Here is a 144,179-nt window from a genome sequence, read left to right as displayed (position 1 = left end):
TTGGGGATATCTTCCACATATTTTGGGAGTGCCCACGCCTGCGGCCTCTCTGGGGGGAAGTATTTCAGCTAATGAGCTTAATAATTAACCAACCCATCCTTCCTGACCCAGCTCTTGCCCTGCTCCATATCTTCCCATCACATTTCTTGGCGGCTGACAGGTATATTTTAGGCCATGTCCTTATAGCCACCAAGTCGATTATCGCTAAACTGTGGAAATCAGATACCATACCATCCCTAGAGGCTATCCGAAATAAGGTACACAGTCACTTTATCTATGAGACTGTCGACGCCAAGTACTCTTCTTCCCCAAACTCAATAGTAATGAAATGGCTAGGCTGGTCGCTTTATAATGAAAAGATGGGACGCTCGAGTATACACAACAGTCCACCTGACTTATCTGTACTAAATTCTTAAATGCTATTCGATACCATGAGATGTATTGTTCTATACAGATGCAGATTGTACTTTTAGTACATTATTATGATCTGATGTGAGACAATTGTGATTTACCACCCACTGTTTTCTTTTGTCCCCTACCCTCCCTCCCTTCCTTCTGTATCCCCCCCCCCCCCCCCCCCCCAGTTACCCTCTGGAAAAATTCACAATAAAAATTGAATGTTAAAAAAAAAAAAAAAAAAGATGGAAATGTTTGAGGTGATTGTAAGAGTCGTTACCAAGGTCAGAAGATGAGGCAACAAAGATATTGCACCTGCGACATGGAGATAGCGTTTTGGAATGTTTTGAGGAGGAGGCAAAGTTACCGCTTGCTTATTAACATTGATCCAATTATTTCTATTATAAACAAACTTCTGTTTTGATATCTCATTAAAAAGTATCAATTTATTGCTTTAGCTTAAAACTTCAAAATAAATATTTAATGAGCACCGACGTGGATTGTATTCCACATTTTGGGTATAACTATGAGCACCTTAAGAATAAACTTCAGATCAGAATGGTCGCTGAGATACTCTGTGTGCGTTATCTCTTCATTTCTGCTCTCCAGCCGGCTGTCAATCATGGAACCTCTGACTGTACATTGAAGGTAGTTGTCAGACCCTGTGTCATCTCTCAGGGCCCCTAACAGATGTGAATTAGCATCCTTGCGAGTGAGCCGGATCCCGCATACCACCATTCGCAGGGCGCGTACGTTCCCATTGGCTGTGAATGGATGTTTTACAGAAACATCCATTCGCAAGCCACTGGGACCGTCCCACATCTTTTCATGGTCGCCGCTCTGAGCAACCTTACATATGCGTGTACCCTCGGGGAGAAGTGGGCGGGCAGCTGGCATCCGGTGATGTCAGCTGCCTGGCACCCGCATGTCCATCATGGCCTCATTAGCATGAGAACGCCCAGCATTCCCATAATGGTCAATAGGAGAGGGCGCTGTCATTATTGGACATTTGGCCTAGAACTATGTCAGGTTCTCACACAATCCCTAAATGAACATAAAGAACCAACTCAGACACATGAGACAGAACAATTGGAAGTGCTCATATTTTATTGGGGAAAATGACCCGATGTTACATATCTGTGAGGGGTGAACCTCTGTGACCCTCCGCTTCTTGGTGATACAGTAGTTCTTCAGCTGGAACCTTGATATCTGGGAAACTGACTGAGGGAAGACACAGACACATGTAACTGTACAGTAACTCATCCACACGACCCTGACATAAATACAGACATTTGACCTTTTCTAAAACGAAAGTATTAAAACACAAGACCCAGATACACTTTGCGATTTGGGGCCGATATCACCCGCGGATCGGGCCAAAGTATCAGGTGAGATCACACGTGTATGACATCGGATGTGCGGCCCTGTGCGCATCATATCGGAGATCGGACGCACTGCACATAAGATAAATTGTGTGTGTACAGCTGTCAGCGGCACATGGCGGGTGCTTTTTAGCACCTGCAATGTATCGCATCAGATACGGTAGTGCAGCACCACTGGCACACACCTATCTGAAGAGCGGGGAATCACCAGGAAGGAGCGGTGCTCTTACCGCTCAGCATCCTCTGCTACAGCGGCGGGACATTTGAAAACTCCTCTACAAATAAATGGGCGCTCCGGATTGTCTAAGAGTTTTCTAAGCCAATCAGTGGCCGCCCATTTATTTTTTAATTCTCCTGCCCCCTTCCGCTCCCCTCATGTGAGCCGGGGGAGCTCAAGGGAAATCGGGTCGAACTGTCCTCAGGACAAGTCAGACTAATGTATGGGTTCCTTAATAGTGCCCCATTAGCCAGGCTATCCATGCTTGTGTACATCTGATGTACTGTATACACACACATAAATGTACCCAAGCATGGATATCACCTTACTGTACCTGTATTATAATGCCACGGTTGTGGACAATATATACACTAAACATAGAGATGATGAACCGCGACAACGGAAAGAAAGAAACAAAGGCGAGGAAACCCACCTCTATGACTTACCAGCTGCTGTTTGCCCAAGCAGATGTATGCCAGCCTCCGATGCCTCCACGCAGGCTGGTGCCTCCATCCTCCGGGCTCCATGATGGCGGTTTGTGGGGTAAAATAGAAAAGAACAGCATAATGTAACCATTAGCCATTACAGTCCACACAAGCTTCAGTCCAGCTGCATAAACGTCAATGGAGCATGGATTGGGAAACTATAGGACCATGACAGACCCAACTTACCTGCCCTCCGCCACCCTCTTTGCCAGCCTCCGATGCATCGCCACAGCCTGGTTCCTCCGGACTTGATATGTGGGGTACAAAGTAAGAACCGTCAGTACAAAGTAATCTCCCACCTCAGTCTGGACTCAGTCTGGACTCTAACGCTACACAAGGGGGAATATATCATCCATCCAATGGATGTCTAGAGCGAGGCGGACAGCACAGACAGGGTGACGTTTACAAGCATTCGGGGTGCAGTGGTGCTTATAATGCTAGGAGCCCGGTCAGGGCTTAAAGGCATTCTGGTTCTTGTAGTGCCATGCCTAGAAGGGGTGTAGGACATGGGGCATACGCTATCAGGGGGTAACTAAAAAAGCAGCGCATAGAGATAAATGGATATTGCGGGGTACAAAGATGAGGTTCTAGACACATGCAGATATTGCTTTGTGTATATATGGGGTGCGTTGTGTATAGATGGGGTGCTAGACATCTCCATCTGCCCTCCATCTTCTCCCTCACATGCCTATCCGCCTCACTTGCTTCTCCCTCACATGCCGTCTTCTTCCCAGCTTCTCCTTTACATGCGCGTCTTCCCAGCTTCTTCCTCACATGCCCTTCTTCTTCCCAACTTCACCCCAGCTTCTCCCTCACATGCCCGTCTTCTTCCCAACCTCTCCCCAGCTTCTCCCACACATGCCTGTTTTTTTCTTAACTTCTCCCCAGCTTCTCCCTCACATGCCTGTCTTCTTCCCAGCTTCTCTCTCACATGCCTGTCTTCTTCCCAGCTTCTCTCTCACATGCCTGTCTTCTTCCCAGCTTTTCCCTCACATGTCCATCTTCTTCCCAGCTTCTCCTTCACATGCCCGTCTTCTACCCAGCTTCTCACACACATGCCCATCTTCTACCCAGCTTCTCCACCACATGCCTGTCTTCTTCCCAGCTTATCCCTCTCATGCCCGTCTTCTTCCCAACTTCTCCCACACATGCCCGTCTTCTACCCAGCTTCTCCACCACATATCTGTCTTCCCAGCTTATCCCTCTCATGCTCATCTTCTTCCTAGCTTCTCCCACACATGCCCGTCTTCTTAACAACTTCTCCCATAGACTTCTACCCAGCTTCTCCACCACATGCCCGTCTTCTTCCCAGCTTATCCCGGTCATGCCCATGTTCTTCCCAGCTTCTCCCTCATATGCCTGTCTTCTTCCCAACTTCTCCCACACATGCCCATCTTCTACCCAGCTTCTTCACAACATGCCTGTCTTCTTCCCAGCTTCTCTTTTCACATGCCCGTCTTCATCCAAGCTTCTCCCACACATGCCCGTCTTCTTCCCAACTTCTCCCACACATGCCCGTCTTCTATTGCAATAATGACAATGGATGAACTGGATATTGTGGCTATTACATGACTGGGACATAGCTATACCAAGATATACTTTATTTAGGAAGGACAGAATCGGAGGAGGGGGTTGCAATATGTGTGGAAAAAAGCATAAAGACTACCTTAATACAAAGTATTGAAGAAAAAACTGAGGCCCTTTGGGTGACAATAGAAACAGGGGATAAGGCGATTCTTCACATAGGGGTGATCTACAGACCACCAGGTAAGGAAGAGGAACTTGACCAGAACCTATTACAGGACATCAATAAAATGGCATTAAAAGGAGAGGTGATAATCATGGAAGACTTTTATCTACCTGATGTAAACTAGGAGCTACCTGTTGCAAGTTCCACCAGAAGTAGGGACATGCTGAATTCCTTGCAAGGAGCATCCCTCCAGCAATTGGTGAGGGAGCCCACTCGTAAGGACACAATATTAGACTTAAAACTTACAAATGGTGACAGAATATCTGATGTAAATGTGGATGAAAACCTGGGATCCAGTGACAATCAAGCAGTATGGTTCAAAATAAAGACAGAGACCGTCTCATCGCACACGAAAACAAAGGTGTTAGATTTTAGGAAGGCTGATTTTGTAGAGATGGGAAACTCTGTAAGGGATTCTTTGGCAGAGTGGAGGAACTTGGAAGGAGTGCAGGAGAAGTGGCAAAATTTAAAAGTGCAATACTGAAAGCAACAGAACTTTGTGTCAAAAGAGTTAGGAAAAACACAAGGAAATGGAAGCCATTGTGGTTTCGAAAGATGTAGCAAGTATTGTGAAAGCAAAAAAGTTGGCCTTTAAGAAATTTAAGCAGACGCAGAATAATGAGGACAGAGAGGTGTATCTTGTTAGACAGAAGGAGGCTAAGAAGGTAACCAGATGTGCAAAAGAACAGGCTGAAGAGAAAATGGCCCAGTCAGTGGGTAAATAAGTGAAAGGAGAAAATCAAAAAGTGGAATAATAAGACTAAAGACAGAGAGTGGAACTCTTCTTCAGGGGGACAATGTAAGAGCAGATCATATTAATAATTATTTCGGTACTTGTTTCCTAGCACGGCGCCCAGATTTCCTACGTACGGCACCATAGGGAAATCGCATTGCATCGCATGGGCCATTATAGCGGCATGCCATGCGATTTTTATCTTTTTTAAATGTAATTTTTTTCTATGGCCATTGTTCCCCACTATATCGCATCGCATGTGATCGCATGCGATTTTATAGGGTGTGCGATGCCATGACATTAGGTATACAATAATATGATTGTATGTCCCAAAAATAGGTTTAACGCACCCCCCCACTATCCAAGCCACCCCCGAAGCGTGGCGAGCGCAGCGAGTTTCTGGGGTGCTATGCCATGACATTAGGTATACAATAATATGATTGTATGTCCCAATAATAGGTTTAACGCACCCCCCCACTATCCACGCCACCCTAAAGCGTGGCGAGCGCAGCGGAGCGCGTCCTCCAACTTTTTCATTACCCCACTATCCACGTCGGTGTGGAGTTGATTTTACATAGTGTGCCGAGCCCGAAGCGTGACGAGCGCAATGAGCCCCACGAGGGGCCACGGATTACTTTACATGTATTCCGCGGGCCCTCGCGGGGCTCGCTGCACACTATATAATATCAGCTCCACACAGACGTGGATAGTGGGGTAATGAAAAAGTCTGAGGACGCGTTCCGCTGCGCTTGCCATGCTTCGGGGTGGCGTGGATAGTGGGGGGGTGCGTTAAACCTATTTTTGGGACATACAATCATATTATTGTATACCTAATGTCATGGCATAACACCCCAGAAAATGAGATTTTGCGGGAGGTGCGATGCCGTGCGATGAGATGGCCCTGGGGACATAAGAGTAGTGAATAAATTAACTAAAAAATCACATCGTATGCGATTTTGCCGGAGGTGTGATGCAATTGCTTGGGGACATAAAAGCAGTGAATAAATGAACTTTAAAAAATCGCATCGCATCTCATGCCGCTAACATGGCATGCGATGTGATTTTATTACGCAGAATAGCCTCTATACAATTAACGTAGTGGGCGCCGTGCTAGGAAACAAGTACCGTATATTCTTATCACAAGCTCCCCTTTAAGTTAATATGTATTTACTGTCCCCACTGTTTTTATCATTCTATTCGTGTATATATATATATATATATATATATTATATATTTGGCTACATCTGTCACTCAAAGTGTGTCTGGAGATATAACCCTGGGTGGAGCCTCTGACTCACATGACTGACTCACATGACTGACTCACATGACAGAGAACCAGCCCAGTGAGCCCACAGACAGTTAGAAGTGGGGTATCCAGAGGAGGACAAAGGAAGAACAAAACTAGGTTTTTGGGGCACTCTTCTTAGAATCATTAGGTGTAAGGTAGTAAGATGGTTGAAATTAATACATAACTTTTATTAGAGTTCACTTAAAATAAATTGGCGTCAATAATAAACAAATGCAATATATCAAGTAAATACAGTTTACAATGGTGCATCACATTATAAGTGTATAATAACAATTGAAAGTCACATGGACTAGGCAAAAATGTTTTACACCGAGGGGACCACCCCCTGTTGAGTCGAAGGGATATTCGACCCGTGGAAATATCCTTAATAGGAAAGATGACGGGGAGATTCACAATAATACAGTAATAACAGCAAAGACACAGCTACACACCAGACACACCAGGTGAGCGCCCCACACCTCCATACCTCCCAACATGACCCTCTCCAGGAGGGACAGAATGCTCTGTTTGTGGACTTCCATCTTAATTTATGATTGTCATCACCTGTCATTTTAAACAGGGTAATTGATAAGAAAGGTGTTTAAGCACAGGTGATGGTAATCCATAAATTAAGAAGAAAGTCCAGAAACAGAGCAATGTGTCCCTCCTGGAGAGGGTCATATTGGGTATGCACCTCCCTCCCCCCCCCCCCCCCCCCATTCACGGCATCCCCACGATTAAATGGCACATGGAAAACACTGACATGGCTATGGTCGACAATGAAGAAGGTTGACAAGATTATTTTTCACTTTTTCAATGTTTTCATATTCATTCTCATGTGTCGACATGGACACCAATGAAGTGCCACACTTATGTCAGCATTTACATGTGTTGACCTTTCTGTGTTGATTTTTTTCTTGTGGCGATTCGCGGCAGCCCCCACGACCCCCCTCCCGCGATTTGTAGCACAGCCCACGCAATTCGCGGCACCCCCGGTGACTCCCGCGATTCGCGGCCCCATCCCCCTAGTGACTATCACTCCCCCCTAGTGCCTATCACTCCCCCTAGTGACTATCCATCCCCCATAGTGACTATCCATCCCCCATAGTGACTATCCATCCCCACTAGTGCCTATCCAACCCCCATAGTGACTATCCATCCCCACTAGTGCCTATCCATCCCCCATAGTGACTATCCATCCCCACTAGTGACTATCCATCCCCCTAGTGACTATCCATCCCCCTAGTGCCTATCCATCTCCACTAGTGACTATCAATCCCCACTAGTGCCTATCCATCCCCCAAAGTGACTATCAATCCCCCTAGTGCCTATCCATCCCCCCTAGTGCCTATCCATCCCCACTAGTGACTATCCTTCACCCTTAGTGCCTATCCCTCCCCATTAGTGACTATGCCTCCCCACTAGTGCCTATCCATCCCCCATAGTGACTATCTATCCCCACTAGTGACTATCCTTCCCCCTTAGTGCCTATCCCTCCCCATTAGTGCCTTTCCATCCCCACTAGTGCCTATCCATCCCCCATAGTGACTATCCATCCCCACTAGTGCATATCCATCCCCCTTAGTGACTATCCATCCCCACTAGTGACTATCCATCCCCCCTAGTGACTATCCATCCCTCCTAGTGACTATATATCCCCTCTTCTGACTATCCATCCCCCCTAGTGCCTATCCATCCCTCCTAGTGACTATCCATCCCCCATAGTGACTATCCATCCCCCATAGTGACTATCCATCCCCACTAGTGACTATCCCTGCCCCCAGTGACAATCCATCCCCACTAGTGACTATCCATCCCCCCTAGAGATAATCCATTCCCCCTAGAGACTATCCATCCCCCCTAGCTGTGCCCTCTACTGCATACTGTCTCACTAGTGTGCCCTCTGATTCATGCTGTCTCACTGCTATGCCCTCTGTTCCACGCAACTGTATCGCTGCTGTGCCCTTTGCTGCATTCCTTCTCACTCCTGTGTCTTCTGCTCCATGCTACTGTCTCACTACTGTGCCCTCTGCTCTCCGCTACTGTCTCACTATTGTGCCCTCTGTTCCATGCTACTGTCTCACTAGTGTGCCCTCTGCTGCATGCTTTCTAACTAGTGTGCCCTCTGTTCCATGCCACTGTCTCAGTAGTAGTGTGCTCTCTGATCCATGCTGTCTCACTTCTGTGCCCTCTGTACCATGCTACTGTCTCACTGCTGTGTCCTTTGCTGCATGCCTTCTCACTGCTGTGCCCTCTGCTCCACGCTATTGTCTCACTGCTGTGCCCTGTGCTGCACGCTACTGTCTCACTGCTGTGCCCTCTGCTGCATGCTGTCTCACTGCTGTGCCCTCTGCTCCATGCTACTGTCTAACTGCTGTGCCCTCTGTTCCATGCTACTGTGTCACTAGTGTGTACTCTGTTCCATGCCGTTTTACTGCTGTGCGCTCTGTTTCACGCTGCCTCACCGCTGTGCCCTCTGCAACATGCTACTGTCTCACTGCTGTGCCCTCTACTCCAAGCTACTGTCTCACTGCTGTGTCCTCTGCTCTACACTATTGTGTCCCTGCTGTGCCCTGTGCTCTACACTACCATGTCCCTGCTGTGCCCTCTGCTCCACAATACTGTGTCCCTGCTGTGCTCTTTGCTGGATGCTATTGTGACAATGCTGTGCCCTCTGCTGCACAAGTCTGTCTCAGAGCTGTGCCCTCTGCTCCATGTAACTGTCTCAGTGCTGTGCCCTCATCTCCATGTAACTGTCTCAGTGCTGTGCCCTCATCTCCATGTAACTGTCTCAGTGCAGTGCCCTCTGCTCCATGTGACTGTCTCAATGCTGTGCCCTCTTCTCCATGTGACTGTCTCGCTGTTGTGCCCTCTGCTCCACGCTACTGTGTCCCTGCTGTGCCTTGTGCTCTACACTACTGTGTCCCTGCTGTGACCTCTGCTCCACAATACTGTGTCCCTGCTGTGCCCTTTGCTTGATGCTACTGTGACAATGCTGTGCCCCCTGCTGCACAAGTCTGTCTCAGAGCTGTGCCCTCATCTCCATGTAACTGTCTCAGTGCTGTGCCCTCTGCTCCATGCGACTGTCTAACTGTTGTGCCCTCTGCTCCACGCTACTGTGTCCCTGCTGTGTCCTATATTCCCTGTTAGTAAGTCACAGAACCCACCACTATCTCAGTGCCCACCTCCACCATACACATCCAGATAACGGCCTCCGGTCCCAGACCACACTCACCTTCTTGTAACTCTTCCCAAGTTGACAGTGCCTGTGCTCTCCGAGAACACTGGTAACCGAGCCGCCATCCATCATGGGCCAGTAGGGCTCCCATTTCCTCCTGCTGCCATCCTTCTTCCACCCCTGGCATCACCGACCCCATCTTCTTCCTCCTCCCTCAGCAAGCCAACACAAGTACCTGGGTATAAGACCAAGACTGCATGTGAGAGGAGCCACACTCTGGGGGTACATATTCTGGGGGCTGCGGGGTGTATATAGTTACAGAGCTGGGTGGGAGGATGTGTGGGGAACACAGGCACCAGTCACAGCACTTCCTGCAGCTCAGAGGGACTGATGAGGGAGGATGTAAGCCCCTGGCCAGGCTGATAGTGTCCTGTCTTCCAGTGCACAGGATGTGGTCGCTATAACTGCCCTGTGTCACACAGCAGTCTGGGCAACGCTGCTCTTGTCCTGTCACCTGTCAGAGGGGTCAGTGTCCGAGGCAGGCGTAGACCACAAGAGTGGCGCTGAGGCATGTCAGGCTGCGGCGCCCTCCCCAGCCTGGCGCCTCACACAGCAGCGCACTCAGCGTAATGGTAGGACAGACCCTGCTGATAGGTACAGGCTGCAGATGGGAGGGTTAAGGACAGGTTACAGGGGGTGGAGGGATAGGGACAGGCTGTGGAAGTTGTTTTTTTATTTTTGGGGGATGATGGGGGAGGGGACCAAATGAGGAGTAAGTAAGATTACCTGACCCCTGTCAGGATTCCCTCCTTCGGGACGCCGGTGTCGGTATTCTGTATGCCGGCATCCCAGACGCCAGTCACCTGTATGAATCAGTGTGTAATGTGCGTGTGTATATAACAGTGGTGGCATCAGTGCAGCCCCCTCTTATTACACACAGATCACTGCATACAGCTGCTTATGTGATCAGTGTATTGTTTCACCACAGCTCCCACTCTCCCCCCCCCCCCCGGTATACAGCAGCGGTGACATGTGACATAATATCAGTTATATATCAATATAATAACCCCAATAATTCTGTATAAAACTAATAATAAATGAGACATAAAAACAACAAATGAGCATAAATGAGAGAGAAATGTGAGAGCTGAGGGGACACCGGCCGCAGGGAGCCAGCCCCGCCCACATCACACACACTGACCAATCACCTGCTCTCCCTGAGGGCCGCCTACCTCTCCTCCACAGCGGCTGGGCCCGGGTGCTGACAGGTGCCTCCAGGGCCATTCCCATGCCCGGTACCGGGAGTCTTCTCCTCCTCTGTCACCGCAGCAGCCCGGGCGGGAACCTGCCCTACAGTGACGCAGCATCACACACACAGCGCCGCCCCCGGGGAACTCTGCCCCTAGTGGCTGCTGGGCGGAATTGCAGCTGCCTCCGTCATGTGTGCGGCTCCCTGTCATGCTGCTGCTGGGCCGGGCGGGGGCGCATTCGCAGCGAGAGAAGCAGCCGGCAGCAGCAGTCAGTGTATCCGGCGGAAGGAGTCCAGCATCTCCCTGTGTGCCTGTCCGCAGCCCCGCTTCAGCAGACCAGATTGCAGGGAGCCCAGCAGCAGCAGGGTGGATGATCGGAGCCCAGCCGCAGCCCAGGGGAGACTGACACCCTGATTCCCCACCATGATATATATAGTGACAAGTGGCCCTAGCCCTGGTACCGCCGGCATGGACACCAGACAGGCGGCAGGAGGGAGTATGCGGCAGATGCTGAGAGAGGCGCCTGTGGTAAGTCCTAACAAGAGCTCTGCATGGGATGGAGGAGATGTGAGAGGCAGAGGCTCTTCTGTACCCTCCCCCATACCTCCCAACTTGTAGCTTTTGCGAAGAGGGACACTGGTAGGTAGGGATGGGTAATCATATGATGTTTCATCGACCTCATCGGATTTATGGTTCCAATGTTCGATGTTTAACCCAATCCAATGTTTCCTCAACATCACTAGATTTATCCGCCGATGTTTTTCTCAATTTTCCAATGTTTATTTTTCTGTTGTGTGTCACTATGTGGTGCTGTCACACCTTGTTTTATATTGGGACTATGTAAAAACCGGACCGGACTAAACCCCGGACTGCCGGACAGGACATCAAAATCTGCAGTCCGGAGCTTGTAGGGTCCGGTCCGGGGGGTGTTCTGTCCAGGGGTGTCTTGTCCGGGGGGGTCCCTGTGATTGCTATCACCAGGGACATGGGGAAGGGGAGATTACAGCCTCCCCGGGTGGTCCTGACCGTCCGGTTTTTGCTACATGGCCGGACCATACAGGGAGACTTTATTCTACCCCGCCCTCCTCTACCTGGTGACAGGTGTGACAGGCAGCCCCCCAGGACAGGACACCCCCGGACAGGACACCCACCGGACCGGAGGCTACAAGCTACAAAATGCAGAGTTTGATGTCCGGTCCGGCGGTCCGGAGGTTTTGTGTTGGTCCGGTTTTCACCCATACCCTTTTATATTCATTGACAACCAACACAGATACAAAACAGTAACACACACTGGGGAGACAATGGAGAGTGATAAACCACCAGCCAATCAGCTCCTACCTGCCATGTCATAGACTATGTTTACAAAATGTCATACAGGAGCTGATTGGTTGGTTTTAATCACTCTCCACTTTATCTCTTTTGAAGCTTAGTGCATCTGGCCCTGTGTGTGGTGATGATACAGACTTCAGTTGAGAGAGGAGAAGAGAGAGAAAAAGATGAACTAAAGAGTATGGGCGGGATTCTCCAATAACCCCCGCCGCACATCGCCGGCATTCTCATTGTTAATAATCGCATATGCAGTAACATATGCGATTATTAACTCAAAGGCGATGACCGGCGATGTGTAGCGGGACCCCCCTCCCTCCCTGCACCCTTACCTGGCTGTAAGGGCTCCGTTTCCTCCTCCCTGCACCCGGAAGCTGTGCAGGGAGGAGGAGGTCACTGTCTGGGCAGCACAGCAGGAGGCTGCCCGGACACAGGGGAGGGCAGCGCGGATCGACGGGGACGCGCAGGGCGGCGGGGGATGCGAAGAGAAGGCCATAGGCAGTGGCGTAGCTAAGTTTTGGCGCCGCCACCCCGCCAAGCACCCACCGCCCATGCAAACCCCCCCAATCCCCCACAGCCTTACCTATCGTGCTGGTCCCGGCGGCTCCGTTCTTCTGCTGAGGACCACCACAAAATGGCACCCCCATACAGCAGACAGTTTCAGAGAACTGTGTGCTATATGGGGGCAGCCATTTTGTGGTGGTCCTCAGCAGAAGAACGGAGCCGCTAGGACCAGCGAGATAGGTAAGTCTGCGGGGGATTGGGGGGGGGGTGACTATAGCACCGCAGGCCCCGGCGCCCCCACATGCACAGGTGGGTGAGGTTTTAAGGGGAGGAACATTGTGTGAAGGGAGTACTGATTTGATTGGTTGATGGAATGTCAGGGGAGTGGCTCTACATCTGATATATGCCTATGTCTAGAAGGTTCCATCTGTTTTCAGTCAGATTCGTTGTGCTGATAAGTATATTGTTGAAGTGGTTAAATTCTGCTCATATTGTATCATCTTTCTGTTTTCACTTTTCTTTTTCTTTCTCTGCTAAATCTCTCATCTATATTCTAATCTGTATTTCTTCCTATTTGTTATATTCTCTCCTTCATCTATCCATATTGCATTTGCTGGGCCTGAGCATTTGCCGTGTCCCCTTGCGCTGTATAGGCATCGGGTCACGTCACAGTGTAATGAGCAGTTTAACTTCCGCGGGTCGCTTAGGTTTGCGGCGCTGGGCCTCCTGGTCACAGCGCTGCCGGTAGTTTATCGCAGCAGCGACGCGGCCTGTGATGGAGCCTCTAAAGCTGCGGCCGCCATTACTCGCGGGTCCTTCTGGGACATCTGCAGGTTTCGGCTGTGCAGCGGAGTATCTCTCTGGCGCGCGGAGTATCTCTCTGGCGCCGTTCATACTGGCAGGGTCCGGTTAGGTTCCGGGGCTGCTATGCTGTATCCTGCTTAGCCCCTTCAGTTAGGGTTAGGGTTTATATACACACTATGCGGGGCCGGGTTACCCCAGGCCGGGGGCGGTATTTCAGTTAATCTTGTACAAGCATTTGCACGGCTTTGGCTTTAAGTAACAGGAATGATTTTTAGCCTTTCCAGCATGTTTGGTAGGCAAATCTGCGGAGCTATTGGCCCCTATTATTAGAGGGAGTATTTCTCTTGTTACCATTCCTTTGTGTTTTATTCAGGACTTATGGTATATTATTTTATAATATACAGTAGATTGAGGTTGCTATCTATGTCATTTAGATTTGTTTCCTGTGGGTGGCATTGGTAGGATTTTATGTCTGATATTGGCGCCATTTTAGAGTTCAAGTCGGCCACTGGCGGCGCTGGTACGAGATCTGCAGGGTGCCACAGCCTTGGATGTAGTTTTTGATGGGGGTAAGGTTATATCCTGGCCAAAATCTTAAAGCGCAACGGTATATGCTGCGCTATATAAGAAACGGTAAATAAATGAAATATTTTCCCATGGTGGTAGCTGGTAGGGATGTATGCCACAGGACAATATGTCGCCTATGCATACTGGTGGCAGCCATTTTACTTGCTGTCTGCTATTTTGTACATCAGATCTTCAGTAATCAGTGGGGAACTTTGGTCCATGGTTATGCGGTTATTAACTGGTCCCTCGTGACCTTTGACTGCAATGTCGGCATTATTTCCCCTCTGGCAATAGCTGGGCATGCGTATGGTAATCTGTCCGTGACGCACGTGTGTGGGGCAGACAGCTGACATAGCATTCGGACGGTGTGGGCGATCTGTATGGTAGGCGGGGCTAAGAACACTGGGTGGCCGTCCGAAATACGCATCCGACCGAGTCAACTAGAATAAGGGCCACAGTGTATTTGCTCATGTATACAGAAGCGATCGTCTGTTCTTTGTTTTCCAGCTCACATTCAGTAAGGCCTATTGTGCCTTATTTCATTTTCCTCATTGTGGCTACATTGCAGATGTTTCTTTTTCCAATATAACCTGTATAATTACTCGCTGTTTCCTAGTCTGTTACCACTGACAGATATTCTAGTAGTATTTCCTAATACCGCTGCTGCATTTAGCGTTCCAGATGAAAACGTGAAGTTTTCAACTCCACCTCCACTAAATAAATGCTAAGATTCTGGCCCTGCTAATTTTACATATATGAGCATCGGTGGTATATGAATTGCTTCATGCAAATAAGGCCAGTTACCCAATCATTTAAAAAATAAATGAATTTAGTGATTGCGATGCTCTGATTTTAATTTTCTTTTCTTAGGTGCATTAGACCCCCCCAAGCCTTAATCCAGCTCCGTCTGATTGGTTTACTTGCCGATACTGTTGCCAAAATCACACTTTATCCTAGAGTTTCCCAAAATATTCCTTACAGTCCAAATTTTAAGGATAGCCATGCTTGAGTCCAGGCGTTTAAATCAAAATGAGTAACGTAGTTAAGTCATCTGTGCTCTCACATGGACATCCTTAAAACCTGGCCAGTAATTATGGAGCTTTGGAAATTCTGCCTTAGGGGGGTATTCAATCGCGGGCGACCATCTCCCTACAGGGGAGATGGTCGTCGGGCCCTAGTCAATGCCATCTTCCCCAACAACATTGAGCAAGGTTTCTCTGCAAAACGAGCCCGACTTCACTAGCTGTCGGGCTCTTTCTGCCGAGAACGGCCAGGAAGTGACAAGCTGCCGGCTGCAGCTCGCCTCTTCCCGGACACAACTCGAGGCCACGCCCCCTTCTCGCTCCCCGGCAGGGGGGACATTGACTCCCGCCTGCATGTCCTCGGACGAGCTGACTGAGAACAGGACAGGAGCAAGCTCGTCCGCCGTGACCTACACATTAAATAACCCCCTTAGCCTATAACACTGTTTTTCTGTATCTCGTGTGGCGTTAATTCCATGATGTATGGCAAGACCTGTGACACAATGTAATGTAATATTTTGGAGCTCTATAAATCATGATAAAATGAATATGTTACACTGCATCAGCTAATGTAATGCTGTGTACACACGGTCCGATTTCCTTTCTGATGTTGACGATAGTCAACATCGGATCGGCATCGGATGCAGATCGCAAGGGTTTTAACCCTTGCGATCCCGATCCGATCCCGATGCGCATTCACGTATCGGAAGCCAGAAAGTCTTGGCTGCCTTGTCTATATAGTGCAGATCTGCACTATATAGTCAAGATAGGAAGCAAATCGGATGTGCCTTAAGATCCTATCCACGATCCTATCTGATCAGATCGTGGATAGGATCTTAAGGCACATCTGACCGTGTGTACACACCATTAGCCCACATTTATTTATACACACGTAAAACACTAATAAACAAATCGAAAATAATGACAGAGACCTATTGGCGAGGAAAATCGTCAGGGTTACTAATTACTAGCTGATGTACCCGGCCATACCCAAGTTTAAATGTTAAATGATCAAGTTATTAAGTTATCATTAAGTTCGGTGTAACAGTCACCATAATAATAATTAGCAGCTCTTCCAACACACCCATGAGGTGGCTGCTCAATGTCGTTTTTTTTTGTGGGGTGTCGCCATTAGCCCTAATCCCCAGCTTGTTACCGTCAATTCCCTCCAGAAAAATGATTGCAGAAACTGGAGGGATCAGGAACAAGTCTTTACAATCATTTGATTGTTTGCAAAAAAAAGAATAGGATTAAAAGAAAAGGAGTAAAAGAAAAGATGGAAAAATGTATTAATAATTTTAAATAGGAACTTACCGCTTTAGACCTTTGCTCTTACATTTTGGTTGTTCGCTGGGGAGCCATCAGGTGAGGTGGGAGAGAAGGTTCAGGATGAAGAGTCCCTCGCGGCACAGAGGGCAGGTGTTGTTGACCTTCAGCCGTTCTGTAAGACAGGGAGCATGGAATGTGTGGTGGCAGTGTGATAAAGCCATTTCAGTACCTACCTCAATGTTAGAGATGCAGATGGTGCAGTTCTCTGGTTCCTCTCCTTACGCAATGGTGTGCCTGCAGAAGGTGGGGAGACGGGGCTTGAAGAACTGCAGGAATATTTCCAGCAGGAGGCGATCTGGTCTCACAGCCTCTGCCTGATGGTCACTGCCACTGGGCTCATGTCCTCCTCTTCCTCTCCGTCCAGATCTTCCTCTTCCCGATGATGGTCCAGATCTTCTTCCTGATCGACTCCCATCGGATGGTCTGCGGCGTCCTGACCTCAGCCAAGCCTCTCTGATGTTCTGGCTGGGTCCATCTAAAATGATATTTCATACATTGTAGATATAACAAATAGCCATATGTGACATGTGAGGATCAGATATTGCTGGTGTACAATAAGAGTTCCAGCAATAACATGATTGTATATATTACATTACCATACAACTGAAATACAGAGCTGCAGCAGTATGCGTGTACGGATGAAGGCCCCAATGTTTAGTGCTTCCTGATCTGTAACTAACAGCATGGGAGGTGCCAGCCAGGAACACAGGGACACTGGCCAACCACCACTGTTATAATCCCTCCCACTACAAAGGACAGGTGCCCATACACTAGTAAGATTTATCTTCAGATCTGGCTGGTTGGGACAAAAACATGGTGATGGATGAGTGACAGTTTGTCGGTTTTCCAGCATTTCCAAGCAAATGGTCAGCTGTCATTTGCTCTCATCCATAACCAGGTTTTTGTTCCAACCAGCCAGATCTGAAGATAAATCTGCGTGTGTATGGCCACTAAAATATTTAATTTACTGAACAAACTTTTTACTGACCTTGGTTTCCAATTAGCTGGGACAACTCTCGACGGCTCATTGTAGCCGGAGGCAGAAGGTGATCGAAGGGAGAAAAAGAAGAAAAAAAAGGGGGAAAAGAGAAAGAAAAAGCACAGATGTAATTGTGCGCTGAGCTCCACTCACTGGTCACTCACTACAGTCACTGGCTGCGATTTTTTTGCCTGAAAATGTCTCTTACCTGAGAGCTGGTTTTTTCCCTGCGTCCTCGTCCACTTCTGCCCAGGAAATGCCAGTGCTGAGGCTGCATCATTCAAATGTGGCATGCGGGCGGCAGTTGGTGATGGCCGTGCGGCACATCACATCTACATTATATTCCACATCATCCTCTTCCAGGACAGGGGAAATGACCAAAAACAGACACCCAGACATATGTACATGTGTAACACTAGCTTCTGTGCATTATTGTAGCAACCCAGCATCTGTAATACACCGTGAGACAGGTTTATTAAGCCTGATGAAGCTGCACCAGCCAATCAGCCCCTAACTGACAATGTTACACCTATCCTGTTAGGAGCTGATTGGTTGGTGCATTATCACTTCCCACTGTATCATGTCACCAGGCTTAGTACATGTGGCCCTGTGGGAGGTGATTTGCTGATGAAATAAAAATGTAAAGAGAAATACAGGTTTTCTGATGATTTGATGCTGCGCATCTCAGAGTGTCTCAGTTGTGCCGGGTGACTTGTGCTGTGTGTCGCATTAATGCTACAATAGGTATATGAGGACGCCCTGACATCACAGCGGGCGAGATGTACTAAGCTTGAAAAGTGATCAAATTGAGAGTATTAAACAACCAGCCAATCAGCTGGTAATAGCCATGTCGCAGGCTGTGTTTGAAAAATGACAGGTAGGAGCTGATTGGTTGGAGGTTTATCACTCACCATTTTATCACTTTTTAAGGCTCAGTACATCTTGCCCGCTTAGCGTGTTGTGATATACTTGGATGACAGACACCGTTCATCTCTTCTTCTAATTATGGAAAACGTTTATGCATTTTATTATTGCTAATGTATGATTGGAGGATGGAACGCTGGGTGATTGATGTGTTTAGGACATTTGAGTGATTAATACAGAGCTGGGAGGGATAAATAAATAATAGATAAATAATACAGTGCAGGATAGCGCTTGTATTAATGCAAAAACAAAAGTGAAAAGATGGAGACTGGTGTGTGAGGTAATGTAGGGCAGGAATAGGTACTTGTGTACTAGCACGGAGCCCATCGCATCGCAGACCATAAGGCATGCGATGGTATGCGATGCGATGTTACGCGATGGCAGGCGATGTTATACAATTTTAAATTGTATACCATCGCATTGTATGGCACTGTATGCCATTGTATCGCATATACAATGGTATGCGATTTAAAATTGTATAAGCACCCTAATGGGTTTTTCAATGTAAAAAGTGGCCTCTATAACATGGGGTGCGAGGGGTGGCGGTACGCGTCCTACGACCTTTTCATACCCCCACTATCCACGTCAGCATGGAGTTGATTTTTACTATAGTGTGGCGAGCGCAGTATTGTAAGCCCCCATTAGGGTGCTTATACAATTAAACATCATATAGGGGCTTATACAATTTAAAATCGCATCGCTGTGCATTGGGTGTATGCCATGCGATTTTGGGGGACATTTACCAAAATGGATTCGTAGAAAAAAGGTCTATTCGTAGGCAGAAATACACCTTTTTTTTACGAATTTGTATTTTCTGGATTTACAACAATTCGTATTCCTAAAGATGGAACATTCGTATTTGTATTTACAAATACGAATGTCTACACCATCGATAGGATACGACAGAAATCACCATTCAAAAGAATGGTGGTTCCTGATTTACTAAGCAGCCGTACTGATAATACGGCTGCTAAGTGGTGTAAAACACCCACGCAATTACGACAGGAAAATACACCTTGCTTTCCCTGTCGTATTTGCTTTAAGCCTGCACGGATCAGTCAGATCCGTGCAGGCTTTAGTGTAAAAAAAAAATATTAAAAAAAAAACGGCGTGGGGTCCTCCCCACAGCTGTAACCAGCACCAGGCTGACAGAGCCGGGGCCGGTAATTAAAAATCAGGGAACCCGACAAATAGGGGTTCCCCGATTTTTAACAACCAGCCCCAGGCTCCAGGTCCGGGGTCCATGTCGACGTCGCTGTCCATGTCGTCCTCGCTGTCGGCGGTCCGGAGTCCGAGGAAATCCATGTGGAAGCTGTGGAAGGAAACCATACTCACCTGTCCCAGGGCGACGTAGTCCAGGTAAGGGTCTTGGCAAAAAAACAAACCGACACCCGAAACCAGCCGGACAGCAGGAGCCACACGGTGTTTGTGTACATCGTGCGGCTCCGCCTCCCGAATGCCGCTATTGGCCGCCTTGCTGTCTAGTATATGGGAGGTCACTGATGCTGTCTGTAGTATATGGGAGGTCACTGGTGGTGTCTGTAGTATAAGGGAGGTCACTGATGCTGTCTGTAGTATAAGGGAGGTCACTGATGCTGTCTGTAGTATATGGGAGGTCACTGATGCTGTCTAGTATATGGGAGGGCACTGATGCTGTCTGTAGTATAAGGGAGGTCACTGATGCTGTCTGTAGTATACGGGAGGTCACTGGTGGTGTCTGTAGTATACGGGAGGTCACTGGTGGTGTCTGTAGTATATGGGAGGTCACTGGTGGTGTCTGTAGTATATGGGAGGTCAATGGTGGTGTCTGTAGTATATGGGAGGTCACCGATGCTGTCTGTAGTATACGGGAGGTCACCGATGCTGTATGTAGTATACGGGAGGTCACTGATGCTGTCTGTAGTATATGGGAGGTCACTGGTGGTGTCTGTAGTATATGGGAGGTCACCGGTGGTGTCTGTAGTATATGGGAGGTCACCGATGCTGTCTGTAGTATAGGGGAGGTCACCGATGCTGTCTGTAGTATACGGGAGGTCACTGATGCTGTATGTAGTATACGGGAGGTCAATGATGCTGTATGTAGTATATGGGAGGTCACTGATGCTGTCTGTAGTATACGGGAGGTCACTGATGCTGTCTGTAGTATACGGGAGGTCACTGATGCTGTATGTAGTATATGGGAGGTCACTGATGCTGTCTGTAGTATACGGGAGGTCACCCGTACTGTCTGTAGTATATGGGAGGTCACCGATGCTGTCTGTAGTATAAGGGAGGTCACTGATGCTGTCTGTAGTATACGGGAGGTCACTGGTGGTGTCTGTAGTATACGGGAGGTCACTGGTGGTGTCTGTAGTATACGGGAGGTCACTGGTGGTGTCTGTAGTATACGGGAGGTCACTGGTGGTGTCTGTAGTATACGGGAGGACACCGATGCTGTCTGTAGTATATGGGAGGTCACTGGTGGTGTCTGTAGTATATGGGAGGTCACTGATGCTGTCTGTAGTATATGGGAGGTCACTGATGCTGTCTGTAGTATATGGGAGGTCATTGATGCTGTCTGTAGTATATGGGAGGTCACCGATGCTGTATGTAGTATATGGGAGGTCACTGATGCTGTCTGTAGTACACGGGAGGTCACCGGTGGTGTCTATAGTATATGGAAGGTCACCGATGCGGTCTGTAGTATATGGGAGGTCACTGATGCTGTCTGTAGTATATGGGAGGTCACTGATGCTGTCTGTAGTATATGGGAGGTCACCGATGCTGTATGTAGTATATGGGAGGTCACTGATGCTGTCTGTAGTACACAGGAGGTCACCGGTGGTGTCTGTAGTATATGGGGGGTGTCAGCACCGGGGTTTCTTGTGTTCCCGGCTGTGACCGTGGTGGACCAGTGGAGGGCGCTGGAAAGCAGGAGGCTTTATGTATGACATGCACTGGGGACCTGGGCACAGCGAACCAGAGGGTTGGCGGAGACCAGAAGCAGGGGCGCGGAGTCTAACTTGCCAGTGGTATTCACCAGGGAGTCCCGCAAGGAACTATGGACTTGGCTGCGTCTGACAAGCAGGTCGTGGCCCCCTGCCCTGGTCCTCTGGACGCAGGCTGGGACTGAGGACACAGGAGATTTGAGAGAATGTCTTTGAGACGGCCTGAGAGCCGGGGATGATAGTAGAGAGCCTGGAAGCTGCGGGACGGCCTCGGAGCCGGAGGTGATAGTTGGCAGCCTGGGAGCTGTGGGACGTTCTGGGAGCCGGAGGTGATAGTTGGCAGCCTGGGAGCTGCAGGACGGCCTGAGAGCCGGGGATGATAGTAGACAGCCTGGAAGCTGCGGGACGGCCTGGGAGCTGGAGGTGATAGTTTGCAGCCTGGGAGCTGTGTGACGGCCTGGGAGCCGGAGGTGATAGTTGGCAGCCTGGGAGCTGCAGGACGGCCTGGGAGCCGGAGGTGATAGTTGGCAGCCTGGGAGCTGCAGGACGGCCTGGGAGCCGGAGGTGACGACCTGGGAGTCGTTAGTACTTGATGTCGATAACCAGGAAAGGTGTTGCAAAGTCTCTGGGGGCACTTCAGTGCACAGTCGACACAGGATGTCGGCAGCAGGTGAATATGCGACAATACTGTAATACAGCAACTGGTGAACGTCGGAGATGACACAGATGTTGTTAGTCACTAGGAGACGACAGTAGCTGAGAGTCGACTTGGATGTTGACAGTGCCTGTCGACAGATCAGGACTGTGATGGAGAAAGTCACTGATGGTTTTAAAAGCAGTTTGGCCTGGGAGCCAATGGGTCTAGCCTGGGAGCTAGTGGGGATTGCTAGCCAGTGCCAGCGGGATCCTCTGCTGGGGATAGCTTGCTCACTCTACCTCAGTAATGGAATTAGCAGGAGTCTCTGGAGATGAACGGAACCAGGTAAGTAGCAGCAGCAGCAGCAGCAGCAACAGGACACTTGGAGATGGTATTGCTGGAGACTGGATAGCCAGAAGCCTTGGGAACTTCTCTGACACAGGAGTACACTCAGGGAACAGATGGAAGCAATTGTTCAAGGTCAGGAAGTTAAACCCAAGGCCTGATCTATATCCCCCTTGCCTGTTAGTGATTGGCTGCAAGCCGCAGCATCAATCAGAACCACGAAGTGTCAGTGTACACCTTGGTTCTGTTACAGGTGTACAGGTCAGAGTTCAGACCAGCGGTCAGTGTGATTGGTTTGCACATTGCTGGTCACAGGTGTCATAGGTCACAGGTGCGTGGGCCTGGCGTGAAACTGGCAGAGGGCATCGCCAACTGCCCACGGGGGCACAGGGGACATCACACCATGATCCACCAATGGAGGCGGCACAGGCATTGGACCAGCAGGGCAGGGCGGACCATCGTGAAGGTAAGGGACGTGGTCGCAAACGGGGCTGCACACCGCGGTTTGTGACAGGAGGTCACTGATGCTGTCTGTAGTATACGGGAGGTCAGTGATGCTGTCTGTAGTATACGGGAGGTCACTGATGCTGTCTGTAGTATATGGGAGGTCACTGATGCTGTCTGTAGTATATGGGAGGTCACTGATGCTGTCTGTAGTATACGGGAGGTCACTGGTGGTGTCTGTAGTATACGGGAGGTCACTGATGCTGTCTGTAGTATACGGGAGGTCACTGGTGGTGTCTGTAGTATACGGGAGGTCACTGATGCTGTCTGTAGTATACGGGAGGTCACTGATGCTGTCTGTAGTATACGGGAGGTCACTGATGCTGTCTGTAGTATACGGGAGGTCACTGATGCTGTCTGTAGTATAAGGGAGGTCACTGATGCTGTCTGTAGTATACGGGAGGTCACTGATGCTGTCTGTAGTATACGGGAGGTCACTGATGCTGTCTGTAGTATACGGGAGGTCACTGATGCTGTCTGTAGTATAAGGGAGGTCACTGATGCTGTCTGTAGTATATGGGAGGTCACTGATGCTGTCTGTAGTATAAGGGAGGTCACTGATGCTGTCTGTGGTATATGGGAGGTCACTGATGCTGTCTGTAGTATATGGGAGGTCACTGATGCTGTCTGTGGTATATGGGAGGTCACAGATGCTGTCTGTAGTACATGGGAGGTCACTGATGCTGTCTGTAGTATACGGGAGGTCACTGATGCTGTCTGAAGTATATGGGAGGTCAGTGATGCTGTCTGTAGTATATGGGAGGTCACTGGTGGTGTCTGTAGTATATGGGAGGTCACTGATGCTGTCTGTAGTACATGGGAGGTCACTGATGCTGTCTGTAGTATATGGGAGGTCACTGATGCTGTCTGTAGTATATAAGAGGTCACTGGTGGTGTCTGTAGTATACGGGAGGTCACTGATGCTGTCTGTAGTATATGGGAGGTCACTGGTGATGTCTAGTATATGGGAGGTCACTGATGCAGTCTGTAGTATGTGGGAGGTCACTGATGCTGTCTGTAGTATATGGGAGATCACTGGTGGTGTCTGTAGTATAAGGGAGGTCACTGGTGGTGTCTGTAGTATATGGGAGGTCACTGATGCTGTCTGTAGTATATGGGAGGTCACCGATGCTGTCTGTAGTATATGGGAGGTCACTGGTGGTGTCTGTAGTATATGGGAGATCACTGGTGGTGTCTGTAGTATATGGGAGGTCACTGATGCTGTCTGTAGTATAAGGGAGGTCACTGATGCTGTCTGTAGTATACGGGAGGTCACTGGTGGTGTCTGTAGTATACGAGAGGTCACCGGTGGTGTCTGTAGTATACGGGAGGTCACCGGTGGTGTCTGTAGGTCACCGATGCTGTCTAGTATATGGGAGGTCACCGATGCTGTCTGTAGTATACGGGAGGTCACTGATGCTGTCTGTAGTATACGGGAGGTCACTGATGCTGTCTGTAGTATAAGGGAGGTCACTGATGCTGTCTGTAGTATACGGGAGGTCACTGATGCTGTCTGTAGTATAAGGGAGGTCACTGATGCTGTCTGTAGTATATGGGAGGTCACTGATGCTGTCTGTAGTATATGGGAGGTCACTGATGCTGTCTGTAGTATAAGGGAGGTCACTGATGCTGTCTGTAGTATACGGGAGGTCACTGATGCTGTCTGTAGTATAAGGGAGGTCACTGATGCTGTCTGTAGTATATGGGAGGTCACTGATGCTGTCTGTAGTATATGGGAGGTCACTGATGCTGTCTGTGGTATATGGGAGGTCACAGATGCTGTCTGTAGTACATGGGAGGTCACTGATGCTGTCTGTAGTATACGGGAGGTCACTGATGCTGTCTGAAGTATATGGGAGGTCAGTGATGCTGTCTGTAGTATACGGGAGGTCACTGATGCTGTCTGTAGTATACAGGAGGTCACTGATGCTGTCTGTAGTATAAGGGAGGTCACTGATGCTGTCTGTAGTATATGGGAGGTCACTGATGCTGTCTGTAGTATATGGGAGGTCACTGATGCTGTCTGTGGTATATGGGAGGTCACAGATGCTGTCTGTAGTACATGGGAGGTCACTGATGCTGTCTGTAGTATACGGGAGGTCACTGATGCTGTCTGAAGTATATGGGAGGTCAGTGATGCTGTCTGTAGTATATGGGAGGTCACTGGTGGTGTCTGTAGTATATGGGAGGTCAGTGATGCTGTCTGTAGTACATGGGAGGTCACTGATGCTGTCTGTAGTATATGGGAGGTCACTGATGCTGTCTGTAGTATACAGGAGGTCACTGGTGGTGTCTGTAGTATACGGGAGGTCACTGATGCTGTCTGTAGTATATGGGAGGTCACTGGTGATGTCTAGTATATGGGAGGTCACTGATGGTGTCTGTAGTATATGGGAGATCACTGGTGGTGTCTGTAGTATATGGGAGGTCACTGATGCTGTCTGTAGTATAAGGGAGGTCACTGATGCTGTCTGTAGTATACGGGAGGTCACTGGTGGTGTCTGTAGTATACGAGAGGTCACTGGTGGTGTCTGTAGTATACGGGAGGTCACTGGTGGTGTCTGTAGTATACGGGAGGTCACTGGTGCTGTCTGTGGTATATGGGAGGTCACTGATGCAGTCTGTAGTATGTGGGAGGTCACTGATGCTGTCTGTAGTATATGGGAGATCACTGGTGGTGTCTGTAGTATAAGGGAGGTCACTGGTGGTGTCTGTAGTATATGGGAGGTCACTGATGCTGTCTGTAGTATATGGGAGGTCACCGATGCTGTCTGTAGTATATGGGAGAACACCGATGCTGTCTGTAGTATATGGGAGGTCACTGGTGGTGTCTGTAGTATATGGGAGGTCACTGATGCTGTCTGTAGTACATGGGAGGTCACCGATGCTGTCTGTAGTATATGGGAGGTCACCGATGCTGTCTGTAGTATATGGGAGGTCACCGATGCTGTCTGTAGTATATGGGAGGTCACTGATGCTGTCTGTAGTATATGGGAGGTCACCGATGCTGTCTGTAGTATATAGGAGGACACCGATGCTGTCTGTAGTATATGGGAGGTCACTGGTGGTGTCTGTAGTATATGGGAGGTCACCGATGCTGTCTGTAGTATATAGGAGGACACCGATGCTGTCTGTAGTATATGGGAGGTCACTGGTGGTGTCTGTAGTACACGGGAGGTCACTGGTGGTGTCTGTAGTATATGGGAGGTCACTGATGCTGTCTGTAGTATATGGGAGGTCACTGATGCTGTCTGTAGTATATGGGAGGTCACCGATGGTGTATGTAGTATATGGGAGGTCACTGATGCTGTCTGTAGTACACAGGAGGTCACCGGTGGTGTCTGTAGTATATGGGATGTCACCGATGCTGTCTGTAGTATATGGGAGGTCACTGATGCTGTCTGTAGTATATGGGAGGTCACCGATGCTGTATGTAGTATATGGGAGGTCACTGATGCTGTCTGTAGTATATGGGAGGTCACCGATGCTGTATGTAGTATATGGGAGGTCACTGATGCTGTCTGTAGTATATAGGAGGACACCGATGGTGTCTGTAGTATATGGGATGTCACCGATGCTGTCTGTAGTATATGGGGGGTGTCAGCACCGGGGTTTCTTGTGTTCCCGGCTGTGACCGTGGTGGACCAGTGGAGGGCGCTGGAAAGCAGGAGGCTTTATGTATGACATGCACTGGGGACCTGGGCACAGCGAACCAGAGGGTTGGCGGAGACCAGAAGCAGGGGCGCGGAGTCTAACTTGCCAGTGGTATTCACCAGGGAGTCCCGCAAGGAACTATGGACTTGGCTGCGTCTGACAAGCAGGTCGCGGCCCCCTGCCCTGGTCCTCTGGACGCAGGCTGGGACTGAGGACACAGGAGATTTGAGAGAATGTCTTTGAGACGGCCTGAGAGCCGGGGATGATAGTAGAGAGCCTGGAAGCTGCGGGACGGCCTTGGAGCCGGAGGTGATAGTTGGCAGCCTGGGAGCTGTGGGACGTCCTGGGAGCCGGAGGTGATAGTTGGCAGCCTGGGAGCTGCAGGACGGCCTGAGAGCCGGGGATGATAGTAGACAGCCTGGAAGCTGCGGGACGGCCTGGGAGCTGGAGGTGATAGTTTGCAGCCTGGGAGCTTTGTGACGGCCTGGGAGCCGGAGGTGATAGTTGGCAGCCTGGGAGCTGCAGGACGGCCTGGGAGCCGGAGGTGATAGTTGGCAGCCTGGGAGCTGCAGGACGGCCTGGGAGCCGGAGGTGACGACCTGGGAGTCATTAGTACTTGATGTCGATAACCAGGAAAGGTGTTGCAAAGTCTCTGGGGCACTTCAGTGCACAGTCGACACAGGATGTCGGCAGCAGGTGAATATGCGACAATACTGTAATACAGCAACTGGTGAACGTCGGAGATGACACAGATGTTGTTAGTCACTAGGAGACGACAGTAGCTGAGAGTCGACTTGGATGTTGACAGTGCCTGTCGACAGATCAGGACTGTGATGGAGAAAGTCACTGATGGTTTTAAAAGCAGTTTGGCCTGGGAGCCAATGGGTCTAGCCTGGGAGCTAGTGGGGATTGCTAGCCAGTGCCAGCGGGATCCTCTGCTGGGGATAGCTTGCTCACTCTACCTCAGTAATGGAATTAGCAGGAGTCTCTGGAGATGAACGGAACCAGGTAAGTAGCAGCAGCAGCAGCAGCAGCAGCAACAGGACACTTGGAGATGGTATTGCTGGAGACTGGATAGCCAGGAGCCTTGGGAACTTCTCTGACACAGGAGTACACTCAGGGAACAGATGGAAGCAATTGTTCAAGGTCAGGAAGTTAAACCCAAGGCCTGATCTATATCCCCCTTGCCTGTTAGTGATTGGCTGCAAGCCGCAGCATCAATCAGAACCACGAAGTGTCAGTGTACACCTTGGTTCTGTTACAGGTGTACAGGTCAGAGTTCAGACCAGCGGTCAGTGTGATTGGTTTGCACATTGCTGGTCACAGGTGTCATAGGTCACAGGTGCGTGGGCCTGGCGTGAAACTGGCAGAGGGCATCGCCAACTGCCCACGGGGGCACAGGGGACATCACACCATGATCCACCAATGGAGGCGGCACAGGCATTGGACCAGCAGGGCAGGGCGGACCATCGTGAAGGTAAGGGACGTGGTCGCAAACGGGGCTGCACACTGCGGTTTGTGACAGGAGGTCACTGATGCTGTCTGTAGTATACGGGAGGTCAGTGATGCTGTCTGTAGTATACGGGAGGTCACCGATGCTGTATGTAGTATATGGGAGGTCACTGATGCTGTCTGTAGTATACGGGAGGTCACTGATGCTGTCTGTAGTATACGGGAGGTCACTGGTGGTGTCTGTAGTACATGGGAGGTCACTGGTGGTGTCTGTAGTATATGGGAGGTCACTGATGCTGTCTGTAGTATACGGGAGGTCACTGATGCTGTCTGTAGTATATGGGAGGTCAGTGATGCTGTCTGTAGTATATGGGAGGTCACTGATGCTGTCTGTAGTATACGGGAGGTCACTGATGCTGTCTGTAGTATATGGGAGGTCACTGGTGGTGTCTGTGGTATATGGGAGGTCAGTGATGCTGTCTGTAGTATATGGGAGGTCACTGGTGGTGTCTGTAGTATATGGGAGGTCAGTGATGCTGTCTGTAGTATACGGGAGGTCACTGGTGGTGTCTGTAGTATACGGGAGGTCACTGATGCTGTCTGTAGTATATGGGAGGTCAGTGATGCTGTCTGTAGTATATGGGAGGTCACTGGTGGTGTCTGTAGTATATGGGAGGTCAGTGATGCTGTCTGTAGTATATGGGAGGTCACTGGTGGTGTCTGTAGTATATGGGAGGTCACTGATGCTGTCTGTGGTATATGGGAGGTCACTGGTGGTGTCTGTAGTATATGGGAGGTCACTGGTGGTGTCTGTAGTATACGGGAGGTCACTAATGCTGTCTGTAGTATATGGGAGGTCAGTGATGCTGTCTGTAGTATACGGGAGGTCACTGATGCTGTCTGTAGTATATGGGAGGTCACTGGTGGTGTCTGTGGTATATGGGAGGTCACTGGTGGTGTCTGTAGTATATGGGAGGTCACCCGTACTGTCTGTTGTATACGGGAGGTCACTGATGCTGTCTGTGGTATATGGGAGGTCACTGATGCTGTCTGTAGTATACGGGAGGTCAGTGATGCTGTCTGTAGTATACGGGAGGTCACTGGTGGTGTCTGTAGTATACGGGAGGTCACTGGTGGTGTCTGTAGTATACGGGAGGTCACTGATGCTGTCTGTAGTATATGGGAGGTCACTGATGCTGTCTGTAGTATATGGGAGGTCAGTGATGCTGTCTGTGGTATATGGGAGGTCACTGATGCTGTCTGTAGTATCCGGGAGGTCACCGATGCTGTCTGTAGTATATGGGAGGTCAGTGATGCTGTCTGTGGTATATGGGAGGTCACTGATGCTGTCTGTAGTATACGGGAGGTCACTGGTGGTGTCTGTAGTATACGGGAGGTCACTGGTGGTGTCTGTAGTATACGGGAGGTCACTGATGCTGTCTGTAGTATACGGGAGGTCACTGGTGGTGTCTGTAGTATACGGGAGGTCACTGATGCTGTCTGTAGTATATGGGAGGTCACTGGTGGTGTCTGTAGTATACGGGAGGTCAGTGATGCTGTCTGTAGTATATGGGAGGTCACTGGTGGTGTCTGTAGTATATGGGAGGTCACTGATGCTGTCTGTAGTATACGGGAGGTCACTGGTGATGTCTGTAGTATACGGGAGGTCACTGGTGGTGTCTGTAGTATATGGGAGGTCACTGATGCTGTCTGTAGTATATGGGAGGTCACCGATGCTGTCTGTAGTATATGGGAGGTCACTGATGCTGTCTGTAGTATATGGGAGGTCACTGGTGGTGTATGTAGTATATGGGAGGTCACTGATGCTGTCTGTAGTATATGGGAGGTCTCTGCTGTATCTGTGCTGCTATCTCCTATCTGACCCCCTGTATCTGCAGAGGAAACTCGGGGTGACTGTATAACTGAGGCCTCTGTCAGACTGGGGAAGGAGTAATAAGTACATTGCAGTCCTGGGCTCTCTGTGATTGGGACGTTACGCAGGACTGCTGGACATCTGTGTCACATGTATGTGTGCGGCTTCTCTTCCCCAATGGCCATGATCATGTGACTGTGGCTTCTCTTCCCCAATGGCCATGATCATGTGACTGTGGCTTCTCTTCCCCAATGGCCATGATCATGTGACCGTGGCTTCTCTTCCCCAATGGCCATGATCATGTGACTGCGGCTTCTCTTCCCCAATGGCCATGATCATGTGACTGCGGCTTCTCTTCCCCAATGGCCATGATCATGTGACTGTGGCTTCTATTCCCCAATGGCCATGATCATGTGACTGCGGCTTCTATTCCCCAATGGCCATGATCATGTGACTGCATACTCAGTCATTAGCCTCGGTGATGTAACTACAGCCTTACAGGAACAGACACGTTACATGGGGCAGATGGGAATAGAAGACAGGGACGTTGTTAGGGAATGTGGGGAGTGTTGGCTGGAAATCTCTCAGCCATGCTGTGCTGTAATAGAACCTATTTCCCATTTACAAGTTCTACGCTGCTGAGATCATCTGCGGGATACAAGTCCTCCACTCTCAGGGAATCATCCATCGGTAATTATACAGCTACAATATAACGCTAGTGTACTACAGGGACACCAGAATGGACACTGACCTGCAGGTGTAATAGCCTGCTCCCTACTCTACACGTGTTACACTATCCAGTCACCTAGCCGGGCTCTCATGCAGAGTCACCCTCTGTACCGCCCCCTGCAGGTGTAATAGGCCTGCTCCCTACTCTACACGTGTTACACTATCCAGTCACCTAGCCGGGCTCTCATGCAGAGTCACCCGCTGTACCGCCCCCTGCAGGTGTAATAGGCCTGCTCCCTACTCTAAACGTGTTACACTATCCAGTCACCTAGCCGGCTCTCATGCAGAGTCACCCGCTGTACCGCCCCCTGCAGGTGTAATAGGCCTGCTCCCTACTCTACACGTGTTACACTATCCAGTCACCTAGCCGGGCTCTCATACAGAGTCACCCGCTGTACCGCCCCCTGCAGGTGTAATAGGCCTGCTCCCTACTCTACACGGGTTACACTATCCAGTCACCTAGCCGGGCTCTCATGCAGAGTCACCCGCTGTACCGCCCCCTGCAGGTGTAATAGGCCTGCTCCCTACTCTACACGTGTTACACTATCCAGTCACCTAGCCGGGCTCTCATGCAGAGTCACCCGCTGTACCGCCCCCTGCAGGTGTAATAGGCCTGCTCCCTAATCTACACGTGTTACACTATCCAGTCACCTAGCCGGCTCTCATGCAGAGTCACCCGCTGTACCGCCCCCTGCAGGTGTAATAGGCCTGCTCCCTACTCTACACGTGTTACACTATCCAGTCACCTAGCCGGGCTCTCATGCAGAGTCACCCGCTGTACCGCCCCCTGCAGGTGTAATAGGCCTGCTCCCTACTCTACACGTGTTACACTATCCAGTCACCTAGCCGGGCTCTCATGCAGAGTCACCCGCTGTGCTGCCCCCTGCAGGTGTAATAGGCCTGCTCCCTACTCTACACGTGTTACACTATCCAGTCACCTAGCCGGGCTCTCATGCAGAATCACCCGCTGTACCGCCCCCTGCAGGTGTAATAGGCCTGCTCCCTACTCTACACGTGTTACACTATCCAGTCACCTCGCCGGGCTCTCATGCAGAGTCACCCGCTGTACCGCCTGCTGCAGGAGTAATAGGCCTGCTCCCTACTCTACACGTGTTACACTATCCAGTTACCTAGCCGGGCTCTCATGCAGAGTCACCCGCTGTACCGCCCCCTGCAGGTGTAATAGGCCTGCTCCCTACTCTACACGTGTTACACTATCCAGTCACCTAGCCGGGCTCTCATGCAGAGTCACCCTGCTGTACCGCCCCCTGCAGGTGTAATAGGCCTGCTCCCTACTCTACACGTGTTACACTATCCAGTCACCTAGCCGGGCTCTCATGCAGAGTCACCCGCTGTGCTGCCCCCTGCAGGTGTAATAGGCCTGCTCCCTACTCTACACGTGTTACACTATCCAGTCACCTAGCCGGGCTCTCATGCAGAGTCACCCGCTGTACTGCCCCCTGAAGGTGTAATAGGCCTGCTCCCTACTCTACACGTGTTACACTATCCAGTCACCTCGCCGGGCTCTCATGCAGAGTCACCCGCTGTACCGCCTGCTGCAGGAGTAATAGGCCTGCTCCCTACTCTACACGTGTTACACTATCCAGTTACCTAGCCGGGCTCTCATGCAGAGTCACCCGCTGTACCGCCCCCTGCAGGTGTAATAGGCCTGCTCCCTACTCTACACGTGTTACACTATCCAGTCACCTAGCCGGGCTCTCATGCAGAGTCACCCGCTGTACTGCCCCCTGCAGGTGTAATAGGCCTGCTCCCTACTCTACACGTGTTACACTATCCAGTCACCTAGCTGGGCTCTCATGCAGAGTCACCCTCTGTACCGCCCCCTGCAGGTGTAATAGGCCTGCTCACTACTCTACACGTGTTTCACTATCCAGTCACCTAGCCGGCTCTCATGCAGAGTCACCCGCTGTACCGCCCCCTGCAGATGTAATAGGCCTGCTCCCTACTCTACACGTGTTACACTATCCAGTCACCTAGCCGGGCTCTCATGCAGAGTCACCCGCTGTACCGCCCCCTGCAGGTGTAATAGGCCTGCTCACTACTCTACACGTGTTTCACTATCCAGTCACCTAGCCGGCTCTCATGCAGAGTCACCCGCTGTACCGCCCCCTGCAGGTGTAATAGGCCTGCTCCCTACTCTACACGTGTTACACTATCCAGTCACCTAGCCGGCTCTCATGCAGTCACCCGCTGTACCGCCCCCTGCAGGTGTAATAGGCCTGCTCCCTACTCTACACGTGTTACACTATCCAGTCACCTAGCCGGCTCTCATGCAGAGTCACCCGCTGTGCCGCCCCCTGCAGGTGTAATAGGCCTGCTCCCTACTATACACGTGTTACACTATCCAGTCACCTAGCCGGGCTCTCATGCAGAGTCACCCGCTGTACCGCCCCCTGCAGGTGTAATAGGCCTGCTCCCTACTCTACACGTGTTACACTATCCAGTCACCTAGCCGGCTCTCATGCAGAGTCACCCGCTGTACCGCCCCTTGCAGGTGTAATAGGCCTGCTCCCTACTCTACACGTGTTACACTATCCAGTCACCTAGCCGGCTCTCATGCAGAGTCACCCTCTGTACCGCCCCCTGCAGGTGTAATAGGCCTGCTCCCTACTCTACACGTGTTACACTATCCAGTCACCTAGCCGGCTCTCATGCAGAGTCACCCGCTGTACCGCCCCCTGCAGGTGTAATAGGCCTGCTCCCTACCCTACACGTGTTACACTATCCAGTCACCTAGCCGGGCTCTCATGCAGAGTCACCCGCTGTACCGCCCCCTGCAGGTGTAATAGGCCTGCTCCCTACTCTACACGTGTTACACTATCCAGTCACCTAGCCGGGCTCTCATACAGAGTCACCCGCTGTGCCGCCCCCTGCAGGTGTAATAGGCCTGCTCCCTACTCTACACGTGTTACACTATCCAGTCACCTAGCCGGCTCTCATGCAGTGTCACCCTCTGTACCGCCCCCTGCAGGTGTAATAGGCCTGCTCCCTACTCTACACGTGTTACACTATCCAGTCACCTAGCCGGGCTCTCATGCAGAGTCACCCGCTGTACCGCCCCCTGCAGGTGTAATAGGCCTGCTCCCTATTCTACACGTGTTACACTATCAAGTCACCTAGCCGGGCTCTCATGCAGAGTCACCCGCTGTACCGCCCCCTGCAGGTGTAATAGGCCTGCTCCCTACACTACACGTGTTACACTATCCAGTCACCTAGCCGGCTCTAATGCAGAGTCACCCGCTGTACCGCCCCCTGCAGGTGTAATAGGCCTGTTCCCTACTCTACACGTGTTACACTATCCAGTCACCTAGCCGGGCTCTCATGCAGAGTCACCCGCTGTACCGCCCCCTGCAGGTGTAATAGGCCTGCTCCGTACTCTACACGTGTTACACTATCCAGTCACCTAGCCGGGCTCTCATGCAGAGTCACCCGCTGTACCGCCCCCTGCAGGTGTAATAGGCCTGCTCCCTACTCTACACGTGTTACACTATCCAGTCACCTAGCCGGGCTCTCATGCAGAGTCACCCTCTGTACCGCCCCCTGCAGGTGCAATAGGCCTGCTCCCTACTCTACACGTGTTACACTATCCAGTCACCTAGCCGTCTCTCATGCAGAGTCACCCGCTGTACCGCCCCCTGCAGGTGTAATAGGCCTGCTCCCTACTCTACACGTGTTACACTATCCAGTCACCTAGCCGGGCTCTCATGCAGAGTCACCCGCTGTACCGCCCCCTGCAGGTGTAATAGGCCTGCTCCCTACTCTACACGTGTTACACTATCCAGTCACCTAGCCGGGCTCTCATGCAGAGTCACCCGCTGTGCCGCCCCCTGCAGGTGTAATAGGCCTGCTCCCTACTCTACACGTGTTACACTATCCAGTCACCTAGCCGGGCTCTCATGCAGAGTCACCCGCTGTACCGCCCCCTGCAGGTGTAATAGGCCTGCTCCCTACTCTACACGTGTTACACTATCCAGTCACCTAGCCGGCTCTCATGCAGAGTCACCCGCTGTGCCGCCCCCTGCAGGTGTAATAGGCCTGCTCCCTACTCTACACGTGTTACACTATCCAGTCAACTAGCCGGGCTCTCATGCAGAGTCACCCGCTGTACCGCGCCCTGCAGGTGTAATAGGCCTGCTCCCTACTCTACACGTGTTACACTATCCAGTCACCTAGCCGGCTCTCATGCAGAGTCACCCGCTGTACCGCCCCCTGCAGGTGTAATAGGCCTGCTCCCTACTCTACACGTGTTACACTATCCAGTCACCTAGCCGGGCTCTCATGCAGAGTCACCTGCTGTGCCGCCCCCTGCAGGTGTAATAGGCCTGCTCCCTACTCTACACGTGTTACACTATCCAGTCACCTAGCCGGGCTCTCATGCAGAGTCACCCTCTGTACCGCCCCCTGCAGGTGTAATAGGCCTGCTCACTACTCTACACGTGTTTCACTATCCAGTCACCTAGCCGGCTCTCATGCAGAGTCACCCGCTGTACCGCCCCCTGCAGGTGGCACCAATCAGGACATGCCTAGTGGGAAATCCACCACTGACTCACAGCACATAAAGGATCTCCTGCACAAGTGATTTATCCTGGCATCTGTGGGTGAGCAGAGAGTAATCTGTACTCACATGTGTCAGAGGATCCTCCCAGGAGCTGTCAGCACTGGCGGCACTGTCACGGCACACTGATAGCAGGCTGTATGTGAGATCTGTAGTCCCCGGCTCCATGCTTAGTATATCGTATAGCGGGAGCCTGTAAGGAAAGTCCACATACTAGGATTATACACAAGTCATTTCATGTTACTGTAATACATTATGTACACAACAGCAAAGTGACCATAAAGGTTTTATTGTCATCACAGAGACCTGAACCCGGACAACATCTTAGTGGCTGGAACTGGACATCTGAAGATCGCCGACTTCGGCATTGCCTTGGTGAACATGCATGGAGGCCGGACAGCCAGTGACTACGCTGGTACACCCGACTACATTGCTCCTGAGGTGAGTGGCACAGGATATCCCTGCTGCTTACTGACTGCACACACACTGTAGGGAAGGCTGGGGAAGGGCAATATGGCTGCACAGGACACACTGTAAGACACCTGTACATCACACTGGGCTACATGCTATCTCCCCCCTCCAGGAGAGTTCCCAGAGGGGGGAGGGAGGTGGCCGGTGTGGGGGCGGCACGGGGAAATCACATGATATGGTCCTGAGGTATAATAACACCAGTCTCTAATACATATTAGGGGTAATTCAGCTAGCAGCGATACCGCTATCAGGCCCGGACCATTATCACGTCAGCTGTGTGACAAATATGGCGGCACTGTGACGGCGGGGGGGCTAGCCTTATGGTTCTCACATGTAATCGCTATTAGATTGCCATCACATTGCAGGACGCTAACTTACATTCTTGGCGTCCTTATCCTGGGCTGGGCGACCCCCAACATAGGACAGACTGCATAACTGCAGCTGATCCTGAATCAGGCCCATTATTACATGTTACATAGAGTAACACATGTGTGCCCTGAATCGGGCCCATTATTACATGTTACATACAGTCACACATCAGTGCCCTGAATCAGGCCCATTATTACACGTTACATACAGTCACACATCAGTGCCCTGAATCAGGCCCATTATTACACGTTACATACAGTCACACATCAGTGCCCTGAATCATCCCCATTATTACACGTTACATACAGTCACACGTCAGTGCCCTGAATCAGGACCATTATTACACGTTACATACAGTCACACATCAGTGCCCTGAATCAGGCCCATTATTACATGTTACATACAGTCACACATGTGTGCCCTGAATCAGGCCCATTATTAAATGTTACATACAGTAACACGTCAGTGCCCTGAATCAGGCCTATTATTACTTGTTACATACAGTCACACATCATTGCCCTGAATCAGGCCCATTATTACATATTACATAGTCACACATCTGTGCCCTGAATCAGGCCCATTATTACATGTTACATACAGTAACACATGTGTGCCCTGAATCAGGCCCATTATTACATGTTACATAGTCACACATCAGTGCCCTGAATCAGGCCCATTATTACACGTTACATACAGTCACACATCAGTGCCCTGAATCAGGCCCATTATTACATGTTACATACAGTCACAGATCAGTGCCCTGAATCAGGCCCATTATTACATGTTACATACAGTCACACATCAGTGCACTGAATCAGGCCCATTATTACATGTTACATACAGTCACAGATCAGTGCCCTGAATCAGGCCCATTATTACATGTTACATACAGTCACAGATCAGTGCCCTGAATCAGGCCCATTATTACATGTTACATACAGTAACACATGTGTGCCCTGAATCAGGCCCAATATTAGATGTTAGATACAGTCACACATCAGTGCCCTGAATCAGGCCCATTGTTACATGTTACATAGTCACACATCAGTGCCCTGAATCAGGCCCATTATTACATGTTACATACAGTCACACATCAGTGCTCTGAATCAGGCCCATTATTACACGTTACATACAGTCACATATCATTGCCCTGAATCAGGCCCATTATTACACGTTACATAAAGTAACACATCAGTGCCCTGAATCAGGCCCATTATTACATGTTACATATAGTCACACATCAGTGTTCTGAATCAGGCCCATTATTATATATTACATACAGTCACACATCAGTGCCCTGAATCAGGCCCATTATTACACGTTACATACAGTCACACATCAGTGCCCTGAATCAGGCCCATTATTACACGTTACATACAGTCACACATCAGTGCCCTGAATCAGGCCCATTATTACACGTTACATACAGTAACACGTCAGTGCCCTGAATCAGGCCTATTATTACTTGTTACATACAGTCACACATCATTGCCCTGAATCAGGCCCATTATTACATATTACATAGTCACACATCTGTGCCCTGAATAAGGCCCATTATTACATGTTACATACAGTAACACATGTGTGCCCTGAATCAGGCCCATTATTACATGTTACATAGTCACACATCAGTGCCCTGAATCAGGCCCATTATTACACGTTACATACAGTCACACACCAGTGCCCTGAATCAGGCCCATTATTACATGTTACATACAGTCACAGATCAGTGCCCTGAATCAGGCCCATTATTACATGTTACATACAGTCACACATCAGTGCACCGAATCAGGCCCATTATTACATGTTACATACAGTCACAGATCAGTGCCCTGAATCAGACCCATTATTACATGTTACATACAGTCACAGATCAGTGCCCTGAATCAGGCCCATTATTACATGTTACATACAGTAACACATGTGTGCCCTGAATCAGGCCCAATATTAGATGTTAGATACAGTCACACATCAGTGCCCTGAATCAGGCCCATTGTTACATGTTACATAGTCACACATCAGTGCCCTGAATCAGGCCCATTATTACATGTTACATACAGTCACACATCAGTGCCCTTAATCAGGCCAATTATTACACGTTACATACAGTCACATATCATTGCCCTGAATCAGGCCCATTATTACACGTTACATAAAGTAACACATCAGTGCCCTGAATCAGGCCCATTATTACATGTTACATATAGTCACACATCAGTGTTCTGAATCAGGCCCATTATTATATATTACATACAGTCACACATCAGTGTCCTGAATCCGGCCCATTATTACATGTTACATACAGTCACATATCAGTGCCCGGAATCAGGCCCATTATTACACGTTACACACAGTCACACATGTTTGCCCTGAATCAGGCCCATTATTACACGTTACATACAGTAACACATCAGTGCCCTGAATCAGGCCCATTATTACATGTTACATACAGTCAAACATCAGTGCCCTGAATCAGGCCCATTATTACACGTTACATAGTCACACATCATTGCCCTGAATCAGGCCCATTATTACATGTTACATACAGTCACACATCAGTGCCCTGAATCAGGCCCATTATTACATGATAAATAGTCACACATGTGTGCCCTGAATCAGGCCCATAATTACATGTTACATACAGTCACACATCAGTGCCCTGAATCAGGCCCATTATTACATGTTACATACAGTCACACATGTGTGCCCTGAATTTAGGCCCATTATTACATGTTACATACAGTCACACATCAGTGCCCTGAATCAGGCCCATTATTACACGTTACATACAGTCACACATGTGTGCCCTGAATCAGGCCCATTATTACACGTTACATACAGTCACACATCAGTGCCCTGAATCAGGCCCATTATTACATGTTACATACAGTCACACATCAGTGCCCTGAATCAGCCCCATTATTACATGTTACATAATACAGTCACACATGTGTGCCCTGAATCAGGCCCATTATTACATGTTACATACAGTTACACATCAGTGCCCTGAATCAGGCCCATTATTACATGTTACATACAGTCACACATCAGTGCCCTGAATCAGGCCCATTATTACATGTTACATACAGTCACACATCAGTGCCCTGAATCAGCCCCATTATTACATGTTACATACAATCACACATCAGTGCCCTGAATCAGGCCCATTATTACATGTTACATACAGTCACACATGTGTGCCCTGAATTTAGGCCCATTATTACATGTTACATACAGTCACACATCAGTGCCCTGAATCAGGTCCATTATTACACGTTACATACAGTCACACATGTGTGCCCTGAATCAGGCCCATTATTACACGTTACATAGTCACACATCAGTGCCCTGAATCAGGCCCATTATTACATGTTACATACAGTCACACATCAGTGCCCTGAATCAGCCCCATTATTACATGTTACATACAGTCACACATGTGTGCCCTAAATCAGGCCCATTATTACATGTTACATACAGTCACACATCAGTGCCCTGAATCATCCCCATTATTACATGTTACATACAGTCACACATGTGTGCCCTGAATCAGGCCCATTATTACATGTTACATACAGTTACACATCAGTGCCCTGAATCAGGCCCATTATTACATGTTACATACAGTCACACATCAGTGCCCTGAATCAGGCCCATTATTACATGTTACATACAGTCACACATCAGTGCCCTGAATCATCCCCATTATTACATGTTACATACAGTCACACATGTGTGCCCTGAATCAGGCCCATTATTACATGTTACATACAGTCACACATCGGCGTCCTGAATCAGGCCCATTATTACATGTTACATACAGTCACACATATGTGCCCTGAATCAGGCCCATTATTACATGTTACATACAGTCACACATCAGTGCCCTGAATCAGGCCCATTATTACATGTTACATACAGTCACACATGTGTGCCCTGAATCAGGCCCATTATTACATGTTACATACGGTCACACATGTGTGCCCTGAATCAGGCCCATTATTACATGTTACATACAGTCACACATGTGTGCCCTGAATCACAGCATTACCCCTATGAGGACTGATATATAGGGACAATGACGTAACAAATAATGGTAAAAGTGCTGGTGAATAAGCTGGTAACTGGCATCGCTCTGGTACTGCAGATAGAGGCCTGCGAGGAGTACGGCGCCGCTGTGGATTGGTTCTCATTCGGAGTTATCCTGACACAAATGCTCACCGGAACGCCTGACTACCATCGGAGACTGTTTGCCGCACCAGGCGCTGCTGCCAGGAACATGGTGAAGAAGCTCCTCCAGCGGGATCCATCCAGACGCCTCGGAGCCCATGGAAACATCCGCCGCCACGTGTTCTTTGAGGACATGGACTGGGTCTCTTTGGAGGAACTGAAGCTTGTACCCCCCTACATACCTGCGCCAGTAAGTACCACACAGAACGCCTATGGGCTCCTGGGCAGGGTGGGACTAAATGCTGCACAAGTGTAATGCTGGGTACACACTGGGCGAAATACCGTAAGCATGGACAATATCGCTATATAGCGCAAATCATACAGTGTGTGCGCTCAATGCCGTTAGTGATGCTTCATCCCGCATATCGTTACTGACCTCTCCCTGTGGCCTGTACATGCAGCTCAGTACTGACGGTCTAGTCCACGCCTGCAGGTACGGAGCGGGTGATGTCAGTGTGTATGCGATATATCATGGCTCCCACGTCACCGATGACATAGCTAACAGTATGGACAGCGTGTACCTAGCATAAGACATAGGAGACTATTACTAACATACTCTCGTAGCCAATATTCCAAAGTCAGCTGCACCCCCATCCGCATTCCTTCTGGTGTCAGTCACAGACGCGTTTCCCCAGAGCTTCCTATGTTGTTACGTCGCAGTGTCAGCGTCTGCAGTAACACTGCTGTAATGTACGGCCTGAGTGACAGGTTCCGACATCTGTGTGACATTTATACGTTATATAGACCACGCTGTAAGAGCCTGACATCTAACCTCTCCATAATGTCTCCAGCTCACTAATTCCAGTGCCAGATGCAGTGATCACTGACACCCCTTTATCTCCTCTCTCTGTAGCCAACCATTGCACACGCTGTCTCCAAAAAGCTCAGCTTGGAAAGGATGGAAGCAGCAGAGGCCCAGAGACCACCAATACCAGCCCAAGACCAGGCAGCATTCAGCGGGATCTCGTACATCAGCACCACCTGGAGATCCCTGCCAGGGACATCCGGCCAGTAGGAAGATCAGAGCGAGATGCCATTCTGAGCTCAGCAGCGCTCACACCAACAGCCAGGTAGTATACCACACTGTGTAGGGCAGCACTGGTTTATTACACAGCACACTGATACACACACACACACAGCACTGCACCACTGAGCCCCTCCAGCACACTGATATACACTTAACACTGCACCACTGAGCCCACCCCAGCACACTGATACACACAGCACTGCACCACTGAGCCCCCCCAAGCACACTGATACACACATAGCACTGCACCACTGAGCCCCCCAGCACAATGATACACACATAACACTGCACCATTGAACCTCCCAGCACACTGATACACACATAGCAATGCACCACTGAGCCCCCCCAGCACAATGATACACACACACAGCACTGCACCACTGAGCACCTGAGCACACTGATCCATACATTGCACTGCCCCACTGAGCCCCCCCCCCCAGCACATTGACACACAAATAGCACTGAACCACTGAGCCCCCCCAGCACACTGATACACAAATAGCACTGCACCACTAAGGCCCCCAGCACACTGATACACACATAGCACTGCCCCATTGAGCCCCCCAGCACACTAATACACACATAGCACTGCACCATTGAGTCCCCCAGCACACTGATACACACATAGCACTGCACCACTGAGCCCCCCCAGCACACTGATACACACACAGCACTGCACCACTGAGAACCTCAACACAATGATACACACATAGTGCTGCACCATTGACCCCCGAGCACACTGAAACACACATAGCAATGCACCACTGAACCCCCCAGCAAAGTATTACAGAGCACTGCACCACTGAGCCCACCCCCAGTACAATGACACACACACACACCACTGATACATAGCACTGCACCACTGAGCCAACCCCCCCATCTGACTGATACACACACAGCGCTGCACCATTTAGCCCCCCGGCACACTGATACACACATAGCACTGCACCACTGAGCCCACCCCAACACACTGATATACACTTAACACTGCACCACTGAGCCCACCCCAGCACACCAATACAAACAGCACTGCACCACTGACCTCCCAGCAGACTGATACACACATAGCACTGCACCGCTGAGCCCCCCAGTACAATGATACACACACACACACACAGCACTACTGAACACCTCAGCACAATGATACACACATAGTGCTGCACCATTGAGGGCCCCCCAGTACACTGATTCACACATTGCACTACCCCACTGACCCAGGGATCACCAGGCATCACTCCAGCGGTTGCCCCGAGGGCTTAATCCGGCCCTGGTGGTTGTGTAAGGGCTGGGGCATAATTACTGCAGCCCTGTGTAAGTTATTCTGACCAAACCCCAGTCTCAAGCATACTGTACAGGTCTCCTTGACCCACCCCTACTGTACAGATCTCCTTGACCCACTCCCCCCAGTCACCAGTGTATAGGTCTACCAGCTCATCCACCAGCATATGTCTCCAAGCCCAAACCACAAGCTGTAGCTCCTCCCACATTACCCACAGCTCTGCCCATTCCACTGCACCTATTTTTCTAGACAAATAGCACCACATACATCTCACCAGCCCACTGGCTACAGCTACAGAGCCTCTTAATGCCCGGAGGGAAGGGCGGTCCTTCCAGCCATGGTTCCCCGGAGGTTTCCCCCACAGGGGGTTTTTCCTCTTCTGAGTGCTGAAGGACGACTCTTCGTGAGTCACGAGGCTGCCACCATATAGGTCCTCTAGAGGACAACCTTAAAAAAAAACAAAAAAAACCGAACAAGTTATCAATAAAAGCTTTGATTCCTTTCCCCCTATATCCGTCTCCTTGTCTTTATTTGAGTTGTAGTTCATGGGGTGGTGTAATCTGGCCGGGAGGGGAGGACATCAGCCATCAGACAGCGTATACATCCAAGTGCATGGTGCAGATGAACGCGTCAATGAACAGAAGATGGATCATGAGGGACGAAGCTTCAGTGGAAGGAAGATAACGTCTTTCTCCTCACAGTCCACTGCAATTTCTCTGATTAGGGATCTGTGCTGAAGTAGGCCCAAAGTCATACAGTGACCGCACCAACATCAGAGTATGAACTAAGATCTCACTCAGAGGGGTGCACAGGTTGGTAACAGATTCTGTGTGCAGGACCCCCCACCCCACAGTAACCCTATGGACTCTAACATTAGGATAAGGGACCAGGCCCGCTGTACAACCACATTGTCTGAGACATAGAACCAGCCCCAAAGGGGCCAAATGTTATGTAAATGTCTTTATACTTATCTGTGCATACTATGGGCCTCATCCAGAGATGTACACCCGCCAGCCCGATGGGTGATATCTGTGTATACTATGGGCCTCATCCAGAGATGTACACCCGCCAGCCCGATGGGTGATATCTGTGTATACTATGGGCCTCATCCAGAGATGTACACCTGCCAGCCCGATGGGTGATATCTGTGTATACTATGGGCCTCACCCAGAGATGTACACCCGCCAGCCCGATGGGTGATATCTGTGTATACTATGGGCCTCATCCAGAGATGTACACCCGCCAGCCCGATGGGTGATATCTGTGTATACTATGGGCCTCATCCAGAGATGTACACCTCCCAGCCCGATGGGTGATATCTGTGTATACTACGGGCCTCACCCAGAGATGTACACCAGCCAGCCCGATGGGTGATATCTGTGTATACTATGGGCCTCACCCAGAGATGTACATCCGCCAGCCCGATGGGTGATATCTGTGTATACTATGGGCCTCATCCAGAGATGTACACCCGCCAGCCCGATGGGTGATATCTGTATATACTATGGGCCTCATCCAGAGATGTACACCCGCTCACCCGATGGGTGATATCTGTGTATACTATGGGCCTCATCCAGAGATGTACACCCGCCAGCACAATGGGTGATATCTGTTTATACTATGGGCCTCATCCAGAGATGTACACCCGCTCACCCGATGGGTGATATCTGTGTATACTATAGGCCTCACCCAGAGATGTACACCCGCCAGCCCGATGGGTGATATCTGTGTATACTATAGGCCTCACCCAGAGATGTACACCCACCAGCCCGATGGGTGATATCTGTGTATACTATGGGCCTCACCCAGAGATGTACACCCGCCCACCCGATGGGTGATATCTGTGTATACTATAGGCCTCACCTAGAGATGTACACCCGCCCGCCCGATGGGTGATATCAGTGTATACTATGGGCCTCATCCAGAGATGTACACTCCCCAGCTCGATGGGTGATATCTGTGTATACTATGGGCCTCACCCAGAGATGTACACCCGCTCACCCGATGAGTGATATCTGTGTATACTATAGGCCTCACCCAGAGATGTACACTCCCCAGCTCGATGGGTGATATCTGTGTATACTATGGGCCTCACCCAGAGATGTACACCCGCCAGCCCGATGGGTGATATCTATGTATACTATGGGCCTCACCCAGAGATATACACCCGCCAGCCCGATGGGTGATATCTGTGTATACTATGGGCCTCACCCAGAGATGTACACCCGCCAGCCCGATGGGTGATATCTATGTATACTATGGGCCTCACCCAGAGATATACACCCGCCAGCCCGATGGGTGATATCAGTGTATACTATGGGCCTCACCCAGAGATATACACCCGCCAGCCCGATGGGTGATATCTGTGTATACTATGGGCCTCACCCAGAGATGTACACCCGCCAGCCCGATGGGTAATATCTGTGTATACTATGGGCCTCACCCAGAGATGTACACCCGCCCACCCGATGGGTGATATCTGTGTATACTATAGGCCTCATCTAGAGATGTACACCCGCCCGCCCGATGGGTGATATCAGTGTATACTATGGGCCTCATCCAGAGATGTACACCCGCCAGCCCGATGGGTGATATCTATGTATACTATGGGCCTCACCCAGAGATATACACCCGCCAGCTCGATGGGTAATATCTGTGTATACTATGGGCCTCACCCAGAGATGTTCACCCGCCCACCCGATGGGTGATATCTGTGTATACTATAGGCCTCACCCAGAGATGTACATCCGCCAGCCCGATGGGTGATATCTGTGTATACTATGGGCCTCACCCAGAGATGTACACCCGCCAGCCCGATGGGTGATATCTGTGTATACTATGGGCCTCACCCAGAGATGTACACCCGCCAGCCCGATGGGTGATATCTGTGTATACTATAGGCCTCATCCAGAGATGTGCACCTGCCAGCCCGATGGGTGATATCTGTGTATACTATGGGCCTCACCCAGAGATGTACACCCGCCAGCCCGATGGGTGATATCTGTGTATACTATGGGCCTCATCCAGAGATGTACACCCGCCAGCCCGATGGGTGATATCTGTGTATACTATGGGCCTCATCCAGAGATGAGCACCCGCCAGCCCGATGGGTGATATCTGTGTATACTATGGGCCTCATCCAGAGATGAGCACCCGCCAGCCCGATGGGTGATATCTGTGTATACTATGGGCCTCACCCAGAGATGTACACCCGCCAGCCCGATGGGTGATATCTGTGTATACCATAGGCCTCATCCAGAGATGTACACCCGCCAGCCCGATGGGTGATATCTGTGTATACTATGGGCCTCATCCAGAGATGTACACCCGCCAGCCCGATGGGTGATATCTGTGTATACTATGGGCCTCACCCAGAGATGTTAGTCAGACCTCCTCATTATGGTGTTGGCAGCTGACAGCCATCTAGTGCACTGTTTATACATTTTCTGTGTATTTCTCCCCCATATATGTCTATGACCTCCAACATGTGCCCCCCATATATGTCCCTGACCCCCCACTTGTGCTACTTGTGGGAATAAATGCCCATGTACGGCAGTGGCATGTAAGGTTTGCCATATATGTGCATCTATTCCCATATTTGCCTGTGCCCCGCCATGTGCCTTTTTCCACAGAACCCGCTTCCATTTACGCATCTGCCTCCTTTTGTGCTACCCCAATGTGCCTAACCCACGACCCCCATGTGTGCCCCTCCCTAGGTGCCTTATCCATGACCCCAGGTGTGTCTCTGCACATAGTTGTTCCCCCTAGCGGAGTGTCACCATCTCCTCCATGCTGCACATCATAGAGGTGGGATACATGTGTGTTTAGGATGCCCCCAGTAAACCTGATGTGGAGGCGTGTGCCTAGGGGCGGCCGAGCGACCATATTGCCAGCTATTGGATGGTGCACCAGTGATAAATCGCTGGGTGCGTGCTCCTGTTTTTAGCCCCCTAATGGTCGCTAGTCGGAGAAGCTTGCTCCTCCCACCAGCGACTTCCCCCGCCTCTTCTCCCGGCAGCATCAGAGGAATCAGTCTGTAAAACAGCTGTCAAAAGCCTCTTTTTAGTTAAATGAGGTGAAGATTTAGAGGGGAGATAGGCTAGCCACCTAGGATGCCTCTGCAGCGGCAGTGGCAGCTACATGTGGGTGCAGCAGTATACAGCCTCGTGCGGGAAGATGGCCGCCGGCCTCTCTGAGCAGGGCTGCTGGGATAGGAAGCTCCGTCCCCACCATTATGACGCCTTCCCGCACTGCCGCACTATAATACTGCCGGGGCACCCGCTAGTCAGGTGTCCAGCAGGTAACTCACCCCTGCCACCAAGCGCTGCTGGGTGCGGTCTGGCTGAGCTGCACCTGAGACTCTCGCTGTGGAAACCCCAGCGCAAACCGCAGTGGCGGTGGGGTTTCCCCGGCAGTTCCACGGTGGAGACCGGCAGTGGCAGTTTTTCCCTATAAAATCTAAAGGGACCTATATAGAGAGCCTCTATAAATTGACCCTCAAGGACTTTAAAAACTTGTGCTCTTCACAAAACAAAACAGAATTGAAAGATAACCTCACAAGATACAAAAAGAACACACTTAATAAATTAATAAAAGACACCTCTATCGTAATAAAGCAGGCCGATAAGGGGGGGGGGGGGGGGGGTAATTATCCAAAACAGAGAAGCTTTAAGACAGCTGGAGGATGAGGAAGTACATAAAAAACTATCCTTAAGCCCCACCCCCAACTTCATTAAATCTTTGAAATTCTTATTGGATAAAGCATTTGAGGCTACTATTATTTCACAGGATGAACTCCGCTTTCTCTTAGCTGAACATCCCATTACCCCAGTATACTATCACCTCCCCAAAATCCACAAGTCCCTCACAGCACCCCCGGGTCGTCCTATTATTTCGGGTGCTGGGTCTTTAACTTCTAATTTATCTCACTATGTCGATACATATTTGCTACCACAGGTGTCCACACTGAGGTCTCACATTAAAGACACGACCCACTTCTTGAATTTGATTAATCAAATAGAGTGGAAAGACTCATACGCATTTATGACCTTGGACGTACAGAGCCTCTTTTCTAATATTCCCCATGAATCGGGAGTTAGGGCGGTGGAAAAAAGACTCTATTAAGATGGTGACCTCAGTGTGGAACATATTCAGTTTATTCTAGACTCCATCACTTTCATATTAAATCACAATTATTTTTCTTTTTTAGGCACCCACTACCTTCAAACTATGGGGACGGCCATGGGGACCAGGTTTGCACCCAGCTATGCCAACCTCTACATGGGGGAGGTTGAGGACCTCCTTGTGCGGGGGGGGGCGGCTGGGGGGCGGGCCTGGTCCTCTATGGTCGTTACATAGATGATCTTTTTATTATTTGGGATGGGGATCTGTCTTCAGCACTTTCTTTCATCGCTCACCTTAATTCTAATTTATTTCATCTTAAATTCACATACACATTTCACTAAGATTGACTTTTTGGATGCCAGTTTAGAAATCAGAGAAGGCCGAGTTCATGTCTCTTATTTTAAGAAAACTGTCAATACAAATTCATATTTGCACTATCATCGTGCACATCATCCCTCTTGGAAGATGAACATCCCAAAGGGACAAATGCTTCATTTTAGGCGGAATTGTTCAGATGTACAATCAGATCAAGTGGAAGACTTAGCCAAGTCTTTCGTATAAAGAGGTTACCCTGAACATTTGGTGAAAGGAGCAATATAGGAGGTTAAAAAATACGACAGAGAGACATTACTGGTCCCTAAAAAGAAATCGATTTCCATCCCAAAGGAGAACAGGATGTCTTTTATATCCACCTTTAATTCCCAATACAGGGAGGTTAGGAACATAATTCAGAAAAACTACAATATTTTGAAACAAGATCATACATTGAAAGAAATACTACCGGTCAAACCCTCTTTTATTAAACAAAAAAAAACAGATCACTAAAAATTGTATTGGCTTCTAGCGAACTGAAAGAAGCTAAATGCAACAGTAATAGGGGACCGGACACCTGACACCCCAAGTATGTGGTTGACACAGAATACTCAGGGGTGCTACAAATGTGGCAGAAATTTCTGTATTACCTGTGGGCATATTCAAAATAGAACAAAATCGATTCTAATCAAAGGTGATAAGAATCCCCATGACATTAGGGGCTTTATACATTGTAATAGCAATTATGTCATTGATTTATTGGCCTTCAGTTGTGGGGAGAACGACCAGACCTTTGAGAGTGAGATTTCTGGAACACCGTAGAAATGTGACTATCCATCCCCCATAGTGACTATCCCTCCCCCTAGTGACTATCCATCCCCCATTGTGACTATCCATCCCCCATAGTGACTATCCATCCCCCATAGTGACCATCCATCCCCCATAGTGACCATCCATCCCCCATAGTGACTATCCATCCCCCATAGTGACTATCCATCCCCAATAGTGACTATCCATCCCCCTAGTGACTATCCATCCCCCATAGTGACTATACATCCCCCATAGTGACTACCCATCCCCCATAGTGACTATCCATCCCCCATAGTGACTACCCATCCCCCATAGTGACTATCCATCCCCCATAGTGACTATCCATCCCCCATAGTGACTACCCATCCCCCATAGTGACTACCCATCCCCCATAGTGACTATACATCCCCTCTACTGACTATACATCCACCCTAGTGACTATCCATCCCCATAGTGACTACCCATCCCCCCATAGTGACTATCCATCGCCCCTAGTGCCTATCCCTCCCCCTAGTGACTATCCATCCCCCCTAGTGACCATCTTTCCCCCATAGTGACTATCCATCCCCCATAGTGACTATCCCTCCACCCTAGTGACTATCCATCCCCCCTAGTGACTATCCATCCTCCATAGTGACTATCCATCCCCACTAGTGACTATCCATCCCCCCTAGTGCCTATCCATCCCCCATAGTGACTATCCATCCCCCATAGTGACTATCCATCCCCCCTAGTGACTATACATCCCCTCTACTGACTATACATCCACCCTAGTGACTATCCATCCCCATAGTGACTACCCATCCTCCATAGTGACTATCCCTCCCCCCTAGTGACTATCCCTCCCCCCTAGTGACTATGCCTCCCCCATAGTGACTATCCATCCCCCCTAGTGCCTATCCCTCCCCCTAGTGACTATCCATCCCCCCTAGTGACCATCTATCCCCCATAGTGACTATCCATCCCCCATAGTGACTATCCCTCCACCCTAGTGACTATCCATCCCCCCTAGTGACTATCCATCCCCCATAGTGACTATCCATCCCCCCTAGTGACTATCCATCCCCCATAGTGACTATCCATCCCCCCTAGTGCCTATCCATCCCCCATAGTGACTATCCATCCCCCCTAGTGCCTATCCATCCCCCATAGTGACTATCCATCCCCCATAGTGACTATCCATCCCCCCTTGTGCTTATCCATCCCCCATAGTGACTATCCATCCCCCATATTGACTATCCATCCCCCCTAGTGCCTATCCATCCCCCCTAGTGCCTATCCATCCCCCATAGTGACTATCCATCCCCCATAGTGACTATCCATCCCCCATAGTGCCTATCCATCCCCCATAGTGACTATCCATCCCCCATAGTGACTATCCATCCCCCCTAGTGCCTATCCATCCCCCTAGTGACTATCCCTCCCCCTAGTGACTATCCATCCCCACTAGTGACCATTCATGCCCATAGTGACTATCCCTCCCCCATAGTGACTATCCATCCCCCATAGTGACTATCCATCCCCCCTAGTGCCTATCCATCCCCCATAGTGACTACCCATCCCCAATAGTGACTATCCATCCCCCCTAGTGCCTATCCATCCCCCATAGTGACTATCCATCCCCCCTAGTGACTATCCATCCCCCCTAGTGACTATCCCTCCCCCTAGTGACTATCCATCCCCACTAGTGACCATCCATCCCCCATAGTGACTATCCCTCCTCCCTAGTGACTATCCCTCCCCCATAGTGACTATCCATCCCCCATTGTGACTATCCATCCCCTCTACTGACTATCCATCCCCCATAGTGACTATCCATCCCCCCTAGTGCCTATCCCTCCCCCTAGTGACTATCCATCCCCCCTAGTGACCATCCATCCCCCATAGTGACTATCCATCCCCCATAGTGACTATCCCTCCACCCTAGTGACTATCCCTCCACTCTAGTGACTATCCATCCCCCCTAGTGACTATCCATCCCCCCTAGTGACTATCCATCCCCCATGACTATCCATCCCCCCTAGTGACTATCCATCCCCCATAGTGACTATCCATCCCCACTAGTGACTATCCCTCCCCAATAGTGCCTGTCCCTCCCCCTAGTGACTATCCCTCCCCCTAGTGACTATCCATCCCCCATAGTGACTATCCATCGCCACTAGTGACTATCCATCCCCACTAGTGACTAATTATCCCCCATAGTGACTATCCATCCCCACTAGTTCCTATCCATTCCCACTAGTTCCCATCCATCCCCACTAGTGACTATCCCTCCCCCCTAGTGACTATCCATCCCCCATAGTGACTATCCATCTCCCCTAGTGACTATCCATCCCCACTAGTGACTATCCATCCCCCATAGTGACTATCCCTCCCCCTAGTGACTATCCATCCCCCATAGTGACTATCCATCGCCACTAGTGACTATCCATCCCCACTAGTGACTAATTATCCCCCATAGTGACTATCCATCCCCACTAGATCCTATCCATCCCCACTAGTTCCCATCCATCCCCACTAGTGACTATCCCTACCCCCTAGTGACTATCCATCCCCCATAGTGACTATCCATCTCCCCTAGTGACTATCCATCCCCACTAGTGACTATCCATCCCCCATAGTGACTATCCCTCCCCCTAGTGACTATCCATCCCCCATAGTGACTATCCATCGCCACTAGTGACTATTTATCCCCACTAGTGACTAATTATTCCTCATAGTGACTATCCATCCCCACTAGTTCCTTTCCATCCCCACTAGTGACTAGCCCTCCCCCTAGTGACTATTCATCCCCCATAGTGACTATCCATCCCCCCTAGTGACTATCCATCCCCACTAGTGACTATCCATCCCCCATAGTGACTATCCATCCCACCTAGTGACTATGCATCCCCCAAAGTGACTATCCATCACCTCCCCCATACACATACAGATATCGGCCTCCGGTCCCAGACCACACTCACCTTCTTGTAACTCTTCCCAAGTTGACAGTGTCTGTGCTCTCCGAGAACACTGGTAACCGAGCCGCCATCCATCATGGGCCAGTGGGGCTCCCATTTTCTTCTGCTGCCATCCTTCTTCCACCCCTGGAATCACCGACCCCATCTTCTTCCTCCTCCCTCAGCAAGCCAACACAAGTACCTGGGTATAAGACCAAGACTGCATGTGAGAGGAGCCACACTCTGGGGGTACATATTCTGGGGGCTGCGGGGTGTATATAGTTACAGAGCTGGGTGGGAGGATGTGTGGGGAACACAGGCACCAGTCACAGCACTTCCTGCAGCTCAGAGGGACTGATGAGGGAGGATGTAAGCCCCTGGCCAGGCTGATAGTGTCCTGTCTTCCAGTGCACAGGATGTGGTCGCTATAACTGCCCTGTGTCACACAGCAGTCTGGGCAACGCTGCTCTTGTCCTGTCACCTGTCAGAGGGGTCAGTGTCCGAGGCAGGCGTAGACCACAAGAGTGGCGCTGAGGCATGCCAGGCTGCGGCGCCCTCCCCAGCCTGGCACCTCACACAGCAGCGCACTCAGCGTAATGGTAGGACAGACCCTGCTGATAGGTACAGGCTGCAGATGGGAGGGTTAAGGACAGGTTACAGGGGGTGGAGGGATAGGGATAGGCTGTGGAAGTTTTTTTTATTTTTGGGGGGTGATGAAAGGGGGGGGGGGGGGGGGGGAACCAAATGAGTAGTAAGTAAGATTACCTGACCCCTGTCAGGATTCCCTCCTTCGGGATGCCGGTGTCGGTATTCTGTATGCCGGCATCCCAGACGCCAGTCACCTGTATGTATCAGTGTGAGTGTAATGTGCGTGTGTATATAACAGTGGTGGCATCAGTGCAGCCCCCTCTTATTACACACAGATCACTGCATACAGCTGCTTATGTGATCAGTGTATTGTGTCACCACAGCACCCACTCCCCCTCCCCCCCCCCCCCCCCTATACAGCAGCAGTGACATGTGACATAATATCAGTAATAATACGGACAATATAATAACCCCAATAATTATTGTGTATAAAACTAATAATAAATGAGACATACAAACAACAAATGAGCATAAATGAGAGAGAAATGTGAGAGCTGAGGGGACACCGGCCGCAGGGAGCCAGCCCCGCCCACATCACACACACTGACCTGCTCTCCCTGAGGTCCGCCTGCTCTGCCGCCACCGCGCTACCTCTCCTCCACACAGCGGCTGGGCCCGGGTGCTGTCAGGTGCCTCCAGGGCCATTCCCATGCCCGGTACCGGGAGTCTTCTCCTCCTCTGTCACCGCAGCAGCCCGGGCGGGAACCTGCCCTACAGCGACGCAGCATCACACACACAGCGCCGCCCCCGGGGAACTCTGCCCCTAGTGGCTGCTGGGCGGAACTGCAGCTGCCTCTGTCATCATGTGTGCGGCTCCCTGTCATGCTGCTGCTGGGCCGGGCGGGGGCGCATTCGCAGCGAGAGAAGCAGCCGGCAGCAGCAGTCAGTGTATCCGGCGGGAGGAGTCCGGCATCTCCCTGTGGGCCTGTCCGCAGCCCCGCTTCAGCAGACCAGATTGCAGGGAGCCCAGCAGCAGCAGCAGGGTGGATGATCGGATCCCTGCTCAGCCCAGCCGCAGCCCAGGGGAGACTGACACCCTGATTCCCCACCATGATAAATATAGTGACAAGTGGCCCTAGCCCTGGTACCGCCGGCATGGGCACCAGACAGGCGGCAGGAGGGAGTATGCGGCAGATGCTGAGAGAGGCGCCTGTGGTAAGTCCTAACAAGAGCTCTGCATGGGATGGAGGAGATGTGAGAGGCAGAGGCTCTTCTGTACCCTCCCCCATACCTCCCAACTTGTAGCTTTTGCGAAGAGGGACACTGGTAGGTAAGGATGGGTAATCATATGATGTTTCATCGACAACATCGGATTTATGGTTCCAATGTTCGATGTTTAACCCAATCCAATGTTTCCTCAACATCACTAGATTTATCGATGTTTTTCTCAATTTTCCAATGTTTATTTTTCTTTTGTGTGTCACTATGTGGTGCTGTCACACCTTGTTTTATATTCATTGACAACTTAAAACACAGATACAAAACAGTAACACACACAGGGCCAGATGCACTAAGCTTGAAAAGTGGCAAAATGGAGAGTGATAAACCACCAGCCAATCAGCTCCTACCTGCCATGTCATAGACTATGTTTACAAAATGTCATACAGGAGCTGATTGGTTGGTTTTAATCACTCTCCACTTTATCACTTTTGAAGCTTAGTGCATCTGGCCCTGTGTGTGGTGATGATACAGACGTCAGTTGAGAGAGGAGAAGAGAGAGAAAAAGATTAACTAAAGAGTATGGGCGGGATTCTCCAATAACCCCCGCCGCACATCGCCGGCATTCTCATTGTTAATAATCGCATATGCAGTAACATATGCGATTATTAACTCAAAGGCGATGACCGGCGATGTGTAGCGGGACCCCCCTCCCTCCCTGCACCCTTACCTGGCTGTAAGGGCTCCATTTCCTCCTCCCTGCACCCGGAAGCTGTGCAGGGAGGAGGAGGTCACTGTCTGAGCAGCACAGCAGGAGGCTGCCCGGACACAGGGGAGGGCAGCGCAGATCGACGGGGATGCGCGGGGTAGCGGGGGATGCGAAGAGAAGCCCATAGGCAGTGGCGTAGCTAAGTTTTGGGCTCCCCCCCCGCCAAGCACCCGCCGCCCATGCAAACCCCCCCAATCCCCCGCAGCCTTACCTATCGCGCTGGTCCCGGCGGCTCCGTTCTTCTGCTGAGGACCACCACAGAATGGCCGCCCCCATACAGCAGACAGTTCAGAGAACTGTGTGCTATATGGGGGCAGCCATTTTGTGGTGGTCCTCAGCAGAAGAATGGAGCCGCCGGGACCAGCGAGATAGGAAAGTCTGCGGGGGATTGGGGGGGGGTGTGTAACTATAGCACCGCAGCCCCCGGCGCCCCCACATGCACAGCGCCCCCCCCCCCCCCCGCGGTTGCAGGGGCTACGGTGCTATAGTTACGCCGCTGCCCATAGGCTTCCATGGGGTTACGCCAGTTCTAGATAGCGTAACCCATGGAAGCCTATGGGTGGGCGGTGGGGCTTTGCTGCATATGAAAATGCGGTAAAAACCCAGAAAACAGGGTTTTTACGTCATTTTTAGTGTGGCGAATCTCGCCCTATGTGAGAAATATTGCAGAGGATAGCTAGTTTATCCGAAGCAACATAAGCTTACCAGCATGGGCATGTAACGGAATCATATACACTGGCATGTGGGGGGTGAGGTTTTAAGGGGAGGAACATTGTGTGAAGGGAGTACTGATTTGATTGGTTGATGGAATGTCAGGGGAGTGGCTCTACATCTGATATATGTCTAGAAGGTTCCATCTCTTTTCAGTCAGATTCGTTGTGCTGATATGTATATTATTGAAGTGGTTAAATTCTGCTCATATTGTATCATCTTTCTGTTTTCACTTTTCTTTTTCTTTCTCTGCTAAATCTCTCATCTACATTCTAATCTGTATTTCTTCCTATTTGTTATATTCTCTCCTTCATCTATCCATATTGCATTTGCTGGGCCTGAGCATTTGCCGTGTCCCCTTGCGCTGTATAGGCACCGGGTCACGTCACAGTGTAATTAGCAGTTTAACTTCCGCGGGTCGCTTAGGTTTGCGGCGCTGGGCCTCCTGGTCACAGCGCTGCCGGTAGTTTATCGCAGCAGCGACGCGGCCTGTGATGGAGCCTCTAAAGCTGCGGGCGCCATTACTCGCGGGTCCTTCTGGCCGAGTCCGGGCTGGGACATCTGCAGGTTTCGGCTGTGCAGCGGAGTATCTCTCTGGCGCGCGGAGTATCTCTCTGTCGCCGTTCATACTGGCGGGGTCCGGTTAGGTTCCGGGGCTGCTATGCTGTATCCTGCTTAGCCCCTTCAGTTAGGGTTTATAGACACACTATGCGGGGCCGGGTTACCCCAGGCCGGGGGCGGTATTTCAGTTAATCTTGTACAAGCATTTGCACGGCTTTGGCTTTAAGTAACAGGAATGATTTTTAGCCTTTCCAACATGTTTGGTAGGCAAATCTGCCGAGCTATTGGCCCCCATTATTAGAGGGAGTATTTCTCTTGTTACCATTCCTTTGTGTTTTATTCAGGACTTATGGTATATTATTTTATAATATACAGTAGATTGAGGTTGCTATCTATGTCATTTAGATTTGTTTCCTGTGGGTGGCATTGGTAGGATTTTATGTCTGATATTGGCGCCATTTTAGAGTTCAAGTCGGCCACTGGCGGCGCTGGTACGAGATCTGCCAAAATCTTAAAGCGCAACGGTATATGCTGCGCTATATAAGAAACGGTAAATAAATGAAATATTTTCCCATGGTGGTAGCTGGTAGGGATGTATGCCACAGGACAATATGTCGCCTATGCATACTGGTGGCAGCCATTTTACTTGCTGTCTGCTATTTTGTACATCAGATCTTCAGTAATCAGTGGGGAACTTTGGTCCATGGTTTTGCGGTTATTAGCTGGTCCCTCGTGACCTTTGACTGCAATGTCGGCATTATTTCCCCTCTGGCAATAGCTGGGCATGCATATGTTAATCTGGCCGTGACGCACGTGTGGGGGGCGGACAGCTGACATAGCATTCGGACGGTGTGAGCGATCCGTATGGTAGGCGGGGCTAAGAACACTGGGTGCACGTCCAAAATACGCATCCGACCGAGTCAACTAGAATAAGGGCCACAGTGTATTTGCTCATGTATACAGAAGCGATCGTCTGTTCTTTGTTTTCCAGCTCACATTCAGTAAGGCCTATTGTGCCTTATTTCATTTTCCTCATTGTGGCTACATTGCAGATGTTTCTTTTTCCAATATAACCTGTATAATTACTCGCTGTTTCCTAGTCTGTTACCACTGACAGATATTCTAGTAGTATTTCCTAATACCGCTGCTGCATTTAGCGTTCCAGATGAAAACGTGAAGTTTCAGCTCCATCTCCACTAAATAAATGCTAAGATTCTGGCCCTGCTAATCTTACATATATGAGCACCGGTGGTATATGAATTGCTTCATGCAAATAAGGCCAGTTACCCAATCATTTAAAAAATAAATGAATTTAGTGATTGCGATGCTCTGATTTTAATTTTAGACCTTAGGGCTTTTCTTAGGTGCATTAGACCCCCCAATCCTTAATCCAGCTCTATCTGATTGGTTTACTTGCCGATACTGTTGCCAACATCACACTTTATCCTAGAGTTTCCCAAAATATGCCTAATACCCCTTTCACATCAGCCTAAATTCCCGGGTTGGGTCCGGGAACAACCCCGGACTAGCTCTGGTGTGAAAGGTTCCAGGGACAAATTCCCGGGTTAATTTGCCAGCAATTCAACCCTGGTAGGTAGCAGGGTTGCTCCCGGGTCCTTCCAGGGTTACTGGCTGGTGTGAAAGGTGCAGGGACATGTCCCTGCTTCCCGTGTTGCCTCTGCTAGTGCTGATTTGCTAGCAGGGCAACTTCCTGTTGTGGTGGACACTCACAGACACGCCCAGAGTGCAGGGAGACACTGAGCATGTTCTGTGGCTCCACAGACCCCAGAAGTGCATTTTAACCCCTGAAAGCCTGCAATGTGTGCCATGTCTTGGACAAATGAGGAGGTGAGGGAGCTATTAATCATTAGAGGGGAAGATGCTTTCATATGCCTTTTAATTTGTTTTATACAAGTAAACAAAGGCTGAAACACTACAAATGTTTTGTGTCTTAATTATTAATAATCTAATGTGAGCCTAAAAAAGGCCATTTTCAATGCTATTCTCATAGAAATGCAGGGTCATCCCGGGTTCAGTGTGAAAGGTGCCGACCCGGGTTGTCCCTGCTTCAAAAGCATGTGTGAATGGGTCCCAACCCGGGAATGTCCCTGCTTGTCCCGGGAATGTAATTCCCGGGTTTGTCTCTGCAATTCTGGTGTGAAAGGGGTATTACAGTCCAAGTTTTAAGGATAGCCATGCTTGAGTCCAGGCGTTTAAATCAAAATGAGTAATGTAGTTAAGTCATCTGTGCTCGCACGTGGACATCCTTAAAGCCTGGCCAGTAATTATGGAGTTTGGGAAATTCTGCCTTAGCCTATAACACTGTTTTTCTGTATCTCGTGTGGTGTTAATTCCATGATGTAATCGCAAGACCTGTGACACAATGTAATGTAATATTTTGGAACTCTATAAATCATGATAAAATTAATATTTTACACTGCATCAGCTAATGTTAGCCCACATTTATTTATACACACGTAAAACAATAATAAACAAATCTAAAATAATGACAGAGACCTATTGGTGAGGAAAATCGTCAGGGTTACTAATTACTAGCTGAAGTACCCGGCGATACCCAAATGATCAAGTTATTAAGTTATCATTAAGTTCGGTGTAACAGTCACCATAATAATAATTAGCAGCTCTTCCAACACACCCATGAGGTGGCTGCTCAATGTCGTTTTTTTTGTGGGGTGTCGCCATTAGCCCTAATCCCCAGCTTGTTACCGTCAATTCCCTCCAGAAAAATGATTGCAAAAACTGGAGGGATCAGGAACAAGTCTTTAACAATCATTTGATTGTTTGCAAAAAAAAGAATAGGATTAAAAGAAAAGGAGTAAAAGAAAAGATGTAAAAATTTATTAATAATATTAAATAGGAACTTACCGCTTTAGACCTTTGATCTTACATTTTGGGTGTTCTGATTCGCTGGGGAGCCATCAGGTGAGGTGGGAGAGAAGGTCCAGGCTGAAGAGTCCCTCGCGGCACAGAGGGCAGGTGTTGTTGACCTCCAGCCATTCTGTAAGACAGGGAGCATGGAAGGTGTGGTGGCAGTGTGACAAAGCCATTTCCGTTCCTACCTCAATGTCCGAGATGCAGATGGCGCAGTGCTCTGGTTTCTCTCCTTCCGCAATGGTGTGCCTGCAGAAGGTGGGGAGACGGGGCTTGAAGAACTGCAGGAATATTTCCAGCAGGAGGCGATTTGGTCTCACAGCCTCTGCCTGATGGTCACTGCCACTGGGCTCATGTCCTCCTCTTCCTCTCCGTCCAGATCTTCCTCTCCGTCCAGATCTTCCTCTTCCCGACGATGGTCCAGATCTTCTTCCTGATCGACTCCCATCGGATGGTCTGCGGCGTCCTGACCTCAGCCAAGCCTCTCTGATGTTCCGGCTGGGTCCATCTAAAATGATATTTCATATATTGTAGATATAACAAATAGCCATATGTGACATGTGAGGATCGGATATTGCTGTGTACAATAAGAGATCCAGCAATAACATCATTATATATATTAAATTACCATACAACTGAAATACAGAGCTGCAGCAGTATGCGTGTACGGATGCAGGCCCCAATGTTTAGCGCTTCCTGATCTGTAACTAACAGCATGGGAGGTGCCAGCCAGTAACACAGGGACACTGGCCAACCACCACTGCTATAATCCCTCCCACTACAAAGGACAGGTGCCCATACACTAGTAAGATTTATCATCAGATCTGGCTGGTTGGGACAAAAACATGGTGATGGATGAGTGACAGTTTGTCAGTTTTCCAGCATTTCCAAGCTGTCAGCTGTCATTTGCTCTCATCCATAACCATGTTTTTGTTCCAACCAGCCAGATCTGAAGATAAATCTGCGTGTGTATGGCCACTAAAATATTTAATTTACTGAACAAACTTTTTACTGACCTTGGTTTCCAATTAGCTGGGACAACTCTCGACGGCTCATTGTAGCCGGAGGCAGAAGGTGATCGAAGGGAGAAAAAGAAGAAAAAAAGGGGTAAAAGAGAAAGAAAAAGCACAGATGTAATTGTGCGCTGAGCTCCACTCACTGGTCACTCACTACAGTCACTGGCTGCGATTTTTTAGCGTGAAAATATCTCTTACCTGACAGCTGGTTTTTTCCCTGCGTCCTCGTCCACTTCTGCCCAGGAAATGCCAGTGCTGAGGCTGCATCATTCAAATGTGGCATGCGGGCGGCAGTTGGTGATGGCCGTGCGGCACATCACATCTACATTATATTCCACATCATCCTCTTCCAGGACAGGGGAAATGACCAAAAACAGACACCCAGACATATGTACATGTGTAACACTAGCTTCTGTGCATTATTGTAGCAACCCAGCATCTGTAATACACCATGAGACAGGTTTATTAAGCCTGATGAAGCTGCACCAGCCAATCAGCCCCTAACTGTCAATGTTAAACCTATCCTGTTAGGAGCTGATTGGTTGGTGCGTTATCACTTCCCACTGTATCATGTCACCAGGCTTAGTACATATGGCCCTGTGGGAGGTGATTTGCTGATGAAATAAAAATGTAAAGAGAAATACAGGTTTTCTGATGATTTGATGCTGCGCATCTCAGAGTGTCTCAGTTGTGCCGGGTGACTTGTGCTGTGTGTCGCATTAATGCTACAATAGGTATATGAGGATGCCCTGACATCACAGCGGGCGAGATGTACTAAGCTTGAAAAGTGATCAAATTGAGAGTATTAAACAACCAGCCAATCAGCTGGTAATAGCCATGTCGCAGGCTGTGTTTGAAAAATGACAGGTAGGAGCTGATTGGTTGGAGGTTTATCACTCTCCATTTTATCACTATTTAAGGCTCAGTACATCTCGCCCGCTTAGCGTGGTGTGATATACTTGGATGACAGACACCGTTCATCTCTTCTTCTAATTATGGAAAACGTTTATGCATTTTATTATTGCTAATGTATAATTGGAGGATGGAACGCTGGGTGATTGATGTGTTTAGGACATTTGAGTGATTAATGGTGTGTACACACGGTGAGATCCCCTTGCTATGCGACTTAATGGTGTGTACACACTTGTACAATGTGCATATACTATAGAGTCAAAATCTCATCTGGATCTCATGTAGATCGCACAGGTTTTAACCCTTGTGATCCCGATGCGCGCTCCCGTATCTCAGCCAGAAAGTCTTGGCTGCATAGACTATATAGTGCAGATCTGCACTATGTAGTCTACATTGTATGCAGATAGTCTAAATTGTAATATAGCTGGAAGGGATAAATAAATAATAGATAAATAATACAGTGCAGGATAGCGCTGGTATTAATGCAAAAACAAAAGTGAAAAGATGGAGACTGGTCTGTGAGGTAATGTAGAGCAGGAATAATATGGGGAGGGGTTCACCTTGTGCTTTGGTCTCCCTTACTTCTCTAGATGAAATATATATATAAATGGCTATATGCAATATTTCAAATGAATACAAATGAGAGTAAGGATGTTTTGTTTAAAAAGTAAGTGTTTATTTGTTACTTGTTTCCTAGCAGGGCGCCCGTGCGCTGAATGCTTACTGGGCTATTCTCCGTAGTGAAATCGCATCGCATGACGCGTTATAGTAGCATGCGATACATGCGATGTGCATATAAAGTGCACAGGAGTGCTTATACAATGAAATATTGAATCCGATCTCAGTGCACCCAATGCGTTGCGATATTTTATTGTACAAGCAGCCATGTGATGGGTGTTTACAATTGTAATCCCCTATGCCATAGTTTTGCATCACCCCCAGTATTAACGCCACCCCGAAGCGTGACGAGCAGCGGCGGAACGCGTCCTCCGACCTTTTCATACCCCCACTATCCACGTCGGCGTGGAGTTGACTTTATATAGTGTGGGGAGCGCAGCGCGCCACCGTGCCCGAAGCGTGGCGAGCGGACGCGGATTACATGTAAAGTAGTCCACATCCCCTCACGGGGCTCGCTGTGCTGGCCACACTATATACAATCAACTCCATGCCGACGTGGATCGTGGGGTTCCGCCACCCCTCGCGGGGCTCCCTGTGCTCGTCATGCTTCGGTGTGGTGTTGATACTGGTGGGGTTTTAGGAACAGATTCTACTCTCCATCTATGGGAGTCATGGAATTCACGGAAAGGGGGCCTGAAATCGCATTGCACGGTGAAAACGTACCATGCGATGCGATTTCACTACGTTTGCGTACGTAAGACATCTGGGCGCCCTGCTAGGAAATAAGTACCGTTTATTTGTATTTACATACAAAGGTTTACTAACCCATACAATATAAAATGCAATTTGTATACTAAAAAGAATAAAAAAAAAGGTGCTAATATACAAAATCAGTATTGAGCTTGTAATATCAAGTGATTCTATGAGTCTCCTCTACTAGTAACTAATACCGGTATATGCATACACAGAGGGTGGGTATTGGGAAGGGGGGATCACATACACGGACTGACAGTCCAGCCCACTAACCTTATGCCATGTTATACCCGAGGTCGCAAACCTGAAGGACTGGCTTGTTAAAACAGATATGAAAAAATCCGGGTCCTCCCCTCAAAGTGACTCATTTCTGCGTCATATCAAACATGGATGCAGTAGATGTGGTTCCGGTACCTGCCAGCATAGGTGCCAATTCTGTGGGTGCTTGAGGGCCCGAGCACCCACGGAAATTGATGAGCACCCACCCGCTCAGCAGCGTCCCACTCGCCCGTGTCCCACTGCACTCCCCCTCCCTCGCCGCTGGCACAGGTACTGTGTGGGCATTTATGTATTTGGCACTGTGGGGGCATTCATGTATTTGGCACTGTGGGGGCATTTATCTATTTGGCATTGTGGGGGCATTTATGTATTTGGCACTGTGTGGGCATTTATGTATTTGGCACTGTGGGGGCATTTATGTATTTGGCACTGTTGCCATAATTTGAATATTGGAGACAACTGTGCTGCGTAATTTAAATCAGTATTATTTTGTGGCCACGCCCCTTTCCCTTGAAGCCACTCCCCTATGTTTTTGGCTTGAGCACCCACCAGCAAAAACATAAATCGGCACCTATGCCTGCCAGTTCCTCCTTACGAGTCATTGGCCACCATTTTAATTGTGACCGTATGTTCGTTGAATACCAAATCATATGCCCTTATGGCCTGGTATACATCGGCAAGACGGAACGCAAATGGGAAAGGATGACGGCCCATCGGTCATCCATATAAAGTGCCCTTGCCATAAGCTGTAGTGACCAACCGGTCTCTAGGCATTTTGCAGACTTAAAACACCCATTGAGGACATTGAGGTTATCACATGATAGATAGGGTCCAACCCCTCAGTTGTGGAGGTAACAGGGCTGCCAAACTAATACAATGTTAGTGTTCCTTCTAGGAACTGGGCAGGGCAGGGCGGGGCTGCACGGGGCAGCATAAAGGGGGTGGACCGGGTCTGCTGACATCACCATTGTGGACTGGCCCAGGTTGCCAACAGCACCAAAGAGCCGACGATGTCACCAAAGGGGGCGGGCCCTGCCACCGAAGTCACCAAAGGGGATGGTCCTGGCTGCCGCCATCACCAAAGGAGGTGGGTCAGATCCGCCAACATCACCAAAGGGGGCACTGATGGGGAATTCACTGCCGGGGAAGGGCTGGCATCTACGGCGGCGCTGGGCTTTTCCTTGTGCATTGGCGGGGACAGGCAGCAGGCTATTCTAGCCGAGAGCTGCTAGAGGGGCGGGGCTATAACAGCCTAGTAGTGTGAACACTACAATGTCAGACCAAATGGATCATGACACTGGATTTCTTTCCTCCATGTGGGCTTAATGAAAACCTGTCATTTTCCACATTTTATAGTGTTCATTCCAACACTCGCCATCTTTGAAAATCCATGCAGTTCCTCTTCCCTGCCTGGGGTGTCGCTGTCTGCTGTAGTGCTTCTAGCACAGTGTGGTCTGTATATCTGCATTGATATGCAAACCAGACCTGTGCTAGAAATACCACAGCAGACAGTGACACCCCAGGCAGGGAAGAGGAACTGCATGTGTTTTCAAAGATGGCGGGTGCTAGCATGCACACTATTTTACATTATTGCTCTGTTTTGGTAGTGCTATATATTGTGCCCGGTTTCTTTTCTGGCCCAAATATTGCATCTGGTGGAAGCACATGTGAGAGTATGTTCTATATTAAGTATGTGCGCGGTTGCGTGTTAATTCTTCCCATGTGTGCTGCACATCAGTCCATTTCTGTTTATTTATAGGCTACAATAATGCCCCTAGTGTTCTAGGTAGCCGCAGAATATACCTGGATATATGCGCATGTTATCAGTCAGCTGTTCTCATGTATCCCATATCATATCACATGCGGCACGCCCTTACATTCTATTAACACTTTTCCCTCACTAACACTACTGTATCTCTCTCTTCTTTTAATTACATTTCCTTTTTTATTTTATCTCTCTCTTTATATATAGCTTCGGCTTCCTATCACTAATTATTAACACTATAGTATCTCAGTGGCGTGCCGCACTGGGCTTCCTAGCATATGATAGTTTTTGGGGTGCCGCACCCGTCACCTAGATATGGACCCCCAATATACAGAGAAGCCTTGATGTGGCTTGGGGACATATCATACACCTGCGCAGGTATATGTAACCAATATCGCTGAATCCTATTATCATGTAGTGTTCAAGATTGGCTACTAATACTATTCAGTGAGCTGTGGGAACCAATGTCTTGTTTTACTATCCCATATCATTATAGGTAGCGTTGTTGCTATGGTGACTGGTTTGCCCTTTCTGTCGGAGGTCCCGCTCTAGCGAGATGATGTCATCCTTTAGTGTGGTGTGTACACATATAAAGGTAGGTCATTGTTTCTTGCTTGATGGTAAACTTAAACTGAAACGTTGTTATACGATCCCTGACTTCTGTCTTGCTTCCTACCTGTGTGCCGCACCTCCGCTTCTCTCCCTCTCTCTGGGGTTATGCAATCCCCCACTGCTATTTCGGACGGGTGAAATAGCGGCGGATGCCTATTCAATGTTGTCATTACCGACATTGAAGAGGCATCACGGCAGAACGAGCCGACTGTAAAAGCTGCTGGGCCCGTTCTGCAGATAACAGCTGTGGATTGTCACGGTTTCGACAATGCACGGCCATTTACACGGCTGCGCCCCCTTTTCACAGAACGGCAAGCGTTGAATCCTGCCTGCCGATTTCCTGACGGGCAAACCGCAAACGGGCCAGGATCACGGCTGTTGGGATGGACTGACAGTCGTGATCCGTGATTGCATAACCCCCATAGTCTCTCTCTCTCTCTCTCTCTCTCTATCTATCTATATATATATATATATATATATATATATATATATATAGATATAGATATATGTGTATATATATATGTATATATATGTATATACTTACCACGATCTCCAGCATTACAAATGTGGCTCCTGATTGGCTGCCCTATGCAAGCCCTGGCTTCTGATTGGTTGCCAGTCAGGAAGTTCCTATTGGCTGGTGGCTAGTGCATGTCATCAGACATTTGGAAAAATTAAGTTTTTTTAGGGGGTCAAAGGTACAAAATAGACTCTTTAACCCTTTCAGATCCGGCTTCTAGTCAGGTTCAACAGCCCTAGCGCTAGCAGCAGATCCGGTGGTGAGCCACTATAAAATAAGAACATTAACATCGTCCAACATTCAATGTAGATCATTTTTTTTAAATAAAAAAATGGACTACAAAGATTCTGGATGGCTCGGTAAGCTGCGAACATCACATCTTACCGAGCACCTGAGACGCCGCCGCGCCAAATTCACCACATTCCCAGTGATAATGAATTAGGCCCTTAGGTCATATAGGGCAGGCATGTCCAAGCTATGGCCCTCCAGCTGTTGTGAAACTACAAGTCCCATCATGCCATGCCACAGTTTTGCTATTAGGGAATGCTAAAACTATGGCAAGGCATGCTGGGATGTGTAGTGTCACAGCAGCTGGAGGGCCACAGTTTGGACAAGCCTGATATAGCATACATCTCTTACATGGAGACTCTCTGCGTTAGGCTGGGGGGGGGTGTGGCCAGGACAAGGCCGCCCAGCACGCCGTGTCCTCCCCATCGATGTGCTGCACATACTCTCTGTACTGACAATACCCATGCGTTCCGATACCATCCAGCCCTGGTTTATACATGTGGTCGTATTGTCATTTATTTTCCATTCATTTGAACTTTGCTGGATGTTGAATTCTACCTTCATGTAGTGATCTCTGCTCCTCAGCCGGCAGCTCGTGGTATTCTTTTATATTTGATCTAATATACTGACCCCATACGCAGCAACACACATCTCTATTGTTATGGTTTATTTCCATTGCTATTATAAAGGATATCATGAGTCAGAGAGATATTTACATTATTAAACATAGAAACATAGAATTTCATGTCAGATAAGAACCACTTGGCCCATCTAGTCTGCCCCTTTTTTAAACATGTTACCTCAAACCATACTTGCCTACTTTTGAAAACTAGTTTCAGGGAGATTATAGTTGGTCATAGAAGTTTGAACAGCGCCCCATTGAGGGGGCGTGTCATGCCCCACCCACAGGGCATGTCTATTTACAAATATGGAGAGATTGTGAAAAGAGATTGTGAACGTGGCACCTAGAAGCGTGGGTGTGCACTGCTACATCTGAGAGGAACCTTGTAAAACGACTTATATACAAGTGTAGATGATCCCCAAAGCAGTTCGTAAGAGCTACAATACTTGGTAAAGTGCTGGGAAATGGTGCTGATGATTCAGTGTAACTGTATCTGTCTCTCATTCCTTTTTTTCCCCAAAAATGTAACAGTATAATGTGGGCTAGGTAACATGAGGGAAATTGCTAGACTAATGAGGGAGAGAGGGAGATTGCTGCTATTTCAGGGAGTCTCCTGCAGAATGCAGGAGCGGAGGTAACTATGATGTAACAGTGTAATGTGGGCTAGGTGACATGAGGGAGATTGCTAGACTAATGAGGGAGAGAGGGAGATTGCTGCTATTTCAGGGAGTCTCCTGCAGAATGCAGGAGGGTAGGCAGCTATGCCTCAAACCATATTTGATCCTTATTTTTTTGTGAGGATATCAGTATGCCTATCTCAAGCAGGTTTAAATTGTACTACTGTATTTGCCTCTACCACCCGCTGATGCAGCATTACCAAGGGATTGTTGATAGAGAAGCTGCACAGCGTGAAGCCGTACGAGATGCTGAGGCTGCAGAGCGGTTAGCCAAACGAGAGGCTGCAGAGCGCAGAGCCGTACGTGATGCTGAGGCTGCAGAGCAGTTATCCAAACGAGAGGCTGCAGAGCGCAGAGCCGTACGAGATGCTGAGGCTGCAGAGCGGTTAGCCAAACGAGAGGCTGCAGAGCCGTACGAGATGCTGAGGCTGCAGAGCGGTTAGCCAAACGAGAGGCTGCAGAGCCGTACGAGATGCTGAGGCTGCAGAGCGCAGAGCCGTACGAGATGCTGAGGCTGCAGAGCCGTACGAGATGCTGAGGCTGCAGAGTTGTACGAGATGCTGAGGCTGCAGAGCTGTACGAGATGCTGAGGCTGCAGAGCAGTTAGCCAAACGAGAGGCTGCAGAGCTGTACGAGATGCTGAGGCTGCAGAGCTGTAGGAGATGCTGAGGCTGCAGAGCGGTTAGCCAAACGAGAGGCTGCAGAGCGCAGAGCCGTACGTGATGCTGAGGCTGCAGAGCAGTTATCCAAACGAGAGGCTGCAGAGCGCAGAGCCGTACGAGATGCTGAGGCTGCAGAGCGGTTAGCCAAACGAGAGGCTGCAGAGCCGTACGAGATGCTGAGGCTGCAGAGCGGTTAGCCAAACGAGAGGCTGCAGAGCCGTACGAGATGCTGAGGCTGCAGAGCGCAGAGCCGTACGAGATGCTGAGGCTGCAGAGCCGTACGAGATGCTGAGGCTGCAGAGTTGTACGAGATGCTGAGGCTGCAGAGCTGTACGAGATGCTGAGGCTGCAGAGCAGTTAGCCAAACGAGAGGCTGCAGAGCTGTACGAGATGCTGAGGCTGCAGAGCTGTAGGAGATGCTGAGGCTGCAGAGCAGTTAGCCAAACGAGAGGCTGCAGAGCCGTACGAGATGCTGAGGCTGCAGAGCGCAGAGCCGTACGAGATGCTGAGGCTGCAGAGCCGTACGAGATGCTGAGGCTGCAGAGTTGTACGAGATGCTGAGGCTGCAGAGCTGTACGAGATGCTGAGGCTGCAGAGCAGTTAGCCAAACGAGAGGCTGCAGAGCTGTACGAGATGCTGAGGCTGCAGAGCTGTAGGAGATGCTGAGGCTGCAGAGCAGTTAGCCAAACGAGAGGCTGCAGAGCTGTACGAGATGCTGAGGCTGCAGAGCTGTACGAGATGCTGAGGCTGCAGAGTGGCAGGCCGAGCGTGTGTACAAGCTGGAGCTGGTGAGGCTCAGAGGCCAGAGCGCTGTTGGTGACCCAGTGCTGTATGATACAGGGCATCATGATGGTGAACCTTTACGTGAGAGTTCATCTGCCGGGGCTACTGAGTTACTATATCTAATATTCACACCTCTAAACCCCTGAGGAAGTCCCACAACAGAAAGAAAGGGACGAAACCGGTTGGGTCATATTTACCTCTCCATCCCCACTGGCATCATATCAGATAAGCAAATATCTTTCTATGCCATTGTATGGGTCCATCTTATACTGTTATTGTTTATGTGTATTGTTTTAAATCAGTGGTTCCCAACCTGTGGTACGCGTACCCCTGGGGGTACGCGTCCACCTGCTCGGGGGTACGCGGCGGCCCGGCCTGTAATGGCGGACGCGGCAGTCAGACAGGTTGCTTGAGGGGAGGAGAGTGCATTGCACATCTCTCCTACCCCTCAGTGTGCTTCCCTGTGACTGGCCGCCCGTCCGCCAATCAATCAGAGCTTGCGGGCCAGCAGCCAATCAGGAGCCGGCCCGCAAACTTTGATTGGCGGGCAGCCCAGTCACAGTGAAGGGAAGGAAAGATACGCAGTGTGCTGTACTCTCCTTTACTGAGAGAAGCAGCGGCGGCAGCTACATGGCAGGGGGACACTGGACTGTCCTCTCCCCAGCAGCAGCGTCAATGGTGAGTGTGCTGCTGCTGGGAAATACTATGGGGGCATTGCTGGCACTGTGGGGCATACTTGTTACTGGCATTGTGGGGCATTGCTGGCACTGTGGGGCATACTTGTTGCTGGCACTGTGGGGCATTGCTGGCACTGTGGGGCATACTTGTTACTGGCACTGTGGGGCATTGCTGGCACTGTGGGGCATTGCTGGCACTGTGGGGCATAATTGTTGCTGGCACTGTGGGGTATAATTGTTGCTGGCACTGTGGGGCATTGCTGGCACTGTGGGGCATACTTGTTGCTGGCACTGTGGGGCATACTTGTTGCTGACACTGTGGGGCATACTTGTTGCTGGCACTGTGGGGCATTGCTGGCACTGTAGGGCATACTTGTTACTGGCACTGTGGGGCATTGCTGGCACTGTGGGGCATACTTGTTACTGGCACTGTGGGGCATTGCTGGCACTGTGGGGCATACTTGTTGCTGGCACTATGTGGACATACTTGTTGCTGGCACTGTAGGGGCATTGTTGGCACTGTGGGCGCATACCCAGTACCATGGGGTCATACCTGGCACCGTGGTGGCATTCCCGTTTCTGGCACTGTGGGGGCATACCTGGCATCATTGGAGCATATGTGTATCTGGCACTTTTGGGGGCATATGTGTATCTGGCACTATTGGAAGGCTAACGTGATCCATGGGAATGTCTGTTGCTTCAGTAATAGAGATTTGTCAAGGTTCTGTTATTTTATATGCTGTCCAGAATGGGCTGTGCTTATATTGTGGTCAAGTGGTTGCACTTTTTTTTTTCTCGTCATTGCCAGTATGACTTGCCCCTGTTAAACCACACCCCTTTTTAGGCCACGCCCCCTAGAAATTTCACGAGGGGTTACTCATAAATGAAAAGCCTAATCAAGGGGTACGGGAGACAAACAAAAGGTTGGGAACCACTGTTTTAAATAAATGTAATTTTTTACAAAAAACTGCTTTTTTTAGTTTTGAGGTGTCCTGGACAACATCTGATGAAAAACTCACCAGGATTTGATAACTCCTAGTGTGAGTTTATTTACAGTTTTTAAAACCTTTTTATCGTTTAAGTACGAACAAGCAAAAGACCATGGGGGAGATTCTGTAAAGCAATAATGCGGTAAAAACCCCGTTATCGGGTATTTTAATAAGCAGCAAAACCCGCACGGCGGGTTTTCGCTGTGAGGGGTATCTCCAGCAAAAGCTGGTGATACCCCATAGAAGCCTATGGGCTTCTTAACGCGACCCACGCCGCCCCTAACGGACCCCCGCCGCCTCGCACCGACACCCCCCCCTCACCTGCTGTGTCCAGGCAGCACAGCGTGTGCTGCCTGGACCTGTGACTGTATCCTTCCTGAACTGTATCCTCTTCCGGGTGCAGGGAGGAGGAGAGGCCACCCGGCAGCAGCAGCCCCGGGTAAAGGAGGGAGGGGGGAGCCGCCGGGACCCGCAGCACATCGCCGGCAAGATCGCAAAGGACAGCTCTTAACGCAACAGCTGTCCTTTGCCATAATTATCCCATATGTTACAGCATATGCGATAATTAGGTGTGCGGTAGCCGGCGATGTGCGGCGGTAAGGGGGCGCGGGTGATACAACATCCCGCCCCATGTTACATGAGACATGAGAGCTTCCTTGTTGAATATTGGTACGCATCTCTAACACATCTAAAAGGATTGTCGCCATTATATATATGTCTAGTGTCCGTGTGTAACGGAAGCACTGCCATCTGCTGGCAGCGAGTGAAACTACATCTCTTTCCAAACAGAAACACAGAGACAATCACAAGGTAGCAGACTAGCTCTCAATCGGACTCAGCTAGTGTGTGTGTGTGTGTGTGTATATATATATGTGTGTGTGTGTGTATATACACGGGGCTGACCGCTCAGCTAGCAGCACACCGCCTCTTCCTCCCCTGCCGACGGGGACACCAGGCGGCCGCGGGGAGGAAGGGGTGCAGCGATCAGCTGCAGCAGCAGAGCAATTAGGCAGGCAGGAGCCCATTGGCCAGCTGCAGTATTTAAACACCCCGGGAAGCCGGTTCTGACCAAGCGTGTCCTGAGTGTTCCCGGTTCCCGCTGGTTTATCCTTGCCTGTTTGGTGCTGATGACCAAGAGGTTTCACCCCTTCATTCCTGTGTCCCTGCTCTGAGGGTATCCTGTCTGTCAGTCCTGCGGTGTCCCTACTTTCCTGCAGTAAAACATCTCTCAGATAAGTTGGGGAATTACCCTCTGGTTTATTATTGGTGTTACACCCTTGTTGCTTATTACATCCCTGTATTGTTACACCTATACCTCAGTATATTGTATCGCTGGTATTGTTAATTACATCCCTGTGTATTGTTACACCTATACCTCAGTATATTGTATCGCTGGTATTGTTTATTATATCCCTGTGTATTGTTACACCTATACCTCAGTATATTGTGTCGCTTGTATTGTTTATTACATCCCTGTGTATTGTTACACCTGTACCTCAGTATATTGTATCGCTGGTATTGTTTATTATATCCTTGTGTATTGTTACACCTGTACCTCAGTATATTGTATCGCTGGTATTGTTTATTATATCCTTGTGTATTGTTACACCTGTACCTCAGTATATTGTATCGCTGGTATTGTTTATTATATCCTTGTGTATTGTTACACCTGTACCTCAGTATATTGTGTCGCTGGTATTGTTTATTACATCACTGTATTGTTACACCTGTACCTCAGTATATTGTGTCACTGGTATTATTTATTACATCACTGTATTGTTACACCTATACCTCAGTATATTGTATCGCTGGTATTGTTTTATACATCCCTGTGTATTGTTACACCTGTACCTCAGTATATTGTGTCGCTGGTATTGTTAATTACATCACTGTATTGTTACACCTATACCTCAGTATATTGTATCGCTGGTATTGTTTATTACATCCCTGTGTATTGTTACACCTGTACCTCAGTATATTGTATCGCTGGTATTGTTTATTATATCCTTGTGTATTGTTACACCTGTACCTCAGTATATTGTGTCACTGGTATTGTTTATTACATCACTGTATTGTTACACCTATACCTCAGTATATTGTGTCGCTGGTATTGTTTATTACATCCCTGTGTATTGTTACACCTGTACCTCAGTATATTGTGTCGCTGGTATTGTTTATTACATCACTGTATTGTTACACCTATACCTCAGTATATTGTATCGCTGGTATTGTTTATTACATCCCTGTGTATTGTTACACCTGTACCTCAGTATATTGTATCGCTGGTATTGTTTATTATATCCTTGTGTATTGTTACACCTATACCTCAGTATATTGTATCGCTGGTATTTTTTATTATATCCCTGTGTATTGTTACACCTGTACCTCAGTATATTGTGTCGCTGGTATTGTTTATTACATCACTGTATTGTTACATTTATACCTCAGTATATTGTATCGCTGGTATTGTTTATTACATCACTGTATTGTTACACCTATACCTCAGTATATTGTATCGCTGGTATTGTTTATTACATCACTGTATTGTTACACCTATACCTCAGTATATTGTGTCGCTGGTATTGTTAATTACATCCTTGTGTATTGTTACACCTGTACCTCAGTATATTGTGTCGCTGGTATTGTTTATTATATCCTTGTGTATTGTTACACCTGTACCTCAGTATATTGTATCGCTGGTATGGTTTATTACATCACTGTATTGTTACACCTATACCTCAGTATATTGTATCGCTGGTATTGTTTATTATATCCTTGTGTATTGTTACACCTATACCTCAGTATATTGTATCGCTGGTATTGTTTATTACATCACTGTATTGTTACACCTGTACCTCAGTATATTGTGTCACTGGTATTGTTTATTACATCACTGTATTGTTACACCTATACCTCAGTATATTGTATCGCTGGTATTGTTAATTACATCCCTGTGTATTGTTACACCTATACCTCAGTATATTGTATCGCTGGTATTGTTTATTATATCCTTGTGTATTGTTACACCTATACCTCAGTATATTGTATCGCTGGTATTGTTTATTACATCACTGTATTGTTACACCTATACCTCAGTATATTGTATCGCTGGTATTGTTTATTACATCCCTGTGTATTGTTACACCTATACCTCAGTATATTGTATCGCTGGTATTGTTTATTATATCCTTGTGTATTGTTACACCTATACCTCAGTATATTGTGTCGCTGGTATTGTTTATTACATCACTGTATTGTTACATTTATACCTCAGTATATTGTATCTGTCACACGTAGCCGCGACAGAGCGCGGCGGGTACAGTACTCACCCGTCCGCGCCCGCCGCCGGCTAGCGTGTGCAGGTCCCAGGCTGCGGCGTGCGAGTAGGGGCAGCTCCAGGTAGGGATGGCAGCAGGGGAGGCCGGCGTCGCCATCTTGGTTGAGGGCAGGAGACAGATTGGCCCAGAGTGGAGGTTCCCTCCTCTTCCTGCGCTGACAGCCAATGGCAGCCGCCCCCTGGGGATATAGGGGATCTGCCTAGGCTGTTCAGTGTCAGTGCAATGAGTCTTTGGAGTCATTCACAACTCCTAGCTGTTTCCTGGATCCTGGCTCTTTCTCTCCTGACTCTGGTGCCTTGCTCCCTGCATCTTTCTACAAGGAAGTTTTCTCCTGACACCAATGCTGCAAGTCCTACCTAGTGCTTGTTCCTGCTTGTGTCCCAGAATTACCCTGCTCAGCTTTCCGCTGTCCTTCTTCATTCAACTCATTCAGTCAATCATCTTTCAGTCATCCGGATCCATTTCTTCTATCATCAAATCAACCTCTTTCCGGATCTTCCTCTATGTACTCTGGCTCATCAAGTATACGTTTCCAGATTTACCTGCCCGTTATTAGTATTGTGCTGGACTCTATTTAAGTTATCCAACTGTCACTTAAAGAAGTATTTGAGTGAAGTTTATCATTTATGAAATCCGTTATTAAACCGGCACGTTTCAATCCTACTCCTCCTGGTCCGTCTCCAGTTCCTGTGCACCACACGACTCCATCCAGCCCTTTAGCCGTGACAGTTTGCACTGACCCGATGGAATCGGGTGAAGCACAGGCCTCCATGACGGATGTTCTTCAAGGCATCATGGCTCGCTTGGAACAAGTAGAGGCTACCCAGCGTCAAGTGGCTCAATTCCTCCAGACCTTGTCACCACCTCAGGTGGCTCCCTCAGTTTCGGCAGCACCTACCTCCGGAGCTTCGGCCTCTGCTGCTTCTCCGGGGCCAGCTGCTCCTCACCATCTGCAGCTGTCAACCCCCAGTAAATATGACGGGTCCCCAAGGGGGTGTCGAGGATTCCTGAATCAATGTGACGTCCATTTTACCCTCCAGCCTTCCAATTTCCCCTCTCCCAAGACTCGAGTGGCTTACATCGTGTCCCTACTGGCGGGCCCAGCCCTGGAGTGGGTGTCCCCCCTCTGGGAGCGTGCGGATCCCATCCTCAACAACTATGAAGAATTTGTGGCTTCCTTCCGTCGCATCTTCGACGAGCCTGGCAGAGTGTCCTCCGCAGCCACGGAGATCCTAAGAATTCGTCAGGGCAGTCGCCCAGTGGGACAATATGTTGTGCAATTTCAAACCCTGGCTTCCGAACTCAGATGGAACGAAGAGGCTCTCGTCTCTGCCTTCTGGAACGGCCTAGCCGGCCGCATCAAGGACGAGTTAGCAACTCGCGATTCTCCTTCCACCCTGGCTGAACTCATTTCATTATGTAACAAGGTCGATCTGCGACTCCAAGAACGCCAACTTGAGAGGAATCGCTCTGATCGCCTTCGCCCTCGATTCCCTTCCAATGTCGCACCCGCTTCCAGACCAACACCGCCTCCTGCGGTGTCAACAGATGAGCCCATGCAAATCAACCGCTCTCGTCTTTCTCTCGAAGAGAAGTCCCGAAGACGGCGAGAGAATCTGTGCATGTACTGTGGCTCCTCAGCTCACCTGTTGGCTTCCTGCCCGCTGCGGCCGGGAAACGACCGCTCCTAATCTCCACGAGGGAGGTCCGATTAGGAGTCTTGCTTCCATCTCCCTCTTCTTCTGATTCCACCATTCCGGTTACCCTTGTGTGTCCCCAAGGGAGAAAAAGAGTTCAGGCCCTATTGGACTCTGGGGCAGCGGGAAATTTCCTTTCGTCTTCCTTTGTCACCCAACATGCCCTGCCGGTGCAACCCCTGGATCATTCGCTGGTCCTCACTGCAGTGGATGGGAGTCGAATTCGTAGTGGACAAATCACCCATCAGACCACCCCGGTGACACTGCTCATAGGAGCTCTACATCAAGAGACCCTCGAATTCTTCATTCTTCCACAGTCCTCACATCCAATGGTCCTGGGCCTTCCCTGGCTCTCTAAACATAACCCACACATCGATTGGACCAATATGGAGGTCAAGGCCTGGGGAACAGATTGCCAGTCTACCTGCATTCCTCAGATCCTTCCGGTCTACCAGACCCATCCACAACATGAGGATAACTGTCCTTCATCCTCTTCAGCTCCACCCTTGCCTATACCCGCACCATACCGTTCATTTACAGATGTCTTCAGTAAAGGAGGTGCCGACACCCTGCCTCCTCACCGTCCTTGGGACTGCCCGATAGAACTGGTGGCCGGGAAATTCCCTCCTCGTGGCCGCATCTATCCTCTGTCGCTACCCGAGACTGAGGCCATGTCCTCGTACATTCAAGAGAACTTAAACAAAGGTTTCATTCGACCATCTACTTCTCCGGCCGGGGCCGGGTTTTTCTTTGTGAAAAAGAAGGATGGCGGTCTTCGGCCATGTATCGACTATAGGGGCCTGAACGACATCACCATTAAAAACCGCTATCCCTTACCCCTTATCGCAGAACTATTCGACAAGATCAGAGGGGCGGCAATCTTTACTAAATTGGACCTGCGAGGGGCCTACAATTTGATCCGGATCCGTCCAGGTGACGAGTGGAAGACGGCTTTTAATACGCGCGACGGTCACTATGAATACCTGGTGATGCCCTTCGGCCTTTGTAACGCCCCCGCCGTCTTCCAACAGTTTGTAAATGATATCTTTCGGGACTTGCTGTACCACTCCATCGTAGTCTATCTAGACGATATACTCATCTTCTCTCCAAATCTTCAACTTCACAGACAGACAGTGTCCGAAGTCCTACGACGTCTTCGCCAAAATCAACTGTTCTGTAAGTTGGAGAAGTGCGTTTTTGAGGTCACGTCCATTCCATTCTTGGGTCACATTCTCTCCGCCACTGGGATAGAGATGGACCCAGAGAAGGTGAGAGCCATCCAAGACTGGGCAGCCCCCACAACGCTCAAAGGAATTCAGAGATTCCTAGGGTTCTCAAACTATTACCGGCGATTTATCCGGAACTTCTCTACTATCGCTGCTCCCCTCACTGCTCTCACTTGCAAAGGAGCTGATCCAAGCCGATGGTCGCCCGAAGCATCCTCTGCCTTCCAGCAGTTAAAAAGAGCATTCGTGACGGCACCAATCCTCCTCCAACCAGACCTCGACAGGCCCTTCATTCTCGAGGTGGACGCATCCTCGGAAGGGATCGGGGCCATCTTGTCACAAAAAGGTGAGGATCAAGAATTACACCCTTGTGCCTTCCTCTCCAAAAAATTCCTTCCGGCAGAGAGGAATTACCCCATCGGGGAACAGGAGTTGCTTGCAGTCAAGGCTGCGTTAGAGGAGTGGCGATACCTTCTGGAGGGGGCACGGCATAAGATCACCGTGTATTCAGACCACAAAAATCTGTCCTTTCTTAAACAGGCTCAGTGCCTTACTGCCCGCCAAGCCCGTTGGGCGATGTTTTTTGAACGCTTTGATTTCCAAATTAAATTCCGACCTGGAACCACAAATACTAAGGCGGACGCTCTATCCCGCTCCTTTGAGACGACTTCTGACCTAGAGACACCTCCTCGTCCAATCCTCGATCCGGTGGTCTTCGCCCAAGTAACCATACAGCCATCTCCTCCTCCAGGTAAAACGTTTGTTCCCCCCGAACTCCGCAAGAAAATATTGACATGGGCACATTCTTCCCGCTTCGCAGGGCACGCAGGAGCACAAAAGACCTTGATGTTCCTGTCACGTTCTTATTGGTGGCCAACCATCCGCCACGACGTAACCAACTTCGTCGCCTCTTGTGTGAGATGTGCTCAGCATAAGGTGCCCAGAACAACTCCCGCCGGTCCTCTCCGCCCTCTAACCATTCCCACAGAACCATGGACCCATCTGTCAATGGACTTCATTTGTGAACTACCTCCCTCAAAAGGTCATACTGCAATCTGGGTAGTGGTTGACCGATTCTCTAAAATGGTCCATTTTTTCCCACTAAAAGGTCTCCCCTCTGCTCCAGTACTGGCCCAGCTGTTTATCTCAACCATTTTTAAACTCCACGGACTGCCCAAAGAGATTGTATCCGACCGCGGAGTACAGTTCGTTGCAAAGTTCTGGAGAGCTCTCTGTGCCGCGGTACAGGTCAAACTCAAGTTTTCCACTGCCTTTCACCCCCAGACCAACGGCCAGACAGAACGGGTGAATCAAGACTTGGAGGCCTTTATCCGACTGTTTGTCTCGTCTTCCCAAGATGACTGGGTGGATCTTCTCCCGTGGGCAGAATATATGCATAACAACTCCTATCACTCTTCCTCCGGAACCACTCCCTTCTTTACAGTATTCGGCAAACATCCACGGTCTCCGGATTTCTCAGAATTATCCTCTTCCGAAGTTCCTGCAGCAACCACTTCATTACAACGCTTTGCTAAAATCTGGTCAGAAGTCCACACCGCTCTTCTTAAATCTTCCGCCCGATACAAGAGGATGGCAGACAGAAAAAGAAGGGCAGCGCCCCGATTGAAAGTCGGAGACCGGGTATGGCTGTCTACCCGCCATATACGCCTCCGTCTGCCCTCTATGAAGCTGGCTCCTCGGTTCATTGGGCCATACCCTATCATCCAAGTCATTAATCCGGTCGCTTATAGACTTCAACTTCCTCCTTCCCTAAGGATTTCGAATTCCTTCCATGTGTCCCTCCTCAAGCCTTTAAGGTTGAACTCTTATCAAAATAGGATTCCCAAACCGCCCAAGATTAACTCCGAGAGTGGGGCTGAATTCGAGGTAAGACGCATTATAGACTCTCGCTGCCGCAAATCTCGTACCCAGTATCTGGTGGAATGGGTTGGGTTTGGTCCCGAAGAGAACTCTTGGGTGGATTCCATTGATCTTCACGCTCCGAAGCTGATAAAGCAATTTCTTCAGAGAAATCCTCACAAGGCCCATAGGCGCCCTGGGGTCACCCTGAAAAGGGGGGGTACTGTCACACGTAGCCGCGACGGAGCGCGGCGGGTACAGTACTCACCCGTCCGCGCCCGCCGCCGGCTAGCGTGTGCAGGTCCCAGGCTGCGGCGTGCGAGTAGGGGCAGCTCCAGGTAGGGATGGCAGCAGGGGAGGCCGGCGTCGCCATCTTGGTTGAGGGCAGGAGACAGATTGGCCCAGAGTGGAGGTTCCCTCCTCTTCCTGCGCTGACAGCCAATGGCAGCCGCCCCCTGGGGATATAGGGGATCTGCCTAGGCTGTTCAGTGTCAGTGCAATGAGTCTTTGGAGTCATTCACAACTCCTAGCTGTTTCCTGGATCCTGGCTCTTTCTCTCCTGACTCTGGTGCCTTGCTCCCTGCATCTTTCTACAAGGAAGTTTTCTCCTGACACCAATGCTGCAAGTCCTACCTAGTGCTTGTTCCTGCTTGTGTCCCAGAATTACCCTGCTCAGCTTTCCGCTGTCCTTCTTCATTCAACTCATTCAGTCCATCATCTTTCAGTCATCCGGATCCATTTCTTCTATCATCAAATCAACCTCTTTCCGGATCTTCCTCTATGTACTCTGGCTCATCAAGTATACGTTTCCAGATTTACCTGCCCGTTATTAGTATTGTGCTGGACTCTATTTAAGTTATCCAACTGTCACTTAAAGAAGTATTTGAGTGAAGTTTATCATTTATGAAATCCGTTATTAAACCGGCACGTTTCAATCCTACTCCTCCTGGTCCGTCTCCAGTTCCTGTGCACCACACGACTCCATCCAGCCCTTTAGCCGTGACAGTATCGCTGGTATTGTTTATTACATCACTGTATTGTTACACCTATACCTCAGTATATTGTATCGCTGGTATTGTTAATTACATCACTGTATTGTTACACCTGTACCTCAGTATATTGTGTCGCTGGTATTGTTAATTACATCACTGTATTGTTACACCTGTACCTCAGTATATTGTGTCGCTGGTATTGTTTATTATATCCTTGTGTATTGTTACACCTATACCTCAGTATATTGTATCGCTTGTATTGTTTATTATATCCCTGTGTATTGTTACACCTATACCTCAGTATATTGTGTCGCTTGTATTGTTTATTACATCCCTGTGTATTGTTACACCTATACCTCAGTATATTGTATCACTGGTATTGTTTATTATATCCTTGTGTATTGTTACACCTGTACCTCAGTATATTGTATCGCTGGTATTTTTTATTACATCCCTGTATTGTTACACCTATACCTCAGTATATTGTGTCGCTGGTATTGTTTATTATATCCTTGTGTATTGTTACACCTATACCTCAGTATATTGTATCGCTTGTATTGTTTATTATATCCCTGTGTATTGTTACACCTATACCTCAGTATATTGTGTCGCTTGTATTGTTTATTACATCCCTGTGTATTGTTACACCTGTAACTCAGTATATTGTATCGCTGGTATTGTTTATTATATCCTTGTGTATTGTTACACCTGTACCTCAGTATATTGTGTCGCTTGTATTGTTTATTACATCCCTGTGTATTGTTACACCTATACCTCAGTATATTGTATCGCTGGTATTGTTTATTATATCCTTGTGTATTGTTACAGCTATACCTCAGTATATTGTATCGCTGGTATTGTTTATTATATCCTTGTGTATTGTTACACCTGTACCTCAGTATATTGTATCACTGGTATTGTTTATTACATCACTGTATTGTTACACCTATACCTCAGTATATTGTATCGCTGGTATTGTTTATTACATCACTGTATTGTTACACCTATACCTCAGTATATTGTGTCGCTGGTATTGTTAATTACGTCCCTGTGTATTGTTACACCTATACCTCAGTATATTGTATCGCTGGTATTGTTTATTATATCCTTGTGTATTGTTACACTTGTACCTCAGTATATTGTATCACTGGTATTGTTTATTACATCACTGTATTGTTACACCTATACCTCAGTATATTGTGTCGCTGGTATTGTTAATTACGTCCCTGTGTATTGTTACACCTATACCTCAGTATATTGTATCGCTGGTATTGTTAATTACATCACTGTATTGTTACACCTATACCTCAGTATATTGTATCGCTGGTATTGTTTATTACATCACTGTATTGTTACACCTATACCTCAGTATATTGTGTCGCTGGTATTGTTAATTACGTCCCTGTGTATTGTTACACCTATACCTCAGTATATTGTATCGCTGGTATTGTTAATTACGTCCCTGTGTATTGTTACACCTATACCTCAGTATATTGTATCGCTGGTATTGTTAATTATATCCTTGTGTATTGTTACACCTATACCTCAGTATATTGTGTCGCTGGTATTGTTTATTATATCCTTGTGTATTGTTACACCTATACCTCAGTATATTGTATCGCTGGTATTGTTTATTACATCCCTGTGTATTGTTACACCTATACCTCAGTATATTGTGTCGCTTGTATTGTTTATTACATCACTGTATTGTTACACCTATACCTCAGTATGTTGTGTCGCTTGTATTGTTTATTATATCATTGTGTATTGTTACACCTATACCTCAGTATATTGTGTCGCTGGTATTGTTTATTACATCACTGTATTGTTACACCTATACCTCAGTATATTGTGTAGCTGGTATTGTTAATTATATCCTTGTCTATTGTTACACCTGTACTGCCCTAGGTACTGTCACCTCTTGGGGCCACGTTTGTCTCTCCAGTCCATAGGGGGATCAGTGGCCTGCCACCATCCGTGTTTAGGTAGTCTTTCCTCTTGCTCTTGGTCCACGGATAAGTTGTCCAATCTTAACTTCTGCCTGTAACGGAGTCTGGGCGGACCTAATTCGCCCTTACAGCCGGGACGGGTACAGGCGAAGCCTAGTTCTGCACCTATCCGTGGACGCTAGGCCTAGGCAACAGAGTAAAGCTGCCCATAGACGGCCCATAGACGGCCCGTTCCCGGACTGTCCGTTCTGTACTATGAGATGCACGCTCCCGCGCATCTCATCGTACGGTATAAAAAGTATGTGCTGCACACATTGGTTATCACATCACATTGCATGCACAAGGCATGCGATGCGATGTGTACTATATAAGTCCCAAACGGATCTATTAAACGGACCGTGTATGGGCAGCTTTAGGGAGCGGGGCCACTGATACCTCCTTAATAGTAATTTTGTGTAATTATGTTTATACTGTATAATTGAATGTTTTTTAATATATAAAATAGTTATATCCCTACGGTGCGCAGTTTTGTGTCTCCTTTTCTTCTATATATTCTTAAATTGGGACATAGAGCTGCCCAAACACAGCAGCGGCACCGGAAGGAATATTGTTTTATTTCTTACTTAATAAATAACAATATACCTGATTAATATAGCGCTGGTCATTGGTGTTCTGTACTCTATCCTTTTAAAATATGCTCCAAAATGAGCATATGAATATTTTCAAGAAAAAACAAAAGCAAGCTGCATCCAGTATCCAAAAGCAAGCTGCATGCATACATTCTCTATGTTAGTAATATCACCTCAATTAATGCAATGTCCCTCTTTTTGGGCCCAAAAGAGACGAATCGGGTGGTAGATGGTGTAGTGGCGTCCTTTTAAATGCTTCCTCAAATTAATTAATGGGGGTGGCATTCCTCCAAAATTGTGGAATATCTGAAGCAATATGATGTCCACTTGTTCCCGGGGTAGGCAAATTAGAGAGGTGGCGTTCCTCCACAGTGCTGTCCAATGCCTGGTGGGAGTCTTACACTTCTTATGGACTTAGGTCGTCTTGTGGGTGTGAGGTTGCACTCCAGTGAGTGTGAGGATGAGGTACTGGATTAGATGGCAGAGGAGAACTAGTTTATCCGAAGCGACATAAACTTACCGGCATGTGACATGTGACATGAATTCATAGACACTGGCATATGGGGGTTGTGCTTTGAAGGGGAGGAGCTCTGTGTGAGGGGAGTAATGATTTGATTGGCTGATGGAATATCAGGGGAGGGATCCTGCATACAATATATGCCTGGCTCTAGAAAGTTCTCTCTCTTTTCAGTCAGATGCGTTGGAGGAGATAAGTGCTGTCTCCCTGACTCCTATTCACCAGCTTTATCTGTACCTCATCCTTCTTCTCTCTCCACATCTCTCCCTTCTGTCTATCTTCTTATTCTCTCTGTTTTTAGGCCCCCATACACTAGCCAATTTTGGTCAGATTTAGGCCAGATCAGTCGGATCTGGCCTAAATCGGACCAAAATCGGCTAGTTTTGATGTCCCCTCAGATCCGATGCGTGGTCCCGTGCGCATCGGATCTGCGTCGGGTGGTCAGACCTGTGTCCCCGCAGCGTCCCCAGCCCCCCTGCTCCCACCAGCAGCCCCCCCCCCCCCTGCTCCCCGGGTTTTTTACATGTGATAAATCGAGACGATTTATCACATGTAAAAAATGGCACATCAAGTGCCAATCTAATCAAGCTCCCCCGGGGAGCAGCCGGGAAAGCTCAGGGGGAAGTCGGGGGCGACTTGTCCTAAGGACAAGTCGCCCTAGTGTATGGGGGCCTTACCTCTCATAGTGATAGTCAGTCAGATGAGCTGGGTGATATTGCTGAGTCATATTACTTTTCCTATGTCTGTCTTCCTTCTTTCATTCCTGGCCTTTATCTTTATTTGCTGTCCTACTTCCCCCCCTTTATCCTGTCCCTGTAGTTCTGATAAGTTCAGGCCTTATAGGCCACAGTGTTCTCCCTCCCCCCTAACAGTGGCCTATAATGGTACAGGCCACCATCCCAGTCAGGTTACATCACCTGTTGTTTCCTTATTAGGCTATGGTGCCAGAAGCCCGGCTGTCACTGCCTCACCTTACAGTCAGGCTTAAGATGGATTGTATGCAGATAGTGTGTCCAAAAACCACCAAGGACTGCCGGGGAATTGAAGGGAAATTGGACATAATCATGAGCGCAATCGATCTTAAGATTGATCTTTGTGATGTATGGTCAGCATTATAGTGGCCAGTACAGGAGGCGGGTATGTGTTCCCTGTGTGATATCTGTACTGTCCCTGCTTATATTGTTACCTACCTGGCTGTTGCAATGACCATTGGCGCCGCTGATGGCTGCCTAGGCGCTGTGTGCAGGTCAGCTAATATATGTTCCCTGTGTCTATCATCCCCAGGGTACATTATTTATTTATTAACATTTTCCTATATAGCGCACACATTTTCCGCAGCGCTTTGCGGTGAGTGTTTGAACATTCACGTCAGTCCCTGTTTCAGTGGAGCTTGCGGTCTGTTCCCTGCCACATGTACATGCACACACGGACATTCAAGGGTAATGTGGCATCCTACAATATGATTGTATATACGTGTAAAAAAATGAAGAAACCTTTTATAAATGTACTAAAGGTGTGTCTTCCTCGCAGAGGGGAAAATATTGCATTATTTATGTGATGTTTGGGAAGGACTTTATTGGATTGTCAGCAAGTGGTGATTATTGTGTTAAAGTGTCCCAATAGACTTGTCACAGTATACAGATGTCTCGCTGATGGCTGACGGTTGTCAAGTGGGAGATTATAAGACTAATAAAGTTGGCTGGAGTGTGGCTGGCACCAGGACAGCCGTTATTACCTGGCAGTTCCCCTCGGAGACTGGTAGTCAGCAGAGCTATGCAGCAGGCAGGGCGGATAGCGGTGCTGTGGAAGGCCGGGACACTGACAGCATCCAATATGGGGAGTGGTGAGTGTTGAACCCTGCCCCGGCAAGCCCAGCACTGCCTTATATGTTTAGTGACGCTCAGGATTACCTACACCTTGAGAACAGCCAGTAGAAGGGGACTAAACCCGGCCGGCTTACCTGGCCTGGGGACGTCCCTACAGAATCGTCATTCTAAGACAAGTGGAGGAGATTGCGCAAAATTGATGACAGAAACAAAAATGAATTAAAAAAGTACAATATTAGTTTATTAAAACATACATGTAATATATTATATGCAAATGCACGGGGGAAGGGGTTAAGAATAGTAAAAAATGGGATATTGAAAACACTGCGTCCAGAGCTGAGTAGTGTCACCTTATCAGTTGGCAAGTAGAAATGAGGTGGGTGGGCATAGATTGTGTCCTCTTTGGCCCTGGGACTTAAGCCTTTGTGCAGAGTGTCCTCCAATAAGGAACTTTGAGATGAAAAAAGTCCTTGGTATGGATTCTCTGTGGTGTGGGTTCTGCTTTGAACCAAGTGTGGGTACCTTAAAAGGTGGCGTTCCTTTAGACGTGGGTACTCCTAGGTAGGGCAGGTGAGTGAAGGTCCCGGTCAGATTTTTCCTCTGGAAAAGAGATTGCAATGGTATCTTCTCCTATGCCAAGGTGATGTCTGGATAAGCAGCGGATGGAAGGGGTGGGTGGCTGGGTAGCCTGGCCAACGCGTTTCACTGCTTAGGAGCAGCTTTTTCAAGGTAGCTTAACAGGCTGGGAGTAGGGGTATATATACCCATATTAATTGGTAGGGCAGATGCACATGTGTAAACATAATACATTTATTCGCAAATATAAAACAGTAATACAGTAGGCTTACTATGAGCAGGAGACAGAATGCTTCTATAAAAAGTATATTGCATTAAAAAACGAGCGGTACTGAGCCGCAAACAGCACATTTAATCTTTCTCATAGATAATAATACAGCCGGCGTCTTACGACTTCCGGCTGTATACTTCCGGGTTTCGCAGTGGAACGCAGGTGAGACGCATAGCGCTGTCTCATACTGCGTTCATCAGTAATCGGGTGGCTTGTTATACATTTATATATGAATTTATAGATGCACTGGGTGCGTTATAATACTGATATTTAGGGGAAGGCTGGTTATATCAGTATAACCTATAGTAAGGGAACAATCTAGCTGGGTGCAACAGTAAAAGTCCTCCCCGTCATTTGGAAAAGGAAGGCAAAATCTCCTAGGTGCCTAGGTAAGCATAGTTTTACACGCACGAATGTGCGATCCACTGTAAAAAACCGGAAGTAGATATCCATGAAGAATCTCCATAACTTTGTTGTTAACTATTTAGACATACATTATATAAAACATAGGGAAAACTGCTTCAGTGTTTAGCAGCTAGCATCCATAAAGCATAGAAAATGTTGTTGAAAGCTGGTTTTCACAATTTATACAGAACATTGGAAACAATTGTGTGCAAACACAGATTTAGGTACAAAAAATTAGTATATCATAAAAGTATATACTTTAACAGAGAGGGTTTATTATAACATTAAGTATTCATCCTAACAGTCATATGTAGAGCTGTATAAGAAAAAATCATACATATATCTCTATATGTCATGGTGATATATTTTGGATATTAATTAGTAGATGACAGACAGACAAAATGGTTGATTTAGATAGAGGTTTTTTTTTTTTTTTTTTTTTTTGTTGTGTGTATTATTTATTAATTATTATAATATTATGTTACTATAATTGTAGTAATATATATATGTGTAGTATTCGTTATAGTAAGGTATACTGTATTGTATTAATAATTAAGAAAAATAAATGAATAAAGAAACCAAAAAAGGTGCTGTAGATAGATACATCATGTTGATAATGTATCATAGTGCATTATATGTAACGTGCATTATATAATGGAGGGATTAAATCCCAGAAAAAAGTTGCTTGTTGTATGATATTATTTGTGTGATGCATTAATAGCATGTATTGTATGGTGAAAGGATGAATCCGAATAGAGGAGGTACATAGTATTTGGGTCACATACATTGTTTTCTAGCAAGAAGATGGAGGGGCAAGGGAGATGAATGGGTGGAGAAAAAGAAGGAAGGAGGAATGGAAAAAGGCTAAAGTACAGAATTAAGCTCAACGGCCTCATTAAGGCCCTCGGGGTAAATTGTGTGTAACTGGAACATCCAAAATACTTCTTGTTTGCTGAGCTTTTTGAATCTGTCGCCGCCTCGGGCAGTGGCTGGAACTGATTCTAGGCCCACAAGGCTTAGTCCTCTAGGGTCTCCTGCATGTGCTTCAGCAAAGTGCCGAGGTACACTGTGTGTCAAAAGTTTTTTGCAAATGTTGCGGCGGTGCTCTAAGAAACGTATTTTGATGGTCCGGGTGGTTCGGCCTACATAGCCGAGACCACACGGACACTGTAAGAAGTAAATTATATATTTGGTGTTGCAATTAATAAACGAATTGATTTTATAAATTTTGCCTTCTTTGTTTGTTATTTCATAGGTAGATCTTCTGGGGATATGATCACAAGTTATACAGCGATTGCCTCCACACTTGAAAAAGCCATTAGGTTTTTCTTTTAACCAGGTGCTAGAAAGAGTTTCTTTAGAATTTTTAATTGGCCTCAGGAAGCTGGGAGCTAACATGTTTTTTAGAGTTCTATTTTTCTTAAAAATGTGTCGGGGATTTTGTGGTAACAGATCTACTAGTAACGGATCTTGTTTAAGAATATTAAAGTTTTTATCTATGATATTTCGAATTTTGTTGGAATGAGTATTGAATGTTGAAATAAACATAATTTGTTTTTGATTGGAGTCAATGTATAAATCATTTCGTTTTTTGTTTTGATATGTCAGGAGATCTTTTCTGTTGAGGGATGTTACCTCACAAAGGGCTTGTTCAACAAGGTCCTTTGGATATCCTCTTTGTAGAAAAGACTCCTTCATATCCTCAGCTTGTCGGCCAAAGGTACTGATGTCAGAACAGTTCCTGTAAAGTCTTAGGAACTGGCCCTTTGGAATGCCTTTTTTCCAGGGCGGGTAGTGAGCACTGCTATAATGCAGATAAGAATTGGTTCCAACTTCCTTTGTGAAGTTGGAAGTGGTGATTTTGTCGCCTACTGCTTCAAGGGTCACATCCAGGAAGGAAATCCGCTTTGCATCTAAGTGATGGGTAAAAGTTAAATTATATGTGTTGGTATTAAGGTGTGCAACAAAGGAAAGTGCTGAAGAAGGGGTCCCATCCCAAATAATAAAAAGATCATCAATGTAACGGCCATAGAGTACCAGGTTCGCCCCGTAGGGACTGTCCCAGATAAGATGTTGTTCTACCTCCCCCATATAGAGGTTGGCATAGCTCGGGGCGAACCTGGTCCCCATGGCCGTTCCCATCACCTGTAAGAAGAAAGTCTCCTGAAACAAAAAATAATTGTGCTCGAGGATGTAACTAATAGAGTCTGTGAGGAAGCGTTGGTGTCTGTCCCCCAGGTCACCATCAAGTAGGAGTCTTCTCGCTATAACGTCTCTTCCGAGATTGTGGGGGATGTCATTCATTCTGCCATTAAATAAATAAAGAGCACACAGTAACAAGCTAAATCCGGTGAAAACACCAGGGGACGCTCCAAACTAGTTATACTTCAGGAGACTTTCAGAGATAGAGAAAGGCTTGACACATTTAGCAAGAGGAGAGCTGCTATCGGTCCTATCTGAGTGGCAGGCGGCTAAAGGACAGTTGCAGCAGCCATTTTGGTGACACAGGGCCTTATTTTGGTTCACTCTTTCTGACAAAATACTTCTTAGATGGACAAAACCATGTGCACTGCAGGTGGGGCAGATGTAACATGTGCAGAGAGAATTAGATTTGGGTGAGTTATTTTGTTTCTGTTCAGGGAAAATACTGGCTGCTTTATTTTTACACTTCAATATAGATCTCACTTTGAAATAAAACCCCACCCAAATCTAACTCTCTCTGCACATTTTGCATATGCTCCCCTGCAGTGCACATGGTTTTGTCCATCTAAGAAGGATTTTGTCAGAAAGAGTGAACTAGAATAAGGCCCACGGAGAGGAATAAATCTGCATCATCACACCTTTAGTGTTACCAGAAGCGTTATTAATAGATTGCTCTGGATGACCACAGTGAGTGCAGCATATCAGAGTATCCGACTAGCCTAATTTGCAGAGAGCCATGGATGCCTGTATAGATGTATAAAATATCTTCTGAAGCCGCGCTGAGTATGGAACTGTGTTAAATACTTATTAATTTCAAGGTCAGTAATCTCTACATCAACAGTATCTGCAGCATGGATATAATGTTATCTCTTCATTCCAAAGGAAAGTTTATTATTACAGGCTGTGCTGTATAAATCTTTAAGGAAGGAAAGAACTGAGATAAACTGTGACTCACCTGTAGTCGTATCCCGGATTGTTGACTGTAGTCTTCAGGACAGTGGCCACGGGGAGGGACGCTGTGTATGGGAATAAAGCGCTTTAGGTTACATAGCAGGTATCAAGTTATTGCGCAATAACATAGAAGTAACAATATAAGTATACTGTTTTGTCTATAACATTATTACCACTTAGAGCCATAGAAATAATTATAAAACTATACTAGTTAGTTTAGTACATAATTGAAGAAAGGAAATATAGTCATTGAGGAAGTAAATAGGAGAAACCTGTGTATTAATTTACATTGAAAATGATATCTATATTGTTGTGAATTGAGTGGATTTATATGTACAGAGAGCAGACGTCTGGAGGAGCAAGTTCATGTTCCGGTACAATAAAATTGTCATTCTGATGTCACGATTGTTATATTAAATGTAGACATTGATGTTCATAACAATACTGTTGTAATAAATTTGTTTGAATATATTGTGTGGTACAAAGTCTATGCTGTGACCTATAAGAAATAGAGCATTTATACTTACCTAAACAAAGAAAGGTCACATTAATTTTGTCAGAGGTCAATTGACCTGCCTGTGTATTTTTAGATTGTGGGGGGAAACCGGAGAGGCTCGTGCAGGTGCGGGGATAGTGTGCAAGTCTCCGTGCGGTCGTGGCCATGGTAGGGATGGAATCCGTGGTCTCGATGCTGACCATTGCACCATACGTGCTGTTCCGGGTATACATCTGACATATACCTGTATGTGTTAGGTAGATCTGTACTGTCACTGTCTAACATAACTGGCTGTGGCACAGCAATCCATATCTAATTCTTAGTATACGCAAGTATACCTGGCCAATAAAGCTTATTCTTATACAGTAAAGAAACTACATAAAATAGGTCAGATGTGGGTCCTATTACAGTAATTAGGGCTGGTTAAGGGATTCTATTACTCAAGTAGTTCTATTAAAGGGCTGATGGGGATTCTCCATATGTATGTTGCCTTTGCACAATGGTGGCAGCCATTTTACTTGCTAACTGCTAAATTGCCCTTCAGTAGGGGACTTTTTTGCTTGGTTCTGCTGTTACACCGGTGATTCCTCCATTATGCAGATCACCTCCATTTTCTAGTACTATTGTTATTATTATTATCAAGGTTCCTATTATTAATAGTACATGGGCGTTGTTCATTTAAGTCTTTGGTTGTGTATAGGCTGCCAGTGCAGTTCCTTCTTTCAATCCTCCAGTATGGGAATTTTGCTGGGCGCAGCATTTTGAATCTAATTCCTAGTATAACCAAGTATACAGGTCGTTAGTACGCTTATTTTATCATTATTATTTATATACGGTAACAGTTTGGCAGTTCATCAGCAATGTCGGTCTTTCTAACCCCTAGCTTATCGCACTCACCCCGCAGCATTTTCTTGGATTGTTGTGGCAATTAAAATGTCTCGATGCCAGCATAGATGGCACTCTACGCACATACATTCAATTGGGGTTAATATCGTGGGGATCTATGTTTCATAGGGGTAATTTATGTGAGATGGCGCTATGTGTTTACTGCCGGGACTGATATTTTTAGGATCTGGGATGAAGGCAGAGAGTCCACGGGAATAGTAGATTCCATTTATTACCTATCCTGGTACCCGGTGAGGCAGAAATTTACACTGAGAAATTGTACGCTGTTTTGCTTTAGCTGCCGTAGCGCCAAAAAGGGAAATATAGTTACGTATAAGCTGGTCAACTAAGTATAATTTGTTGAATTGAACAGGCTCAGTTACTTCTGTGGGCACAGAGTACACAGCCCTTAGTCGATAGAGTGGCAGTGAGGCGTAAGTGCCTTCATTATAGTTGCCATATAGTCCTGGCAGATGTTTTCCTAGCATGCGTGGATGGGAGGCATACCTACTTCTCGCTCCTAGTTTCAAGCTAAGTAGTTAAATCTGGCTTATATGTATATATATATATATATTTTTCCGAGCCTGATTGTAATAAATAAGCTAAGACAAGCTGTCTAATAGGCTCGGTTATCAATATCACCTTGTGAGCTGAGTGCGTGGCATTTGCATTTGAGCACATATGATGTTTGAGCAATAATCTGCGATGTTCTTTGCATGCATGGTCGAGAGGCATACTTACTTCTCAGGCCTAATTCCTAGCTACGCAGTTCTCTCTAGATTGCATATTGCGAGACTCTGCATGGTCACCGCTGGTATACGGCAGCACTTGCCCTCTTTAGTATCTTTGGAAATCGTTACATAGATACACCCCCTCATTTGCGATACACGTTTCATCCTCCAAGTGGATATATGTGGGCACATAGGTGCCTAGAGCTTGCTAGTGGGGTGTCATTCAGGCTGGCAGGGATTTTAGGCTCGGTTTCCCATCTGGAATGAGCGAGCAGAGATAGTGGTGTTCCTTACTTAATTCTGCTTTTGGGTGATGCCCTCAATGCTGCTGGGAAATAGCACTCGTGCTTCTGACAGCTGTGGGCCTCGCTTATCCCGATGATGAAGTATTCACATGACAGTGAGCATTACCATGTCTTTCTTTTTCAGGATATCTACAGGGCTCTCCCGGGTAGCTCCATCTTGCCGGGAGTAGGACAGCCTGATGCCAGCCTTGTTGCTAAAATATATATTCCAGGGAGCATTTACTTTTCGCCATGCGTAGTTCGTCTTTTAGAGTGAACTTCGTTGTGGCGTTATAAGGTACGCTCAGGTTGGGTCAACTGCTGTCTAACTCGTGAATAGCAGCGTTGCCCATGTGGGCCTGCTTTGTCGTCGTTTTCCCGTCGGATTGTTATGGTGTTGGATGCAGCGTCCCAGGACTGGCATAGTTGGCGGGGGGGCATTGGGTCTTGATGGGTCCCTGTCATGGATGCCGGGTTTTTTCCGGCGGTGAAGGCTGGGGCTCATTTGGATTTGGTGTCCTTGTTTGCCATGGTGAAATCATTTCTTTAAATGGTTCACGTTTTGGTTACGTGTTCAATCAGGTTGGTTTTGGGGCGCGGCATCCGGCATCAGGGTCGTATACCGGACGACTACTGGGAACATCCTTGTATAGGTTGCTGTTTAGGTGACCATGGCACGGGTGGCCTTAAGTCGCAATCCGGTCACTGAGTAGTCGGAGGTCTGGTGCGTTTCTATGTTTCAGCGGGCCTCCGTCTGTCAGTGTGCCCCCTTGAGGAGTTATCCGCTCGTCGCAAACGCCTTTTGCCTTTGCGGGGGCCTTGAGGAATTTTTTTGGGTGACCGTCAGTTTTAATTTTGGCCGGCGGAGCCTTTTTTGCCTCAAGTCAAGTTGGGTGATTATTGTTTCAATTATTTGGTAGTAATGACCAGCCACTGCGCATCACTAATGCTGCACCCCTGGGAACCCTCCTGCTCTACATTTAAAATGTGGCATACGAAGGGAATCTGGTGAGACTGCACTGTAGACTGTGTAGGAGTGGGTTGGCCAGGCACGGTGTAGCGCTATTCTAGCGCTGCAATCCCCATTACACCCTCACCCATGACAGTCAGCACCCATGGCAACCCACCATCCCCCCATCTGCACACATTTTTCATGCTGCACCCCCATAACCGCCTAAATCTAGACACCCCTAGCCTCCCTATAGTCAATATGTGTCAGTAAATAAGTGTCGGTTTTAAATTTAAATCTGATTTATGCTGTGTCGGCCCTATAAACTGTCGGTCTAATAAGTGTCGGGTTTATGGTTGTTGGACTACTCATTGTCTGTGGTTCAGCTGTCGGTGAAATATGTGTCAGTCTTATTAATGCCTGACTAATGTGCTTGTCGGACTAATGTGTGTCTGTTTAAGATTACTGTCTAATATATATTTGTCAGGATTTTGTGGTGTCTAACTACCGCTGTCAGTCAATGTACTGTCAGACAATTCATTGTGGGAATGCTATACTACACCCCCCTTCCTGTAGCCTACACCTTATTCTCACCTAATGCAATGTAACCATTATCCATCCCCTAGTACCTAACCCTCCCCTCCCATAGTCTACACCTAACACTTACCTAATGCAATGTAACCATTATCCATCCCCTAGTACCTAACCCTCCCCTCCCATAGTCTACACCTAAAACTCACCTAATGCAATGTAACCATTATCCATCCCCTAGTACCTAACCCTCCTCTCCCATAGTCTACACCTAACACTCACCTAATGCAATGTAACCATTATCCATCCCCTAGTCCCTAACCCTCCCCTCCCATAGTCTACACCTAACACTTACCTAATGCAATGTAACCATTATCCATCCCCTAGTACCTAACCCTCCCCTCCCATAGTCTACACCTTATTCTCACCTAATGCAATGTAACCATTATCCATCCCCTAGTACCTAACCCTCCCATAGCCTACACCTTATTCTCACCTAATGCAATGTAACCATTATCCATCCCCTAGTACCTAACCCTCCCCTCCCATAGCCTACACCTTATTCTCACCTAATGCAATGTAACCATTATCCATCCCCTAGTACCTAACCCTCCCCTCCCATAGTCTACACCTAACACTTACCTAATGCAATGTAACCATTATCCATCCCCTAGTACCTAACCCTCCCCTCCCATAGTCTACACCTAACACTTACCTAATGCAATGTAACCATTATCCATCCCCTAGTACCTAACCCTCCCCTCCCATAGCCGACACCTAACACTCACCTAATGCAATGTAACCATTATCCATCCCCTAGTACCTAACCCTCCCCTCCCATAGCCTACACCTTATTCTCACCTAATGCAATGTAACCATTATCCATCCCCTAGTACCTAACCCTCCCCTCCCATAGCCTACACCTAGCACTCACCTAATGCAATGTAACCATTATCCATCTCCTAGTACCTAACCCTCCCCTCCCATAGCCGACACCTAACACTCACCTAATGCAATGTAACCATTATCCATCCCATAGTACCTAACCCTCCCCTCCCATAGTCTACAACTAACACTCACCTAATGCAATGTAACCATTATCCATCTCCTAGTACCTACCCCTACCCTCCCATAGCCTACACCTAACACTCACCTAATGCAATGTAACCATTATCCATCCCCTAGTACCTAACCCTCCCCTCCCATAGTCTACAACTAACACTCACCTAATGCAATGTAACCATTATCCATCCCCTAGTACCTAACCCTCCCCTCCCATAGCCTACACCTAACACTCACCTAATGCAATGTAACCATTATCCATCGCCTAGTGCCTAACCCTCCCCTCCCATAGCCTACACCTAACACTCACCTAATGCAATGTAACCATTATCCATCCCCTAGTACCTAACCCTCCCCTCCCATAGCCTACACCTTATTCTCACCTAATGCAATGTAACCATTATCCATCCCCTAGTACCTAACCCTCCCCTCCCATAGCCTACACCTAACACTCACCTAATGCAATGTAACCATTATCCATCCCCTAGTACCTAACCCTCCCCTCCCATAGTCTACACCTAACACTCACCTAATGCAATGTAACCATTATCCATCTCCTAGTACCTAACCCTCCCCTCCCATAGTCTACTACTAACACTCACCTAATGCAATGTAACCATTATCCATCCCCTAGTACCTAACCCTCCCCTCCCATAGTCTACACCTAACACTCACCTAATGCAATGTAACCATTATCCATCTCCTTGTACCTAACCCTCCCCTCCCATAGCCGACACCTAACACTCACCTAATGCAATGTAACCATTATCCATCCCCTAGTACCTAACCCTCCCCTCCCATAGCCTACACCTAACACTCACCTAATGCAATGTAACCATTATCCATCCCCTAGTACCTAACCCTCCCCTCCCAAAGTCTACAACTAACACTCACCTAATGCAATGTAACCATTATCCATCCCCTAGTACCTAACCCTCCCATAGCCTACACCTAACACTCACCTAATGCAATGTAACCATTATCCATCCCCTAGTACCTAACCCCCCCCTCCCATAGTCTACAACTAACATTCACCTAATGCAATGTAACCATTATCCATCCCCTAGTACCTAACCCTCCCATAGCCTACACCTAACACTCACCTAATGCAATGTAACCATTATCCATCCCCTAGTACCTAACCCTCCTCTCCCATAGCCGACACCTAACACTTACCTAATGCAATGTAACCATTATCCATCCCCTAGTACCTAACCCCTCCCATAGCCTACACCTAACACTCACCTAATGCAATGTAACCATTATCCATCCCCTAGTACCTAACCCTCCCCTCCCATAGCCTACACCTAACACTCACCTAATGCAATGTAACCATTATCCATCCCCTAGTACCTAACCCTCCCCTCCCATAGCCTACACCTAACACTCACCTAATGCAATGTAACCATTATCCATCCCCTAGTACCTAACCCTCCCCTCCCATAGCCTACAACTAACACTCACCTAATGCAATGTAACCATTATCCATCCCCTAGTACCTAACCCTCCTCTCCCATAGCCAACACCTAACACTCACCTAATGCAATGTAACTATTATCCATCCCCTAGTACCTAACCTTCCCCTCCCATAGCCTACACCTAACACTCACCTAATGCAATGTAACCATTATCCATCCCCTAGTACCTAACCCTCCCCTCCCATAGTCTACAACTAACACTCACCTAATGCAATGTAACCATTATCCATCCCCTAGTACCTAACCCTCCCATAGCCTACACCTAACACTCACCTAATGCAATGTAACCATTATCCATCCCCTAGTACCTAACCTTCCCCTCCCATAGCCTACACCTAACACTCACCTAATGCAATGTAACCATTATCCATCCCCTAGTACCTAACCCACCCCTCCCATAGCCTACACCTAACACTCACCTAATGCAATGTAACCATTATCCATCCCCTAGTACCTAACCCACCCCTCCCTTAGCCTACACCTAACACTCACCTAATGCAATGTAACCATTATCCATCTCCTAGTACCTAACCCTCCCCTCCCATAGCCTACACCTAACACTCACCTAATGCAATGTAACCATTATCCATCCCCTAGTACCTAACCTTCCCCTCCCATAGCCTACACCTAACACTCACCTAATGCAATGTAACCATTATCCATCCCCTAGTACCTAACCCACCCCTCCCATAGCCTACACCTAACACTCACCTAATGCAATGTAACCATTATCCATCCCCTAGTACCTAACCTTCCCCTCCCATAGCCTACACCTAACACTTACCTAATGCAATGTAACCATTATCCATCCCCTAGTACCTAACCCTCCCCTCCCATAGCCTACACCTAACACTCACCTAATGCAATGTAACCATTATCCATCCCCTAGTACCCAACCCTCCCCTCCCATAGCCTACACCTAACACTCACCTAATGCAATGTAACCATTATCCATCCCCTAGTACCTAACCCTCCCCTCCCATAGCCGACACCTAACACTCACCTAATGCAATGTAACCATTATCCATCCCCTAGTACCTAACCCTCCCCTCCCATAGCCGACACCTAACACTCACCTAATGCAATGTAACCATTATCCATCCCCTAGTACCTAACCCTCCCCTCCCATAGCCGACACCTTATTCTCACCTAATGCAATGTAACAATTATCCATCCCCTAGTACCTAACCCTCCCCTCCCATAGCCGTGTTCACCTAATGCAATGTAACCATTATCCATCTCCTAGTCCCTAACCCTCCCCTCCCATAGCCTACACCTAACACTCACCTAATGCAGTGTAACCATTATCCATCTCCTAGTACCTAACCCTCCCCTCCCATAGCCTACACCTAACTCTCACCTTGTGCAATGTTACCATTAGCCATCCCCTAGTGCCTAACCCTCCCCTCCCATAGCCTACACCTAACACTCACCTAATGCAATGTAACCATTATCGGTACTCTTTACCTAGCAGGGCACCCACGATTTTGATCGTGGGCATCATTAGTAAAAAAAAATCGGTCGGTCGCATCGCATGCGGCCAAAAAAATCGCATGCGATGCGACCGACGCGATGCCTGCGATTTCCCATAGGGAACAATGTTAAATGTCCCAATTGACCCGATTTTCATGTTCAATGTCTCAATTGACCCGATTTTCCATAGGAAACAATGTTAAATGGGCCACAGAGGCCAAATAGGCACCCTGAAGTGTGAAATGGCCCCCACAATTGTTAACGCCAACGTGAACCCGAAGCGTGGCGAGCGCAGCGAACCCGCGAGGGGCGGCGGTACGCGTCCTACGACCTTTTCATACCCCCCACTATCCACGTCGGCGTGGAGTTGAGAACAGAAAGTGTGGCGAGCGCAGCGAGCCACCGAGCCCGAAGCGTGGCGAGGGGACGCGGACAGCTGTGAAGCCCGCGAGGGGACACGTATACCTGTGAAGGTGTCCGCGTCCCCTCGCGGGGCACGCTGCGCTCGCCACGCTTCGGGCTCGGTGGCTCGCTGCGCTCGCCACACTTTCTATTCTCAACTCCACGCCGACGTGGATAGTGGGGGTATGAACAGGTCGTAGGATGCGTACCGCCGCCCCTCGCAGGTTGATCGTGGGGTGGCGTTAACAATTGTGGGGGCCATTTCACACTTCAGGGTGCCTATTTGGCCTCTGTGGGCCATTTAACATTGTTTCCTATGGAAAAATCGGGTCAATTGAGACATTTAACAGGAAAATCGGGTCAATTGGGACATTTAACATTGTTCCCTATGGGAAATCGCGGGCATCGCGTCGGACGCATCACATGCAATTTTTTAGTGCATGCGATTGCCGCGGTGGGCGCCCTTCTAGGTAAAGAGTACCCCATTATCCATCCCCTAGTGCAGGGCTGGGCAACACCGGCCCTCCAGATGTTAATGAACTACACATCCCAGGATGCTTTGTATTAGTTTTGCTATGTGGCCATGCTGAAACTGATGCAAGGCATGCTGGGATGTGTAGTTCATCAACATCTGGAGGGCCGTTGTTGCCCAGGCCTGCCCTAGTGCCTAACCCACCCACACCCAAACCCTAACATCAGTATTCTGTGTTCCGTCAACCTTTCACTTGTCTACATGTTGAATGGTGACATAGTGGCTGCACGTCCTCTGGGCGTTTTTTACATCCTCTGGTCCTTTTCTGGCTGCCATATGGAACACAGTGTTGTAGCTGCTCTGTATGATGTGTAGTGTACAGATAATAGACATTTACAGCTGTTTCTGCTTTTTTATTTCCATAGCACATTTCCATGATGTCTGCACCAAAGGAAGGAATCAACACACATATTATCTCTGTACCATACACCATGCCTGGGGCCCCACAGCCAAATACTAATGCTATTAATATTCAATGGACCGTCCATTCTGCTCCAACACAGCCAAATGTGTATGAGGCTCCTCCAATGTGGAATGTGTCACCGGGACAACCACAGGTGGTTTACTCAACCGACCAGTCTGCTTTACCTGGGTACAGTGTCCATGCTGGTGGCATGCCGCAAGTCAGAGTTCCACCACAGTGTCAACAGATCTTTCTGCAGGGAAAATCAAAATCTCTGGGGGTGAGTGCTACATTTAATTATTATACATGGAAGTGGGATCATCCAAGGAAATTCAAGATAATTAGCATAACAATGTCGGTGCCAGATTTACAATGGGGTGGATGGTGCTGATGGTGCTCACTTTTTTAGAACGGGTGGGTGCCCTTGGATGTTCTCTGCTAGGAGTGGTGTGGCAGAATGGACAGTGGGCTTCTGGGTGGGTGCAAAGGCTGCTGGGGAGGGGATGGCAGACAGGATCAAATGACCAGTGTTGTGTGGGTGTGGCCATTGCTGTGTGGGTGTAACCAGTACTGTATGGGTGTGGCCAGTGCTGTGTGGGTGTGGCTAGCGCAATGCCGATTTGACCAGTGCTGTGTGGGTTTGACCATAGTCTCAAAATGGTTATCTGTTAAAAAATATTGATCCGGGAAAGTTGGGGAACTAAGGTCTCTGTATAATGACTCTGATATGAAGAGACTGAAATATGAAATAGTTTGGTGTATGTTAGACAAGCTGTACTGGACGGATGTAACAGCCTCTGATTTTATTAAAGGGGCAATCATTTACAAGGCATGGTTTTGCCTGGTAAACGCTTGCCTCTTTAAAAGAACGTCTAAGTTCGGCCGGCATTCCAAAACAGGCACCGAAGTCGGAGGCTATCACATCTGGCCAAACATCTAATTTATCATGTGCTGTAGAGGAGTTGCGCTGTAATGCTACTTGGGGCATTTTATTCAAGCAGGCTCTGTAACTACCAACAGGTTTACAGTCATATAACAGCTGCATGAATATAATGCTCTTAGTAGCGCTACAGTCATGTCAGGATACTGGTAACAACATTGTCACGCTTTCATAGTCACTGTAGACATGGTCAAAAGGTTGACACAAGCCATGGGTGACATTACCGTTTTAAAACGGTAAAAAAACCTGCAAAATTACTTATTGAAGTAAACCAACTGAGTGTACATACGGGCCCTTATTCTGATTGAGTCGGACGGACAATGGTTGGTGTTTGCGCATGTGCAGAGGCGTTTCTGCGCATGTGCGAACACCTCGCACGTCCGAACACGGTGTGAATTCCGTGCAAAAAGGATCGTACGGACCAATCCGAGCAGGGGGTGGAGAGGGGCGTGAAGGGCTGTTTGGGCTCATTACCATATGCATACGCCCCGTGTTTCATGGGCGTTCCCATGAAAACGCTGGGCGTACGTATGGTAATCTGGCCGTGTTGGGGCGGACAGCCGGATGCCAGCTGACCGCCCATATCCCTGCATTCACACGGAGAAATGTCCGAGTGGTCGGGAGCACTCGGAGCTGCCTGACCGCTCGGTCCATCATTCGATGGTCGGCGACCACCAGAGAATGGGGGAGGTTCCCACAGGCCATAGAGTGAGTGTTCACATGATATATCCCCTACTGTCCGTTCGCTCGGAAGTCTTACCACATTCAGACATTGTGAGCGATCCGTATGGTAGGCGGGGCTAAGAACACTGGGTGGCCGTCCAAAATACGCATCCGACCGAGTCAACTAGAATAAGGGCCACAGTGTATTTGCTCATGTATACAGAAGCGATCGTCTGTTCTTTGTTTTCCAGCTCACATTCAGTAAGGCCTATTGTGCCTTATTTCATTTTCCTCATTGTGGCTACATTGCAGATGTTTCTTTTTCCAATATAACCTGTATAATTTTTTTTTTTTTCAAATATGTTTATTGAGGACAAAAATGAGGTTACAATCAGAGTATTTAAACATATTTGTTCAGCAGGTATTAATGAAATCCCAGCTCAACTGGGTCGACACTATGAAATGAGAGCACCAGTCTTACATCCCATTGAACATAATATAAACCAATAACATTTCTTATCCTACATTTTTCTAAATTTTTATCAGATTGGTGGGAAAGAATAGAGAGAAGACAAGGAGGGGGGAGGGGGGGAGGTGCAGTTATCTTAATCATTAATAGATCAGTACAACATCGATAGAATGATTATAACAAATTTTCTGATAATTCAAGGAGTCTGCAAATCTCAGTTTTCTGTGGAGGCGGGCGGCTGTTTATGAAGGGGCCCCATGTGGAGCAGAACCTTCTGGTTGAGGAGGGGGTGGGGTGTTTCAGGAGATCATATCTATCATAATAAAGATATTTTAACAGATGAGACTCCACTTCCAGTATCGTGGGTAGGTGAGGTTTTATCCAGGCATTAAGGATAATTTTCTTTGCCACTGTAACGATAAGGGTCAGGGTTGGGATTAGCTTAGAGGATGGAGGAGGGATGGGCCAAGAATCGATGTTGGCGAACAACAACGGTAGTGGATCAAGGGTTGCTTGAAAGTGGAAGTGGAGTCTGACATATGTCACAATCTTATTCCAAAATCTCATTATGTGCCTGCAGGACCAGAAATTGTGGACCAATGAGGCCTTGGGGGAATGGCATTTCAAGCATTTGCCATCTTCGTCTGGTACAAAGAAGCTACGCTGGTGCTGGGATACATACGCTTTATGGGGGCATTTCACATGAACCTCCTGTAGTACTGATTATTTTAGAATTTTTAATGTTCTAAGATGGTATTTGAATAGTGTGTTAGGATCATGTGAACTTGTCAGATCTCTTGACCATGACTCAGCGACCTGTTTCTGGTGTTTGGCTCCTGGGAGCTCTACTATGGGATCATATAACATTTTTGACTTAAACTTACCCTTTTGAAACTTAGCCAGAGCTCCGGATATCATCAACGTGGCAGGCTCATTGGGGTTGAGTGGGGGTAGGGAGCGGGTGAAGTGGCTCAGTTGGAGGAGAGGGAAATATGATGCGTGGGGTAGGTTAAATAACTGCTGTAATTCGGGGATAGTATAAAGGCGGCCTCCTGGGTCGAAGACCTGGGAGATGCGTTTTAGACCCTTGTGGAATAGGCGTCTGAAGCGTGCACAGTCTATACTGGGGGGTAGTAAGGGATTGCCCCAAATGGACAGCCAGGGGGATATTTGGGGGGTGTAACCTAATGCCTTTGATACCGACCACCATGCCGCGTGGATCTCAATGAAAAGTCTATTTTGGGCTATGTGATTGGGGAGTTTGGTTTTTGGGGTGTGAAGTAGAGCGCTTGGGGAGTATGGGGCAAGGATAGCACAGTCTAGGTCATAGTCTGAGTAAGTTCCGAGTTCAGTCAACCAGCCCATTGCAAATCTGCACAGTAAGGATTTGGAGTAGAGGTTTAGGTCGGGAATATTAAGGCCTCCCATGGCTTTAGGGAGGTGGAGTTTGTGCAATGCTATTTTGGCCTTTTTTCCGTTCCAGAGGAATTTGGAGATTTTGGAGTTAAGTTTTTTGACATCAGCATTAGATATCTTCATAGGGAGCATCTGGAGAATATAGAGTAGTTTTGGGATAATCATGTATTTAATTACCTCCGCTCTTCCCAGCAGGGACAGTGGTAGGTTCGCCCAAGCCTCCAAGGAATTAGCCATGGAGGATAGTAGGGGGTCGAAGTTACTGGAGTATAGTTTATCTAGACGATTTGGGATTTGAATACCCAGATACTTTATCTGGGACGTTTGTGATTTTATAGATTGGAGGTCTGAACCCGCAGGGAAGAGCGGAGGGGGGCCTTTTAACATCATGAGTTCTGATTTTGTTATGTTTATTTTATAACCCGAGAATGAGCTGAAGCTCTGGATTAGTCTGAGGGCCTCGGGTAGGGAGTGTGTCAGGGAAGTAAGGAACAAAAGCATGTCGTCTGCAAACAGTGAGACACAAAGATCAACACTCCCCACTCGGATCCCTCCAAAGGTTGGGGTTTGACGCAGGGCGGTGGCCAGGGGTTCAAGGGCAAGGGCAAAAAGGAGGGGCGACAGGGGGCAGCCCTGTCTTGTCCCTTTGAGATATGGGGAAGGGGTCCGAAAGAGATCCATTGCACATGATTCGGGAGGAGTTGTTATATAGAGAGCGTATTAAATTGATGAATGTGTTTGGAAAGGAGAATTTACTGAGGGTGTCAAATAAGTGGTCCCAGAGGATCATGTCGAACGCCTTCTCCGCATCCAAAGAGAGAACTGCCATTGAGGCGTCCGACCTGGACCCCTGGGAGATATAGAGGGCTGATAGTACCTTTCTAATATTTGTCACTGTGTTCCGACCAGAGACAAAGCCAGTTTGGTCTGGGTGGACCAGGGAGGGCAATAGCTTTTTAAGTCTTTCGGCCAGGATTTTAGTTAAAATTTTGTAGTCTATATCCAGTAGGGATATGGGTCTATATGACCCTGGATCGGATAGATCACGTCCATCTTTTGGAAGGACTTTGATGGTCACTAAGTTGAAATGGGGTGGTACCACATTAGATTGCATAATTTGGTTGTACATATCTACTAGGGTAGGGGAGATTTTGGGGGCCATTAATTTATAATATTCTGGGGTGAACCCATCAGGGCCAGGGGCTTTTCCCAGGTGTAGGCCTGCTATAGTTTTCTGGACTTCTTCCAGTGTGATGGGAGTGGAAAGGGATTCTGCATCTTCGGGAGATAGCTGGGGGATAGACAGACCTTCCCAGAATTGTCTAGCTTGGTCAATGTCAGGTTGGGGGGCAGCATAAAGATTGGCGTAAAAGGAGCATAGTGTTTGGGCAATTTGGGAATTGGAAGTGGTTATTGCGCCATCAGTGCGCTTCAGAGGATGTACCACAGATGGGGCGTGGTGTCCTTTGAGCAGGTTCGAGAGAAGCTTGCTTGACTTGTTCCCAAACTTATAAAAGCGGGCATTAGAGGCGAAGGTGTGGAGAGATTCTGATTTGATGAAGAGGCCTTCAAAGGCTGATTTGGCTTGCTGATACTCTAACTTGGTGGTTGGTGATGGTGAATTCTTGTAGACTATGTATTTAGCAGACAACTCGGTTTGGGCCTGGGCAAATTCCTGGGCAATGGATCTCTTTTGGAAGGAAGTTTGGGAAATTATCGCGCCCCTCACTGTAGCTTTGGAGGCCTACCAATATAGGGAGGGATTGGACAAAGCGGTAGGGTGATTATGGGATGCATAGTCATCCCAGGATTCCTGTACAGTTTTCTGTAGGGAGGGGGAAGTTGAGAGGTGGGAGGGGCATCTCCAGGTGATAATCGGTCTTTTTTCAGGGGATAACCGGATTTTAAGCCATGTGACAGGGCAATAGGTTCAATGAAAGAAGTGACAAGTGCTGGGAACAGGGAGGCTGAGAGGAGTATATAGTCTATTCGTGAGAGGGTTCCGGCGGAGACGGAGAGGCACGAGAAATCTCTCTCTGTGGGGTGAAACACCCTCCATATGTCCATCAGTTGCAGTCTAGCCGCCAGGGCCGGAACCCCTAGTCTGGGCAATGATCTGTGGGTCGGTATTTGTTTGTCTAGGTCGGGGTCAGAAATAAGATTAAGGTCACCACAAAGTATCATAGGTAGGTGGAGGTATGGGGTGAGAATGTGAATGATATCTAGGAAAAATTGTCTGGAGTAGGTGTTGGGGGCATAGACGTTTAGAATAATGTACTGAGTCTGGGCTATGGTGATGCGGCATAGGGTATATCTACCTTTCGGATCTGAAAGCAAGGGCTCGGCTGAGAGTGGTGTTTGTTTCTTCGCAAGGATCACAACTCTTCTGGATTTGGAGTTTAGGGATGCTGAGGCCAGAACCTGCCAGTTGAGCATCCGGAGCTTGGCCGTCTCAGGTTGTGTGAGGTGAGTTTCCTGCAGGCACATAATGTCGACATGCGACTTGGTACTTGTTTCCTATCTGGGCGCCCAGGTTTTCTACGTACGGCACCGTAATGAAATCGGATCGCATCGGATTCGGTACTCGATGATGTACGATGGCATACGATCCGATCCGATCCGATTTCATTTAAAATCGGATCGCATCGCATGCGGTGCACAATGCTGTACGATGGCGTCCGATCCGACTACATTTTGTATCGGATCGGAGTGGATGGAAGGGTGGCACTTGGGAATCAAGGGAAGACACTTTGGTACCCAAGGGAAAATTCACAATTTTATTAATTATTTCAATACAATTTTAAGAAAAAATTCAGTCGACACATTTATTTCATTCAAATATTTTATTTGAATTAAAAAAAAAATTTTTTTAAATAACCATTTCAGGCCCTGGTCTGGATTCCTTGCAAAATAAGCAGAGAACAGCTGCCTTTGGGGAAGGGACTACTGTAACCACAGAACTTGGAATCGGGCATACAAACAGTGCCGCAAACTGCACATGGGTTCAGCATAAGCAACAAATATGAGAAACAGTGCTTCGTGAAGGACCACAAAAAGTATGGATTCACAACGTTCAGAACTTCGGGACTGTGTCCCTAAAAAGCCGAAATTGTGGTACACCAGAGGAAATAAATAATGTCGTTGAAACAAACACAGGGAGAACAACAAAAGCATTGCTGTATGATTATTTTGGAAAAATATAAAAATGCCAAATTGGGGAGAATTTAAGATAAACGCGCATCATCTGAGGCAGGGGATTGTGTACTCACCAAAGATGTATACACAACCCCAGATAATGTCGAGGGGTCAGTGGCAGAGGTAGATGGTATATGGGGTCCCGGCGCATAAAAAGAAGGGGGAGGCGGAGGATTAACCGGCGCATAGTACATAGGATGTGGATGTGGGTATTGGGGTGGTGGGGGCAATTGACTGGGGGTAGTAGCATTTGGTACGATTTCACACGCATCAGTCAAAGGGCGGTATTCAATGAGCCAGAATCGCCAAGTTTTATGGCGATTCTGTGTTTTTTTCATGTGTGCCGGCGATTTTATGAGCTGTATAAGCGAATCACCCTATTCAATGACCTATAATCGCCGTTGAGGACCGGTGAATGAAGCACCAATCGCCAAATGTAATTCTCTAAAAATCGCCGTTTTTAGTCTATAGGATTTTGCATGGGGAATCGACGGTAGTCGAGGGGAATCGCCAAAAGTGTATTCAATGTGAAGTTGGCGATTCCTTTTTCTTGTTACATATCGCCGTTCCTCACCGAGTGTCCCTCGTCATTTTTTTCTGGTGAACTTTGATAGGAACATGTCAAATAATTGGTTTTAAGTGTTTTATTTAACTGTGCAAGTGTAATGTATTATTATTTGCTGCCCTTGTGTGATGTGATGGTCGTAGAAGTGCTATACAAATATATATTTAATTTTTTGAGGTATTTTTTTTTTCTCCCACAAAGCACTGTTCTTACCCATGGTGCACCTCACTTACCCATGATTCTCCTCCCCACCTCACTCCTTCGTTTGCCCTTTGTGCAGATTACCCCGATTTTGGCGTCTGCTGTATTGGAATGCGTTTATTCAGGGTAATTTGCATTTCTATTGCATTTCACTGCTTTTTTTTAAACACTGACGACATTACTGACGCTGCTTTGGGAAACGCAGGGTTGGCTGAGAATCGCCGTTAGGGCCGGCGATTCTCAGCCACGTTGAATAGGGTGACTCGGCGACTCCCCACGAATCCCCATGCATGGCGATTGACAGCAAAAAACCGGCGATTGGCAGGCGAATGAAAAAACAGAATCGCTGTGACAAACGATTCATCTCATTGAATACCGCCCTATGTCTTGTCTGATGCGCGGATCATACCAACATGCAGTAGACGCTTGAAGATGCGGAACTGGTGTGGATCCATATTCCGCATCTCACCGATGATGTGATTTCCAAAATGTTGGAAATAATCTGGTGGATTTTTCCGTGCTTCCTCCGCATATATACAGCAAAACTGTTGTCCACTAGAAAGAGAGCTGGTTGGCTGGGAGGTTTCTCTCCTCCTTCGCCTCCTTGAGGGAGCAGCAGTTGTTGTTGAAGCCTCCCGAGGAGGAGGAGGCGCTGCTTCCGCTTGCTCACCAGCTTCTTCTTGTGGCTTAGGGGAAAATTGCTAGTGGAAAAAAAAAAAACATAATGAAATAAACAATCAAATTTACAGTTGGTCACATACAATAAATGTCATATGAAACACTTACTACGTCCGCACTCTCAGAATCACTGCAGCGAGAGGCATCCTCCGTACAACTTCCCTCTGGTGTTCTCCCTGGTGTCTGTTCCACGACAAACTTCATTTCCTGGTAGTACCACAATTTAGGCTTGTAACGGGGAACAGTCTCGTCTTCTGAACGCTGTGAATCCAATACTTTTTTGTGCTCCTTCACTAGCACAGTCCTCATATTTGTCAGCTTACGCCGAACCCATTTACAGTCTGCAGCACTGTTTTTCTGTTTGCTGTAATCAACTAATTTGTTGTATGCCCGATTCCGCATTCCTTGGTTACGATAGTCCGGATTATCCATATTCCAAAGGCAGCTGTTCTCCTTGTAGATTGCAAGGAATCCAGACCAGAATTTATTACTGTAAGTGCGTGGCATGTCTAAAAAAATACAAAGAAAACAAAAACATTGCTTCATGTAATCATGGAATGCACTGTTAAATGTTCATATTACAAACAATTTGTTATTACAATGGAATAGGAATTGTAACACAGTGCCATGGATTTCTATCACACAACATTGCACTGCATCGCATAGCTTAGTATGCTACAAAGCAGCATGTTATGCAGTCCAATGGCAATTAAAATAGTTAAATCACACAAATGTGTCCATAAAATTAAAAATGTATCCCTATTGTGAAGGCTCCTCCACACCATTATTAACACCATCGCCACCATCAACACCAACCCGAAGCGTGGCAAGGGGCGGCGGTACGTGTCCTCCAACCTTTTTATACCCCCACTATCCACATCGGCATGGTGTATGAGAATAGAAAGTGTTGCGAGTGCAGCGAGCCACTGAGCATGAAGCGTGGACGGCGGACGCAGATTATGAGTCCAAAGCATGGCGAGTGCAGTAATGGGATGCGGAATACATTTGAATAAAAAATTACCTTTCACAGGAAATCGTGCAATTTCACACAAAACCACATTCCGCTCTCTTCACTGTAAACAGCGTCTAAAAATAGTAAATAGAATGTTTACATTTAATATGCCTGTACAATTTCAAAAAGCAAGTACAATAGAAATACATTGCAGTACATGCTACTCTATCAGTAAAATAAATGGGAACAGTAACGTGTTGTGTCATTACATCATGAAAACATCACACTGTCGTCTGATATTTGTCATTACAGAATTTGGTACTTGTTTCCTAGCACGGTGTCCATCGGGTTGATTGCATGGCTTAAGTTTAAGGCATGTGATCGATGCGATTGACCCAATTTTTACATTGAACATCAATGTAAAATGGTCCCTGAGACCCGTTTTTACATTGTTTTCAATGCAAAAAGCCACAAAACCCCCCATTTTAATAGCAACCCCCCCCCATGATGGTTGAAATACCCCCATTACCAACGACACCACCACTATCCACGTGATCCCGAAGCGTGGCGAGGGGCGGCGGTACGCGTCCTCCGACTTTTTCATACCCCCACTATCCACGTCGGCGTGGAGTTGAGAATAGAAAGTGTGGCGAGCGCAGCGAGCCACCGAGCCCGAAGCGTGGCGAGAGCAGCGAGCCCCGCGTGGGGACGCGGATACCTGTGAAGCCTGCGAGGGGACACGGATACAGGTATCCGTGTCCCCTCGCGGGCTTCACAGGTATCCGCGTCCCCTCGCGGGGTTTGCTGTGCTCGCCACGCTTCGGGATCACGTGGATAGTGGTGGTGTCGTTGGTAATGGGGCGGTAAATTGCCATTATCAGTCCACTTATAATTGCAATCAACTTTTTTGGTCCTTATACCAGACTTAGGTCTACATTTATTAAGTCGACACCGTAAGGTCGACAGGGTTGAAGGTCGACATGACTTAAGGCCAACATAGGCCAAGGTCGACATGGGTTTAGGTCAACAGGCATTAGGTCGACAGGAGTTTTTCACTGTTTTTTGGGGCAAATGTTGACACAGTCAACATGGAGACAGTTGAAGTTGAACTGCACACACTATTTTCTTCTACAATAACGTCCTAGTGCATGGTAGGGCATGAAATACTGCCTGTTGCCACATGTCGGCTCAATATACAGTGAAAAACTCCTGTCAACCTAATGACTGTTGACCTAAACCCATGTCGACCTTGGCCTATGTTGGCTTTAAGTCATGTCGACCTTTAACTCTGTATCCCCCACAGCCCCACCTCACCCCCCAACAAACCCACCCCCCCCCCTCCCCACAGCCACATAAACATGTCCCCCACCCTGTGCATGCCTCCCCCACCCCCTTCCCCCCACCCCCATATCTCCCCCACGGCCAGCTATGTGCTGGATTACACATCTAAGTACTTACTTATTGTAAGTCAGGCAGGGAGCCAGACACCGATTATGTCTGCGCAGTGTGTGTTGTTATTTCCTGGTTTCATGTACGTTTTGGCGCCTGTACAATGTGATTGACAAGAGGGCGTGAAATCGCGTCGCGTCGCCTCTATACAGACGATGCGTTGGGACGCGACGCGATTTCATAGCTAAATGTATTGGCTGAGACGACTGACTTAACATATTAAACCTATGGGAAACGATAAGAAATCGTGTCTCATCGCATCTTATGCCATAAGATTTTGGCATAAGATGCGACCACACTCAATTTAATATTACACTATATTTGTAATGTGCTCTATACCCCAGCACACCCCATACCCCAGCCCCCCACTGCTCACCCCAACCACAACCAAAACCCCCCATCCACAATCCTCCACCATACTCCACCCCCCCTTTAGCCCCCCCACTATACATGTTTGGCAGAAGTGTGGCGAGCGCAGCGTGACTGCGCAAGGTGACGCAAATTACTTTACTGCACTCAGCACACATCGTGAAGTAAAGGCCAGTGGGGGGGGGGGGGAAACATTATCAAGCATATCATACCCTATCAATCATATCATACATCTGAGACAGTAAAGATGACCTGCTTTAACAATGATTTTTTTATTATTATGTTATTAATATTGAACTTTAAAGGCAGACAGATCAATTAATGGATTATTCATCCTTAGGGAGGAGGGTTAATGCAAAAAGTGCCCTTTGAAAAATATTATCCCTGCCCAATGTCTGTCTCCAAATGAACTCCTGTAGATATGATTTTAGCATGTGGCGTGCTGTTCCTCTGTGTCGTTTGTTGCGCCACTTGCACGCACCCCACATACGTTCGATGTTTTGCGTATGCACGCCTGTACTTGGGTCCACAAAATTGAACCTATGGTTTACTTGTGCATGAAAATAACCTGCTTGCGTCAGTTCATGGGTCGTATAGCCCCTCCAGCAGTCGCTGTAGATTTCAGTCCCAGGCTCAATGTTTTCAATAATGGCGGCCACCAATCCTTCCTGGACCACCAATCCTGCGCTGTGGCTGCGACAGGAGGTCACAAGTACAGGCCTCTCTCATAGTGCGGTTAAAGAGGACAGCAGTCTTCTTGGACATGGAAAGTTCTTCCTCACAATACTGGATAGAAGTGAGCTCCTTGGTCCAGGAATAAATAAATCTCGCCATGATGACAAGAGGCATGCGGCTTCCTGGAAAACACCAGGTGGCACGGATGCTCACTTTTTTGTGGCACACTTTAACGTGGCAGCGCCACTTCATCTCTCGGACAGACATCTTCATATTATGCCCGTTTTCACATTGCATTACGGAAGGGATCAGACTACAGCGTTGGAAAAAAGTAATCGCATCCTCCTCTGATTTAGGCAGTGTAAACAAATTAGTGGCAGATGCCATCTCAGAAGCAAACGCTAATAAAATAAAATGATAAATCCAGCATCAGTACTTTATCTGTAATATATTTTATCCACTATTAGCTGCTTATACATATCCGCAATTCTATGACACTGTATACTCGATTACACTTCATAAGCTACATTTTATCCATGTTATTAATAATTCAGTAACTCACCAATAGAATTCAGCTGGATACTGGAAGCAGTAAAGGAAGTCTGGAAATTCAAACTCAGTCCAAATTCCAATAAATAATAAGTAAATAATCAGCAGTAAATTAAAACTCCAGCAAAAATTCAAGAAATTATCTGTCAATAATCAGCAGCTCTCACAATATCAACCTCTCTTATCACCAACAAACCCACAAAGATTTCAATGTACAGATGTGACAGAGGGCCGGCTTGGGCCGGCTTACCAGTGTCATGACACTGATAATGATGATGTAATGTGTAACTGTGCAGAAAGTGAAGGGGGCAGGATTAGCATGTACATATGAAAACACATTATTTTCTGTGTTTCTGTGCAGATGTGACAAGGGGAGGGCTTTGAAGGGTAAATAAATACAGTAGTGTTACAGATGGGCCATCCTATGGGCCAACCATAAAAGCGGGAACGAAATCGGATCGCATCGCATCGTTCAATATCGTGTATGTGCATTTGTGGTATCCGATGCGATGCGATCCGATTTTTATACGGAGAATAGCATGGTGTGCAATTAACGTAGCGGGCGCCCAGATAGAAAACAAGTACCTGCAATTTATTAAGGTACATGAGAATACGCTTCCTCTTTTGAGGGGAGTTTATCCCGCCCACATTCCAGCTACCCACCGTCAAAGTGGACATGGGTGTGGAGTGGAAGTGAGTGGGACAAAGCGGCACATAGTAATCTCAACATCGGAGAGATATACAAACATTTTGAAGATCTCATAACTGCGAGGGAAGGGGTTGTGAGGAAGAGACGGGTAGGAGGAGAAAAAAAGGGGGGGGGGGAGAAAACAGTTGTACATAGACTTCCAGAAATGAGGACCCAGCAACCATAACGTGTCACTGGTGGCTCAGGTCAGAGTAAGGAGAAATCTGGAGAGGTACCTCCACCAGGGCACCGTCTCCACGCACACAACCTTAAATATTATTATTATGTAAATGGTAACAATAGCTATAGCAACAGCCAACATCAAGTGAGATTAAAAGGTGAATGTTACGCCCGCCACAGGAGTAGAAGGGGGGGGGGGGCTTCTGTAAGAGAAGCCGAGAAGGGGGGGGGGGGGGTGATGGGAGAATTGGGGAGAGAAGACAAGGGAAGCATTTTTTAACGATCATATAACTGGTAACATTAGGGCCTGGTTAACAGGGAGACCAGGTAGGTAAGTCCAGAGAGTTCTCTGTGTATTCTGCAAGCTTTGGGTAGCCCCATCTCATTTGAAGGTATCTCCAGGGGGGGGGGGTTTGAGATCGGAAGATCAAGATCTAGCAACATAGGGAAGGAGATAGGAGTTAGGGAAGGACGCATAGGTGTGTGGGACTTGGTGGGACTTGCTTCTGGAATCTCCCGGACCGAGGGAATAAATTTCTCAAGAGCGTTCATGAGAGGGGTGGATAGATGAGGGAGAACTGGCATAACAGAATTGTATGTGGGGCATCACCCTTCAGGCAGCCCTGGTTTCTATGAGGTTGTTGTTGGAGGTGATCAGGAGGGATCGTCTGCCCAGGAGTGGGCGGGTCTAGATGATTCTTCCAGCTCTTGCAGGTAAGCCTCAGCGTCTAAATGGGAGCTAAAGTCTTTGAAGGTGTTGCATGGAAAGACTCGTAATCTTGCTGGGTATAACATGGCAAACTTTACTCCGTCCCTTATTAGCTTCGCACATGTGGGGGCAAAGTCTCTGCGGGCCTTAGAGTTCAGCGGAGAAATCTTGAAAAATCAGGATTTTATGGTCCTGCCACTGGATGTCCCTCTGTTTCCTGGATGCTGACCATATCAATTCTTTGTGCAAGAAATTCAAAGGTTTGAAAATCACTGCACGTGGTTTGGCGCCATCTTGTGGCCGAGTGGACCCCAGCCTGTGAGCCCTTTCTATCACGAGGTCTTCACATCTGTCTGAGATCTGCAGCATTTCAGGGAGAGTCACCCTAATAAAGTCAAATAATGCTTGCCCATGGACAGTTTCTGGTAGTCCTATAATGCGCAGATTACATCTGCGGGAGCGATTCTCCAAATCCTGCACTTTATTGTGCAGATATAATATTTCCTTATGAGCGCATTGTACTGTGTCCTTTAGTTCTGCAATGTCAGCAAAATTAGCCCCAACTGTCTGCTCCGTGATTTGTACCCTCTGCTGCAGTTGGGCAATCTGGCGATTAATGTCAGCAGTCTGCTCTTTCAAGAGGGGTCCTATGGATGCCCTTATGGCTGTCACCATGTCCCCATAAGTAACTGGGGCAGTCAGTGGAGGCAGTGGGGTTTCAGGGGGACAGTACTCACTGCGCTGGGTATCAGTGTCCGCTTGTGGGGAACCTGGGTTTGCTGCACGCTGAGGAGGTTTTGGAGGCAGTGGAGGGTGAAGTAGGGGGAGCTCTCTTGGATCCGGCGCCATCTTGGAAATCGGAGCAGGCCGCTCCCTCTCCTGTTTCTGGCGGCTGGAGGTGCTGGGCATCGCGCTGAGAAAGCGCTTCATGCAGCGGGGGGCTTGGGCTGAGGTTAGGAGGTGGCGGGCGGGTTGTTGGAGGGCTATTAGCCGCGTTACATGCGGCGTGGAGTGCCCTGGTATCGGAGCTCCCCTATCCCACTACCGCGGCATTCGGGGGCGGAGCCGGAAGTCATAACCTGTATAATTACTCGCTGTTTCCTAGTCTGTTACCACTGACAGATATTCTAGTAGTATTTCCTAATACCGCTGCTGCATTTAGCGTTCCAGATGAAAACGTGAAGTTTTCAGCTCCATCTCCACTAAATAAATGCTAATATTCTGGCCCTGCTAATCTTACATATATGAGCAACGGTGGTATATGAATTGCTTCATGCAAATAAGGCCAGTTACCCAATCATTTAAAAATAAATGAATTTAGTGATTGCGATGCTATGATTTTAATTTTAGACCTTAGGGCTTTTCTTAGGTGCATTAGACACCCCCCCCCCCCCCCCCCAACCCTTAAACTTGCCGATACTGTTGCCCACATCACACTTTAGCCTAGAGTTTCCCAAAATATTCCTTACAGCCCAAGATTTAAGGATAGCCATGCTTGAGTCCAGGTGTTTAAATCAAAATGAGTAACGTAGTCAAGTCATCTGTGCTCTCACATGGACATCCTTAAAACCTGGCCAGTAATTATGGAGTTTGGGAAATTCTGCCTTAGCCTATAACACTGTTTTTCTGTAGCTCGTGTGGTGTTAATTCCATGATGTATGGCAAGACCTGTGACACAATGTAATGTAATATTTTGGAGCTCTATAAATCATGATAAAATGATTATGTTACACTGCATCAGCTAATGTTAGCCCACATTTATTTGTACACACATAAAACAATAATAAACAAATCTAAAATAATGACAGAGACCTATTGGCGAAGAAAATCGTCAGGGTTACTAATTACTAGCTGATGTACCCGGCCATACCCAAGTTTAAATGTTAAATGATCAAGTTATTAAGTTATCAATAGGTTCGGTGTAACTGTCAACATAATAATAATTAGCAGCTCTTCCAACACACCCATGAGGTGGCTGCTCAATGTAATTTTTTTGTGGGGTGTCGCCATTAGCCCTAATCCCCAGCTTGTTACCGTCAATTCCCTCTAGTTTCTAGAGTAGAAAAATGATTGCAGAAACCGGAGGGATCAGGAACAGGTATTTAACAATCATTTGATTGTTTGCAGAAAAAATATATAAAAAAAGAAAAGGAGTAAAAACGTATTAATAATAGTAAATAGGAACTTACCGCTTTAGACCTTTGCTCTTACATTTTGGTGGTTCTGATTCGCTGGGGAGCCATCGGGTGAGGTGGGACAGAACGTCCTGGCTGAAGAGTCCCTCGCGGCACAGAGGGCAGGTGTTGTTGACCTTCAGCCATTCTGTAAGACAGGGAACATGGAAGGTGTGGCGACAGTGTGATAAAGCCATTTCCGTACCTACCTTAATGTTAGAGATGCAGATGGCGCAGTGCTCTGGTTCCTTTCCTTCCGTAATGGTGTGCCTGCAGAAGGTGGGGAGACGGGGCTTGAAGAACTGCATAATTATTTCCAGCAGGAGGCGATCTGATCTCACTGCCTCTGCCTGATGGTCACTGGCACTGGGCTCATGTCCTCCTCTTCCTCTCCGTCCAAATCTTCCTCTTCCCGATGATGGTCCAGATCTTCTTCCTGATCGACCTTCATCGGATGGTCTGCGGCGTCCTGACCTCAGCCAATGCTCTCTGATGTTCTGGCTGGGTCCATTTAAAATGATATTTCATATATTGTAGATATAACAAATAGCCATATGTGACATGTGAAGATCGATATTGCTGGTGTACAATAAGAGTTCCAGCAATAACATAATTTTATATATTAAATTACCATACAACTGAAATACAGAGCTGCAGCAGTATGCGTGTACGGATGCAGGCCCCAATGTTTAGCGCTTCCTGATCTGTAACTAACAGCATGGGAGGTGCCAGCCAGGAACACAGGGACACTGGCCAACCACCACTACTATAATCCCTCCCACTACAAAGGACAGGTGCCCATACACTAGTAAGATTTATCTTCAGTTCTGGCTGGTTGGGACAAAAACATAGTTATGGATGAGTGACAGTTTGTCGGTTTTCCAGCATTTCCAAGCAAATGGTCAGCTGTCATTTGCTCTCATCCATAACCATGTTTTTGTTCCAACCAGCCAGATCTGAAGATAAATCTGCATGTGTATGGCCACTAAAAGATTTAATTTACTGAACAAACTTTTTACTGACCTACGTTTCCAATTAGCCTAGAGTTTCCCAAAATATTCCTTACAGCCCAAGTTTTAAGGATAGCCATGCTTGAGTCCAGGCGTTTAAATCAAAATAAGTAACGTAGTTAAGTCATCTGTGCTCTCACATGGACATCCTTAAAACCTGGCCAGTAATTATGGAGTTTGGGAAATTCTGCCTTAGCCTATAACACTGTTTTTCTGTAGCTCGTGTGGTGTTAATTCCATGATGTATCGCAAGACCTGTGACACAATGTAATGTAATATTTTGGAGCTCTATAAATCATGATAAAATGATTATGTTACACTGCATCAGCTAATGTTAGCCCACATTTATTTGTACACACATAAAACAATAATAAACAAATCTAAAATAATGACAGAGACCTATTGGCGAGGAAAATCGTCAGGGTTACTAATTACTAGCTGATGTACCCGGCCATACCCAAGTTTAAATGTTAAATGATCAAGTTATTAAGTTATCAATAGGTTCGGTGTAACTGTCAACATAATAATAATTAGCAGCTCTTCCAACACACCCATGAGGTGGCTGCTCAATGTCATTTTTTTGTGTGGTGTCGCCATTAGCCCTAATCCCCAGCTTGTTACCGTCAATTCCCTCTAGTTTCTAGAGTAGAAAAATGATTGCAGAAACTGGAGGGATCAGGAACAAGTCTTTACAATCATTTGATTGTTTGCAGAAAAAATATATAAAAAAAGAAAAGGAGTAAAAATGTATTAATAATAGTAAATAGGAACTTACCGCTTTAGACCTTTGCTCTTACATTTTGGTGGTTCTGATTCGCTGGGGAGCCATCGGTTGAGGTGGGAGAAAACGTCCAGGCTGAAGAGTCCCTCGCGGCACAGAGGGCAGGTGTTGTTGACCTTCAGCCATTCTGTAAGACAGGGAACATGGAAGGTGTGGCGACAGTGTGATAAAGCCATTTCCGTACCTACCTCAATGTCAGAGATGCAGATGGTGCAGTTCTCTGGTTCCTCTCCTTCCGCAATGGTGTGCCTGCAGAAGGTGGGGAGACGGGGCTTGAAGAAGTGCATAATTATTTCCAGCAGGAGGCGATCTGATCTCACTGCCTCTGCCTGATGGTCACTGGCACTGGGCTCATGTCCTCCTCTTCCTCTCCGTCCAAATCTTCCTCTTCCCGATGATGGTCCAGATCTTCTTCCTGATCGACTCCCATCGGATGGTCTGCGGCGTCCTGACCTCAGCCAAGGCTCTCTGATGTTCTGGCTGGGTCCATTTAAAATGATATTTCATATATTGTAGATATAACAAATGGGGGGGGGGGGGGAGGGGGAGTGGGATGGGATGGATTTCTTTGTCTCAGGTTCCCAAACCTGTATGTGGGTCTCTTTGTCTCAGGTTCCCAAGCCTGTATGTGGGTCTCTTTGTCTCCGGTTCCCAAGCCTGTATGTGGGTCTCTTTGTCTCCGGTTCCCAAGCCTGTATGTGGGTCTCTTTGTCTCAGGTTCCCAAGCCTGTATGTGGGTCTCTTTGTCTCAGGTTCCCAAGCCTGTTTGTGGGTCTCTTTGTCTCAGGTTCCCAAGCCTGTGTGTGGGTCTCTTTGTCTCAGGTTCCCAAGCCTGTGTGTGGGTCTCTTTGTCTCAGGTTCCCAAGCCTGTGTGTGGGTCTCTTTGTCTTCGGTTCCCAAGCCTGTATGTGGGTCTCTTTGTCTAACTCACGCAGCACCCACAACGTTTTAGAAATTTGGAGGCCCTTGACCTGGATGAGCCAGGGGGCACCTGCTCAGCTGGGCAATCAGCCACAGACAGGGGTGGGCATTTGGGAGCATTGACCGGGTCTACCGGCTTGGTCTTGAATTCGTCTTCCGGCTTGGTCTTGAATTCGTCTGCCGGCTTGGTCTTGAATTCATCTGCCGGCTTGATTTTGACCGGGTCTACTGGCTTGTCCTTGACCAGGTCTGCCGGCTTGGTCTTGAATTCGTCTGCTTGCTTGGTTTTCATCGAATCTGCCGGCTTGGTTTTGACCGGGTCTGCTGGCTTGGTCTTTAATCTGTCTGCCGGCTTGGTTTTGACCGGGTCTGCTGGCATGTACTTGAATGGGTCTGCCGGCATGTACTTGAATGGGCCTGCCGACTTGTACTTGAACGGGTCTGCCAGATTTCTCATGCGTAGGTCTGCCAGCATGTACTCGAATGGGTTAGCCGGCATTTACTTGGATGGGTCTGCCGGCTTGTACTTGAATGTGTCTGCCAGCAGGTACTTGACTGGGTCAGCCGGCCTGTACTTGGATTGGTCTGCCGGCCTGTACTTGAATGTGTCTGCTGGCTTGGATCGTTCTGCCGGCTTGTACTTGACCTTGTCCGGGTCTGCCGTCTTGTACTTGAATGTGTCTGCCGGCTTGGATCGTTCTGCCTGCTTGTGCTTGACCTTGTCCGGGTCTGCCGCCTTGGATCGTTCTTCCGGCTTGTGCTTGGCCAGGTCTACCGGCTTGGCCTTGATCGCGGTTGCCGACTTGGCCTTGACCGTGGTCGACCATAGCCGTGCCAGTGTTTTGCATGTGCCATTTAATCCTGGGGTTGCCGTGAATCACGCGCGGGGGTGGGGGAGGGAGGTGAGGGGTGTCCGCGAATCACGGGAGGAGGGGTCGTGGGTGGATGCCGTGAATTGCGGGAGGATTAAAAGAAAAGGAGTCAAAATGTATTAATAATAGTAAATAGGAACTTACCGCTTTAGACCTTTGCTCTTACATTTTGGTGGTTCTGATTAGCTGGGGAGCCATCAGGTAAGGTGGGAGAGAAGGTCCCTCGCGGCACACAGAGCAGGTGTTGTTGACCTTCAGCCATTCTGTAAGACAGGGAACATGGAAGGTGTGGCGACAATGTGACAAAGCCATTTCCGTACCTACCTCAATGTCAGAGATGCAGATGGTGCAGTTCTCTGGTTCCTCTCCTTCCGCAATGGTGTGCCTGCAGAAAGTGGGGAGACAGGGCATGAAGAACTGCATAATTATTTCCAGCAGGAGGCGATGTGATCTCACTGCCTCTGCCTGATGGTCACTGGCACTGGGCTCATGTCCTCCTCTTCCTCTCCGTCCAAACCTTCCTCTTCCCGATGATGGTCCAGATCTTCTTCCTGATCGACTCCCATCGGGTGGTCTGCGGCGTCCTGACCTCAGCCAAGGGTCTCTGATGTTCTGGCTGGGTCCATCTAAAATGATATTTCATACATTGTAGATATAACAAATAGCCATATGTGACATGAGAGGATCGGATATTGCTGGTATACAATAAGAGATCCAGCAATAACATCATTACATCATTTTATATATTAAATTACCATACAACTGAAAAACAGAGCTGCAGCAGTATGCGTGTACGGTTGCAGGCCCCAATGTTTAGCGCTTCCTGATCTGTAACTAACAGCATGGGAGGTGCCAGCCAGGAACACAGGGACACTGGCCAACCACCACTACTATAATCCCTCCCACTACAAAGGACAGGTGCCCATACACTAGTAAGATTTATCTTCAGATCTGGCTGGTTGGGACAAAAACATGGTTATGGATGAGTGACAGTTTGTCGGTTTTCCAGCATTTCCAAGCAAATGGTCAGCTGTCATTTGCTCTCATCCATAACCATGTTTTTGTTCCAACCAGCCAGATCTGAAGATAAATCTGCATGTGTATGGCCACTAAAAGATTTCATTTACTGAACAAACTTTTTACTGACCTTCGTTTCCAATTAGCCTAGAGTTTCCCAAAATATTCCTTACAGTCCAAGATTTAAGGATAGCCATGCTTGAGTCCAGGCCATTAAATCAAAATGAGTAACGTAGTTAAGTCATCTGTGCTCTCACATGGACATCCTTAAAACCTGGCCAGTAATTATGGAGTTTGTGAAATTCTGCCTTAGCCTATAACACTGTTTTTCTGTAGCTCGTGTGGTGTTAATTCCATGATGTATGGCAGGACCTGTGACACAATGTAATGTAATATTTTGGAGCTCTATAAATCATGATAAAATGATTATGTTACACTGCATCAGCTAATGTTAGCCCACATTTATTTGTACACACATAAAACAATAATAAACAAATAGAAAATAATGACAGAGACCTATTGGCGAGGAAAATCGTCAGGGTTACTAATTACTAGCTGATGTACCCGGCCATACCCAAGTTTAAATGTTAAATGATCAAGTTATTAAGTTATCAATAGGTTCGGTGTAACTGTCAACATAATAATAATTAGCAGCTCTTCCAACACACCCATGAGGTGGCTGCTCAATGTCATTTTTTTGTGGGGTGTCGCCATTAGCCCTAATCCCCAGCTTGTTACCGTCAATTCCCTCCAGAAAAATGATTGCAGAAACTGGAGGGATCAGGAACAAGTCTTTACAATCATTTGATTGTTTGCAGAAAAAATATATAAAAAAAGAAAAGGAGTAAAAACGTATTAATAATAGTAAATAGGAACTTACCGCTTTAGACCTTTGATCTTACATTTTGGTGGTTCTGATTCGCTGGGGAGCCATCGGGTGAGGTGGGAGAGAAGGTCCAGGCTGAAGAGTCCCTTGCGGCACAGAGGGCAGGTGTTGTTGACCTTCAGCTATTCTGTAAGACAGGGAACATGGAAGGTGTGGCGACAGTGTGATAAAGCCATTTCCGTACCTACCTCAATGTCAGAGATGCAGATGGTGCAGTTCTCTGGTTTCTCTCCTTCCGCAATGGTGTGCCTGCAGAAGGTGGGGAGACGGGGCTTGAAGAAGTGCATAATTATTTCCAGCAGGAGGCGATCTGATCTCACTGCCTCTGCCTGATGGTCACTGGCACTGGGCTCATGTCCTCCTTTTCCTCTCCGTCCAAATCTTCCTCTTCCCGATGATGGTCCAGATCTTCTTTCTGATCGACTCCCATCGGATGGTCTGCGGCGTCCTGACCTCAGCCAATGCTCTCTGATGTTCTGGCTGGGTCCATCTAAAATGATATTTCATATATTGTAGATATAACAAATAGCCATATGTGACATGTGAAGATCAGATATTGCTGGTGTACAATAAGAGTTCCAGCAATAACATAATTTTATATATTAAATTACCATACAACTGAAAAACAGTGCTGCAGCAGTATGCGTGTACGGATGCAGCCCCCAATGTTTAGCGCTTCCTGATCTGTAACTAACAGCATGGGAGGTGCCAGCCAGTAACACAGGGACACTGGCCAACCACCACTGTTATAATCCCTCCCACTACAAAGGACAAGTGCCCATACACTAGTAAGATTTATCTTCAGTTCTGGCTGGTTGGGACAAAAACATAGTTATGGATGAGTGACAGTTTGTCGGTTTTCCAGCATTTCCAAACAAATGGTCAGCTGTCATTTGCTCTCATCCATAACAATGTTTTTGTTCCAACCAGCCAGATCTGAAGATAAATCTGCATGTGTATGGCCACTAAAAGATTTAATTTACTGAACAAACTTTTTACTGACCTTCGTTTCCAATTAGCCTAGAGTTTCCCAAAATATTCCTTACAGCCCAAGTTTTAAGGATAGCCATGCTTGAGTCCAGGCGTTTAAATCAAAATGAGTAACGTAGTTAAGTCATCTGTGCTCTCACATGGACATCCTTAAAACCTGGCCAGTAATTATGGAGTTTGTGAAATTCTGCCTTAGCCTATAACACTGTTTTTCTATAGCTCGTGTGGTGTTAATTCCATGATGTATGGCAAGACCTGTGACACAATGTAATGTAATATTTTGGAGCTCTATAAATCATGATAAAATGAATATGTTACACTGCATCAGCTAATGTTAGCCCACGTTTATTTATACACACGTAAAACAATAATAAACAAATAGAAAATAATGACAGAGACCTATTGGCGAGGAAAACCGTCAGGGTTACTAATTACTAGCTGATGTACCCGGCCATACCCAAGTTTAAATGTTAAATGATCAAGTTATTAAGTTATCAATAGGTTTGGTGTAACTGTCAACATAATAATAATTAGCAGCTCTTCCAACACACCCATGAGGTGGCTGCTCAATGTCATTTTTTTGTGGGGTGTCGCCATTAGCCCTAATCCCCAGCTTGTTACCGTCAATTCCCTCTAGTTTCTAGAGTAGAAAAATGATTGCAGAAACTGGAGGGATCAGGAACAAGTCTTTACAATCATTTGATTGTTTGCAGAAAAAATATATAAAAAAAGAAAAGGAGTAAAAACGTATTAATAATAGTAAATAGGAACTTACCGCTTTAGACCTTTGCTCTTACATTTTGGTGGTTCTGATTCGCTGGGGAGCCATCGGGTGAGGTGGGAGAGAAGGTCCAGGCTGAAGAGTCCCTCGCGGCACAGAGGGCAGGTGTTGTTGACCTTCAGCCATTCTGTAAGACAGGGAACATGGAAGGTGTGGCGACAGTGTGATAAAGCCATTTCCGTACCTACCTCAATGTCAGAGATGCAGATGGTGCAGTTCTCTGGTTTCTCTCCTTCCGCAATGGTGTGCCTGCAGAAGGTGGGGAGACGGGGCTTGAAGAACTGCATGAATATTTCCAGCAGGAGGCGATCTGATCTCACTGCCTCTGCCTGATGGTTACTGGCACTGGGCTCATGTCCTCCTCTTCCTCTCCGTCCAAATCTTCCTCTTCCCGATGATGGTCCAGATCTTCTTCCTGATCGACCTTCATCGGATGGTCTGCGGCGTCCTGACCTCAGCCAATGCTCTCTGATGTTCTGGCTGGGTCCATTTAAAATGATATTTCATATATTGTAGATATAACAAATAGCCATATGTGACATGTGAAGATCGATATTGCTGGTGTACAATAAGAGTTCCAGCAATAACATAATTTTATATATTAAATTACCATACAACTGAAATACAGAGCTGCAGCAGTATGCGTGTACGGATGCAGGCCCCAATGTTTAGCGCTTCCTGATCTGTAACTAACAGCATGGGAGGTGCCAGCCAGGAACACAGGGACACTGGCCAACCACCACTACTATAATCCCTCCCACTACAAAGGACAGGTGCCCATACACTAGTAAGATTTATCTTCAGTTCTGGCTGGTTGGGACAAAAACATAGTTATGGATGAGTGACAGTTTGTCGGTTTTCCAGCATTTCCAAGCAAATGGTCAGCTGTCATTTGCTCTCATCCATAACCATGTTTTTGTTCCAACCAGCCAGATCTGAAGATAAATCTGCATGTGTATGGCCACTAAAAGATTTAATTTACTGAACAAACTTTTTACTGACCTACGTTTCCAATTAGCCTAGAGTTTCCCAAAATATTCCTTACAGCCCAAGTTTTAAGGATAGCCATGCTTGAGTCCAGGCGTTTAAATCAAAATAAGTAACGTAGTTAAGTCATCTGTGCTCTCACATGGACATCCTTAAAACCTGGCCAGTAATTATGGAGTTTGGGAAATTCTGCCTTAGCCTATAACACTGTTTTTCTGTAGCTCGTGTGGTGTTAATTCCATGATGTATCGCAAGACCTGTGACACAATGTAATGTAATATTTTGGAGCTCTATAAATCATGATAAAATGATTATGTTACACTGCATCAGCTAATGTTAGCCCACATTTATTTGTACACACATAAAACAATAATAAACAAATCTAAAATAATGACAGAGACCTATTGGCGAGGAAAATCGTCAGGGTTACTAATTACTAGCTGATGTACCCGGCCATACCCAAGTTTAAATGTTAAATGATCAAGTTATTAAGTTATCAATAGGTTTGGTGTAACTGTCAACATAATAATAATTAGCAGCTCTTCCAACACACCCATGAGGTGGCTGCTCAATGTCATTTTTTTGTGGGGTGTCGCCATTAGCCCTAATCCCCAGCTTGTTACCGTCAATTCCCTCCAGAAAAATGATTGCAGAAACTGGAGGGATCAGGAACAAGTCTTTACAATCATTTGATTGTTTGCAGAAAAAATATATAAAAAAAGAAAAGGAGTAAAAACGTATTAATAATAGTAAATAGGAACTTACCGCTTTAGACCTTTGATCTTACATTTTGGTGGTTCTGATTCGCTGGGGAGCCATCGGGTGAGGTGGGAGAGAAGGTCCAGGCTGAAGAGTCCCTTGCGGCACAGAGGGCAGGTGTTGTTGACCTTCAGCTATTCTGTAAGACAGGGAACATGGAAGGTGTGGCGACAGTGTGATAAAGCCATTTCCGTACCTACCTCAATGTCAGAGATGCAGATGGTGCAGTTCTCTGGTTTCTCTCCTTCCGCAATGGTGTGCCTGCAGAAGGTGGGGAGACGGGGCTTGAAGAAGTGCATAATTATTTCCAGCAGGAGGCGATCTGATCTCACTGCCTCTGCCTGATGGTCACTGGCACTGGGCTCATGTCCTCCTTTTCCTCTCCGTCCAAATCTTCCTCTTCCCGATGATGGTCCAGATCTTCTTTCTGATCGACTCCCATCGGATGGTCTGCGGCGTCCTGACCTCAGCCAATGCTCTCTGATGTTCTGGCTGGGTCCATCTAAAATGATATTTCATATATTGTAGATATAACAAATAGCCATATGTGACATGTGAAGATCAGATATTGCTGGTGTACAATAAGAGTTCCAGCAATAACATAATTTTATATATTAAATTACCATACAACTGAAAAACAGTGCTGCAGCAGTATGCGTGTACGGATGCAGGCCCCAATGTTTAACGCTTCCTGATCTGTAACTAACAGCATGGGAGGTGCCAGCCAGTAACACAGGGACACTGGCCAACCACCACTGTTATAATCCCTCCCACTACAAAGGACAAGTGCCCATACACTAGTAAGATTTATCTTCAGTTCTGGCTGGTTGGGACAGAAACATGGTTATGGATGAGTGACAGTTTGTCGGTTTTCCAGCATTTCCAAACAAATGGTCAGCTGTCATTTGCTCTCATCCATAACAATGTTTTTGTTCCAACCAGCCAGATCTGAAGATAAATCTGCATGTGTATGGCCACTAAAAGATTTAATTTACTGAACAAACTTTTTACTGACCTTCGTTTCCAATTAGCCTAGAGTTTCCCAAAATATTCCTTACAGCCCAAGTTTTAAGGATAGCCATGCTTGAGTCCAGGCGTTTAAATCAAAATGAGTAACGTAGTTAAGTCATCTGTGCTCTCACATGGACATCCTTAAAACGTGGCCAGTAATTATGGAGTTTGGGAAATTCTGCCTTAGCCTATAACACTGTTTTTCTGTAGCTCGTGTGGTGTTAATTCCATGATGTATCGCAAGACCTGTGACACAATGTAATGTAATATTTTGGAGCTCTATAAATCATGATAAAATGATTATGTTACACTGCATCAGCTAATGTTAGCCCACATTTATTTGTACACACATAAAACAATAATAAACAAATCTAAAATAATGACAGAGACCTATTGGCGAAGAAAATCGTCAGGGTTACTAATTACTAGCTGATGTACCCGGCCATACCCAAGTTTAAATGTTAAATGATCAAGTTATTAAGTTATCAATAGGTTTGGTGTAACTGTCAACATAATAATAATTAGCAGCTCTTCCAACACACCCATGAGGTGGCTGCTCAATGTAATTTTTTTTGTGGGGTGTCGCCATTAGCCCTAATCCCCAGCTTGTTACCGTCAATTCCCTCTAGTTTCTAGAGTAGAAAAATGATTGCAGAAACCGGAGGGATCAGGAACAGGTATTTAACAATCATTTGATTGTTTGCAGAAAAAATATATAAAAAAAGAAAAGGAGTAAAAACGTATTAATAATAGTAAATAGGAACTTACCGCTTTAGACCTTTGCTCTTACATTTTGGTGGTTCTGATTCGCTGGGGAGCCATCGGGTGAGGTGGGACAGAACGTCCTGGCTGAAGAGTCCCTCGCGGCACAGAGGGCAGGTGTTGTTGACCTTCAGCCATTCTGTAAGACAGGGAACATGGAAGGTGTGGCGACAGTGTGATAAAGCCATTTCCGTACCTACCTCAATGTTAGAGATGCAGATGGCGCAGTGCTCTGGTTCCTTTCCTTCCGTAATGGTGTGCCTGCAGAAGGTGGGGAGACGGGGCTTGAAGAACTGCATAATTATTTCCAGCAGGAGGCGATCTGATCTCACTGCCTCTGCCTGATGGTCACTGGCACTGGGCTCATGTCCTCCTCTTCCTCTCCGTCCAAATCTTCCTCTTCCCGATGATGGTCCAGATCTTCTTCCTGATCGACCTTCATCGGATGGTCTGCGGCGTCCTGACCTCAGCCAATGCTCTCTGATGTTCTGGCTGGGTCCATTTAAAATGATATTTCATATATTGTAGATATAACAAATAGCCATATGTGACATGTGAAGATCGATATTGCTGGTGTACAATAAGAGTTCCAGCAATAACATAATTTTATATATTAAATTACCATACAACTGAAATACAGAGCTGCAGCAGTATGCGTGTACGGATGCAGGCCCCAATGTTTAGCGCTTCCTGATCTGTAACTAACAGCATGGGAGGTGCCAGCCAGGAACACAGGGACACTGGCCAACCACCACTACTATAATCCCTCCCACTACAAAGGACAGGTGCCCATACACTAGTAAGATTTATCTTCAGTTCTGGCTGGTTGGGACAAAAACATAGTTATGGATGAGTGACAGTTTGTCGGTTTTCCAGCATTTCCAAGCAAATGGTCAGCTGTCATTTGCTCTCATCCATAACCATGTTTTTGTTCCAACCAGCCAGATCTGAAGATAAATCTGCATGTGTATGGCCACTAAAAGATTTAATTTACTGAACAAACTTTTTACTGACCTACGTTTCCAATTAGCCTAGAGTTTCCCAAAATATTCCTTACAGCCCAAGTTTTAAGGATAGCCATGCTTGAGTCCAGGCGTTTAAATCAAAATGAGTAACGTAGTTAAGTCATCTGTGCTCTCACATGGACATCCTTAAAACCTGGCCAGTAATTATGGAGTTTGGGAAATTCTGCCTTAGCCTATAACACTGTTTTTCTGTAGCTCGTGTGGTGTTAATTCCATGATGTATCGCAAGACCTGTGACACAATGTAATGTAATATTTTGGAGCTCTATAAATCATGATAAAATGATTATGTTACACTGCATCAGCTAATGTTAGCCCACATTTATTTGTACACACATAAAACAATAATAAACAAATCTAAAATAATGACAGAGACCTATTGGCGAGGAAAATCGTCAGGGTTACTAATTACTAGCTGATGTACCCGGCCATACCCAAGTTTAAATGTTAAATGATCAAGTTATTAAGTTATCAATAGGTTCGGTGTAACTGTCAACATAATAATAATTAGCAGCTCTTCCAACACACCCATGAGGTGGCTGCTCAATGTCATTTTTTTGTGGGGTGTCGCCATTAGCCCTAATCCCCAGCTTGTTACCGTCAATTCCCTCTAGTTTCTAGAGTAGAAAAATGATTGCAGAAACTGGAGGGATCAGGAACAAGTCTTTACAATCATTTGATTGTTTGCAGAAAAAATATATAAAAAAAGAAAAGGAGTAAAAACTTATTAATAATAGTAAATAGGAACTTACCGTTTTAGACCTTTGATCTTACATTTTGGTGGTTCTGATTCGCTGGGGAGCCATCGGGTGAGGTGGGAGAGAAGGTCCAGGCTGAAGAGTCCCTCGCGGCACAGAGGGCAGGTGTTGTTGACCTTCAGCTATTCTGTACGACAGGGAACATGGAAGGTGTGGCGACAGTGTGATAAAGCCATTTCCGTACCTACCTCAATGTCAGAGATGCAGATGGTGCAGTTCTCTGGTTTCTCTCCTTCCGCAATGGTGTGCCTGCAGAAGGTGGGGAGACGGGGCTTGAAGAACTGCATAATTATTTCCAGCAGGAGGCGATCTGATCTCACTGCCTCTGCCTGATGGTTACTGGCACTGGGCTCATGTCCTCCTCTTCCTCTCCGTCCAAATCTTCCTCTTCCCGATGATGGTCCAGATCTTCTTCCTGATCGACTCCCATCGGATGGTCTGCGGCGTCCTGACCTCAGCCAATGCTCTCTGATGTTCTGGCTGGGTCCATCTAAAATGATATTTCATATATTGTAGATATAACAAATAGCCATATGTGACATGTGAAGATCGGATATTGCTGGTGTACAATAAGAGTTCCAGCAATAACATAATTTTATATATTAAATTACCATACAACTGAAAAACAGTGCTGCAGCAGTATGCGTGTACGGATGCAGGCCCCAATGTTTAGCGCTTCCTGATCTGTAACTAACAGCATGGGAGGTGCCAGCCAGTAACACAGGGACACTGGCCAACCACCACTGTTATAATCCCTCCCACTACAAAGGACAAGTGCCCATACACTAGTAAGATTTATCTTCAGTTCTGGCTGGTTGGGACAAAAACATAGTTATGGATGAGTGACAGTTTGTCGGTTTTCCAGCATTTCCAAACAAATGGTCAGCTGTCATTTGCTCTCATCCATAACAATGTTTTTGTTCCAACCAGCCAGATCTGAAGATAAATCTGCATGTGTATGGCCACTAAAAGATTTAATTTACTGAACAAACTTTTTACTGACCTTCGTTTCCAATTAGCCTAGAGTTTCCCAAAATATTCCTTACAGCCCAAGTTTTAAGGATAGCCATGCTTGAGTCCAGGCGTTTAAATCAAAATGAGTAACGTAGTTAAGTCATCTGTGCTCTCACATGGACATCCTTAAAACGTGGCCAGTAATTATGGAGTTTGGGAAATTCTGCCTTAGCCTATAACACTGTTTTTCTGTAGCTCGTGTGGTGTTAATTCCATGATGTATCGCAAGACCTGTGACACAATGTAATGTAATATTTTGGAGCTCTATAAATCATGATAAAATGATTATGTTACACTGCATCAGCTAATGTTAGCCCACATTTATTTGTACACACATAAAACAATAATAAACAAATCTAAAATAATGACAGAGACCTATTGGCGAGGAAAATCGTCAGGGTTACTAATTACTAGCTGATGTACCCGGCCATACCCAAGTTTAAATGTTAAATGATCAAGTTATTAAGTTATCAATAGGTTTGGTGTAACTGTCAACATAATAATAATTAGCAGCTCTTCCAACACACCCATGAGGTGGCTGCTCAATGTAATTTTTTTTGTGGGGTGTCGCCATTAGCCCTAATCCCCAGCTTGTTACCGTCAATTCCCTCTAGTTTCTAGAGTAGAAAAATGATTGCAGAAACTGGAGGGATCAGGAACAAGTCTTTACAATCATTTGATTGTTTGCAGAAAAAATATATAAAAAAAGAAAAGGAGTAAAAACGTATTAATAATAGTAAATAGGAACTTACCGCTTTAGACCTTTGATCTTACATTTTGGTGGTTCTGATTCGCTGGGAAGCCATCGGGTGAGGTGGGAGAGAAGGTCCAGGCTGAAGAGTCCCTCGCGGCACAGAGGGCAGGTGTTGTTGACCTTCAGCTATTCTGTAAGACAGGGAACATGGAAGGTGTGGCGACAGTGTGATAAAGCCATTTCCGTACCTACCTCAATGTCAGAGATGCAGATGGTGCAGTTCTCTGGTTTCTCTCCTTCCGCAATGGTGTGCCTGCAGAAGGTGGGGAGACGGGGCTTGAAGAACTGCATAATTATTTCCAGCAGGAGGCGATCTGATCTCACTGCCTCTGCCTGATGGTTACTGGCACTGGGCTCATGTCCTCCTCTTCCTCTCCGTCCAAATCTTCCTCTTCCCGATGATGGTCCAGATCTTCTTCCTGATCGACTCCCATCGGATGGTCTGCGGCATCCTGACCTCAGCCAATGCTCTCTGATGTTCTGGCTGGGTCCATCTAAAATGATATTTCATATATTGTAGATATAACAAATAGCCATATGTGACATGTGAAGATCGGATATTGCTGGTGTACAATAAGAGTTCCAGCAATAACATAATTTTATATATTAAATTACCATACAACTGAAAAACAGTGCTGCAGCAGTATGCGTGTACGGATGCAGGCCCCAATGTTTAGCGCTTCCTGATCTGTAACTAACAGCATGGGAGGTGCCAGCCAGTAACACAGGGACACTGGCCAACCACCACTGTTATAATCCCTCCCACTACAAAGGACAAGTGCCCATACACTAGTAAGATTTATCTTCAGTTCTGGCTGGTTGGGACAAAAACATAGTTATGGATGAGTGACAGTTTGTCGGTTTTCCAGCATTTCCAAACAAATGGTCAGCTGTCATTTGCTCTCATCCATAACAATGTTTTTGTTCCAACCAGCCAGATCTGAAGATAAATCTGCATGTGTATGGCCACTAAAAGATTTAATTTACTGAACAAACTTTTTACTGACCTTCGTTTCCAATAAGCCTAGAGTTTCCCAAAATATTCCTTACAGCCCAAGTTTTAAGGATAGCCATGCTTGAGTCCAGGCGTTTAAATCAAAATGAGTAACGTAGTTAAGTCATCTGTGCTCTCACATGGACATCCTTAAAACGTGGCCAGTAATTATGGAGTTTGGGAAATTCTGCCTTAGCCTATAACACTGTTTTTCTGTAGCTCGTGTGGTGTTAATTCCATGATGTATCGCAAGACCTGTGACACAATGTAATGTAATATTTTGGAGCTCTATAAATCATGATAAAATGATTATGTTACACTGCATCAGCTAATGTTAGCCCACATTTATTTGTACACACATAAAACAATAATAAACAAATCTAAAATAATGACAGAGACCTATTGGCGAGGAAAATCGTCAGGGTTACTAATTACTAGCTGATGTACCCGGCCATACCCAAGTTTAAATGTTAAATGATCAAGTTATTAAGTTATCAATAGGTTTGGTGTAACTGTCAACATAATAATAATTAGCAGCTCTTCCAACACACCCATGAGGTGGCTGCTCAATGTAATTTTTTTGTGGGGTGTCGCCATTAGCCCTAATCCCCAGCTTGTTACCTTCAATTCCCCCTAGTTTCTAGAGTAGAAAAATGATTGCAGAAACTGGAGGGATCAGGAACAAGTCTTTACAATCATTTGATTGTTTGCAGAAAAAATATATAAAAAAAGAAAAGGAGTAAAAATTTATTAATAATAGTAAATAGGAACTTAACGCTTTAGACCTTTGCTCTTACATTTTGGTGGTTCTGATTCGCTGGGGAGCCATCGGGTGAGGTGGGAGAGAACGTCCAGGCTGAAGAGTCCCTCGTGGCACAGAGGGCAGTTGTTGTTGACCTTCAGCCATTCTGTAAGACAGGGAACATGGAAGGTGTGGCGACAGTGTGATAAAGCCATTTCCGTACCTACCTCAATGTCAGAGATGCAGATGGTGCAGTTCTCTGGTTCCTCTCCTTCCGCAATGGTGTGCCTGCAGAAGGTGGGGAGACGGGGCTTGAAGAAGTGCATAATTATTTCCAGCAGGAGGCGATCTGATCTCACTGCCTCTGCCTGATGGTCACTGGCACTGGGCTCATGTCCTCCTCTTCCTCTCCGTCCAAATCTTCCTCTTCCCGATGATGGTCCAGAACTTCTTCCTGATCGACTCCCATCGGATGGTCTGCGGCGTCCTGACCTCAGCCAAGGCTCTCTGATGTTCTGGCTGGGTCCATTTAAAATGATATTTCATATATTGTAGATATAACAAATGGGGGGGGGGGGAGGGTGAGTTGGATGGGATGGGTCTCTTTGTCTCAGGTTCCCAAACCTGTATGTGGGTCTCTTTGTCTCAGGTTCCCAAGCCTGTATGTGGGTCTCTTTGTCTCCGGTTCCCAAGCCTGTATGTGGGTCTCTTTGTCTCAGGTTCCCAAGCCTGTATGTGGGTCTCTTTGTCTCAGGTTCCCAAGCCTGTATGTGGTTCTCTTTGTCTCAGGTTCCCAAGCCTGCGTGTGGGTCTCTTTGTCTCAGGTTCCCAAGCCTGTTTGTGGGTCTCTTTGTCTCAGGTTCCCAAGCCTGTGTGTGGGTCTCTTTGTCTCAGGTTCCCAAGCCTGTGTGTGGGTCTCTTTGTCTCAGGTTCCCAAGCCTGTGTGTGGGTCTCTTTGTCTCAGGTTCCCAAGCCTGTGTGTGGGTCTCTTTGTCTTCGGTTCCCAAGCCTGTATGTGGGTCTCTTTGTCTAACTCATGCAGCACCCACAACGTTTCAGAAATTTGGAGGCCCTTGACCTGGATGAGCCAGGGGGTACAGACAGGGGTGGGCATTTGGGAGCATCGACCCGGTCTACCGGCTTGGTCTTGAATTCGTTTTCCGGCTTGATCTTGAATTCGTCTGCCGGCTTGGTCTTGAATTCATCTGCCGGCTTGATTTTGACCGGGTCTTCTGGCTTGATTTTGACCGGGTCTGCCTGCTTGTCCTTGACCAGGTCTGCCGGCTTGGTCTTGAATTCGTCTGCTTGCTTGGTTTTCATCGGGTCTGCCGGCTTGGTTTTGACCGGGTCTGCTGGCTTGGTCTTTAATCTGTCTGCCGGCTTGGTTTTGACCGGGTCTGCTGGCATGTACTTGAATGGGTCTGCCGGCATGTACTTGAATGGGCCTGCCGACTTGTACTTGAACGGGTCTGCCAGATTTCTCATGCGTAGGTCTGCCAGCATGTACTCGAATGGGTTAGCCGGCATGTACTTGGATGGGTCTGCCGGCTTGTACTTGAATGTGTCTGCCAGCAGGTACTTGACTGGGTCAGCCGGCCTGTACTTGGATTGGTCTGCCGGCCTGTACTTGAATGTGTCTGCTGGCTTGGATCGTTCTGCCGGCTTGTGCTTGACCTTGTCCGGGTCTGCCGCCTTGTACTTGAATGTGTCTGCCGGCTTGGATCGTTCTGCCTGCTTGTGCTTGACCTTGTCCGGGTCTGCCGCCTTGGATCGTTCTTCAGGCTTGTGCTTGGCCAGGTCTACCGGCTTGGCCTTGATCGCGGTTGCCGACTTGGCCTTGACCGTGGTCGACCATAGCCGTGCCAGTGTTTTGCATGTGCCATTTAATCCTGGGGTTGCCGTGAATCACGCGCGGGGGTGGGGGAGGGAGGTGAGGGGTGTCCGCGAATCACGGGAGGAGGGGTCGTGGGTGGATGTCGTGAATTGCGGGAGGATTAAAAGAAAAGGAGTCAAAATGTATTAATAATAGTAAATAGGAACTTACCACTTTAGACCTTTGCCATCAGGTGAGGTGTTACAGAAGGTCCAGGCTGAAGAGTCCCTCGCGGCACAGAAGGCAGGTGTTGTTGACCCACAGCCATTCTGTAAGACAGGGAACATGGAAGGTGTGGTGGCATTGGGATAAAGCCATTTCCGTACCTAACTCAATGTCAGAGATGCAGATGGTGCAGTTCTCTGGTTCCTCTCCTTCCGCAATGGTGTGTCTGCAGAAGATGGGGAGACGGGGCTTGAAGAACTGCATAATTATTTCCAGCAGGAGGCGATCTGATCTCACTGCCTCTGCCTGATGGTCACTGGCACTGGGCTCATGTCCTCCTCTTCCTCTCCGTCCAAATCTTCCTCTTCCCGATGATGGTCCAGATCTTCTTCCTGATCGACTCCCATCGGGTGGTCTGCGGCGTCCTGACCTCAGCCAAGGCTCTCTGATGTTCTGGCTGGGTCCATCTAAAATGATATTTCATATATTGTAGATATAACAAAAAGCCATATGTGACATGTGAAGATCGGATATTGCTGGTGTACAATATAAGTTCCAGCAATTACATGATTTTATATATTAAATTACCATACAACTGAAAAAACAGAGCTGCAGCAGTATGCGTGTACGGATGCAGGCCCCAATGTTTAGCGCTTCCTGATCTGTAACTAACAGCATGGGAGGTGCCAGCCAGTAACACAGGGACACTGGCCAACCACCACTACTATAATCCCTCCCACTACAAAGGACAGGTGCCCATACACTAGTAAGATTTATCTTCAGATCTGGCTGGTTGGGACAAAAACATGGTTATGGATGAGTGACAGTTTGTCGGTTTTCCAGCATTTCCAAGCTGTCAATTGTCATTTGCTCTCATCCATAACCATGTTTTTGTTCCAACCAGCCAGATCTGAAGATAAATCTGCATGTGTATGGCCACTTAAAGATTTAATTTACTGAACAAACTTTTTACTGACCTTCGTTTCCAATTAGCCTAGAGTTTCCCAAAATATTCCTTACAGTCCAAGATTTAAAGATAGCCATGCTTGAGTCCAGGCGTTTAAATCAAAATGAGTAACATAGTTAAGTCATCTGTGCTCTCACATGGACATCCTTAAAACCTGGCCAGTAATTATGGAGTTTGGGAAATTCTGCCTTAGCCTATAACACTGTTTTTCTGTAGCTCGTGTGGTGTTAATTCCATGATGTATCGCAGGACCTGTGACGCAATGTAATGTAATATTTTGGAGCTCTATAAATCATGATAAAATGATTATGTTACACTGCATCAGCTAATGTTAGCCCACATTTATTTATACACACGTAAAACAATAATAAACAAATCTAAAATAATGACAGAGACCTATTGGCGAGGAAAACCGTCAGGGTTACTAATTACTAGCTGATGTACCCGGCCATACACAAGTTTAAATGTTAAATGATCAAGTTATTAAGTTATCAATAGGTTCGGTGTAACTGTCAACATAATAATAATTAGCAGCTCTTCCAACACACCCATGAGGTAGCTGCTCAATGTCGTTTTTTTGTAAGGTGTCGCCATTAGCCCTAATCCCCAGCTTGTTACCGTCAATTCCCTCTAGTTTCTAGAGTAGAAAAATGATTGCAGAAACTGGAGGGATCAGGAACAAGTCTTTACAATCATTTGATTGTTTGCAGAAAAAATATAGAAAAAAAGAAAAGGATTAAAAGAAAAGGAGCAAAAATGTATTAATAATAGTAAATAGGAACTTACCGCTTCAGACCTTTGCTCTTACATTTTGGTGGTTCTGATTCGCTGGGGAGCCATCAGGTGAGGTGGGAGAGAACGTTCAGGCTGAAAAGTCCCTCGTGGCACAGAGGGCAGGTGTTGTTGACCTTCAGCCATTCTGTAAGACAGGGAGCATGGAAGGTGTGGCGACAGTGTGATAAAGCCATTTCCGTACCTACCTCAATGTTAGAGATGCAGATGGTGCAGTTCTCTGGTTCCTCTCCTTACGCAATGGTGTGTCTGCAGAAGGTGGGGAGATGGGGCTTGAAGAACTGCATGAATATTTCCAGCAGGAGGCGATCTGATCTCACTGCCTCTGCCTGATGGTCAGTGGCACTGGGCTCATGTCCTCCTCTTCCTCTCCGTCCAGATCTTCCTCTTCCCGATGAGTGTCCAGATCTTCTTCCTGATCGACCCCCATCGGATGGTCTGCGGCGTCCTGACCTCAGCCAAGGCTCTCGGATGTTTTGGCTGGGTCCATCTAAAATGATATTTCATATATTGTAGATATAACAAATAGCCATATGTGACATGTGAAGATCGGATATTGCTGGTGTACAATAAGAGATCCAGCAATAACATGATTGTATATATTACATTACCATACAACTGAAATACAGAGCTGCAGCAGTATGCGTGTACGGATGCAGGCCCCAATGTTTAGCGCTTCCTGATCTGTAACTAACAGCATGGGAGGTGCCAGCCAGGAACACAGGGACACTGGCCAACCACCACTACTATAATCCCTCCCACTACAAAGGAAACATTTAATTTACTGAACAAACTTTTTACTGACCTTCGTTTCCAATTAGCTGGGACAACTCTCGATGGCTCATTGTAGTTGGAGTAAGAGAAAATAGAAAAAAAAGGGAAAAGAGAAAGAAAAAGCACAGATGTAATTGTGCACTGAGCTCCACTCACTGGTCACTCACTACAGAGTCACTGGCAGCGATTATTATCCTGAAAATGTCTCTTACCTGAGAGGTGGTTTTTTTCCCTGCGTCCTCATCCACTTCTGCCCAGGAAATGCCAGTGCTGAGGCTGCGTCATTCAAATGTGGCATGTGGGCGGCAGTTGGTGATGGCCGTGCGGCACATCACATCTACATTATATTCCACTATTCATCCACTTCCAGGACAGGGGAAATTACCAAAAACAGACACTCAAACATATGTAAATGTGTAACACTAGCTTCTGGGTTAGCCGCCGCTGTCCCGGGCAGTCTCCTGCTGTTAGCAGGTCCGGGACAGGCGGCGAAGGTATTGTGGAGAACGGGCGCCGGGGACGTTGCCAAGCAACTCCCCGAACTTTCGCCCTCACTCTCCCTGTGGCTGGGCGTCGGGGCGTTGCTCGTCAACGCTCCTGAACTTCCTCCCAACGAGCGTCCCCTGGTGCGGCTGACGTCAGCAGCCGCCGGGGCGCAAACTTTTGAATAAATAGCCGGCGTCTGCTAGGCACAGACGCCGGTTATAGCTTGGTGGACCCTGCGCAGCAATCCCTTGGCGTTCCTGCATCCTGCATCCTGCCCTGCTGCAGGACCTTCTTGCCTAGTATTCTTCCTGTCTCCTAGTTTCCCTATTACCAACCTGGGTACCTGCATTGTGGAGCTTGTCCCTTACAGCGCAGGGGAGTACAGTTGAGGTTTATTATTATTGTTACCATCTTCTTAGCATTGTTGCTATTGATACTATTTCATATCATCTTCTGAGCATTGTTGCCATTGTGTATAGTTACCACCGTCACGCATTGTTACGTACTGCTATAGATTAGCTTGTCGCATTACCTGTGGGGGCTTTCCTTATCTCTCAGTGTAGCCACCCCCTTGGGGGGTCCGGGGGGTCCTTGCCTCGTGTGGGCTTTAGGTAGTTTGTCCCCTTGTTCTCTCCTAGCCTTGGTGGGCACGTTGTCACTCTTAAGACCAGGTGGCATCGGGGTTGGAGCTAGACTAACTGGCTCCTTCGAACGCGGCTATTATTGGCGAAGCCTAGTTCTGCACGCGCCCGCCAACCCTAGTCTGAGGCAATGGAGTTAGGGCAGGCGAGGTTGCCTCCGGATCCTAACATTCTGCGCATTAAAGTAGCGACCCAGTATCTGTAATACACCATGAGACAGATTTATTTAGCCTGATGAAGTTGCACCAGCCAATCAGCCCCTAACTGTCAATGTTAAACCTATCCTGTTAGGAGCTGATTGGTTGGTGCATTATCTCTTTCAACTTTATCATGTCACCAGGCTTAATACATATGGCCCAGTGGGAGGTGATTTGCTGATGAAATAAAAATGTAAAGAAAAATACAGTATTTCTGATTATTTGATGCTGCGCATCTCAGAGTGTCTCAGTTGTGCCAGGTGACTTGTGCTGTGTGTCGCATTAAAGCTACAATCGTTATATGAGGACGCACCTGTATGTATGTAGGTAGATATGTCTATATTATATTGTCATATTTCTATGAACACAGCGGATGACTATACAGAGAACAGGGACGTATAGGTGCAAAATACCATGGTCTGACAACAATGCCCTGCCATGTCCAGTGTGACTGTAACCACCAGCTCAATGTCATTGCTGTGAGCATCTTCACAAGAAGGACCTGCTTTCATTTGGCAAATGTGGTAATTGTACACAGGTGGTTGTTCCCAGGGCAGGTGTAAGAGAGGAGGAGGCCTGTGTGCAGCCTCCTCTGGCCGCCCCCCACCTTTCTGCTGGGAGTAGTGCAGAGTAGCACTAGAGCGCTCAGACCCCTATCCGGGTATTACACGTGTCATGGATTGACAAGACTCATGTCACACATGGTAGGAGCACTGAGAGCAATAATTGGAGGAGAGCTGCCGGGACTCCGTGCCTTAGATCGGGGTACTATCAATGCCGATATTTATATGATCAAAGAACAATAAGTGAAAAGCGTAGGTTACGTACTTTGTCCGTAACCTGCGTACCCTTTATTCCTAGCTACATGCGAACAAAACGTAGCGCAGCATAGCGTACCTTTACAGTGTATAGTACACGGATGAATCAATGCATTAATAGGAGATCCCTTCGCAGTACTTTGTCTCTAATCTGCGAATACACTTATCGGACAATGTCCGTAATATACCTTATCGCTAGATGCGAATAATAGACGAGACCACGGTATAAAAGGTGAGGAGATAAATTCTCCGTAAACAGTGTATTTAGTCCCTAAGGGACAAAAGGGGATTACAGAAATAAGAATACACAGGGTAGCACGTGATACACTTATCTAACAATAATTAGTATTTTAAAACACTTACAAAGATGCAGAAACAGATACAATCATAATCAGCCACATTACATAAAACGGAATACAAATGTTACCGTCAAGGAAATAGCGCAGCGCAGTCCGGTCGGAGCTCGCTATATTCAAGTAGAACTATAGCCCGGGTTGGTAAGGGGATATCAGCAGTGCCAAAGTGACCGAGCCCGCCCAGGGTTGGCTATCTTATAGGGTCAGAAGGGGGAGGTCAAAGGCCATTCCTATTGGTCAGGGCTCGAATGTCCAGTCCTCAGTGATTGGGGCAAAGTATTACACCTGGTTTGCATAGGTGCAGGGGGAGTGAACTTTGGAGTCCTTTGTGTGTTGGCATCGTCGTCAGGGGTCGTAAATAGCAGCAAGAACCGGTTATAACTAGATTCTTTTGTCACACACATTTTAACAGAAATAGTCCTTGGAATATGGATTTTGTCCGTAATTATCGGATCGTATGAATTGCGAATTATTCGCAATGACCGGAATACTGCGCATGGGAAACGTAACGTAACGGTACCAAACATTATACAGATAGAAATATGTAATGCTGATTAAACTATGTGTAGTGCTCTAAACCTTTAATTAACTATATTTTATTTGGTGTAAGTATGGTATTATGAATTTATGTGTAATAGTATGGCTGCGCTTCTGGTCCACTTTGTCACACAGACTCGGGTATGTATACTTTATTTGCGCAACTCTGCGAACCAAAATGGCGGCCAAACTATCCTAAAATGGCGTGTGTAAAACTCGACATTGACAGTCCACCCTTTGACAGTAAATACAAAACTGTCACAGTATAAAAAAATATTTCCTAAAACACAGAAATTCATAATCCTAACAATAATTTTGGGATCCTTGAATTTTACATAGAAGGGGAGTAAACCATCAAAACCTGCAAAATACCAGGTAAAAAGTGCGGTCTGAAAGGGGCATCGAGTCTCTATATACCTCAAGTAGAAAGGAGTTATTTCTTTTATTGAAGTAAACCAACTGAGTGTACATACGGGCCCTTATTCTGATTTAGTCGGACGGCTGTGTGTTCGGTCGGACGGCCGATGGTTGGTGTTTGCGCATGTGCAGAGGCGTTTCTGCGCATGTGCGAACGTCTCGCACGTCATAACACGGCTTGAAGGATCATACGGACCCATCCGAGCAGGGGGTGGAGAGGGGCGTGAAGGGCTGTTTGGGCTCATTATCATATGCGTACGCCCCGTGTTTCATGGGCGTTCCCATGAAAACGCAGGGTGTACGTATGGTAATCCGGCCGTGGCGCACGTGTGGGGTCGGGCAGCTGACATAGCCGGATGTCAACTAGAATAAGGGCCACAGTGTATTTGCTCATGTATACAGAAGCGATCATCTGTTCTTTGTTTTCCAGCTCACATTCAGTAAGGCCTATTGTGCCTTACTTAATTTTCCTCATTGTGGCTACATTGCAGATGTTTCTTTTTCCAATATAACCTGTATTATTACTCGCTGTTTCCTAGTCTGTTACCACTGACAGATATTCTAGTAGTATTTCCTAATACCGCTTGCTGCATTTAGTGTTCCAGATGAAAACGTGAAGTTTCAGCTCCATCTCCACTAAATAAATGCTAAGATTCTGGCCCTGCTAATCTTACATATATGAGCAACGGTGGTATATGAATTGCTTCATGCAAATAAGGCCAGTTACCCAATCATTTAAAAAATAAATGAATTTAGTGATTGCGATGCTCTGATTTTAATTTTAGACCTTAAGGCTTTTCTTAGGTGCATTAGACCCCCCAATCCTTAATCCAGCTCTGTCTGATTGGTTTACATGCCGATACTGTTGCCAACATCACACTTTATCCTAGAGTTTCCCAAAATATGCCTTACAGTCCAAGTTTTAAGGATAGCCATGCTTGAGTCCAGGCGTTTAAATCAAAATGAGTAATGTAGTTAAGTCATCTGTGCTCTCACATGGACATCCTTAAAACCTGGCCAGTAATTATGGAGTTTGGGAAATTCTGCCTTAGCCTATAACACTGTTTTTCTGTAGCTCGTGTGGTGTTAATTCCATGATGTATGGCAAGACCTGTGACACAATGTAATGTAATATTTTGGAGCTCTATAAATCATGATAAAATGATTATGTACACTGCATCAGCTAATGTTAGCCCACATTTATATATACACACGTAAAACAATAATAAACAAATCTAAAATAATGACAGAGACCTATTGGCGAGGAAAACCGTCAGGGTTACTAATTACTAGCTGATGTACCCGGCCATACCCAAGTTTAAATGTTAAATGATCAAGTTATTAAGTTATCAATAGGTTTGGTGTAACTGTCAACATAATAATAATTAGCAGCTCTTCCAACACACCCATGAGGTGGCTGCTCAATGTCATTTTTTTGTGGGGTGTCGCCATTAGCCCTAATCCCCAGCTTGTTACCGTCAATTCCCTCTAGTTTCTAGAGTAGAAAAATGATTGCAGAAACCGGAGGGATCAGGAACAAGTCTTTAACAATCATTTGATTGTTTGCAGAAAAAATATATAAAAAAAGAAAAGGAGTAAAAATGTATTAATATTAGTAAATAGGAACTTACCGCTTTAGACCTTTGCGCTTCAATTTTGGTGGTTCTGATTCACTGGGGAGCCATCGGGTGAGGTGGGAGAGAAGGTCCAGGCTGAAGAGTCCCTCGCGGCACAGAGGGCAGGTGTTGTTGACCTTCAGCCATTCTGTAAGACAGGGAACATGGAAGGTGTGGTGACAGTGTGATAAAGCCATTTCGGTACTCTTTACCTAGAACGGCGCCAGCGATTGAAATCGCGGTCGTCGGGGGTAAAAATCGCGGTGATCGCGGGCATCGCGGGTAAATCGGGATGGCCGCGATGACCGCGATTTTCCCATAGGGAACAATGTTAAAACGGCAGATTGACCGCGATTTTACTGTTAAATGCCTCAATGGACCCGATTTGGGGCCAAATAGGCCAAATTAACCCTTAAATGTCCCCCCAAATTTTTAACGCCACCCCACGATCCACGCCAACCCGAAGCGTGGCGAGCGCAGCGAGCCCGCGAGGGGTGGCGGTACGCGTCCTCCGACCTTTTCATGCCCTACTATCCACTAGGGCGTGGTGTGAGAATATAATAGTGTGGCGAGCGCAGCGAGCCACCGAGCCCGAAGCGTGGCGAGCGCAGCGAGCCCCGCGAGGGGACGCAGATACCTTCACAGGTAGACGCGTCCCCTCGCGGGCTTCACAGGTGTCCGCCTCGCCACGGACACCTGTGAAGCCCGCGAGGGGACGCGCAAAACTGTGAAGGTATCCGCGTCCCCTCGCGGAGCTCGCTGCGCTCGCCACGCTTCGGGCTCGCTGCGCTCGCCACACTAATATATTCTCACACCACGCCCTAGTGGATAGTAGGGCATGAAAAGGTCGGAGGACGCGTACCGCCGCCCCTCGCGGGCTCGCTACGCTCGCCACGCTTCGGGTTGGCGTGGATCGTGGGGTGGCGTTAAAAATTTGGGGGGACATTTAAGGGTTAATGGGCTCTGTGGCCCATTTAACATTGATTCCTATGGCCAAATCGGGTGGATTGAGCCATTTAACAGTAAAATCGGGTCCATCGCGCCTTTTAACATTGATTCCTATGGGAAATCGGGAGCATCGCGTCGCGGGCATCGCGGGTACATTTATGGCCGGCCGCGACGCGACCGACACGATTTCCATGTTTAACATTGGTTTCAATGGGAAATCGCGGGCATCGCGTCGGTCGCGTCGCGGCCATACATAAATGTACCCGCGATGCCCGCGACGGGCGCCGTTCTAGGTAAAGAGTACCGCCATTTCCGTACCTACCTCAATGTTAGAGATGCAGATGGCGCAGTTCTCTGGTTCCTTTCCTTCCGTAATGGTGTGCCTGCAGAAGGTGGGGAGACGGGGCTTGAAGAACTGCATAATTATTTCCAGCAGGAGGTGATCTGATCTCACTGCCTCTGCCTGATGGTCACTGGCACTGGGCTCATGTCCTCCTCTTCCTCTCCGTCCAAATCTTCCTCTTCCCGATGATGGTCCAGATCTACTTCCTGATCGACTCCCATCGGATGGTCTGCGGCGTCCTGACCTCAGCCAATGCTCTCTGATGTTCTGGCTGGGTCCATTTAAAATGATATTTCATATATTGTAGATATAACAAATAGCCATATGTGACATGTGAAGATCGGATATTGCTGGTGTACAATAAGAGTTCCAGCAATAACATAATTTTATGGTACTTATGTAGTATCTGGGCTGCCGATTTTTTGATTGTATGCCTTAAGTTAAGGCATACAATCAGATGCGATGCGATGCGATATCGCATCGCATCGCATCCGATATCGCATCCGATATCGGATGCGATGACCCGATTTTTCCATAGGAATCAATGTTAAAATGATTCCTATGGAAAAATGGGTCCTTTTCATACCCCTACTATCCAAGTGGGCATGGAGTTGGATATAAACCTGTGGCGAGCGTAGCGAGCCACCGAGCCCGAAGCGTGGCGAGCGAAGCGAGCCCCGCGAGGGGACGGTATTCGTCCCCTCGCGGGGCTCGCTTCGCTCGCCACGCTTCGGGCTCGGTGGCTCGCTACGCTCGCCAGAGGTTTATATCCAACTCCATGCCCACTTGGATAGTAGGGGTATGAAAAGGACCCATTTTTCCCATTGAATTCCATGTTAAAATGGACTCAGTCCATTTTAACATTGATTCCTATGGAAAAATCGGGTCATCGCATCGCATCGCATCGCATCGAATCGCATGGTCGCATGCGATGCGATGCGATCTCCCGATCCGACCCGATTTAGAAATCGGCAGCCCAGATACTACATAAGTACCAATTTTATATATTAAATTACCATACAACTGAAAAACAGTGCTGCAGCAGTATGCGTGTACGGATGCAGGCCCCAATGTTTAGCGCCTCCTGATCTGTAACTAACAGCATGGGAGGTGCCAGCCAGTAACACAGGGACACTGGCCAACCACCACTGCTATAATCCCTCCCACTACAAAGGACAGGTGCCCATACACTAGTAAGATTTATCTTCAGTTCTGGCTGGTTGGGACAAAAACATGGTTATGGATGAGTGACAGTTTGTTGGTTTTACAGCATTTCCAAACAAATGGTCAGCTGTCATTTGCTCTCATCCATAACAATGTTTTTGTTCCAACCAGCCAGATCTGAAGATAAATCTGCATGTGTATGGCCACTAAAAGATTTAATTTACTGAACAAACTTTTTACTGACCTTCGTTTCCAATTAGCCTAGAGTTTCCCAAAATATTCCTTACAGTCCAAGTTTTAAGGATAGCCATGCTTGAGTCCAGGCGTTTAAATCAAAATGAGTAACGTAGTTAAGTCATCTGTGCTCTCATATGGACATCCTTAAAACCTGGCCAGTAATTATGGAGTTTTGGAATTTCTGCCTTAGCCTATAACACTGTTTTTCTTTATCTCGTGTGGTGTTAATTCCATGATGTATCGCAAGACCTGTGACACAATGTAATGTAATATTTTGGAGCTCTATAAATCATGATAAAATGATTATGTTACACTGCATCAGCTAATGTTAGCCCACATTTATTTATACACACATAAAACAATAATAAACAAATCTAAAATAATGACAGAGACCTATTGGCGAGGAAAATAGTCAGGGTTACTAATTACTAGCTGAGGTACCCGGCCATACCAGGGTTTAAATGTTAAATGATCAAGTTATTAAGTTATCAATAGGTTTGGTGTAACTGTCAACATAATAATAATTAGCAGCTCTTCCAACACACCCATGAGGTGGCTGCTCAATGTCATTTTTTTGTGGGGTGTCGCCATTAGCCCTAATCCCCAGCTTGTTACCGTCAATTCCCTCTAGTTTCTAGAGTAGAAAAATTATTGCAGAAACTGGAGGGATCAGGAACAAGTCTTTACAATCATTTGATTGTTTGCAGAAAAAATATATAAAAAAAGAAAAGGAGTAAAAATGTATTAATACTAGTAAATAGGAACTTACCGCTTTAGACCTTTGCTCTTACATTTTGGTGGTTCTGATTCGCTGGGGAGCCATCGGGTGAGGTGGGAGAGAACGTCCAGGCTGAAGAGTCCCTCGCGGCACAGAGGGCAGGTGTTGTTGACCTTCAGCCATTCTGTAAGACAGGGAACATGGAAGGTGTGGCGACAGTGTGATAAAGCCATTTCCGTACCTACCTCAATGTCAGAAATGCAGATGGTGCAGTTCTCTGGTACCTCTCCTTCCGCAATGGTGTGCCTGCAGAAGGTGGGGAGACGGGGCTTGAAGAAGTGCATAATTATTTCCAGCAGGAGGCGATCTGATCTCACTGCCTCTGCCTGATGGTCACTGGCACTGGGCTCATGTCCTCCTCTTCCTCTCCGTCCAAATCTTCCTCTTTCCGATGATGGTCCAGATCTTCTTCCTGATCGACTCCCATTGGATGGTCTGCGGCGTCCTGACCTCAGCCAAGGCTCTCTGATGTTCTGGCTGGGTCCATTTAAAATGATATTTCATATATTGTAGATATAACAAATGGGGGGGGGAGGGGAGGGGGAGTGGGATGGGATGGGTTTCTTTGTCTCAGGTTCCCAAACCTGTATGTGGGTCTCTTTGTCTCAGGTTCCCAAGCCTGTATGTGGGTCTCTTTGTCTCCGGTTCCCAAGCCTGTATGTGGGTCTCTTTGTCTCAGGTTCCCAAGCCTGTATGTGGGTCTCTTTGTCTCAGGTTCCCAAGCCTGTATGTGGGTCTCTTTGTCTCAGGTTCCCAAGCCTGTTTGTGGGTCTCTTGGTCTCAGGTTCCCAAGCCTGTGTGTGGGTCTCTTTGTCTCAGGTTCCCAAGCCTGTGTGTGGGTCTCTTTGTCTCAGGATCCCAAGCCTGTGTGTGGGTCTCTTTGTCTTCGGTTCCCAAGCCTGTATGTGGGTCTCTTTGTCTAACTCACGCAGCACCCACAACGTTTCAGAAATTTGGAGGCCCTTGACCTGGATGAGCCAGGGGGCACCTGCTCAGCTGGGCAATCAGCCACAGACAGGGGTGGGCATTTGGGAGCATTGACCGGGTCTACCGGCTTGGTCTTGAATTCGTCTTCCGGCTTGGTCTTGAATTCATCTGCCGGCTTGATTTTGACCGGGTCTTCTGGCTTGATTTTGACCGGGTCTGCCTGCTTGTCCTTGACCAGGTCTGCCGGCTTGGTCTTGAATTCGTCTGCTTGCTTGGTTTTCATCGGGTCTGCCGGCTTGGTTTTGACCGGGTCTGCTGGCTTGGTCATTAATCTGTCTGCCGGCTTTGTTTTGACCGGGTCTGCTGGCATGTACTTGAATGGGTCTGCCGGCATGTACTTGAATGGGCCTGCCGACTTGTACTTGAACGGGTCTGCCAGATTTCTCATGCGTAGGTCTGCCAGCATGTACTCGAATGGGTTAGCCGGCATGTACTTGGATGGGTCTGCCGGCTTGTACTTGAATGTGTCTGCCAGCAGGTACTTGACTGGGTCAGCCGGCCTGTACTTGGATTGGTCTGCCGGCCTGTACTTGAATGTGTCTGCTGGCTTGGATCGTTCTGCCGGCTTGTGCTTGACCTTGTCCGGGTCTGCCGCCTTGTACTTGAATGTGTCTGCCGGCTTGGATCGTTCTGCCTGCTTGTGCTTGACCTTGTCTGGGTCTGCCGCCTTGGATCGTTCTCCCGGCTTGTGCTTGGCCAGGTCTACCGGCTTGGCCTTGATCGCGATTGCCGACTTGGCCTTGACCATGGTCGACCATAGCCGTGCCAGTGTTTTGCATGTGCCATTTAATCCTGGGGTTGCCGTGAATCACGCGCGGGGGTGGGGGAGGGAGGTAAGGGGTGTCCGCGAATCACGGGAGGAGGGGTCGTGGGTGGATGCCGTGAATTGCGGGAGGATTAAAAGAAAAGGAGTCAAAATGTATTAATAATAGTAAATAGGAACTTACCGCTTTAGACCTTTGCTCTTACATTTTGGTGGTTCTGATTAGCTGGGGAGCCATCAGGTAAGGTGGGAGAGAAGGTCCAGGCTGAAGAGTCCCTCACGGCACAGAGAGCAGTTGTTATTGACCTTCAGCCATTCTGTAAGATAGGGAACATGGAAGGTGTGGCGACAATGTGACAAAGCCATTTCCGTACCTACCTCAATGTCAGAGATGCAGATGGTGCAGTTCTCTGGTT

General features: G+C 47.4%; 1 protein-coding gene and 1 long non-coding RNA gene across 2 annotated transcripts; both read left to right on the top strand.

Moving 5' to 3' along the window:
- The first annotated feature begins 30,033 nt into the window (after window positions 1–30,033).
- Window positions 30,034–40,157, top strand: LOC146009576 (RAC family serine/threonine-protein kinase homolog). Its single transcript, XM_083150021.1, has 3 exons — window positions 30,034–30,216; window positions 35,134–35,272; window positions 39,819–40,157. The coding sequence occupies exons 2-3, from the start codon at window positions 35,213–35,215 to the stop codon at window positions 40,155–40,157; spliced, it is 399 nt and encodes a 132-aa protein (XP_083006147.1). The 5' UTR covers window positions 30,034–30,216; window positions 35,134–35,212.
- Window positions 40,158–52,914: 12,757 nt separating this feature from the next.
- Window positions 52,915–103,457, top strand: LOC146006896 (uncharacterized). Its single transcript, XR_014444115.1, has 4 exons — window positions 52,915–53,195; window positions 63,971–64,069; window positions 96,932–97,249; window positions 103,344–103,457. It is a non-coding gene; the product is annotated as an uncharacterized LOC146006896 (long non-coding RNA).
- Window positions 103,458–144,179: the final 40,722 nt, after the last annotated feature.

The sequence above is a fragment of the Crinia signifera genome, chromosome 6 (genome assembly GCF_055691185.1).
Source record: "Crinia signifera chromosome 6, ASM5569118v1, whole genome shotgun sequence".
NCBI lineage: Eukaryota > Metazoa > Chordata > Amphibia > Anura > Myobatrachidae > Crinia > Crinia signifera.
Note: the sequence above shows the minus strand (reverse complement) of the source record. Positions and strands in the feature narration are given on the sequence as shown.

Bases quoted from the DNA above. Each gene is read 5' to 3' on its own strand.
- LOC146009576 (XM_083150021.1), top strand. From the start codon at position 35,213: ATGCATGGAGGCCGGACAGCCAGTGACTACGCTGGTACACCCGACTAC. The intron at 35,273-39,818 runs GTGAGTGGCACA...CTGGTACTGCAG, and splicing joins CCGACTACATTGCTCCTGAG to ATAGAGGCCTGCGAGGAGTA.